The sequence below is a fragment of the Prionailurus bengalensis genome, chromosome B1 (genome assembly GCF_016509475.1).
Source record: "Prionailurus bengalensis isolate Pbe53 chromosome B1, Fcat_Pben_1.1_paternal_pri, whole genome shotgun sequence".
Classification (NCBI taxonomy): Eukaryota; Metazoa; Chordata; class Mammalia; order Carnivora; family Felidae; genus Prionailurus; species Prionailurus bengalensis.
Window position 1 is genome coordinate 124,034,125 of NC_057344.1, and position 144,179 is coordinate 124,178,303.

At 35.8% G+C, this 144,179-nt stretch overlaps 2 protein-coding genes, 1 long non-coding RNA gene, 1 other non-coding gene and 1 pseudogene across 4 annotated transcripts; 1 reads left to right on the forward strand and 4 right to left on the reverse strand.

The window, feature by feature from the left end:
- Window positions 1–6,792: 6,792 nt before the first annotated feature.
- LOC122478377 lies at window positions 6,793–38,813 on the reverse strand. Its single transcript, XR_006295974.1, has 3 exons — window positions 38,702–38,813; window positions 38,403–38,508; window positions 6,793–6,966 (listed from the first exon to the last, which is right to left on the reverse strand). It is a non-coding gene; the product is annotated as an uncharacterized LOC122478377 (long non-coding RNA).
- LOC122479236 lies at window positions 26,147–26,251 on the reverse strand. Its single transcript, XR_006296300.1, has one exon. It is a non-coding gene; the product is annotated as a U6 spliceosomal RNA (small nuclear RNA).
- A 6,704-nt stretch (window positions 38,814–45,517) lies between the features above and the next one.
- LOC122478382 (dnaJ homolog subfamily A member 1-like) lies at window positions 45,518–46,896 on the reverse strand. Its single transcript, XM_043572023.1, is given in 1 exon segment — window positions 45,518–46,896. A coding segment is annotated over 1 exon segment (930 nt). The 5' UTR covers window positions 46,603–46,896; the 3' UTR covers window positions 45,518–45,672.
- A 9,498-nt stretch (window positions 46,897–56,394) lies between these two features.
- STPG2 (sperm tail PG-rich repeat containing 2) lies at window positions 56,395–76,310 on the forward strand. Its single transcript, XM_043556265.1, has 5 exons — window positions 56,395–56,460; window positions 57,899–58,063; window positions 70,463–70,575; window positions 74,258–74,369; window positions 76,278–76,310. Exons 1-5 carry the CDS (start codon window positions 56,395–56,397, stop codon window positions 76,308–76,310), a joined length of 489 nt encoding a protein of 162 aa, XP_043412200.1.
- A 2,162-nt stretch (window positions 76,311–78,472) lies between these two features.
- Window positions 78,473–78,812, reverse strand: LOC122478390 (annotated as a pseudogene).
- Between the last annotated feature and the right edge of the window lie 65,367 nt (window positions 78,813–144,179).

A 144,179-nucleotide genomic window follows, 5' to 3' on the forward strand; every position in this document is an offset into this window, starting at 1 on the left:
AACTAAGCATCAGAAACACATAGAATTTGCAAAAGGGTCCAGTCCAAGACGGTGACACCTCATCTTGGGTTTGGCATCCAAACAGCCAGAGTCTAGGTGCTGACTGAGATCCTCCCCTTTGGGATACCAACAGATCTTGGTACATCTTCAGCTACTAGGAGTTGTTAAAAAAAAAAAAAAGAAGGTGGATTGTGCAATCATAGCAGTTTGAGAGACAAGTAAGAGCTCAGGGTGAGCTGAACGAATATGTTCATCATTTACATAAGAGTATTCCATGAAGACTGGGAGAGGTGGCTGTTTTATGTAATCCACAGATGTCAACACAGAGTCAATGAAGAAAAAGAGGAATGTGTTGCAAACAAAAGAACAAGATAAAACTCCAGAAATAGTTCTTAATGAAATGGACATGAGAATACTATGAACAATGGTATACCAACAAGTTGGATAGCATGGAAGAAATGGATAAATTCCTAGGAACATGGAACCTGCTAGAACTGAACCATGAAGAAATAGAAAATCTGAATGGGCCAATTACTAGTAGGAAGACTGAATCAGTAATCAAACACCTTCCAAAAAAGACCAGATGGCTTCACTGATGAGTTCTACCAAACACTGAAAGAAGAATTAATATCAGTCCTTATCAAACTCTTTCAAAAAACAGAGGAAGAGGAAACACTTCTGAGCTCATTTTATGAGGCTAGCATTATGGATAGCAGAAAAGGACAAGGACAAAAACCAGACAAAGACACCACAAGAAAGGAAAATTACAGGCCAATACCTCCTTGAGGGGTGGGGAAAGTGGATGAAGGTGATCAAAAGGTATAAGCTTCCAGTTATAAGATGAGTAAATCTTGGGGAAGTAATGTACAGCATGGTGATTATAGTTAACAATATTGTGTTGTATATTTGAAAGTTGAAAGTTGCTATGAGAGTAGTAGATCTTAAAAGTTCTCATCACAAGAAAAAAGACTAGTAACTGTGTAAGGTGATGGATGTTAACTAAACTATTGTTGTGATCATTTTGCAATACTGTTGAGCCTTGAACAATGTGGTGCCCCAACCCTTGCATAGTTGAAAATCTGCATATAACTTTTTACTCTCCCAAGCTTAGCTACACATAGCCTATTGTTGATTGGAAGCCTTACTGATAGCATAAACAGTTGATTAACACATATTTTGTATAAGTATTATATACTGTATTCTTGTAATAAAGAAAGCTAGAAAAAAAGAAAATTTCATTAAGAAAATCCTAAGAGAAAATACATTTACAGTACTGTACTGTCACTTGTCGAAAAAAATCTGTCCTATAGTTCAAATTTGTGTTGTTCAAGGGTCAACTGTATATACATACAGCAAATCATTATATTGTACACCTTTAATACAATAGTATAGGTCAATTACATCTCAATAAAACTGGAAAAATTTGCAAAATAAATTAAAACATAATTAAAAAAAAATTTTTTTTTCAACGTTTATTTATTTTTGGGACAGAGAGAGACAGAGCATGAACGGGGGAGGGGCAGAGAGAGAGGGAGACACAGAATCGGAAACAGGCTCCAGGCTCTGAGTCATCAGCCCGGAGCCCGACGCGGGGCTCGAACTCACGGACCGCGAGATCGTGACCTGGCTGAAGTCGGACGCTTAACCGCTGCGCCACCCAGGCACCCCGATACATAATTTTTAAAGTTTATTTATTTATTTATTGAGAGAGAGAGAGAGAGAGAGAGAGAGTAGGTGAGGGGCAGAGAGAGAGGGAGACAATCCCAAGCAGGCTCCACGCTGTCAGCACAGAGCCCGATGTGAGGCTCAAACTCACAAACTGTGAGTTCATGACCTGAGTTGAAACCAAGAGGCAGATGTTTAACCCACTGAGCCACCCAGGCACTCCAGTAAATTTGATACATAATTAATGATAATGCATAATTGTTATTGTCCTGAATGATAATTAGGAATCTGCTGTAAATAATTCTTTAATGAGTACAGTTATATTACTGTTAGGGTGTCAAACTGTTTCCCCTCTTTTTAAAAATTAATTTCCTTGATTTTTCTAAATAAAATGAGAACAATTTTTTCTCAATAAATATAATAATGATAAATATTAATATCTATTCTGATCCTATAGCAGTTTAAATTTATCACACTCATGCTGACTGATTTACATGTTTAAAGATCCAAAATCTTGGATATTCCTACTTCACAGACTTATGGGGATTAAATGGTTCAAGTTTATGTTGTTGAAGACAGATTGTATGCCTCAAACCCCTTCCCCTAATATCCAGTTAAGAGTCAGAGCAGATAAGACCACTCTTCTTACCTATATTCCCTGACCCTGATTACATGAAGGAAAGAAGTAAGGTGAACAAAGTGGGTAGTAGGAAAGGTCTAAGAAATAATGCATTCAGAATTTTCGTTCATTTTTTCATTCACAAATATTTGGGTCCCATTCTTCGGGCTAGTGTTCCAGCATTTGGACAACATGTCTGTTCTCTCTTTCCTTAAGGGCTTGCCTGAGAGTACAAGGCAGTACAGATGGGGCTCTGAAACAGTGGATATATGCCCAGAGTTGGGAAATAAATCTTACTCAACTTTTCACAAAATGCAAGAGGTAGCTACTGTTTATAGCTGCCAAGTACACCAGTCAGATCACTGACTTCTTCTAGTGATAAAGCTTCTATCTCTAGGTGTGTGGTTAAAACCAGGTCAGTCTGAATACTTCTCACTCTGTGAGGTAAGTCATATGATCCGAGTCACATTATCATGATCAGGATTGTTCTAGATAGAGATAGCAAGGAAGGAAGAAGGCCTTGCTTTTAAACAAGAGTTTAAAGTTAGAAGTCTTTGAAAGTCTGTGAAAGTCTGTGAAAACAGATGCCATTGGTCCTATTTCTTGTCTTAGGGAGAATGGCTGTTTGCCGTAAGAGATAATGAAACCACTGGACGGATAGCAGAGTTAGAGATGCAGAGAGAGAGGGGAGAGAGAGAGAGAGACAGAGAAGGAGACAGAGAGAGAGACAGAGAGAGAGACAAAGAGAGACCAGGAAACATTGAATGCTGTTTCCAGGCCTGAGATTCTAAAAGCTGACATTCCTCTGGGTGTTAGTTGATGAAAGATTCTGGGCAGAGGAGGCTGCCTCCTCAACTCTGTATCACATTTCACCATCTGGAGCTGAAAACTGCTGTTCCTGCCCAGGGCTCACAATGTGTCTTATATAAAGAGTTCCTTCAACCTCTGGCCCCCAGGTCCTTATCTTCTACCAATAATGTCCTCAACTCACATCTCCCAAGAAAAAGCAACCCTTTTCAGGTATAAAGGAATCTTAATCTCAGGGGAGACATTCACTCAAGGGAATCAAATCTGGAAATTCAACTCTTCTCTACCAAGTGAACAATCTTTTGCATAATTAAACAAAACCCTTCTTTTCTTTTTTTTTTTAAACTGTAGTCTTTGCTCTGTATTTACATAACAAAAAAAATTCAATAGGTTTAATCAGGACAAAGGGATTGTTTCTCCCAAATATGTCATCATGTTTTTCTGAAACAAAAAACCATTGGCAGCTTTGAAATGGCGATTTTCTTCAGCTCCTAGTCATCTAAACCAAGGTGTCAAGATTCTGTGGAGCTTAGTTGCCCTACACCTTTCTTCCTCCTGGTAATCCATCCAAGAAACTTTTCACAGCTTATATCCTACAAATTGGAATTTAACCCACTGGGATGGGTAGTAGTGCAGGTGACTTTATTTTCCATTTTGCTTCAGATATCACTATAATGTTCTTGTGCACATTGTACACAACTGAGTAGGGTTATTCTGTGAGTAGTTAGAAATGTAGGACTGAAATAAAGTGAAATGCCAAGGAAATAAATAGAAATTTAGGAGAAACTATAGCAAAGGTATTTAGCTGAATTAATCTGCCCTATGGTGAGTTCAGAGTGATGTGGCATATTCTTGGGGGCAGGGCCAGAAGCCTTCAAAAGAGACCAGGTTAGAGTATAATGCAGTCCTCATAGTTTTATTTGGGTGTAGTGCAAGCCCTCCTGACTTCTTGCCCTGCCTCTTTACCTTGTTGCCAAATAACAGCTACAATCTTGATCACTTCCTTTCAGCTTAAATTTTCACACTAGCCCTCTCTTCAGTCTCGATGTTTTTGTCACTTGGCTGGGTTCCTGACCTGGCCCCACTCCTCTTTCTGCTTTTGCTATTCATATTAATAGCATCAAAGGAATTTTGACCTATATATGACATGAGATATGACACAAGACAGATTTGGTATTATTTTCAATCTCATGAAGAAAAGGGATGGCCATTTTAAAAGAAAGCCCACAATAACCACAACTAGGATTGTGTTTGAAAATTGGAGCTACAACAAGGGTCAGATTTCAACTGGAGAGTGAGAATAATTGTATTAGCCTCATTCTTCCTTCAGCATCATTCTGATGTTCAATAAGAGGCTAGAAGTACACACTGGGGAAGATTCAGGTTTGGGTGAGATACCATACGTCTAGAGTATTAAACTTCCGCTAGAGATGGTTATATTAAATATTGTCATCTTAGAAACTTGCTGTGTCAGTATGGAGGTTTCTCAAACAATTAAAAATAGAATTACCCTAGAAACTTGGTGTGTCAGATATTATAGATTGATGGGCTCACATAACACCCATTCCACCAACCTCCCCCCCTTTTTCTTATTTGACTCTATTACAGCAGCTGTAAAACCTAAAAATTCCATTCCTCAGACTCTATTGACACTAAAGTGTCCATGTGACTTGGTTCTGGCCAATGAGGTATAAGATGTGATCTGGTGTCACTACCCCCCCCCCTTTTCTTTTCTTCTTCTTCTTCTTCTTCTTCTTCTTCTTCTTCTTCTTCTTCTTCTTTTATTTGTCCTGGTTTGTGGTTTTGAGGCCTGGAGGAACTGATGCCATGTGGTACTGTGAGGCAACAATTAAGAAGACAAATGAAAGTATGATAAGGATGGTAGACCAAGAAAGTAGAAAGAGCCTGGGTGTCCAATGGCATTGTGGAACCACGGCACCACTCTGGAACTGCCTCTCCCAACATTCATGTCAGGTGAGACAGTAAACCTCTATTCCTTTAAGCCAGTCCTTCCCATCCATTTCCATGTCTTGGCACACAAAGAAATGAACATATTCATATGCTGCTACATGAAGGTAGATGGGCAAAGCTGCTTAGGAGATAATCTTTCACATCTTTGCCCACTCCAAAGATTAAATGACCACACTCAGCTTACTTTTAAACATTTGCAACTCTGAAAGAATTCTGATTCCAGCCACTTTTAGTTGTACTTTCTCTTCCCTAAAGCTGAACATATCCCTGAACACATTGAGTTTGAAGAGAGTCTTGGGAAGCAAGGAGGTCCTTTTTAACTTGAGAAAGACAGAATGGTTAGGTAACTGAAAGTCATAATGAAGGTACAAAGTAAGTTAGCTTCTATAACATGCAAACGTAAATGTGACATTCAAAAAAGAAATTCTGTTACAAGAGAGGGATTTCTGATTTAAAGAATCTGAGGGTTCTCAGATTCTCAGATTTCTTGTGATGAGAAGATCAAAGTAAAGTTTCTGTAAATGCCTGGCTGATAGAATGGAGATGAGAGGTCTATAGAGTCAAGGAAAAAAAGAAATATGAACTAAAGGAACTGGAGCTGTTAAATTACCTTAGAATGTCAAGGATATTGGTGTAGAGGAAGGATGGATGGTTCTAGGCTGGAGACACTGATGAAGGAAGATGTCTCTGCTAGATGAGAGCTGTGATGCTATGAAGTAGGGGTAGGGGATTTGGTCTGAGGATACACATTTCAAATGATGAGATTGGAAGGAAATTGCTCACTCTGTTGTCTAGAAGTAGGATTGGGAATCTAGGAGAATACCACTTCTTTTCTCAGTTTTGATATTTCCCCTGTACCTCCCCTCTTGACATTTTCCTGCTCTTCTTCTGGGAACTTTAGGTCAGATTGCCGCGCAGCAATACAATATATAGATGGGATTTTTTCCAGACCCCTTTCCTGATGCCAAAGATTTTTTTCCTTGATCAAACTCTACTTGAGTTCACTTGAACTCTTTTTCAACTAGGCTTGACTTTTGGACTCCAGTGACCCTCTCAGCATTGTTCACTTTTATTAAGAGTCTTGATAAGTTGCTGTAACTAAAATCTCCCATCTTCCATATCTGATCACCCTCAATATCTAATTGGGCTCCTCATCTGCCACCATTCCCCCAGGTGATGTCTGAACATCGTGGCCTGCCTTCAGCGAGAACCCTATTGGGTCGGTTTAGCCAGAATCCCATCCCTCCCCCTCTTACCCCTAATGTTTCCTCTTAGTAATGACCCCCATCCCAGTTGCCCATGCTATATTGGGAGTTGAGTCCAATCTTTCTCCCCTACTGTGAGACGCACTGCATTATCCCTATAACACTGCAATGGTCCACTTGGAATTAGGTCTGCCTTACTATCTTAAACAAGTATCATGAATAATTTTTCTTTAACAATTTGAAAAATAGTTTTTTGCTAACATTGATTAGGAATTAACATCAATTAAATAATGATGATAGTAATAGATAATACAGGTAATACAGATAATACAGGTAATACAGATAATACATTGTTGAACACATACTAGATTTCTGACATCATTTAAAATGTTACACAAATACTAAATCATTTAATTCTCATAAAAACCCAGTGAAGTTTGTGTTAAGGTAGCACTGAGCATTATGATTTGGTGTGTAAAAGACAAATTTTACTGGACAGTTCAAGAGACGATTGCATATGCATGATTGCATTAGAGAGAAAATTTATTAATGACGAATATCTCAAAGAAAAAGGGGGAGTCTGGGGCTTTATAATGGTAGGTAAACAAATTAGTCATCTGCAATATGGGAGTTATGAGGAAGGATGAAGTCATCTTGGAATATGTGAGGCCAAGTTTGTGCTTTGAGGACAGTCATTTCCTGGAACACAAAAGGGTACAAGGATTTCTTAACCATCGCTGCTCAAAACACAGGGCTCAGGTGAAAGTTCCACACTGTCAGGTGAGGGAAGAATGAGAGAAGTATGTGAATGTAGCGAATAATTTAATGACAACTTTCAAATTCTATGCCCCTAATTCAAACTCTTTAACATGAATTAACGGCAATGCTTATTCTACACATGTTATCTAAAGTTATCTACTGTTAAATTTAAGAGGAATAGAAAAGTTAGGATCATCCTCACTGCTATATTTTAAGAAAAGCCAATATATGATAGATAATTGGGAAGTTATTATTTATTATATTAAATGATTATTTAAAGTTTTAATAAACTTCCCAATGATCTATTTTTGGGAATAGTGACAACAGTGAGAGGCTACCCAAGAACTTAACAATAAGAAAAAGTAAGATTGCTCCCTGGGAAAACTACTTTTATAGCATTTTTCAAAAAACAGAAATAGTGTCTGTCTAGGCCATAGGTTATTTCCAGAACATCAAAAAGTGCTTGGCATAGAATAGGTACTCAAACATTTGCTTAAATTAGTGACTTCGTAGTAAAAAACCTGGGGACTGTATAGAACTCTAGGACTAAAGGGTTTGGGAATACCTCCAACCCTAATCAAAATAATCTTGAGGAGCAAGTCTGGGAAGTGATTAAACTTTAATAAATAAAACCCTAAGCAGTGGTATTATACCTTTTTTAGAGAGATAATGTAAATGAAGGTTTTCAGAACATGCCATCCCAACATATGCTGACTTGGTATATTGACTATTTTGAGCTAAAGTTACTTGAAAAACAATAGGTGCAAGAAAGGCGCTATGACCTTTCCTTCTCTCCCTGAAAACAAGAGAGAAAACTCCCATGCAAAAGAAGCCCTTTCCTGCACCTGGAGGGAAAGAAAATTCTCATCTCCAGAGAGGGAGCTCAAGGCTGAGAAGAATCTGTACAAACAAATCTTGTTGAAATAACCCTCATCTTCCTTTAGTTTCCCCATATATTTTAGATAGTTTTCCATAATTACTATACAATAAAACCTTGGATTACAAGTAACTTGTTCTGTGAGTGTTCCACAAGACAAGCAAACATTTCTAATAAATTTTAACTTGAAAATAAGCAATGTCTTATAATACAAGTAGTATGTGATGCTGAGCATCACATGACCACAGCTGAGCCAATGGCTCTTGACATTGGCTTTGATCTATATGTGCTTTGGATTACAATCATGCTTCTGGAATGAATTATGCTCACAAACCAAGGTTTCACTGTACTTTGTTCAATCAACCTGGTATGTAAGCACCCAGGCTTAACAGCTTTTTGTGTTTTAATTTTCCAACGAAGACTAAGTACCATGTACATATGAAAATATGCATGAAATTTTGTATGCTTTTCTCTGTTAATCTGTCTTCTGTCAGTTTATGTCAGGCCCAGTTGGAGACCCTAAGAGGGTAGAGAAAAAGTTTTTCCTCCCCTACAAAAATAGAAAGGTAAGTTCTTTTTGGAGTACAAGATATGGAACCCCAAAATGAAAAGTTGCACATATCCCTATGAAGCACTGTCCAGGCAGAGAATCTCCTACTGATGAAAATGGCTAGAAAGGTCAAAGCTCCAAGCTTTTTAAACTTGTTTCCTTTAACCATTTGAATTGTACAACTCAGGTCCCTATTCTAATTCCAGGCTTACTATGCAAACATTATAATTCTAATTTGGCTTCCTGTGGGTATCAGAGGAACAAATCTTAGATTTAGTGAGTTTTTTATTGTCTGTACTAACCATGGCAAAATTGAACTGCAACCACACATTTAGCAATTTCTCTACAGATGCTGTACGTCATTAACTATTCCACCCTGGAAACTGAGAGGCTGAGAAACACATGCAATGATATGGTTAGAATTATATTTTAAATAGATTTATCAAGCTGCAGTGTGGAGCCTGGACTTAAGAAATCCAAGACTGGGATCAGGCAGACAATTTAGAAGGGAATTACTGAGATTGTTCCAGCAGGAGATAATGAGGACCTGAATTAGGAGGCCGTAGAGATGTGGAGCCAAAATAGGAAACATTTCTCTGTACTGTTACTGGTACTGAGCATTATTTTCTAAATCTGCTTACTTGATAGGTGAGCAAAATCATTTCATTGTTAATTGGATTTCAATGTCTTTCATTACTAATGAAGATGAAAATTTATCACTGGATTAATTCTTGTGTTTCACTCCTGTTTAATTTTTAAAATGTAATTTTTCTTTCATAAAATGTTTTATACATAAAATGTACAAGAGATTCAAGCTACCTAGAATTAAACAGTGGTAGTAGGGACATTTAAACACACAAAACCAAATGGCGTCAATTGAAATGCAAAGCAATCCTATTTTACTTTAATGTAATGCATTAATTTTGGTCTGACCTTCAGCTTTGATTTACACAAAGTTGCCTGGGAAACAGAATTTACTGATTCAGCATAGACCAAAAGATTTGCATTGTAAAAAGAGTCCAAAAAATTAATTCTAAGTAATGGAGTAAGTTTATTCAGAATTCAATTTGTTCTGAGGCTTAGGAAAATAATTTTTTTAATGAGGCTAGAAGAGCAATTCACAAGCAAATTCCATAGAAGTATTTTTCTCCCTGATGTTTATTTATTAAAAATAACCATGATAATAGCGACAAATTACTTTTATTTATTTACTTATTTATTTTTACACAGTGCTTGGGTTTTATTTGATATCATGTCTGTGACCCAGGACCAGCTTGGAATCCACAGTGGGGACAGAGTCACATGGCCCCCTGCTTACCAGGACTCCTCTTCCAGTCCACCCTGTGCTGACATAAGCCAAGGGGCCCCCATAAAAAAGGTGTAGGACTCAGTTCCCTAACAGGTTTTTAGAGCCCTTGTAAATGAACTCCCAAAATAGCTGCTTCTCCTGGAAACTTGGACACCGGTGGGTGGTTCAGGGTAGGCTTCTAAATGCTGGTTTTCTTTTGTTTGGTGTAAGATTGTTCCAAACCCTCTCCAGGGCCACTTTTCCCATGAAGAAGGTGATAGCAAAATTATACTTCTACCAGTCTCTTTTTCCTGTGAACTGGTATTAAGTTTGGAGGTCTCACTAGATTTCACTCCATTTTTTTGGTAAGAATACCTCACAGGTGCTGTACAACTCAGCACCTCCTCCTGCATCTGGCAGAAGCACACAGTGACGGCTGCTCCACTGTTATAATACATGTGCTTCTGAAAATTTTTACTTAAAAATTCCTTGTAAAAGTCAGCCATTTTTTCTGGTCAAATGTTGCATTTTGACCTGATCTGGCTCTCAGTTCCAGGCCTTTAACTTTCAGTCTTGAGCAAATAAATTCTTCTGTTTCCTTATGAAATGTCAAATTCTGGTTTTCCCAGAACTCTTGGTTCCATTCTTGTGTTTCTTGTCTTAATTCTCTTAGCTTTTGTTCTAATGGTGATTCATTTTTGAAGACGTAATAGTGAACAGGTTGAAGGTTTGCAATGTTTACCCCAGGGGTCCTGTCCAATCATGGAAGGATTTTCTTGAAGGTCAGAATCCTGAGACCCAGCTTGGTGCCCCATCCCTGCACTCCACCTTGGGCTCGGTGGGGGGGGGGGGGGGGGGGGGGGGAGGGGTGGGGAGCTGACAGCTGGGGCCAGGGAAGGCTCCCAGAGCTGAGGGAGAAGAGGCCTCCTTCCACCGCCACAAGGCCACCCTGACTTGCCTGATCGGCTGCCTGTGGCCCATGGCAGTGATTTTTATTTGTTAAAAGAAAGTGAAATCATACACAATCCCATTACTGTAGCACGTCTTATTTTAATTTTTGCATTCTTTAGTTTTTATATCTGTGTAGTTACTCTGAGTTTGATGAATTCCATCCCTGTTAAATGCCTTTACTGTAGAGAAGCTACTGGGTGTTCTACAGCAATAATAACTAGACATAACTATTAGTATTTAATAGCTATTAGTACTATTGCAGTGGTGTATGGAACAATTTCTTTTCATGAACTGAAAGTTCTTACAACCAAAACTCAAATTTAAAAGTTGTACAAAAAGCATTTTAAATTCACTTTATAAATTATTTTGACCTCAGTCATTTCCTTTTCTTGGTTGTTCTCAAACAAATACCTGCTAGTATAAGAGTAATACATAAGCACTGTAGCACTGTGAAAAGGATTCTAGATTCAGAACTGGGCTTTTATCTTCGCCCTGTAACTTATAAGTCACTCAATCTTTTTGAACTTTAGTTTTCTCTTTTGTAAATAAAACCATACATGATTCTTCTAAAGATATATAGTGCTAACTCATAAATTATGCACTCTATGATTGTTAATTCTCATTCTACAAATTGTTTTTAAATATAATACTCCTTTATACTGGATTATGAGTTGACTTTATGGGTTTAGTCAAAAAGATCAATGCAGAAAACTCTTGCTTATTTGAGCTCTCCCGAGCACATGTGAGGGTGTCCTTTGATTGATGGCTCTGAACGATATCTGAAATACTTTACTTTTTTTACTCCCTAGCACTGCCTCCAACTCTTAAGAGTGCTTGACTAATGACAAGGTCTGAAAAACCAAACCAAAACAAAACAAGACAACCTAAGCCTTTTAATAAGCAATGAAGAATTTATGAAGTTATGAAACTTCTTTAAAACTTTGAGTTAATTGCATCAAAAATTTTAACCAGAGAAATTAGGCAAGAAAAAGTAATACAAGGCACCCAAATTGAAAAGGAAGAAGTAAAATTATCTCTGTTTGCAGATGATATGATCATATATGTGGAAAACTCTAAATATTCTACAAAAAAACCCGTTAGAACTAATAAATTCTACAAAGTAGCAGGATACAATGTCAACACATAAAAATAAGATGCATTTCTATACATTAACAATGAACAATCTGAAAAGGAAATTATGCAAGCAATTTCATTTATAATAACACCAAAAAGAATAAAACACTTAGGAATCAACCAAGAACATGAAAGATTTGTACAATGACAACTATAAAACATTGCCGAAAGAAATTAAGGAGACATAAATAAATGGAAACACATCCCATGTTCATGGATTGGAGGATTTATTTTGTTAAGATGTAAATACCACCCAAAGAAATCTACAGATTCAATGCAATCCCTATCAATATCCTAGCAATGTTTTTTTCAGAAATAGAAAAACCCATCCTAAAATTCATATCAAATCTCAAGGGATCCCAAGTAGCCAAAACAATCTTGAAAAAGGAGAACAAAGCTAGAGGACTCACATTTCTTGACTTCAACACTTATTATAAAGCAACAGTAATCCAAGCAGCATGGTACTGGCATAAAGACAGACATAATTATCAATGAAATAGAATTGATAGCCCAGAAATAAACCTTCTTATATATGGTTCACTGATTCTTGACAAGGGTACCAAGACCATTCAACGGAAGGACAATCTTTCCAACAAATGGTGTTGGTAAAACTGGATATCCGTATGCAAAAGAATGAAGTTGGATGCTTACCCAACCATATACAAAATGTAATTGAAAATGGATCAAAGATCTAAATGTAAAACTGAAAACTAAAAAACTTTCAGAAGAAAACAGGGCAAAAGCTTCGCGATATTAGATTTGGCAATGATTTCTTGGATATGACACCAAGATCACAAAACACACAAAAAAAAAAGACAAATTGAACTTTGTAAAATTTTTAAAAATAATGCATCAAAAGACAATATTAACAGAGTAAAAAGGCAACACACAGAATGGGATAAAATATTTAGCAATCGTATCTGATAAACGATTAATATCCAGATGACACTGAGAACTCCTGAAACTCAGTAAATAGCAAACCAAACAATGCAATGCAAAAATGAGTGAAGAATTTGAATAGACATCTCTCCAAGAAAGATTACAAATGGACAATAAGCATATGAAAAGATGCTCAACATAATCAATCATTAGGTAAATGCAAATCAAAACTATAATGAAATCCTATCTCATATCCATTATGATGGCTGTTAAGATTTGAAGAAATTAGAACCCTGGTACATTATTGGTAGAAGTCTAAAATGGGACAACTTCTGTGGAAACAGTATGATGGTTTCTCAAAAAGTTAAAAATAGAATTACTATATGATCCAGCAATTCTACTTCTATGTATATATCCAAAAGAATTGGAAGCAGAATCTCAGAGATATTTGTATACCCATGTATGATGCAGCATTATTCGCAATAGCTAAAATGTGGAAGCAATCCATGTGCTCATCAACTGATGAATGGATAAGCAAAATGTTGTACACATATACAATGAAATATTATTCAGCCTTAAAAAGTAAGGAGATTTTGACACATGCTACAACATGGATTAACCTTGAGTACATTATACTATATAAAATAGGCCAGTCACAAAAAGACAGTACTATATGATTTCACTTACATAAAATACTTAGAGTAGTCAAAGCCATTGTACAGAAAGTAGAATGGTGATTTCCAGTGGCTAGGGGAAGGGGCGAATGAAGAGTTTTGTTTTTGTTTGTTTGTTTTTGTTTGTTTTTGTTTTTAATGAGTATAGAGTTTCAGGTTTACAAAATAAAAAGAGTTATAGAGATAGTGGTGATGGCTGCACAACAAACATTTTGAATGTATCTAATACCACTGAACTGTACATTTAATAATTATCAAGATGGTAAATTTTACATCATATGTATTTTACCACAATAAAAACAAATCGAAAAAAATTGAATAATATTTATCCCTAAAATTTCTCAAGGTCATCTCATTTGTGTCAATCCTTTATAGTTTTCCAGCATCATGCTTTGCCTAAAATACTGGGTATGACCTGAAGAAGCCTTGTAGGCATGTTCTTTGCTACCCATCTCATGGAGGGAAAGAGTAAAGAACATCGAACTCTATTTGCAAAACTAGGTTCTGGCAGCTTGAGATGGATTCTCTTCCCACTACTGCAGGAACCAGTAGAATTCCTAGTCCCTTATAAATATTGAGGAGTATCCAAATATGCCATCACAAAATACACCTTTTTGGCATATGGATTATTTTGAAGTAAAGACCATTGAAAACTAGCAGATGCAGGAAAAGCCCTAAAAACAGGACACAAGTTTTATTATTGTAAAGGAAATTACATTGATAAAGGACATTCTTTTCTTTTAAGTTTTTATTTTAATTCCAGTTGGTTAACATACCATGCTATATAAAGGAAATGTTTATTTCTAGAGATGTCCTCAATCTCTCCTACCAGTAAGAGGAGGACCTTTAACAACTGGCCATTTGAGAAGGCACCAATTTTAATCTGCATAACAAATCTCATCCAACAATCCCTGTGTACCATACTTTTCTTAGTCACTTTCACATAACTGGCCTCCCCTTCTCAAATGCCCCAAACTCCTTTTTCTTGGGTGGTATTTAAACTCAAGTTCCAACCAATCATTTGGGGTTTACCCATCACTGAGTACTCCCCTGTGTATATGCACAATGCACATGTTAATAACCTTGTTTTTCTCTTATTAATCTGTTTTTGATCAGTCTAATTTGTAGGATCATAGCTAGAAAAACTAAGATGGGTAGAAGAAAAGATTTTCCCTCACCTACAACATCCTCCTTTTCTTTCTGAGCACAAACCATGGATAAGCCCCTTCTCAATCTGAGTTAAATTCATGCTGATCCTATAACTGTGTCACTTTGTTTTTGATAAAGTTTAAGACAAAAAGCATCTTAAGTTAAATGTTTGGTCCTAATATTTCTTTCTGTTTTCTTTGATTTGCCTGAGAAATCCACAAGTCAGGGATATATGCGTAAGTTTTCCTTTCAAGTAGAGCTTAACTATTTAATGAATCATTCTAAACTAGTATGCGGGCCTCTTCTCATTAATGGCTGTGATAGGTATAATAGCAGCAGGTTCTTTTTTTTTTTTTTTTTAAATTTTTTTTTTTTAACGTTTATTTATTTTTGGGACAGAGAGAGACAGAGCATGAACGGGGGAGGGGCAGAGAGAGAGGGAGACACAGAATCGGAAACAGGCCCCAGGCTCTGAGCCATCAGCCCAGAGCCCGACGCGGGGCTCGAACTCCCGGACCGCGAGATCGTGACCTGGCTGAAGTCGGACGCTTAACCGACCGCACCACCCAGGCGCCCCAAATAGCAGCAGGTTCTAATACATTTGACATATCTGCTTCCTTTTAAGTCTCCAACTTAATTCTCATTTTTGGTCTAAAAGGTACCTGAAGTTTTTAGTTCAACTGTCTGTCAGGGGCAGATGATACTATGAGTTTAAGGAGTCTGCCCATTGCCTTTTTGACTATTCCTCTCCAATGGGTAGTAAACAATCTATTATTAGGTGACAACTGATTCAGGTATGAATCAACAATGGGTACTGAAACTATCCCATTGATAAAGAATAGGATATCTATATGGTCTCAAAGTTTCTAATGACAAATTACTAATTAATTACAGAAAGAAAACTAATATGTTTATAATGAAGAAACTTGGCAAATGTCACCTTAACTGAGCAATCAAAGTTAACATTACCAGGGTGTCTGGGTGGCTCAAGTCAGTTAAGTGTCTGACCGTGGCTCAGTCATGATCTCACAGTTTTTGGGTTCGAGCCCTGCATTGGGCTCTGTGTTGACAGCTCAGAGCCCAGAGCCTGCTTCAGATTCTATGTCTCCCTCTGTCTCTCTCTTCTCCTCTCTAGTTTGTGCTCTATCTCTCAAAAATAAATAAACATTTAAAAAGTTAACATCATAAATAGTGGGAAAAGTCAACATCATGTGCCTTGTGATGTGAAATACTGGTAAGAACACAGGATCACATTCATAGTATTCCTGCCAAAAATGCATATCCTGAATCTAATCATTAGATGAACTGAAAGTGAGGATGTATAACTGGTCTATATACTCTTAAAAAAATATCAATATCATGAAAAACTAATGACTTATTTAAAAAACTTTAATATTTATTTATTTTTGAGAGAGAGAGAGAGAGAGAGATAGAGAGAGAGAGAGAGAGAAAGAGAGTAGGAGAGGGGCAGAGAGAGATGGAGACATAGAATCTGTAGCCGGCTCCAGGCTCTGAGCTGTCAGCACAAAGCCTGATGTGGGGCTCAGACCCACAATCTGTGAGATCATGACCTGAGCTGAAGTTGGACACTTAACTGACTGAGCCACCCAGGCTCCCTGAGTAATGAATTATTTTAGGGTAAAGAAGAGACAAAAGAGACATAAACACTAAATGTAAAGTGTAATCCAGACTGGATTCTGTACCAGATTGTTTTTTTTATATATAAATGAAATAAGAACATAAGAACTGGTAAAATTTCGATTTAAATAATATTGTTCAAGGTTAAATGTCCTGATTTTGATCATTTTATTATGGTTATGTGAGTGAATTCCCTTGTTAGAAAATATATACTGAAGGATTTAGGGGTTAAGGGGAATGATGTCTGCAACTTATTTCAAATAGTTTAGAAAAATTGTAATATATATACATATATTTTTTTTTGAAGGCTATATGGCTTGTTTTTGCAACTATCTAGCTCTGTTGTAGCTGGAAAGCATTCATCAATAATATGAAAATGAATGTGTGACTGTTACAATAAAACTTTATTGTAAAAACAGGCAGTGAACGGAGTATGGAATATGGGCTGTAGTTCACTTATCTCTGCATTAGACTGTCATGTCCTTGACACTAAGGATAATGTGTTCTTATGTCTCTGTTTCTGTAGTGCCTAGATCAAGACCTAGCATTCAGCAGATCCGTAACAAATATTTGGTACATGAAGATTGTCCTGTCCTATCTTTGTGGTGGGTCTTTGATCTCACAGGTTGCATAACTTTGGCTTAATTACTTGCCACTTCTTTTCATGGCCTCAAGATATCAACTGTAAGTAGCTCTGTGTACTTTGTAAACCTGCTCTGGAAATCAGAAGTAAGCTTCTTCTCCTTCTCCTTCTCCTACTTTTTTTCCCAGTAAACTTTACATCCAATGTGGGGCTTGAACTCATAAACCTGAGATAAGAGTTACATACTCTACCCACTGAGCCAGCCAGCACCCCAGAAGTAAGAGCTTTGATACTATTCCATATGAGGTGCCAAGTTGACAGAAATTCCCATGAGGTCATTGGAAAGAGTATATTCTACATATTTGCTGGCAAACCTGTAGGAGTTTAGTTGTAATCCTACTCTAGAGCAAGTGGTGTTGAGATTTTGTTTTGTTTTGTTTTTTGTTTTTTGTTTTGCAATCTATGAGTCCCTGACCAGAACGAACTTGGTAACTTGGTTGAGAAAATAAAACACAGAAATGAAAAAATTATAGAACAATAGCAAATTCTTCCATATTCCTGACATTTCATTCTTCCCTGCTTCAGTCTTCATATATCACTGATCAATTAGAAGTCATCTCCTTTCCTTTTAATTACCATGGTACTCTATCTATAGGTTGAATTATAATAATTTTTGTGCATATATTTTCTCTATTGGTCTTCCCACCAGGAATAGCCTGGCCAGCAAGACAAAAATATTCATCTCTGTATTAGGGTGGCTTTGCCTGAGTGATTTGCTTTTTATTTCCTTCCATAGCCAATCAATACTTCCTTCCCTTTTTTATGGATACATTCTTTCATTAGTATGTTAACATATTCAATAAGTTACCTCAAATATTACAGGCTTGACTTGGCAAGGATTCTTTCAGGTGACTTTGCCTATAAATGAATTATATGTAAGTACATAGTTTTATTCTTTGAAGACAATCTTATTTAACTCATATCCAAATTCTTTAGAGAACACCCCCAGTAGCATTCTGTACTGACAACTGCAGAAAGTAAATTAATGTTTTACTTATAGCTACACTGAGGTTGGTATCATATTCTGGACATCGATAATTATTCTGATTGTGTAAGATGGTGTTTTAGGAAATCTTTTGAGCATTGTTCTCCTTGTAATTACTTCACTTGAGCTTAGGTACCCTGCTGTTGTATTATTTCCATGTGCCTTCATTTGCATATTTCCATTGTGATAAACATCTGCATTGATCCTTATTTCCTTCCCTCCAGTCTCAGGAGATGAAGTGTCCCTCCCACTGCTCAACTCACAGCAATCTGGCTTCTGCTTATCCCCCACCTTCTTCACCCCATGACTGAGATTATCTGTACTGAAATAAATAATGCATTAAAAATGCCAAATTCAGACAATCCACTTCAATCTTTATCTTACTAAATCTCTCTTCTACTTCTGATTGTTGGACAAACAGTTCTCAAAGCTCCATCCTCTATGCTTTTAGCTTTCCTGACATTATTTATTCTGATTCTAATCACATATGCCTAACCAATTTTATTATTTTCATTCACAGGATCCTCCTGTTTTGCCTACAGGTCTTTAATCTTAGTTGTGTCTGAGGGTGCTTCCTATCTTCAGGCACTGTTTGTCTCTTTTTGTCTTATGTTGGGTGACCATTAATCTCTCTTCCCTTTTTTTTTTAAAGTTTATTTTGAGGGAGAAAAAGCATGAGTGGGGAAGGGGCAGAGAGAGAGGTGAGAGAGAGAATCTCAAGCAGGCTCTGTGCTACCAGTGCAGAGGCCAACGTGTGGCTTGAACTCATAAACTGTGAGATCATGACCTGAGCCAAAGTCAGCCACTCAACTGACTGAGTCACCCAGGCACCTCTCATATGCTGACTTCCAAATCTCTATCCCAATCTCGATACCTCCTTTCATACTTAGATAACTAACTAGTTACAAATGTCTATGTATTGACAATGTTTTGGTATTTCACAACATGGAAATAAAGCATCACTTTTGTTGGCCAAACTTGAAATTTCTTAACAAGCTGTATTGATATTAGGTATAAATTTTTCATGTCATCACAGAAATCTCTTCCATATAATCTTTTCAATGTTTTCTATTTCATTAGATATATAAATTAAAAAGGGGAGAAAATTAAATACTTTCATAAATGTATGAGAAATTAAATAAATACATAACTACAGCTGGATATGTTATCTCAAGTCTCTCATTTCAGTGTTCTTTTACTTAACACTGGGTCTCCAGATGTAACTATACTAGTTTTATATCAATGTCTTATCAGTTAAAATATTTTGTCCCTAACAGAAATCTTCCCTCCAACTGGCTTAAACAACAAAAAGATTATCTCACATATCTGTTATTCCTGAAGTAGGGTCAGCTCCAAGGTTAGTCTCTTCAGTAGCATGAAGACATAGGTTTACTCTATTTTCTAATATGCTTATGTCCCATACGTTATTATCAAGTACATTTATTCTGTGATTTTAAGGGTGATTTAGTTTTAGGAATTTCAACAACATAATTCTATATATCCACAAGTTAGTTCTGCCCATTAGGTCTGGACATAGTAACATTCGAAAAAAGAAGAGACACCATTTTGTCCTGTGGCTCTCTTGTAGAAATACAATTTCCTCAGAATCACTAGTAGACTATATTTTACAATTCTTTGGCCACTGGATTAATTTGTTATTGCTGTCATAACAAATGGCCACAAACTTAGTAGCTTATAGCAACATTCATTTGTCATCTCATAGTTCTATAGGATAGAAATCTGGGTGGGCTCTACTGGGTTCTGTGTTTAGAAACTCACAAGGCTAATGTCCAGTTTGTAGAGGATGCTGGGCTTCTTTCTGGAAGAGTTGAGGAAAAACTCACTTCCAAGCTCATTCAGATTGTTCACAAAATCTAGTTCCCTGTGGTAATAAGACCAACATCCTCATTTCCTTGCTGGCTATTAGCTAAGGGGTGGATCTGAGTAATTTGGGGCTGTCTGTATTCCTCGTCAAGTGGTTCTCTTCTATCCTATTGTTTTGAATCTCTGACTTTCTTTTTAAAAAATTTTTAAATGTTTATTCATTTTTGAGAGAGAGCGAGCGAGCAGGGAAGGGGCAGAGAAAGAGGGAGACACAGAATCTAAAAGCAGGCTCCAGGCTCTGAGCTGTCAGCATAGAGCCCGATGTGGGGCTTGAACTTGAGATCATGACCTGAACCAAAGTCGGACGCTCAACCAACTGAGCCACCCAGGTGCCCCATCTCTGACTTTTTTTGCTATCATCTGAAGAAACCCCTCTGCTTTTTAGAGCTTGTGTGATTAGATTTTAAGCTTGCCCAGATAATTTCTCTTTCTTAAGACTGTGCCAAAGAAGAGAACACAAGTATGAAAGTGACATCTCACCATGTTCTTAGGCTTCAGGGATTAGGGTGAGAAATCTTTAAGGACTCATTTTAGAATTACGCCTACAATAGCCATAGTTGGGTCACAAACCCTTTCTGAATTAATCATTGTCAAAGGGAATGAATTACTATAGTTTACTCAGATAGTTTTCTGCAGTGGAATTGACATGTTGGGGAATAGACAATAATGTCCACTATGTACTCACAGTATAATGCTTCTCTTGAGAAGTGCTAAATGGGCTCATATATTCTCTCTAGTCTCCCTCTCTCTCTCTCCCCCTCTCTCTCTCCCTATATATATACATACATACACACATTTCTTACGAAGAACAGTATATCCTGTTATTACTCTATTTTCCTCCTTATTTATCACAGTGGGTAGTACACATTGGTTACAATATCAGTTAAACATTATTTTAAGGGAAGAGAAAAAAGACTTTTTGAAGTGAAGCCTAGCATTTAAGAACAAAAAAGAACAGAATCTATCTTTCCTATCCTATCATGGTAACCGATCTTAAAAAAAGACAGCTGATTAACTTGTTGGGCTGATGGTTGGCAACAGTGTTATGGTTTCGAATTTGGAATTTCTTTCATATCTTTATGTAAAACATGTAGTAGAATTTGGCAGATACTGCTGATATTTGTTCAGCGGTTATAGGGTAAGTCATCTTTGATGTCTGGGAGCAACTTTCTATAAGAAATCATTGTCCACTTAGCATTACCATTGATGAGCTATTCATGGAATCATTAACTTTCAAGGATCTCCAGTATTGCTTCAAGAGGTCCTCTCTAGTAATTATCCAACTTCTTGTTCTCTTACTCCCTCAGGCCATTCACCACACTGCTTTGCCTGGTTTGTTCAAATGTAAGGGCAATTTGGCTATATTTACTCTGTTAATATTTAGAGTAGCCCAGTGTAGCTAACAATGTAGATGTCATTTTCCCTACTCCTCTTTTCATATGTGATCCTCTAGAAGCTGTTTCTTTTGTCCAAGATGATGACTTTCCTCTAAACAGGAGAACTTTTTCATTAGGCAAAAGTAGAGACATTTCCCTATTAGTCTCTTAAATAAGGATTTACCACAGTTGATTGTACCATCTGGTAGAAGTATACACTAGGTAATTAGGCAAGACTCCTCCAAGAACCTGAGCCAGGGTTGGGAGATTGTCCAGGTGAGGTGTACATTGTTTATTTGGCTGATGTGCTGTCCTGTATGTCAAGATACAGTTCAAGAACTGATAAACTTTGTGAAATATAAATAATTCCAGAAAATGAAGTGATAGTGAAAACATTAGGTAGATCTGGGACTTTTGTTCTAAATATGGTACTTTTAGCAGATAAAAGGTCAACTGGCTACTAAATTGAATAGACCTTAGTCATTTTCTATTGTTACTGGATGAATTTATTCATTTTTAACCACGAGGAGACAAGGTTCCTAACTGGATATAATGAGCTTAAGGCAAGCAGTGAAGTAAGAAACATTAACTAGCATCTGGTTTTAAGTATTCAAAGTCAGTGGAATCATCAGTCCACTTTACTATATTATAGTGTTTTATTATATATTAGTAATACTATAAAAATATACATTTGATAGACATGAATGTTAAACATCCATAGGTTTTTGGTGTATTTCACTATAGAGATGGCTGTTCTCTGGGTTACTTAAATTATTCATCCAATGCTAGAATTCTGCTTGCTATGTTCATAAATAAGGCCATAAAACATGGTATATTGGAAATATTATATTGTCAAGAACTTTTCTCTTTATTGTTATACAGGTTTCCTATTAAATTATTTACATGTAACTATAAAATGAAATTATTTTATTTGTGAATACGAGGATGAATGACTTTATTAGCATAAATTGGTAAAATTGTGCCATCTAGTGCCCTTTTTGAAAAAACTTGTTTTAAAAAAATTTTTCAGTTTCCAGAATCTTAAATATTACAGATTAAAAAATGAGTCTAGAAATCATTTTCCAACCCCTACATATTACAGATAAAAATGAGTGCAAAAATGAAAATAAAGTTAGGACACATGTTACTGGAAGAGTGTACTCCGGGCACAGGAAAGAATTCTAGCAAATACCTAGGAATTGGTGTGGTCATTCCAAGGATTTCCTAAGATATGTTTACCACACCTATTATAACATTCTCTGTGAAGTGTATTAGTGGAGAGTAGGAATAAGAAGAATGACTAAAAGACCACTAGATAATGAGATTCTTGGTAGTTGGTGGCGAATGGGATGACCTTCAAGAATGGGGCCTGAAGATTCTTCTCTCCTTTACTTTTCCTATCTGATTATGTTGCCACCTCAGGCTCTATCCCAATAACTGGGGTAAGCAGAGTTGTGTGTGGGTTTGTGTGCTTGTGTTTTGATAAGAGGGGAAAAGAGGTGCCTGAGGTATATTAGAATAAACAGGGGGAAATGTGAGGGAGAAGGCAGAAAAATGAAAGATTATATTTTAATGTCCTAGTAGCTGAAATTAATTTGACAGAAAGTTTTGGAGTCACATTTATCCAGGTTTGGGTTTGTGTGAGTTTGGAATTACTGGATTACTTTTGGAGACTTAATTTTCATATGCTAAAAAAAAAAAGTAGAGGAGGAAGCAAAGAAAGATAAATTCAGATACCTTATCAAATAGTTGTATAAAATGTGACATAATGAATATTAGTTCCTTTTAACCACAAATATGTTAGGAAAAATGTCTTCAACTCTCTACTGTATATGTGGGACATATACATATCACTTGTGTTAGTTATTCAGCCAGTTCAATTAGGCTAAAGATTTCTTTTATCTAGTAACCTTCCCTTAACTACTGATCATGCACCATCTTGTGACTTCTATTATTTTCTTGACATTTTTGTATCTTGAATTGCCACTTATTAACGTTTTTAGGATTTGCACCAACTACTGTACCTATATCTATATCCATATCTATATCATCTATCTATGTATCTACAAAAATGTGTTGTATACCTCTCAATATCTTGTTTATAACAAGGAATTAATAAATACTTGTTACCTTATTTACTGGGCTTTAGTAGAATTTTCCTTCACCCAGGTAAAGACATGTTACCAACAAATCCTTTATATTACAACCATGAGAAGAAAGTATATTTCATCAAACACATTTGAAATTTCATAAACACTTGTGTATTTTAAGATCATAACCTTATTTTTTATTTTTAATCATGGTAAAAAAAACACATAAAAGTTACCATCTTAACTATTTTTTAGTGTTAAGTAGTTTAAGTAATGAACTATTGTTCAGTATTAAGTGTATTCATGTTGTCGTGCAAGGTATCTCCAGAGCTTTTTCATCTTTCCAAATGGATCTCTGTATCCATTAAACAACTCCCCATTTCCTCCTTTACCAGCTCCTGGCAGCCACCATTCTTCTTTCTGTTTCTATGAATTTGACTACTTTAGATACCTCATATAAGTGGTATCATATAGTATTTGTCTTTTTGTGACTGTCTTATTTCACTTAGCATAACGTCCTCAAGTTTCATCCATGTCATAAGCGTGTGATAGGGTTTCCTTCCTTTTTAAGGCTGATAATATTTAAGGTAATTATTTTTAGAGTATGAGATTTTAGTCAGAAGACTTAATGAATGAGAACTGCAAATCAATTTAATATGGTCTACATAACAGAAGAATATAGATACATATATTTAGTAAAACACTGTACAATGCTGAAACAGAATTCTAATAATGGAAAATCTTCTAAAACTATAATAAGCTCCTTTGGGACTATTATGCAAGACAGTAGGCTTTTTAAAATGCCATGTAAATATATTCTTAAATTTTTTATCAACAATTTATAAGTTGAGCCAGATGAGATTTGTACCTCACTACCATGTAGTTTCCATTTTTAATGTACTGAATTTAAATGATGAGAAGTGTCAAATTTACTGATTTCTAATCTTTAAAAAGCACACATCACAGTTGAAAAGACTTTTCATTTTGTCTTCATTTTACTTTCTTGAAAAAAAAGTTAAATACCTTGCCATGTTACTCACACTTTTTTAAACAAAAGTATTGCATTTGTTATTTGTGTGCCTTATTTTCTCATCATTAAAAGCATATGATCAGTAAATTGTTAACTGGAACTATCCATTATAGGAGGACCCAACCCAGAGTAACCCATGATAAGGACAGGGAAAGCAATCTAAGGATCAGGTTGCAGCATCTGTCTGGATCTCAAACCCAATTTCCAGAGTAACAACAGAAGAATGAGCAAGCAGTTGCCACTGCTTTTCAGGCAGGTGATTTATTATGCAGACTGATTTTGGACAAAGTTGGTAATAGAAACATGTTATCTGTCCCTTCCTGAGAAACTCCTCAGTATGCAAACTTACTTAACCCATTTTTACATAACTTAATTTCCTTCATGACCCAACATTTTTGTGGTAAAACCTCTCCAACTGCCTCTCCACATCTTTCCCCATGATGGACCTCACAAGACCACATATGGCTCTGCCTCTGATTACTCTTTACCTCATTTGGCATTGGATTTTTCTCATCAAGGTATCATTTGAATCAAGTGGGAAGATACATATTTCTCAAATGAGCCCAAATGGTATATGCATGTGTGTTGCAACCTTTACTGGAAATATGACCTGATTTACCTTTCACCATGTTCTTGCTTTACCTCATTCATGGCATTAAAACAATGTAAACATTTCACAGTTCTGCCTGTTCCCCTCACCCCCTGTTTTGTCTCTTTCAACCAAAGTTTCACATATTAAATTTTATTAAATAATCCTGAAGCATTTCTCTTATTTTATAAACAATGAATAAATGTGATATTTATTCCTTCCTTATTCTTCCCCTCCTTGGCCCACATTTTCTCCCCAACTTAGGTAATCTATTCATGTCCAAATATGCATCCTTCATATTTACTCCATGCTTAATCATATACATAAATATACAAGCACATATACGTTTAACATGTACAGTGGTTTTGGGGGGCGGGGTAATTCTTGGTTTTAGAAAAATGATGTCTCACATTTGTCTGAATCTTGTTCTTCTTTTTTTTTTTTTAAGTTTTTTTTTTTTTCAACATTTATTTTTGGGACAGAGAGAGACAGAGCATGAATGGGGGAGGGGCAGAGAGAGAGGGAGACACAGAATCGGAAACAGGCTCCAGGCTCTGAGCCATCAACCCAGAGCCTGACGCGGGGCTCGAACTCACGGACCGCGAGATCATGACCTGGCTGAAGTCGGACGCTTAACCGACTGCGCCACCCAGGCGCCCCGAATCTTGTTCTTCTTAACAATACCTGATGGAAATCATGCCAACTAACTGCAATGACTTTAATTCAATGTTTAAAATGTCTGCATAGTATTTTATGGTGACATGATTCAGTCATTCCCTTCATTAATAGGTATTTCATTTTTTATCGTTGTTTACTTTTTACACAGTACAAAGGTTGTTTAAATATATGGATAAATGTATGTATGTATATCATTTTATGATATAGTATTTAAGTTTTATGGGATATCTATGGCATATTCACAGATAGCTTTACAAAAAATAGTTCACATTTATCCATTATGAAATTATATTTTCTTGCATCTTCCCAGAAAATGTTTCATTGGTCTTTTAAATCTTTGTCATTATGATGACTAAAAAAGTAGTATTTCACTTCATTCTGATATGCATTTCCTTTTAAATTTTGATATTGTCATATAAGGACTATCTTTTCTCTAAGTTTTTGTCTCTAGGGGTTAAGCTCTCCCTTGCCCATACATATAATTTTCTAGATTTTTACACATGAATTTTAATGTTCCATGTTTTACATTTACATCTTAAAAAATCTGGAAATTATTTTTATTTTTTTCTTCTAAGATCTATTTAAATTCAAGTTAGTTAACATATAGCGTGTAGTGTAGCATTGGTTTCAGCAGTAGTATTTAGTGATTTGTCACTTATGTATAACACCCAGTGCTCATCACAATTAGTGCCCTCCTTAATGGCCCCAAATATGGAATGCTTCATGGATTTTTATGCCATCCTAGCACAGGGGCCATTCAAATCTTCTCTATATTGTTCCAACTGGAAACTATTTTTTAAATGTGAAATATAGGGGTAAATTCTACTGTCGTTTAAATTGGGTAGTCATTTGTGTCAGCAGAATTTATTAAGGAGTTGATTTGTTTCTCACTTAAAATACATTTGTCTTATATTAAATGGCTACATAAATTGGAAAACATTTCTGGAATTTTTCTTTAGTTCTTTTGATCTATTTGTCTATTTTTAGGCCAATAGCCTAACTGATATTTTTATGATATTGTCTTCCCATTTAACTTTGGTATCTTTCCATTGTTTACATCTTCTGTATTTAGGTTCTATGAGTTTCCTATTGCATAATTCTATGTGTATAATTTTTTCATTATTGCAAATGATTTTTTTTATAATTTCCTTTTTAGTTACTTATTAGTATAGATTAAAAAATTACTGGTTTTTATATATTTAACTTGAACCCGGTCACTTTACTTATTTCTCTTATTAATTCTAGGGTAATTTTAACACATTTTCCTGTGTCATTTTGTTATCTGATCACAACAAAGGCAAAAATATATTTTCCAATTTAATACATTATTTACTTTGTTTTATTGTATTCACTATTAATGATTTTGATAGAAACATCTGTTTTTTAATTTCAACTGGAATAGTTCTAGTGTTTTGCTATTTAATATTTTCTGTTTCTAATTTTTTTTAAGTATTCTTTATTATATTAAAATAATATCCTTCAATTTCCAATACATGAAGAATTTTTATTAGGAATTGTCCTTTGATTTTGTCAAATGCCTTTTTTGCATCTATTGATATGAGCATATACTAATTTCGCTGATAATTTTGCACTGTAAGTGCAGAGCCCGACTTGGGCTCAAATTTATGAACTGTGAGATCATGATGTGAGCTGATATCAAGAGTCAGACGCTTAACCAACTGATCCACCCAGGTGCCCCATTTGCTATTATTTCACTAAAATTTTTACATATATATTATAGAGATTACCTATATTATTTTTTTTTGGAAGAATCTTGATCACCTTTTGATATTAAAGTTATACTGGTTTCATGAAGTAAAATGAGAAGTTCTATCTTTATCTATAATATGGAACATTTTAAGTAATATTGGAATTATCATTTTTTAGGTTACATGAGACTTAGCTATCATTTTCATCTGGTATTTATGCCTGCTTTAAAAAAAATATATTTGCTTGTTTGTTTGTTTATTTATTTATTTATTTATTTTTGAGAGAGAGAGAGAGAGAGAGAACAGGGGAGAGCAGAGAGAGAGGGAGAGAAATAATCCCAAGCAGACTCTGCACTGTCTGCAGAGTCTGACGTGGGACTTGATCTCATGAACCATGATCGTGACCTGGCTGAAATCAAGAGTCTGATACTTAACCTACTGAGCCACTCAGGTCTCCCGAATAATACTTTTTAAAAAGCAACAGAAACTATCAGCAAATGTGGTTGTCTGTGAAAACTTTTAGGAGATGAATACTTATGATAAACGTGGTCCATTCTTTTTCTCAAGGAGTAGCCATTAATCTTTTGTTGTTTCATAACATTTAAAAATTTTGGTTCTCATATTTAAAATACTAAGCTAGTATCAAAGCAATATTTCTTTGCTGGTGTTTAATTTTATATTTTACTATCCTTTTTAAAAAGTTCAACAAATATTAAAAATGTACTCTTTAAAATGTGTTATGTAGCCATGGAGGGTAGGGAGTTGTTTTTGCGGAAAGAGGACAGAGAAAGGGAAAGGGTGTTGAAGAAGGGTACAGATCATCTAAGCAGAAAATCAATAAGGATATAATAATTGTAAATATTTATGCCCTCAACGTGGAAATGCCCAAATATATAAGTCAATTAATCACAAGAAAACCAGCCCTCAATAGGTACAAAAAGATCCAGATCATACTGTGCATATTTTCGGACAACAATGCTGTGAAACTCAAAATAAGCACAAGAAAACATTTAGAGAGACCATGAATACTTGGAGACTAAAGAACATCCTATTAAAGAATGAATGAGTTAGCCAAAATGTTAAAGGGGAAATTAAAAAGTACATGGCAGCCAATGAAAATAACACCATAGCCCCAAACCTCTGGGATGCAGCAAAAGTGGTCATAAGAGGGAAGTATATAGCAATCCAGGCCTTCCTAAAGAAGGAGAAAAGGTCTCAGATACACAACTTAACCTTCCACCTTAAAAAGGTGGAAAAAGAACAGCAAATAATATCCCAAACCAGCAGAAATCAATGCTATTGAAATTAAAAAAACAAAAAACAAAAAACAACCCCCCCCCAAAAAAAACCCCCAAAAAACAAACAGTAGAACAGATCAATGAAACCAAGAGCTGGCCCTTTGAAAGAATTAACAAAATTTGATCTACCCAGACAGTATGATCAAAAAGAAAAAGGAGGGGCGCCTGGGTGGCGCAGTCGGTTAAGCGTCCGACTTCAGCCAGGTCACGATCTCGCGGTCCGTGAGTTTGAGCCCCGCGTCGGGCTCTGGGCTGATGGCTCAGAGCCTGGAGCCTGTTTCCGATTCTGTGTCTCCCTCTTTCTCTGCCCCTCCCCTGTTCATGCTCTGTCTCTCTCTGTCCCCAAAATAAATAAATGTTGAAAAAAAAAATTAAAAAAAAAAAAAAAAAAAAGAAAAAGGAAAGGACCCAAATAAATAAAATCACTAATGAAAGAGGAGATATCACAACCAACAAACAATAAGAGAATGTTATGAGCAATTATATGCCCACAAATTGGGCAATCTGGAAGAAATGGACAAATTCCTAGAAATATATAGACTACCAAAACTGAAACAGGAAGAAATAGAAAATTTGAACACACCCATAACCAGTACAGAAACAGAATTAGTAATCAAAAATCTCGACAAACAAGAGTCCAGGGCCGATGGCTTTCCAGGGAGAATTCTACCAAATATTTAAAGAAGAGTTGACACCTATTTTTTGGAAGCTGTTCCAAAAGATAGAAATGGAAGTAAAACTTCCAAACCCATTCTATGAGGCCAGCATTTACCTTAATTACAAAACCAGACAAAGACCCCAATAAAAATTAAGAGAACAATAGACCAATTTCCCTGATAGAGATGGATGCAAATTCTCAACAAGATACTAGCAAACTGGATCTAACAATACATTAAAAGAATTATTCACCATGATCAAGTGGGATTTATTCCTGGGATGCAGGGCTGGCCCAATATCTGCATATCAATCAATGGGATACATCACAATAAGTATTTGACAAAATACAACATCCTTTCTGGATAAAAACCCTCAAGAAAGTAGGAATAGAAGGATCATACCTCAAGATCATAAAGATCATATATGAAAGACCAACTGCTAATATCATCCTCAATGGGGAAAACCTGAGAGCTTTCCCCCTAAGGTCAGGAACACAATAGGAATGTCCATTCTCACCATTGCTATTCAACATAGTGTTGGAAGTCCTAGCCTCAGCATTCAGACAACACAGAGAAATAAAAGGCATCCAAATCAGCAAGGAGGAAGTCAAACTTTCACTCTTCGCAGACGACATGATATTCCATATGGAAAACCCAAAAGACTCCACCAAAAAACTTTTAGAACTGAGACATGAATTCAGCAAAGTCGCAGGATATAAAATCAATGTACAGAAATTGGTTGCATTTCTATATACCAATAATGAAGTATGAGAAAAAAATTCAGATTTCAATTCCATTTACAATTGTACCAATAACCACAGAATACCTAGGAATAAAACTAAACAAAGAGGTGAAATATCTATATACTGAAAACTATAGAAAGCTTATGAAAGAAATTGAAGAAGCCACAAAGAAACGGAAAAACATTCCATGCTCATTGATTGGAAGAACAAATATTGTTAAAATGTCAATACTACCCAAAGCAATCTACATATTCACTGCAATCCCTATCAAAATAACACAAGCATTCTTCACAGAGCTAGAACAAACAATCCTAAAATTTGTATGGAACCAGAAATGACCTTGAATAGCCAAAGCAATCTTGAGAAAGAAAACCAAAGCTGGAAACGTCACAATTCCGTACTTCAAGGTGTATTACAAAGCTGTAATCATCAAGACATTAAGGTACTGGCACAAAAGTGACACATAGATCAGTGGAACAGAACAGAGAACCCAGAAATGGACCTACAAACATATGGCCAACTAATCTTTGACAAAGCAGGAAAGAATATCCAATGGAATAAAGACAGTCTCTTCAGTAAATGGTGTTGGGAAAACTGAACAGCAACATGCAGAAGAATGAACCTGGACCACTTTCTTATACCATATACAAAATAAACTCAAAATGGATGAAAGGCCTAAACGTAAGACAGGAAGCCGTCAAAATCCTAGAGGAGAAAACAGGTAACGACCTCTTTAACCTGGGCCACAGCAACTTCTTACTTGACATGTCTCCAGAGGGAAGGGAAACCAAAAGCAAAAATGAACTATTGGGACCTCATTAAGATAAAAAGCTTCTACACAGTGAAGGAAACTATCAGCAAAACTAAAAGACAACTGATGGAATGGGAGAAGATATTTGCAAATGACATATCTGATAAAGGGTTAGTATCTAGAATCTATAAAGAACTTATCAAACTCAACACCCAAAAAGCAAATAATCCAGTGAAGAAATGGGCAAAAGACATGAATAGACACTTTTCCAAAGAAGACATCCAGATGGCTAACAGACACGTGAAAAACTGCTCAACATCACTCATCATCAGGGAAATACAAATCAAACCCACAATGAGATACCACCTCACACCTGTCAGAATGGTTAACATTAACAACTCAGGCAACAACAGATGTTGGCGAGGATGAGGAGAAAGAGGATCTCTTTTGCACTGCTTGTGGGAATGCAAACTGGTGCAGCAACTCTAGAAAACAGTATGGAGGGTCTTCAAAAAATTAAAAATATGGGAATGCAAGCTGGTGCAGCCACTCTGGAAAACAGTGTGGAGGTTCCTCAAAAAACTAAAAATAGAACTACCCTACAACCCAGCAATTGCATTACTAGGTACTTATCCAAGGGATACAGGTGTGCTGTTTCGAAGGGACACATGCACCACAATGTTTATAGCGGTGCTATAGACAATAGCCAAAGTATGGAAAGAGCCCAAATTTCCATCGATGGATTAATGGATAAAGAAGATGTGGTATATACAGACAATGGAGTATTACTCAGCAATCAAAAAGAATGAAATCTTGCCATTTGCAACTACGTGGATGGAACTGGAGGGTATTATGCTAAGTGAACTTAGTCAGAGAAAGACAAATATCATATGACTTCACTCATATGAGGACTTTAAGACACAGAACAGATGAACATAAGGGAAAGGAAGCAAAAATAATATAAAAACAGGGAGGGGACAAAAACATAAGAGACTCATAAATATGGAGAACAAACTGAGGGTTACTGGAGGGGTTGTGGGAAGGGGGTGGGCTAAATAGGTAAGGGGCACTAAGGAATCTACTCCTGAAATCACTGTTGTACTATATGCTAATTTGGATATAAATTAAAAAAAAAAATTAAAAATAGAATTACCCTATGAACCAGCAATTACACTACTAGGTATTTATCTAAAGGATACAGGAGTGCTGATTCGAAGGAGCACATGCACCCCAATGTTTACAGCAGCACTATTGACAAAAGCCAAAGTATGGAAAGAGCCCAAATGTCCATCAACTGATGAATGGATAAAGAAGACGTGGTGTATATATATATATATATACATATACATATACATATACATATACATATATATGTATATATATACACACATATACAATGAAATATTACTCGGCAATCAAAAAGAATAAAATATTGCCATTTGCAACAATGTGGATGGAACTACAGTGTATTATGCTAAACAAAGTAAGTCAGTCAGAGAAAGACAAATCATATTATTTCACTCATATGTGGAATTTAAGATACAAAACAGATGAACATAAGGCAAGGGAAAAATCATATAAAAACAGAGAGGGAGACAAACCATAAGAGACTCTTAAATACAGAGAACAAACTGAGGGTTGCTGGGTAGGTGGAAGGGCTAAAGGGTGAGGGGCATTAAGGAGGACAGAAGTTGGGATGAGCACTGGGTGTTATATGTAAGTGATGAATCACTAAATTCTATTCCTGAAATTATTATTATAGTATATGTTAACTAACTTGGGTATAAATTTAACAAAAAAGAAAAAATGTGCTATCTAAATGTTGTAATTAAAAAGTGATGTTCTCTAGATTTTACCATTCATAGTAAGAAATGAAGGAAGGGCATTTCCAGGCAGGGATAAAGTCCTGAATAGAAGCACAGAGATGAAAAGGGCAAGGTTTGTTGAATATGTAATTTGTATGAATGGGGGATACTGGAAGATAGAGAAATTGAAAGTAGACTGGCTTGTCTGAAACACCCAATGCCAAGCTTACGTCATAGCAATAGGAGAGTTTTGAGCATGAGAGTGACATTCTCAAAATTCTACTTAGGAAGATTAATCTAACTATATGTGTGGGATCAATTGCAACAGAGAAATTAGAAAAGGATTCCAGTTGAAATGTTAGAATACAACAAATAAGTAAGAGAGCCTATCAACAAAATAACAGTGAGAATTCAGTGAGGGGTGGATTTCAGAAAGATCACAGAGATGAAAACAATACAACTGGCACTTGTTTGGATGTGGGAGCACAAAGAGAAGTAGTCTAAGAAGTAGTTTAAGGCTCATATATGGGAAGATACTGCTCTTCTGAGAAAAGAGATTAGGAGGATGATCTGGCATTCCAGAGAAAAAAATGAGTTAAGATTTGAGAAAATTTGAAGTGACGGTGGATCACTTATATTTAAATGTTAAGCAGGCACCTGAAACGCATGAATCTCAAAGAGGATACGTGGTTTGAGAATGGATCATTACCAAGGGAAAAAGAAAAGGGTGGGAGAGAAAGAAAGACGAGAGAAAAACAAAAATTAGAGGAGACAGTAGGTGCTCTTACAATAAAGTATAATGAGAACCTGGAAGGTAGGGTACCATGGACATCAAAGGAGGGGAAAGTTCCCCAAGAGGGTGATTGTGGAAAAAACTGAGGCGTTTCTTTTTACATTGACTCCTTTCTCCTGAGAAATACAACCTGGTACCCAGAAATAGGCTACATTTCCCTGTCTCTTTTATATCTACATGTGCCTGTTGACATAGTTTGGGCCAGTGAAATGTAAGCACATATTTTCTGCGTTTCTTCTAGGAGGCCTCCTTGAAAGGGAGGGATGTATACTTTTATTTTTTCTTCCTGCTGCTTATAATGGTTGGAACTCCAGCAAATAATTTTTAGACCATGAGCTCATGTCAGACTGGGAGGCATACATCAAGATATGGAACAGCATAATAGAGCATCCTGGTTCCCTGCCATGAAGGAGCCACTATATCACTCCTGATATATCACTATATCATTCTGGACTTTCCTTTTTCAGATTAATAAATAAACATACAGCCAATCTCAAATAAGAATTGAGAAAAAAATTATTGCGTGTGACAGTAGAGCACAGTTGGGGACATTTCCCTCATAATGGCTATGAAAACAGGTCTAGAGTCAAACTCGCTTTAAATCTAGCTCTGTTATCCATTAACTATGTGATATTGGGTGAAAAATGTAATGGTTGTCACCATATTAACAGAGATATTAATAGAACCTACCTCAAGAGTTATATGAGAAATTATTTAGATTGTTTATATCAGGTTCTTCACACAGTGCAAGCACATAGTAGGTGCTCAATAAATGTAAGTGAAAAAAATCATGTGATCACTGATAACGTGCTGTAATTTTTAAAACATATTTCATGAAATGTTGTAATTTCAGAATCATATTAAGTCTGCAGTTTAGGGGCACCTGGGTGGCTCAGCTGGTTGAGTGGCTGACTTTCGCTCAGGTCATGATCTCGATGTTCATGAATTCAGCCCCACATTGGACTCACTGCTGTCAGCCTGTCAAGGCAGAGCCCACTTCTGGATCCTCTGTCCCCCTCTTTCTCTGCCCCTCCCCTGCTTGTGCTCTCTCCCCACCGTGCCTCCTCCCAAAGTCTGTAGTTTAGAGAAACACATTTATATTAAAATACTGAACATAAAATATACTTTGTAAGCTTCAGCTTATTATATAAATAAAAATTTTTACCATTTTAACCTGAATGCATACCATTTTACAGCGTGACCTCTCATAACACTGACAAATACATTCAGTTGTATAATACATGCTAAGTGATTTATTATCATTTTATTTTTATTTTTACAAAAAGCAAAACAATGGAAACTAAGTCATAATGGGTTTAAGAAATCAGTTTCAGCTCAGCTTGATAATATTTATAAGGTATTTAAGACTATTTAAGGCAGAATTCCCACACCTCATGCAATACTCCAGATGTCACCTGTTATCTACTTAATCCTCAAAATGTTATAAGGAAAAATTGGTGACTATGAAGTTCTTTACTGCAGTTAAGATATTTGATAAAGAGTCAACTTTATTTAATAAAGCTTCATTTTAAAGTTTATTCTAGTGGTAGCCAATGTGGAGGAATGGAAAGTCTCCAGATTTTGTAGTCAAGTAAATCTTAGTTCAAATATAGGTTCCATTTCTCATGAACACCATAGAAATAGTTGTATAGGGTAGTAAATTAGCATTAAAAGTATTTTTGCAGGAATTGAGAAATGCTGAGCCAAATTCTTTATTTTGAATTTATATGCAATTATAATTCTGCGTTAATATATTTCTTTTTTGCTGTAGCATATTCATTCTAAACTATTCAGGAAATATTTACCACAATGAGAGATAATGAAAAATATTTACTGTTCTCAATTAAAGATGATTTTCCTTTTTTTAAAAGTTAAAAAAAATATTTACTTATTCTTGAGAGAGAGAGAGAGAGAGAGAGAGAGAGAGAGCGCTCATGAGCAGGGGATGGATGGGCAGAGACAGAGGGAGAGAACCCCAAGGAGGCTCTGCCTGTCAGCACAGAGCCTGATGCGGTGTTTGAACTCACAAACTGTGAGATCTTGACCTGAGCCAAAATCAAGAGTCGGACGTTTAACCTACTTAGCCACCCAGGCTCTAAAAAGATCTTCCAGTTCTGAAATATGGTGTATCATTTTTGTTATTGAACCATAAGAGGGAAATAATGGCTGGGAAAGGTTGAGAGAACAGCCACAGTGATCAAGGAAATACAGGAAGGATTTTCACACTAAAAAGTTTTTAAAGAAAGACTATGTTAAGAATGTAGATTCTGAGAAACTCCAAGTATTACAAAATTATAAAGAGTGTAGAGGTTGTACTTGCATTTAGATACAGAGGTGTGTTATTTTATAGGACCTGGCCACAAGACCCAGTAACATTAGAGTCATGCCATTGATCAGCTATCCTTCTATGAGGTCCTTGAGGAACTAACGTATAGTGAGGAGGCAGGAAAGATAGAAAAACACTGTATTCTTAGCAAAGGAAACAACCAACAAAACTAAAAGGCAACCAACGGAATGGGAAAAGATATTCGCAAATGACATATCGGACAAAGGGCTAGTATCCAAAATCTATAAAGAGCTCACCAAACTCCACACCCGAAAAACAAATAACCCAGTGAAGAAATGGGCAGAAAACATGAATAGACACTTCTCTAAAGAAGACATCCAGATGGCCAACAGGCACATGAAAAGATGTTCAGCGTCGCTCCTTATCAGGGAAATACAAATCAAAACCACACTCAGGTATCACCTCACGCCAGTCAGAGTGGCCAAAATGAACAAATCAGGAGACTCTAGATGCTGGAGAGGATGTGGAGAAACGGGAACCCTCTTGCACTGTTGGTGGGAATGCAAATTGGTGCAGCCGCTCTGGAAAGCAGTGTGGAGGTTCCTCAGAAAATTAAAAATAGACCTACCCTATGACCCAGCAATAGCACTGCTAGGAATTTATCCAAGGGATACAGGAGCACTGATGCATAGGGCCACTTGTACCCCAATGTTCATAGCAGCACTCTCAACAATAGCCAAATTATGGAAAGAGCCTAAATGTCCATCAACTGATGAATGGATAAAGAAATTGTGGTTTATATACACAATGGAATATTACATGGCAATGAGAAAAAATGAAATATGGCCTTTTGTAGCAACGTGGATGGAACTGGAGAGTGTGATGCTAAGTGAAATAAGCCATACAGAGAAAGACAGATACCATATGGTCTCACTCTTATGTGGATCCTGAGAAACTGAACAGGAACCCATGGGGGAGGGGAAGGAAAAAAAAAAAAAAAGAGGTTAGAATGGGAGAGAGCCAAAGCATAAGAGACTGTTAAAAACTGAGAACAAACTGAGGGTTGATGGGGGGTGGGAGGGAGGAGAGGGTGGGTGATGGGTATTGAGGAGGGCACCTTTTGGGATGAGCACTGGGTGTTGTATGGAAACCAATTTGTCAATAAATTTCAGAAAAAAAATAAAAATAAAAAAATAAAAATTAAAAAAAAAAAAAAAACCTGAAAAAAAAAAAAAAAAAAAAAAAAAAAAGAAAAACACTGTATTCTTAGCTGGTACAAAGGCCTTAAGGTCACAAACTCTCCTTTAGAGATCTGTGAATGAGCTAGGATAGATTCTATGAACTCCTTTTGTCTAAATTAGGTTAGACTCAAAAAAAAAAAAAATTAAAAAAAAAAAAAAAAAAAAAAAAAAAAAAGGGGCGCCTGGGTGGCGCAGGCGGTTAAGCGTCCGACTTCAGCCAGGTCACGATCTCGCGGTCCGTGAGTTCGAGCCCCACGTCAGGCTCTGGGCTGATGGCTCGGAGCCTGGAGCCTGTTTCCGATTCTGTGTCTCCCTCTCTCTCTGCCCATCCCCCGTTCATGCTCTGTCTCTCTCTGTCCCAAAAATAAATAAACGTTGAAAAAAAAAATTAAAAAAAAAAAATTAGGTTAGACTCAACTGGCAAAAATCAAATTAGATAGAAAGGAAATAAACCTTGCTTTATCACTTCCATTCCCAATCTCAAACCCAAATCAGTCCAAGGAAAGAGTAAGCTAGGTGATGGTAGACGTGAACAGCCAGAAAGAGGTTGCCAGTCTGCACCATGTCTATGCAAAGACGGCCTAAAATTGAATTTGCTTTCTGGGTTTATATTCTTGTTTGGGTCAAGGGAAAATGATGTCCTTAAGGAATGTCCACCAATAGAAGGCTAATGTAAAAGCACTACTGGATTATCCTCCAAAGCATATAGGTTTTTCTCTTTTTACCTCTGTGACTTTTTTCTTCATACTGTATCATAAAATCTAATAGTAAGTGTATTCTAGATCTCAGTGGGTATCTGGGGAACCTTGGGAAAATAAGGTTTAAATAACTTTTAAAAAACTATGAGGGGGTCTGTAAGCATGCAAGGAGAAAAATGAAGTCAGTGAGAAAGGATCACTGACCAGTATCTAGCTTCTTAGTACAGAGAGGTGGTTTCCAAAGACCTGCAATATTTTCTTTTTCTGATTTTATACATCTCATCACCTCATATTATGGCTAATACACATCCCTACTCCATTCCATACAGAATCCCAGAGGCTGAACTTTCCTGCATCTTTGTATCCCCAGAGTCCAGCAGAGTACTGAACCTATAGTACATGCCAGTATGTGTTTTTTTTAAAAGTAAATAAATAATTATTCAGCTAGCTGGGTAGGAAAAAAAAAAGAGGTATTACAGATACATCCTTGGGAAGCATCTATCCTTTTATGGAGAGCATTCTGATCTTTCTGGAACAACTGTCATACTAAATGACCCACTGAATTGAACATCAGATCGTGCTCTACAGAATCTAAATACTGTAAAAATTTGTGGTAGGTACAAATTAAAGTTCTGTGTCTCATTTGGGGGCAAGGCGTAGTCAAAGCAGGACTTATTTCAGCCTTTAAGGGTGATTAGAATCTGGAAAGGATTCTTGCTGGGAAAAACGAAAAACAAAAAGCAAAAAACAAAAAACAAACCCAAAACCCCCCAAACCCAGCCTGAGACACCTTATAAGGTGGATTCTGACATAGATTTCTTAAGACATCTGCAGAAGCCAGGTTCTTTCTGCCTAAGCTTAAGCGACTAATTGGTTCAGAGAGGATGGACTGTTTTCTCGAGCCTTTGCTTTACAAATAAGAGTAAGGAGTCAATGTTGCCCTTGCCTGGCACGTGACAACAAAAGCAGCTTTCAGTTACCTGAACTTTGCATTGCTTCAGTTGGTGAGCTTTTCGTTTCCTCCCTGGGTTCCAACCGTTTCTTTTCACCACCACTTCCTGAATATCTCTTCATTGTTTGGATTATCTGTGTGGTAAAGTCAGAGGTGTTTTCCCTCTGCGGGTGCGAATGTATTTGGAATGGGAGTGGGGGCTGAGCGTGCAGAACCCAGCCTCTGCTTCGAGAGAATGGTTTTTTCTTTCATAGTTTTTGGTAGTCTTTTCCCAGACGCCCTAACTGGTTTATAGCGGAAAGGGATCATGGTCAAGTGAGCTCTAACCTAGTCTAACGTGTTTTCCAGAGTTTTCCCGACAAGCCCAGGACCTGAAACACTTGGCGCCTCAAAAGGAGATCCAAGGTTCGCCCAGCCCTCCGGCTGAGTAGGCGGTGAGCTCCGACGTGAAGGATTGTGGGAGGAGGGGCTCGCGTCTCAGTACGCATGCTTGGAGAGTTCGGCCGCGGAGTTGGAGGAGCGCTTCAACCTCTCTCTCCCAAAGACTTCCGGGGCGGAGAGAAGGCCGGAAGCACACCGAGTGGCGCGTACTTAATCTCCTTTCTTGGCGGAGCGCTTCACCTCTCGCCTGGTGAACTGAAAGATGTTTGTGTAGGATAGCTTATCTCTGGTCGCACTCCACGGGGCTAGAATTTGGCCTAGGGGAAATCTCACCCCAATGAGCAGGTGGGAGATAGCTCCCCACGGCTGCTCGTCCATTTACTCAAGCTCTTCTGTTCCCTCTACAGACTGTCGTAACCTTCCTTTTACTGCACACCTTCTCTAGTCGCCTTGTTTTTATCCCTTTTCAGAGGCAGTTCCTCCCGCCCCGCCCCTCCCTCCTGCAATTATGTATGATCGGGCTCCCCGCTTGCTCAGATTGTCTGAAGGTGGCAGCACTGAGGAGCATGTGGGTCCTGGGTCCTACCAGATACCTTTCCTGAAGCGACAGGCAACAGGTAAGAGGTAGGGAAAGGCAAGCATTCTGTGACAGGCACCTCACTTTCGGCCTGCCCTGCTTCTGTGTGCCTGTTAAACATAATGGTATCACTTCATAAATATAACAAAACATGAACTAGGCAGAGAAAATACTCTCCTTATTTTATAGGCAGTAACTGGTAAAATCATTTATTTCACAAAGTCAGTAATCGTATGGCTAGGACATAAGATGGTACAATGGTTGTCTCCATCAAACTTTAAATTGTACACGTTAGATCTGGGATTTTGATTTCCTGACTCTTGATGACTATGTGAGTCTCTAAATTCTGTGTTTCTTAATGCCTACTGTTTCTTCTCCTTGTAATCCTGTCTGCCTGACACACATTTGCTACCATTAACCAGAGATACTTTATTTAGTAAGATTTAACTTTTATATTTCTATTTAGCAATATGATTTAAAGTCACCTTTACACCCATGGTGGGGCTGGAACTCAGGACCCTGAGATCAAGAGTTGCATGCTCTTCCAACGGAGCCAGGCAGGAGCCCCCATAACAAATATTCCTAATTTGTTTTCTGCTTTTTTCTAATCTGATGATTTTGCGGAGTTTACTACCATTCAAGCTGTAGTTTTTCCCTTGTTAATCTGCATTTTCTCTGTTGTTGCACTATACATTTTTAAACGAATCTATTACTCTATATGACCGATCAGATTGGGATATTAGGTTGATTTAGGTTTCTTTGGGTGGAGTGCAGGTTTCTCATTTGTCCTTGTTTTAATTTTGAATTTTACTACTTTTCAGCATCTGATACTGTATCAGTCTTCTTGGAGCCTATGTCTGTATTTAATACAGTGGAGTTGTTCTAAGCATTAACTCCCTAGCAATATATTAGCTACCAACCACCACCCAAAACACTTATACCTGTGATGCTTTTCAATCCTTATTTTGACTGTCTTTAAACAGTGCCTGATTCATGGTTAGGACCTAATAAACATTTGTTACACACTGAATCAGGGAATCATTCCCCCCCTCCCCCCCTTGGCAACTAATCCTCCATTGCCCTCTTTAAAGGTTTTTATTTTTCTCAATGCTTTTAAATGTTTATATGGTGTATTTTCCATCCTTTGCTGGTTGCTTTTCTCATGTATACTTTCTCATTCAGATCCATAGCTTGAACTGTCCATATTCTGATTCTGAAGACTTCCAGAAGAAAGTCTTTAGAGATATAGGTGATTTATATCTCTAAGATGAACATTCTTCTGATCTTAGGGCCTTCTTACTGCTATTAATTTTTTGGACATCTTTATCTGGGTGGTCTGTGATATCTGAAGCTCCACATATTCATCATTTTCTCCGTCGTTTCTAGCGTCTTTGAAAATTTACCTGTCAATAAGTCATAAACCTTAAACTTTGAAATTATTCTAGACTTCTTCTCTGACTGATCATACCCATTGCTCATTAAGGTCTATTGATTCTATCTTCTTATTGTCTCTCAAGTTAGTCTCCTTTCTTCATTTGACTGCCCTTGACTTTGTTCAGGCCTCATTATTTCTATTTTGAATTAAACCAATAAAATATTGCTGTTTTTTGCTTTATTTCAGTCTCCAACTTTTCTCTTATGGCTAAAATGATCTTTCTAAGATATAGTTATGTTATTTGATAAAAAAAAAAAAAGTTCTTTTAACACTAAGGTTAAAATCTGATGTACTTAACGTAGTGCATAAGATTCTTCATGGTCTCATCTCTGACCTGGCCTCCCACATTATCTCTCCAGGCACCCACACCCAACACTTGACCTGTATACATATCAGCAGTTCCAACTTTGCATTTTCAATAAATTCATGCTTACTCACCTGTGTGTTTTTGCAGCTGCTGATACCTTTGCCCACTATGCTGTTTCTTCCTTTTTCATTTGACTGAGTCCTACTTTTTCTTTCAGACTCAGGTGAAATGAAATTGTTCTCTGATTACGATTTCTCAGGTCATTCTTTGACTCCTTAATGTCTCCTTCATAGCACTTTGATACTGTATCTTAATTATCTGTTAATTTATGTGGCTGCCACACTAAAATGTGAGCTTCTTGGGGGGCAATAACCATGATCTTTACTGGTACCTCTCAGTTTTTAGTTCAATAGCATAACACATAAAGGCTTAATTAAAAAAAAAACAATAATTCTTGGAATAAAGTTAGAAAAAAGGTCTAATGAACTACACATAGGAGAGTTAAAAACTCATTGCATGACTTGTGTGAACTCTGCTTAGCAGTAAGTGCGGTGTTGCAACAAGGGTCTTCCTTTACTGTTTTGTAGAATTGTGCCTTTCTGACTTGTAAAATAAACTAAGAAATTCTGTGCTTGGCAACTCCGAGCAGCTGCATCCTATTGAGCCCTGTTTTAGCAATACTCAGTGACTACATGCTGATAATCAGTAGGAGGTACAGATATCATTTCTGTACTGGATAATTTCAAAGTAGCTATTATAGGGGTATCTGGGTGGCTCAGTTGGTTAAGCATCTGACTCTTGATTTTGGCTCAGGTCATGATCTCACAGATGGGATTGAGCCCTGAGTTGGGCTCTGCACTGACAGTGTGGAACCTGTTTGGGATTCTCAGTCTCTCTCTCTCTCTCTCTCTCTCTCTCTCTCTCTCTCTCTCTCTCTCTCTCTCCCCTCCCCCCTCCCTCCCCCTTTAAAATAAATAAATAAATGTAAAAAAAAAAAGGAGCTATTATCCCTTTCCAAGGTTTATTCTGCCTTACCCCTCTGGGGTAATGCACTGGACTATGCAGAAATATACACAGTTTTTTCAATTAAGGGTCATGTAGATTTTATAGAATATTATGTAGGAATATTAGATGTTGGGACTTTATATAACTTGTTACCTTGAATCATAGAAGAGCAGAGGATCTTAGAGTCTTAGATCTTCAAAAGAAAGATGCAAATGCTCTTTGTTCCTAACCTTTCTTTCTTCTCTTTAACCCTTCCTCTTACCATAGCCTGCTTGGTCAATGCTCTTGTGTATTATCTTCACGTTTTCCTCAGGAAATTCTTTTCACCCCAGTCTGCAAACTTCATTGCCCCAGCTTTTGGCCATTGAATCAGAAAGACTCTTTCAACCCAGGCTTTACAGCCTAAAAGGGACAGGACTGAGCTGCTCTGATTTCATGAATATGAGAGATAATGGATATTCCAATTCCAGATTAGAGCTATTCCTGATTTTCTCTCATTTCTCTAAGTAGGAAGCATATTTTGTCTCATCAAAGCAAATTTTCCTCAGAGACAACCACCCTAGTAAAATATGATAAAAACATAGTTCTTTTAGTAATGTGACTGCTCCTGGCATTATTGTGTTAAGGAGGATTTAACTGCTTTTTGAACCTGATTTATATAATAAGGGCACCATACGTTAGCTGTGTATTAATTATCTATATTGGTTCTATATCAGTTATCTAAGCTGGGTAACGCTGGCTCCCAGATTTCTTCTTTGATGGAGGAGTGGTTAGCTTTACCTGCCACAGAAGCATGAGCTGTGTATGGTTTTGTACTTATAACTATGTGCTTATGCCACCAATAATGAGTTATTAGCCAATCAGAATTTAGGGAGACCACCTCAGGAAATGCGATCTGTATTTAAGTTTAAATAAACAATAGGTATACGTTTACTGGATATGTTGATGTTCCTGAAGATGAGTATGTTTCAAAGATCTAGTTATTGCTTGCTTGCTTATTTATTTATTCATTTATTTATTATTTTAGAGAGAGAGAGAGAGCATAAGGAGAGGGATAGAGGGATGGATGGAGGGAGGGAGGGGGAGAGAGAGAGAGAGAGAGAGAGAGAGAGAGAGAGAGAAACAGAATTTTAAGCAGGCTGCATGCTCAGCATGGAGCCCAAAGCTGGGCTTGATCCCACGGCCCTGGGATTATGACCTGAGCTGAAATCGAGTCAGGAGTTACTGCTTTTGTGTGAAGAATGACCTTTTGGTTTTGTGGCTGTAGCTGTGGCTATAGAATTTGTCCTTTAATCACATGCTGCCCACCTTATTTCTCAGAACGTACTGACTTTTATTGCTTCATGCCAGTTTGATTTATAGTCTGCTGTTGGTGCCTCAAACTCTGTATTTCCCAAACTGAACTTATTTCTTTCTTCTCAAATCTTTCCTTCTTCTATATTCCTAATTTCTTCTTTGTACCTGACAGTTTGATTTATTATTCATAATTGGCACTTCATATGCCAATATATCCATGTCACAAATCAAACCTGTTATCTCACACTCCATCAGCCCTAATTCCCCAGAATCTTCTCCTATATTTTTATATCTTAATTATTGGCAACACTCTTTGTAGTGTAATTATTTATTTGTCTGGCTTTCCTACTTCTTGAGGCCAGGGATTTAATTTATTTGTTATTGTACCCTCACTGCCTCTCCCTGCACACAATAAAGTGTTCACTGTTGAATGAATAATGGTGTAGTTTAGAATATCACCTATTGAATTCTATATTTATTGATTAATATGCAGGGTGCTATGATAGGGAGACCAACCATCCTGATTTATATGGGAATATTCTGGTTTTAGCACTAAAAGTCCTATGTCTTGTAAACGTTAAACATTAGGTATATGTAAACATTAGGTATATAGTTATGAATAAAACAGGAAAGTCCTTTCTTTCATGGAGCTAATTAATATAAACATTTTAATTTTCTTGTGGTTTTACTTGAGCTCAATATTTCATACAAACTTTTAGCCTACTGATTAAAGATTCTATATAATGAATTTTGGAAAACTTCCATGAAGATTTTATGAGTTCTGGCTTTCTTCAATATGTGGGGCTATTGTGTGTTTTTTCCCATTTTTATATGAATTTCAATATTTTGCAATTAATTTCACACTTGTTTAGGTAGATTCAGTTAGAATCTCTGCCATGGTGTTAGGACAGCTGCCTCAGAACTAGTCTGAACTTAGCTTTTGTTTTCATACCTATCTCACATTACCGCATGTTTGCATGGAGCTAAATTAAAAAAAAAAAACAACTTGTGAGATTAAATACTTATGCTGAAAATTGCATAAAAAGTATGGCACAAAAAGTGAATACTCAAGAGATGTAACATTGCCAAATTTCCCTTTCAATTATATCTCTTTTCCTCTCCCCTACAGGTAAGCACTATTCTGATTTTTATGGCAATCACTTCCTTGCCTTTCTTACAGATTATTAAATCCTGTTGATGAAATGACCCCTTTGTCAGAAAGCAGCATCTCTCTGTAGTTTTCCTTGTTCTAAAATCTGCTCTGTCTGATGTTAATATAGTCCCTCCAGCTTCCTTTGATTCATGGATGCATGGTATATATTTTCCATTTTATTTTTAACTTCTTTACGTTTTTATATTTTATGTTTTATGACTTCTTTATGTTTTATGAGGGTTTTCCGTAGACAGCATGGAGTTAGGTCTTGCTTTTTTATCCAGCTGGCAATCTCTGCCTTTTAAATTGGGGTGTTTAGAACTTTTCTATTTAATTTAATTGTCAACATTGTTGTGTTTATATTCATTCTCTTGGTATTTGTTTTCTATTTATCTCATCTGCTCTTTGTTTCTCTTTTCTTTTTTCCCTACCTTCGTTGAATGAGTTTATTTTTTTAAAAATAATTTTGTTTTTATCTCCACTATTGCTTTACTAGCTACACTTCTTCTTCTTCTTCTCTTTAAACATTTATTTTTGAGAGAGAGAGAGAGAGAGAGAGAGAGAGAGAGAGCACAAGCAGAGGAGGGGCAGAGAGAGAGGGAGACACAGAATCCAAAGCAGGATCCAGGCATTGAGGTGTCAGCACAGAGCCTGACACGGGGCTCGAACCCATGAAACAGAGATTATGACCTAAGCCAAAGTCGGATACTTAACCGACTGAGTCACCCAGGTGCCCCTACTAGCTACACTTCTTTATTTTGTGGCGGTTGCTCTGAGGTTTAAATATGTATCTCTAACCTATCACAGTCTACCTTCAAATAATAATGTACCACTTCACATATAGTATATGAATCTTACAACAGTGTGCTTCCATTTCTCCCATCTCATCTTTTGTGCCATTGTGGCCATATATTTTACTTCTATATATATGCTATGTCACAGTAACTTAAATTATTTTTGCTTTATTTATTTTTTTTTAATTTTTTTCAGAGCTTTTATATTTTTTATTCTTCATTTAACGTTTAAAACACTACTATAGTTGAATATTAAAACAAAAACAATAGCAAGTAGTGAGCTATGATTATAGTCCTTCACTCGTTCACTACAGCATATAAAATGCCAGCAGTGTTATTCACTGGCCCCATTAAGAGGTCTGACACTGAACAGCTCCCCTAGGGTGATGTTCATCATCCTGATATGTTTCTCCATTGTAATGGCACCATCTTTCCTGGTTTGGATCAAAGTCCACCAGTTCTACCTGGTCCATTTCATCAGTCTCTTCTACTTCCTTCTTCTCAGGTAGGAGTTTTTCCATCAAAGAGAGTTTATCAGGAGAGAGAAAGCCATTCTCAGGAAAGTTTACCTTAAATTTGATGATTAAGCAACCTTTTTCATATGGTCTATGATAAATTGGCATGCCTTCATTCAGCACACACTTGATATCTCCATGCTTGACAATCTGACCTGGATGAGAGGTAATGACAATGGTTCTGTTGTCAAGTGTATATATTGGCTTTTGAAAGCCGCACAGTGCTTCAACCAGCTGTATGTGCATACACATGAAAAGATCCTCTCCTTGCCTAGTAAAAACAGCATGGTCCTTCTGATCTAAAACAATGATAATATCTCCTGGTTCCAGTCCAGGTTCTTGGTCTCCTTCATCATGGAATGTTATCTTCTGGCCATCTTTCATGCCTTTGTCAATATGAACTTCTAGAATCTTCTTTTCTCAAACTATCTTCCTTCCATTGCAGCTTTTACATCTGTCTTTAGGACTGATCTGTTCCCCATGGCCCTGGCACTCCATGCACACCGACTGAATTTGTTGAACCATTCCAGGTCCTATCTGATGAATTCTTATTTGCATTCCAGTACCCGGGCAATTGGGACAACATTCTACCGCTCCTTTCTTACCACCTTGGCTTTCACATTTGTTGCAAATCACATTCTTTTGCAGAGCTAGTTTTCTTGTTGCACCATTATATAAATCTTCTAAGGTTATATAAGAGAGCTGATGCACAACATTTTTACCTCTCCTTTCTCTCTGCATCCTTCCTCCTCCTCCAAAAAACATATCAAAGATGTCCGTGGGGGAGCCAAAACCACCACCTGCTCCACCTTCTTTAGTTGCCTGTTCTCCTCCTTTGTCATATAATTCCCTTCTCTTCGCATCAGAGCGCACTTCATAAGCTTGAGAAATCTGTTTAAGCTTCTCTCTTTTATTTGGCTTCTTGTCAGGGTTGTACTTCAAAGCCAATTTCCTGTAAGCCTTTTTTGATTCTTCCTGGGTGGCATTGAGTTTGACCCCCAAAACATCATAGTAAGTAGTTTCTTTTACCTTTTTCTACATCCGGTGAGGGGGCCGAGGCTGGTGTGGGGGAGCGGGAAGGAACGTGTTGCTGGGCGCAGCTGGGCAGCCGCCGCTTCTCCGCTTTTCAGTGAGCGTTCTGGAAAGTTCCAAATTATTTTTGCTTTAAATGGTTATTTTTAGGGGCACCTTGGTGGTGGCTCGATGTGTTGAGCATCTGACTTTGGCTTAGGTCATGATCTCACATCTTGGGTTTGAGCCCCCCCATCGGGGTCTGTGCTGACAGCTGGTATTCTGTGTCTCCCTTTTTCTCTGCCCCTCCTCTGCTCACGTTCTCTCTCCAAAAATAAAATAAAACATTAATTTTTTTATTTTTAAAGAGATTAAGAATTGAGAAGAAATGTTGAGAAGAAAATTTGTTGTTAATCCTATGAATGCACTTTTCATTTCAGAAGTTTGATTTGGGTCTTGTTATATCTTCTCTCTTCATCATGTTCATCTTTCTTCTACCTTGTTGAACATATGAAGAATATTTATAATAGATACTTTAATGTTCTTGTGTGTTAATTCCATCTTCTCACGGATAGATCTGTTTCTTTTCAGTGGTTTTCCTCCTGTTATTGGGACTTGTTTTTCTGCCTTTTGGAAGAAATTTTCTGGTATGTGCACTGTTCATGTTTTTATAATCTGTGGCTTGGTTTGTGCATGCTTATGTGTGTGTTTTGAAGGAAATTTGTATCTTGTTCTCTTTCATGGTTTGCTGCTTTTCTTTAGTGATATAACAAATAATTCTTGATTTCGGTTGCATTTTAATAAATGTGGGCTTTAAAGTAAACACATTATTTCTTGTTTTAAAAATATTTTTCCTTAATCAAGATTAACAAGATTTGAAACTACACTAATTAATACCATGTATTCTCACAGTATTGTACATCTTCCTTTAGTGTTTAAGATTCACACAAATATGAGGCCTCACTTTCATTCTTTTATTACCTGTTGAAGATAGTTGCTCTGTTCTCTTCCATCACTTCTTTAATGTGTGTTGCTTACACTATACTCATTTTCCATTTCTTAAAATTTTTTTATAAATCTTTCGCAGACTATGTGTGTCTACTAAATTTATTAATTTTGTCTAATTTTATGATTGCTTGTTCCAATGAAATTTGTATCTTAGATTTGTAAATCTTTATTTGGGGTCAGGTAATCAAGAAATATTTACCAAGTACCAACTATGTACCAAAGTAAAGAGACATTATTAATTACTTGCTGTAAACTCACTTTAAATTATTTCGATCTAAGCTGTCTCTGCAACTTTATATATGCTATTTTCTACAAATAGTAGGTGCTATTCCAGAATATGAAACACTGGTCTTCTGTGGATAAAAACATTTTATTAGCTAAGCATAACTGACATTTTCATCTCAACCAGATATACCTAAAAGAAAAAGGACTTTTGTTTTTTATTTCTTTAAGTATTTTTTTCTGTTGTTTAGGAATTCCAGTTCTGTAGGTTCTTTTATTTAATATATATTAATAAACATTCTGCTGTTACACCAGATTTTTTAAAAAATGCAACAACTTCATGGGGCACCTGGGTGGCGCAGTCGGTTAAGCGTCCGACTTCAGCCAGGTCACGATCTCGCGGTCCGTGAGTTCAAGCCCCGCGTCGGGCTCTGGGCTGATGGCTCAGAGCCTGGAGCCTGTTTCCGATTCTGTGTCTCCCTCTCTCTCTGCCCCTCCCCCGTTCATGCTCTGTCTCTCTCTGTCCCAAAAATAAATAAACGTTAAAAAAAAAAATTAAAAAAAAAATGCAACAACTTCTGAGGGTACCCATTGGTTCTGAAAATGTAGTCTCAACAACTGAAGTTACTAAATGATTTTATATATTTTGGATGTTTTTTCTGTGAAGTCACTGGGACCCTATCTTATCTGCCAGTGATATAATTTTACTTTTATAGGTGGCTATGCACCATTCCTTTCTTTGGCTGCCAGAGACAGTACTTTTAGTGTTGCTTCTAACACTGAGAAAGCTGTTCCAGGTCCAGGACACTATAATGTTTCAGAAGCACAGGTAAATTTGTAATAGTTATAATTGTCTGAGTTAATAAGAATCATACTTTCTTCCTCTAATAGACTAATATGTCATTTATCATATTTTATTTTTCCTTCATATCATCTTCTTTCTCTTTTTAATCTATATTTTGTTATTAGAATAAGAGAAAATAAATGTGTTTAATATTGATTGCCTGGTTGGGTGTTCTCCATTATTCTATATATTCTATAAGACATAAAACATTGTTACATGCTTCATGGTTCTTGAGACTCTTCAATGGGAGAATAAGACTATTGAATGAATTATGGTATGTGAAAGTGGTGTAAATGATCAAGATCTGTAGAAGGAGGGTGGCAGTAGAGTGAAAGAATTAGTTTTGGTGTCATACTCTTAAGCTATAGTATTGCCATTGTCTCATCTTGCACCTATACAGTCTCAAGAGTCTATGACCAGAATATTTTTGATGACCCATTCATGTTCAGAAGCCATGGATGTAACTCCAATATCTTCATAATCATGAATATCATCTTTTACCCTTTTCACATACATTTTGTGTTCATATATAATGACTCCTAGTTGAGCCCAGCAGATCTTTATCTCCTCTGTTGGAGGCCCAGGTGCAGTCATTGATGCCTTAATTGTTGAATTAGACTTCCTAAATTAATAATAGCAACTATTCTATCAGGATTTTTTTGTTGGAAGCAATAAAATAGATTTCTAAGACAGATACTGGATTTACAATAATATTTATAGGAAGAGTATTTGGGTGGCTTATGGACCTGAAGGATGAATTGAACAGTGAGGTCTGAAGGAGGGACAGGACTAAGACGATTCCAGGTATGTCAGAAGTAAGAACTGCAATAGGGAACTGCTATTAGATAACAATTCTAGAACTCCGTCTGTTTATGTGTGACTCCACTCAGTGTTAAAATTCCCAGTAGGGAGAACCTGATTGGTCCAATGGTTCCTCGGATAGAGGATCCTGTGTTTGGAACCTCCTTTAAAACCACAAAGTATAGGGAAGATTTCTATCTGCTGGACAGATAGAAAACAATAGATTTACATTACATTTTACCCCTTGACTGTCCAGTTCTCTTTGTTCTAATGTGCACTACACATACACACAATTCTTCTTTCCATATATATAATTTTAAAAATGAAATTATTTTATGTGTAATTTTCAAGTATAACTTCTCTGAAGGAGCCAAACTAGTGTCTAGCTATTGCATTCAGAGATGGTATTACAGTGTGACTATCGAATGGATCTCTATATTAGGGCCATTTTTGCTCTGTTTTTTCATATTCCTTTTCCATTATTCTGCAACTTATAGATTAAATGGTAAGTAAATAGAACATGAGATACTATAAAGAAGTGGTTAGTAGTGTGGACTCTGGAATTAGACTGCCTACATTTGTTTTTCATTTTGTTTTTTAAAAAAATTTTTAATGTTTATTCATTTTAGAGAGAAAGAAACAGAGAGAGCACGATAGGGGGAAGAGCAGATAGAGAGGGAGACACAGAATCTGAAGCAGGCTCCAGGCTCTCAGCTGTCAGCACAGAGCTGCCGCAGGGCTCGAACTGACAAACCACGAGATCATGACCTGAGCTGATGTCAGACGCTTAACCAATAAGCCGCCCAGGTGCCCCTAGACTACCTACGTTTGAAATCTGTCTCTGCCACTTACTAACTGTAAGACTTAATCTTCACTACTTAATCTCTGGGCTTTAGTGTCCTCATCTGTTTAATAGGGATACTAAATTTGTAGGATTTTTCTAAGAATTAAATGTTAGTAAGCATTTAAAAATGGTGCTTGATTATAGGTAGCATTCGATAAATTTTATCCATTATTAGTGCTGCCATTTTACAACAGAAGAGGGAAAGAGAGAGGGGGAAAAGGAAAACAAAGTGATGTGGGAAGCAAGGAAATGCAGATGGGATCTGTTAGTTTCTGTAACTGATCATGAAGCTGTAGGTGGCTTAAGGTTTTTCCGTTACTCATTCTGTGTTCCCTGTCTCTTTAACAGGGACTTTATCTGGTGGAGTTTTTAGCTTGATGTGGTGACTACAGTCTTTAGTTCTAAGAAGTCTGTGCTCTGTTCACAGGCGTCCTTCTCAAATCTTTAAATAAACTTGCTGTTAGCATTTTCACTGGGCATTATAGTTCGAGGAAGCTCTGCAAAGTGTGTCTCTGTGTTCTTCCCACCACAGTGCTGTGGCCCTCATTAGTCCTGTTTTTCAGTCCTGGCCAGTGTTAATCACTTCAGCCAATACACTGACTTCCTTGTTTTGTTTTCTGCTTTCTAGCATAAGGAAGCTGGAATGGCCAGGCATGGTCTCAACTTCCAATTCAGTGGGACATTTATGGCTCTTTCCTGTTTTCTTAAAACTTCTAGAATACTAATGCCTAGAGGACAAAAAGCAAAAAAATAGTAGTGGGTCATTACAGTTAATTGGAAATGTCACTCCTATTTCCACTCCATGGCCTATGGCCAGCGTGTTATGGGTCTATTGGTTTGCTAGTTCTACCAGTAGTACTTTATAAAGACCGTAACTCCACTCTTCGAAGAGGGGAATGGAATAAAATACACAATAGATAGATTTCAAACTTGTTAAATATGACAAATATGAGGGTGTTGGGATATTTTATTAATACTGATTTTAGTGAATTCCACATGTAAAATAATGCAAAATGCAATTTAGATCAGACTTTATTTTATTCCAATTTATTTCTTGGATTTCAAGAATAAGGAATTAGAAAATGTAATTTTTTTAATGTAATAGTTGACCTAAAAAAAAAAAGTTCTAGTATTCTCTATTTTTGTTCTTAAAACTATAAACAAATGCCAAGAGAAGATTGATTTCCTTCATTTAAAAGATGACTATGACTTATTTACTCAATTGTTGTTGAATTTTTTTTTTTTTGGTAGTTTTAGGCTAAATTCCTACAGAACTTTTAGAACTTCAAGAGATGTGAATTTATCACACTGTTTAAAACATAAAGTTCATTATTTTAAATGACTGAATTCGGAAATACGTTTGTGATGTGGCATAGTTAGCATACTAATTCTGTAAATAATTAATATACTGAATAATAATTAAAGGGATAATCTTATTAGAGATTAATGCAAATGATTAATTTATTTTAATGCTTTTATTTTGGAAGCATAGGTTGAAATGTTGCTTTCTATTAGCAATTACTTAGTAAATATTATTTGGAGACTTCAAATGAAATTTAAGTTATTTTATTTTATTAGCCTATTAAGTCATATACCTTATTCTGTTCAGATCCTGTTTCCTAGAATGAAAACCACTCCAAAGGGTCACTTCAGATGTTTTCCTGGTTCTAATTCTGTTCTAGTTTGTGAGCTGTCTCTGCATGGCAGATACCATCTTGTTTCTTGCTACGTAAGATTGGTTCTAGATGTGGAGATCTCTTCTGTGGATGTAAATAAATAGTTATATTTCATATTTCTCGCTACCTAGGCCTAGTAATAGATGTCCAAATTGTTTTACTTAAAAAAAATTTTTTAAATGTTTATTCATTTTTGAGAGACAGAGACAGAGTGTGAGGGGGGATGGGCAAAGAGAGAGAGAGAGACACGCAGAATCCGAAGCAGGCTGCAGGTTCTGAGCTGTCAGCACAGAGCCCGATGCGGGGCTTGAGCCCACGAATTGTGAGACCATGACCTGAGGTGAAGTCAGATGCTTAACCGACTGAGTCTCCCAGGCCCCCCTGTTTTACTTTTGATCTGAGAAATACATCTCACTAGAGTTGAATGATAGGATATTGTATGTGATACAGTGCATGGCCTCACCCTTCAGATGAGACTCTGCCTCCTTTATTGTTGGGAGGTTGGTGGCAATATAGTCATTCATCAAGTAACCATAGCATGTAGACAAAAGCACAGTACCCAAGAAGTAGTAAGGCTATTTTTCTCACAGATTTTCATATAAAATATATAGTTAGCTCATAATATAATTTTTGGGTTATTTATCTGACATGTAGTTCCTTTTATAAACTCTTGTAAAATCAGTAGAATTGGTAATTATGAAATATGAATAATTGGAAAAAAATTCTTGGTTAATTTCTTCCAGTTAAAAAATCAGATTAATTTTACTGTCTTCTGTTGAAGTTCAATATAAATTCAAACTGCAGTGTGAAATGTAAGATCATAGAGACTATAGTAATGGCTTTCAAATAATCAAGTTTTGAGGAGATGTTCTCCTTTCACATGATTTTACTTTTTATCTAACTTGTAATGTTAATGTTTTTGCAAAATCATTAAATTTTATTAGGGGTCCAAGCTCTTTTCAACATAGGGATTATGATCTCATTAAAACAGTTATTAAGTAGTGAATTGGTGACCTAAAAATATAATTTTGATTCATTTTTTTAACATAAGATGTCTTTTGTGTATTTCTTTTTTTTTATTTTTTAAGTGTTTATTTATTTTTGAGAGAGACAGACAGACAGACACACAGACACACACACACACACACACACACACACACACACACACACAGACACACAGGGTGAGCAAGGGAGGTGTAGAAGAGAGGGAGACACAGAATCTGAAGCAGGCTCCAGGCTCTGAGCTGTCAGCACAGAGCCTGACACGGGGGTGGAACTCACAAACTGGGAGCTCATGATCTGAGCCGAAGTTGGAGGCTTAACTGACTGAGCCACCCAGGTGCCCCTCTTTTGTGTATTTCTTAAAAGCTCAGGGGCGTTTGGGTAGCTCAGTTGGTTAAGCGTCTGACTTCAGCTCAAGTCATGATCTAGGGGTAGGTGAGTTTGAGCCCCGCATGGGGCTCTGTGCTGACAGCTCAGAACCTGGAGCCTGCTTCTGAGTATGTCTCCCACTCTATCTGCCTCTCCCCCACTCATCCCCTCTCTCATTCTTAAAAATGAAAAAAAAATGTTAAAAAAAAAAGCTGAAAGCAGCTGAATAAGATGCATACTAGAGATAGACTCAATTAATAGTGATTATGAACAACTGACATTTATATACCATGAGCATGTATTGGTAAGTGAATAACTTATAAAAATCTGATTAATCAAATGCCACTGTTACTATGAACCATTTTTAAATGATTACACTATGACTGTTAATTGAAACTAATATGATGGAATTTTATCTGAATTCACTGACTATTACCGAGTTGATAATTTTCTGATTCCAGAGAATCCAGACATGTGGCATGGAGAGCTGTGGGAGATTCCTCCCTGTACCTATTCTGCAAAAAACAATGTGTAAAACTAATTTGAGATAAAACCAAGCTGTTAAGAAACACAAAAAAACAATCAATCAAACAAAAACCCATGCTGTTGCCAGTAAGCCTACATAAACGTCCCTAGATGTAGCCAAAAAATAATTCATGAAAATAATTAATCCTAAACAAGCTTGGAAGGTTTGATTTTTCCCTGCAGTGTGAATACCAGTTTTAAAAAAAAAATTTTTTTAATGTTTATTTATTTTTGAGACAATGCAAGAGACAGAGTGCAAGCAGCAGAGGGGCAGACAGAGGTAGACACAGAATCTGAAGCGGGCTCCAGGCTCTGAGCTGTCAGCCCAGAGCCCAACACGGGGCTCGAACTGATGAACCATGAGATCATGACCTGAGCCGAAATCTGACGCTTAACTGACTGAGCCACTCAGGTGCCCCTGAATACCAGTTTTTTTAAGCTCATTTCAGAGGTGCATATTCTCCAGAGGGCTGTTAGTACATACTCTTTATTCCTGCTGTACAACTTTGAAGATTCCTTTGTCTTGATTCCTGTTATAAAACTGAGTTTTGTATTCTCTTAGAGTGTCCTAAGTAAATTTTAGTTTGCGGTCAGAATTAAAACTATAATTGTCATCCTCTCTTGTTATCCCCTTTTACTAGAACTGTGTCTTTAGTTAAGAGGCTTAACTTTCTCAGGTTGGGTTTTAAAACTGTTCATATTAATATGTAAAATTTACCAAATAGGTATTAATTATAAAATGTTTTTTTTTAAATTATGTCATATTTTTCTCTCTAATTTAGTATAATATAAAAGGAGGCCATAGTCTACAAAACCGGGAGGAGCGTTTTAAGAAGTTTGTTTCAGATAGTCCAGGACCAGCAAGCTATGATCAGTTTTATCATGAAGCATCAGATATCATGAATAGAAAAGCACTACAGGTTAAAGAGCATCTTCAATCAGTATGTTCTATTTTAAATTATGCTTCTGATATTTCTTTTAGTTAAAATAGAAAAGATTTAATGTTTTATATAGTAAGTGGAGTAAAAAATTTGTGTAGGAGACTAGCGGGTGATATGTTTGAAAAGGTACATTGGTGTTCTGTAATAATTTTTACACCAAAGTGTAAATAAAATAAATAAATAATTTAAAATAAATAATCTAGAAGATTTTGTCATGGTTTATTTACAGTGGTTGTCTTTCTTCTTTCTCTAACTCCTTCACATAGCTCATATTAATTAAATTTTAATCAGCTTTGTTTAGGGGAACATATTTTAGGGCTAACTATTCAGTTGAATAATGTCAATGCAATGACAATGATGTTAAGGTTTATATTTATTTATTTATTAAAAATTTTTAACATTTACTTATTTTTGAGAGACAGAGAGAGACAGAGCATGAGCAGAGGAGGGGCAGAGAGAGAGGGAGACACAGAATCCAAAGCAGGCTCCAGGTTCTGAGCTGTCAGCACAGCGCCTAACACGGGGCTTGAACTTACCAACTATGAGATCATGACCTGAGCAGAAGTCGGAATCTTAACTGACTGAGCCACCCAGGCGCCCCTTTAGGTATATTTAAATATCAGCTATTTTGTGTGTGGGGACAAAGTAAATGTTCATTTACTTATGTAAGGATTTATCATACATTTTTTTTGTTTTTTTTTTTTTTTTTTGTCTTTTTAAGAAGGAAGTACTTGTCTTATTAGACATTAATCTTTTGCATTTTCTTTGTGACGCTGTGTGATATTTTCTTTTGAAAAGTAGTAAGTCGTTTTTTTCAGACTTATGAATGCTTTTTAACTGACACATTAGGAATTTCTTTCTCTTCTTTTTTGAATCCTTCCAGTTTTGAAATAAATAAATCATGGAGATGAAAAGTACAGCATAGGGAATATAGTCAATAACATTGTATAACTTTGTATGGGGACATTTGGTAACTGTACTTATTGTGGTGAGCATTGTGTAATGTATAGAATTGTCAATCAGTGTATTGTGCATTTGAAACTAATATCAGACATTTTTTTCAGTGACTATGAATACTAGATATAATGCTAGGCACTGATAATACATAGAAGACAAATCACTGCTCTCTGGGATCTATATTTTAATAGGGAAATAATGAATGTAATTCAGTACAAAACAGTTGATGCATTGCTATTTTAATAAACATATAATAAAATGTCTACTAGTAGCCCAACGTGGAGAGTTTTTGGAGGGAGTAGTCATAGCACAATCTAACTGGATCTTGAAGAATGATTCACTAAATAGGTAAGAAGAATGGGAAAAAACACTCCAGGTAGAGAAAACCACCTGAATAAAGACATTGAGGTATTTAATGGCAAGGTATGTTTGGAAAAGAACAAAGTTCTTTGGAATATTTGTAGTACAGGATATAAGGGAGAATAGTAGGAATAGAGGATGGAGAAGGAGGTAGGGGATACATTTTGGAAAGTCTTGACGTTATGCAAATAATTTTTGAAAGTAGCAGAAGCCATTCAATACCTCCTGTTTTAATTTGATAATCAGTCTCATGAGTGTCACTGAAACTACTTAATAGTTGTCTCTAGCAATAAAAAAAAAAGTAAAATTCTGCCAGTGATGGTATGTTTATAGCATAATTGTCTGTTGGGCATGCATGTACTCAACTATAGCATTTATTTATTCAGAAACAACAAAGGATCAATATATTCTTTAAAAAGTTTTTTTATTATGTTTATTTAGTTTTAAGAGAGAGAGGCAGCAGGGGAGGGGCAGAGAGAGAGAGAGGGAGATGGAGAATCCTAAGCAGGGTCGTCACTGTCAGTACAGAGCCCAGTGTGGTGCTCAAATCCTCGAACCACGAGATCATGCATGACCTGAGCCAAAATCAAGAGTTGGGCACTTAACTGACTGAGCCTCCCAGGTGCCCTATCAATATATTCTTAATAAGTAATTTTCCAGATAACTAAATCATTTAAATGCCAGTATTTTATTTGCTATATTTTATACTAGTATTTCTACTATATGTTACTTCTTTTTGTTTTTATTTAAATTATAAATATACATTATAGGAATTATAAATTTACATTAAAGAAAATTTTGAAAAAAGGATAATCACCCTAAAACTTCTGGCTCTAACTTTGAGAATTCTGTTAATTTTTACATAGCTCCTTTCAGTTTATCCTTAAATGCCTTATGTATATTACTATATATACTTATGTATAATTCATATATCATATGTACCTATAGTCATCAAGTCTGCTTTCTATTTCCATTTAGTATTATGTCATAGACATTTTCCTTGCTATCTAGTCAGCATAATTAGGATATTTATACAAGGCATAGGTAATATGGAGATAAGTCTGGAACTGGGAAGGAATGAAGCCAGGAAATGTTACAGAAAACTATGAAGTTCATTTTTGCCTGGCAGCTGTTATGATAGCATGGCATAAGTAACCTCTTGGAACTGGTGATTGGGAATGTGACTGTAGGAGTGAATGCCTATTCTAAGCATCAGAAATACTTGTTTACTAAGCAAGATAAATAACTGAGCCGAGTTAGAGGGACTCCTTACCTCTTAACGTGGCTTTAATAGTAATATTATATATTATCTTAATTTGTATGATTAGGTGAAACTTGAATTTACTCCTTTAAATTACTTCCATAGAACAAACCTTTTTGGTTTATATTATGAAACTTATTAAGTCAATATTTAATAATTGCATTTTAGTAATTTTAATATTTGGTTCTTCATTCTTTCTCTTGCTTCCAAGCAAATAATAGAAAATGTTTTTTCTTACAGAAGTTTTCAAGGTCACCTACAGTTTCCAGAAGTGTTGATGTTCCTTCGATTCCTTCTTGTGGACAATCATATGGATATGATATTAATGAGGATGGCAGTATTATGAAACATTTTCCACCTACTAGTGACAGCACACTAGGTCCAGCATACTATAAACCTCAATTTGTAAGTATAATGCATTTCCTATTAAAAATTGGAAGATTGTTTATAATTATGCATCTGTTAATGTAACACTAACTGCAGTAATAAATAGACCCTCAAATGTCAATGGCTTAACTTAACAGAAATTCTTTTTTTCCTCACTCACATGAGTGTTCCTTGTGGACAAGAGACTTTCCTCTATGTAGAGATTCAGGGATGCATGCTTATTCCATTTGTTACTTTCATCATCAAAGGGCTTCGGTTCATCTGTATCCAGCTGGCAGAGGGGAAAATCCCACTGCTAGTGGGAGGATTTTGTGGACAAATCTGGGTATTAAAGTTCAGTTACATGGCCATACTTAACTTCCAAGGAGGCTGGGATATATAGTCTAACTATATCTAGGAAGAAGAGGAAACAGGTTTCACTTACTAGAAGTCTCTGCTACAATGTATAATCATATGTGATACATAGATATTCTTTTCCTGAATTTGAAAGGGAAATGAGAATTTTTATACTAAAGGAATTTGAATCTGATAGTGTAATCATTATTTATTCCACAAATGGTTGTTAAAAAAGATAAGGAACTTTTCTTTAATTACAAGACTTAAGTACATAGTGCTTTGGACCTGCTGTATTTTTATACTTTTATGAAATCTGTAAGAATAATCCTTATGAGGAAAATGACCAAAATTAAGCATAGACTTGAGGAGAGGCTGAAGAGAGAGACACCTTGGGTGAAGAACGGGTATTCTCAGATTTGGCTTGACTCTTACTCTCAATTCTCTATAGTTTTTTGTTTGTATATGTCTCCATCTTTGGGCTTAGGGCCAAATACATTTAGAAACCATTTGGTTTGTGGCTATACTGGGGCATTTTGGGTCTTAGATACTTTGAATTGTGAAAAGTTTTTTTAAAATATATTAATTATAATTTATATAATTACACACAGAATAGTACAAACATAATAACAGATACCCATGAATGCAAACTGGTGCAGCCACTGTGGAAAACAGTATAGAGGTTCCTCAAAAAGTTAAAAGTAGAATCACCCTATGATCCAGTAATTGCATTAGTAGGTATTTACCCCCAAAATACAAAAACACTAATTCAAAGGGATATATGCACCTCATGTTTATAGCAGCATTACTTACAATAGCCAAATTATGTAAGCAGCCCAAGTATCCATTGACAGATGAATAGATAAAGAAGATATATATATATATATATATATATATATACATATATATATATATATGCAATAGAATAGTATTCAGCTATAAAAAAGAATGTAATCTTGTCATTTGCTGTAACATGGTTGGAACTAGAGAGTATAATGCTACATTAAGTAAGCCAGAGAAAGGCAAATACCATATGATTTCACTTGTGGAATTTAAGAAACAAAAAATGAGTGAAGGGGAAAAAAAGAGAGTGATAAACTAAGAAACTGACTCTGCACTTGATCTTAGCCCAAAGACTGAGAAGCAGTGAGAAACAGACTCTGAACTGTAGAGAACAAACTGGTGGTTACCAGAGGGGAGGAGGTCAGTGGGATGATGGGTGAAATTGACAATGGGGATTAAGGAGTGTGCTTGTCACCCTCCTGGGTTGTTTAGTCAGTTAAGCGGCTGACTTCAGTTCAGGTCATGATCTCATGGTTCGTGGGTTCGAGCCCTGTATCAGGCTCTGTGCTGACAGCTCGGAGACTGGAGCCTGCTTCGGATTCTGTGTCTCCCTCTCTCTCTGTCCCTCCCCTTCTCATGCTCTGTCTCTCTCTGTGTCTCAAAAATAAATAAATGTTAAAAAAATTAAAAAAAAAAGGAGTGCACTTGCCATGATGAACAGTGGGTAATGTATGGAATTGTGGAATCACTGTACACCTGAAACTAATATAACACTGTATGTTAATTTTACTGAAACTAAAATGAAGTAAACAAATATAACAGATACTCATGGACCCACCATCACATATAACATAGTAACATTAAACATAATTACCCAGTTTCCCTCCTTCCATTCTTTTTCCTTTGCCAAAGTAAACACTGAATCTATATTACATACATGAATAACAATATATATTGTGTGATTTAAAAATTTTAAGTAAATGGTATCATCTGGTATGTAGGCTGCTTGTTTTTTGACTTAATGTTATTAACCGTGTGGATCTAATTCATTTATTGTTCTCAGTTAGTACTTTTTAAAATTTTTTATTTGGGGGTGGGTAGAGAAGGGCAGAGGGAGAGAGAGAGAGAGAGAATGTTAAGCAGTTCCCATGCTCAGTGTGGAGCCTGACATGGGGCTCAATCCCACGACTGTGGGATCATGACTGACCCCAAATCTAGTGTTGAATGCTCAATCAACTGAGCCACCCAGGTGCCCCATTACTTTTCTTTAAAAAAAAAATTAAATTTTGAAATATTTTCAGACTGATAGAAAAGTTACAAGAATAATCCAGAGAATTACCATATAACTTGCTCAGATTCTGCAGTTAACATTTTTTTTTTCAACGTTTATTTATTTTTGGGACAGAGAGAGACAGAGCATGAATGGGGGAGGGGCAGAGAGAGAGGGAGACACAGAATCGGAAACAGGCTCCAGGCTCCGAGCCATCAGCCCAGAGCCTGATGCGGGGCTCGAACTCACGGACCGCGAGATCGTGACCTGGCTGAAGTCGGACGCTTAACTGACTGCGCCACCCAGGCGCCCCATCTGCAGTTAACATTTTATCACATTTGCTTTATCAGTTTTTCTTCCTATATATTTATATTATTATTTTTATCAAAGAATTGGAGGGCACATTTAAGACATGATGTCCCTTTACTCTTAAATACGTCAATGTATATTTCCCAAGAAGAAGACATTCTCTTTTATTTTTATTTATTTATTTATTTATTTTTTTTTTAAATTTTTTTTCAACGTTTTTTATTTATTTTTGGGACAGAGAGAGACAGAGCATGAACGGGGGAGGGGCAGAGAGAGAGGGAGACACAGAATCGGAAACAGGCTCCAGGCTCCGAGCCATCAGCCCAGAGCCTGACGCGGGGCTCGAACTCACGGACAGCGAGATCGTGACCTGGCTGAAGTCGGACGCTTAACCGACTGTGCCACCCAGGCGCCCCAAAGACATTCTCTTTTATAACCACAATGTAATTATCAAAAGCAGGAAGTTTTCATTCACATAATACTAATATCTGATCTACAGATTTAAAATAAATGCTAATGATCTCAATGATATCTTTTTTTTTTTTAAATAATTTTATTCTGGAGTCAAATGTGGTATTACACATTGCAATTAGTTGTCGTGTCTCTTCAGATTCCTTTAATTTAGCACAGTTCTTTAGTCTTTCTTTGTCAGTTGTAACCTTGAGTTTTTGTAGAGTACAGCCTAGTTATTTTGTAGAATATTTCTTAATTTGGGATTTGTGCATATTCACATGATTAGAGTAAGTTTATATTTTAGCAGGAGTACTGCAAAAGTGATGTTTCCTTCTCAGGCACAGGATGTCTGCTTATCCCAAGATTGGTGATGTTAACTTGAGGTGATGTCTTTCAGTTTTATCTACTGTAAAGTTACCATTTTTTTTTTAAATTATAGATGTTTTGTGGGAGTTACTTTAAGGATAGATATTATTTTCTTCATCACACTCACTAGTTTAATATCCTTTGATGGTGCCTAAATTAATTTTACTTGTGTTTATCAAATGGTGTTTTTTTTTTTTTTTAGTGTTTATTTATTTTTGAGAGAGATGAGAGACAGAGTGTGAGTGGGGGAGGGACAAAGAGAGAGGGAGACACAGAATCTGAAGCAGGCTCCAGGCTCTGAGCTGTCAGCACACAGCTCCATGGGGGGCTGAAACTCACAAACTGGGAGATCATGACCTGAGCTGAATTTGGATGCTTAACTGATTGAGCCACCCAGGCGCTCTTCAAATCGTGGTTTTATAACTCCATCTTTCCTTTAACATTTATTTGTTGGCACTTTATTATGAAGAAGAGCTTTATCTTTCCCATTTATATTGGTATAGATTAATGAATTCCTGTTTTACTCAAAGAGTTACAATTTATTACTGTCATTATTTATTTTGAGGTTTAAATTACCTCAGATTTGATCCTTAGGAGTCCTTTTAAGCTATTCCTAGTGACTTTTTGACATGTCCTTATCATTCTTTTAGCATTTCTTTACCTTCTGGCACAATAAGACGTTTCAGGTACACTTATTTTTTTTCCCTGCCCCAGCTTTGGAATCAGACATTTCTTTAAGGAACCCTCGTACTTCCATTTAGTAGAGAATGGTATTTCAAAACAAGATCAGTATACTATGTACATGCATTGCTAATGAGGTGTCACTGCTCCAGGCCATCAGTCGATGAGTTAGAGCTTCATACTTACTTTTTATTGATCTTTATATTAAAAACTTTGAGTTTATGCTGATACCTGATTTTGATAACTATGTTGTGGTTATAAAAGAGAATGTCTTGTTCTTAGGAAATTCCAGTCTAGTACCACAGATTTGTTCTAGGCTTTCCTTTTCCATATTTGAGAAACTTATCATTCCATTATTCTCAATATATTTATTTGCTTAATCCTGTAAAACACTCAAAAGAATTTCATAGTTAACCCATCACTGCAAAAACAGAGTTGACAAAGTACAAAGCTCTTACCTGTAGGTGACCTTGAGGCTCTATACAGGCAGGAAGTGAAGACTAAGGCAGACTTGTAAACTGTCTACTTGAACATTGAAGGTGTGCCCCAACGCATGCAAAGAGTACCTCTGCAGAGGTTGGAGACTTATTGGTTCAAGGCATTTAAAGAAATGCCTTGTCCAACCTTGGTCCAACCATTACCTGACCACTCAGCTAACCAGGCTGGGACTTCAGTAGACACATTATGACAAAGAATACAGAATCTGTAGATAGTCTAGGAAAATCACTAGCCAAACAACAACAAACCTTTAGGTGGCAGGGAGAGATTCTGATTTTCAGTGTTGCAATGTTTTATTATCTAAAACATGCAATTTTCAACAAAAAATTCTGAGAGATACAAAGAACAAAAAAATATGGCCCATATGTAGGAAAAGAAGCAATGGATAGAAACTGTTCTTGAGGAAGCCAGTATGTTGGACTTAGTAGACGAAGTTGTTAAATCAGCTATTTTAAATATATTCAAAGAAGTTAAGGAAGGTATGTCTAAAGAACTAAGAACTAAAGGAAAATATAAGAACAGTGTTTCACCAAGTAGAATATATCAATAAAAAGTTAGAAATTATAGAAAGAAATCAAATAGAAATTCTAGAATTGAAAAAGACAGTTACGAAAATGAATATTTGCTAGAGGGATTCAGTAATGGATTTGAACTGACAGAAGAAGGAATTAGCAAACCTGAGGACAAGTCAATTGATACTGTGCAGTCTGACAAGAAAAGAATGAAGAAAGATTAACATACCCTTAGAGACTTTGGAACACCATCAAGCATAGCAACATATGCCTAATGGAAGTCTCAGGATGAAAGAAGAAAAAGGAGTGGAGAGAATATTTGAAGAAGTAATGACTAAAAACACCCCAAATTCGATGAAAAATATTTATCTACACATACAAGAAGCTCAATGAATTCCAAACAGGATAAATGTAAAGAGATATATTACAGTCTAACTGTTGAAAGCCAAAGACAAAGAGAAATAGTCAAAGGAACAAGAGAAGGGACAAGGAATTCCCCAATAAAATTAACAACTGACTTACTAGAGACTATGGAGGCCAGAAGGCAATGGGATGATAGCCTTAAAGTGCTGAAAAAAAAAATCAAGAATTCTATTCTTTGAAACTGAAGGTGAAATTAGGACATTCCCAGACCAACAGGAACTGATAGAATTTCTCTCTGGTATTTCTCCTAAAGAAAATACTAGAGGCAGTCCTTCAGGCTGAAATGAAAGGTTATTAGAGAGTAATTTAAGTCCACACAAAGAAATAACAATGATAATGGTAAATGCATAAGCCAGTATTATTTAATTTTTAGCTTGTGACTCCTCTGATTCCTACTGATTATGGAACATAGTAAAAATGATAACATTTTATATTCAAATATAGATGTTTTAAGACCTCATGGACGGCTTCATGCTTTGGAATGAGGCTACCTCTGGAAATATGGAGAATAAGGACATTGTGAGTTAAAGATGTGTCTCTTATTCTCACCTTGAGATTTCCCATTTATTTCTGACTATGGGTCTTTTGTCCCATGAGTATTTTGCTCTCTCAGTGCCATACCTGGTTTTTTAGGCCTTCACTATCCCATCATCCTGTTAATAATGTCAAAATAAGTAGTCTTCATCAACAGAGAGTACCAGTATCTTAGATATTTGAGGAAGATGCTTAGAAGAACAATGGAGATAAATTTTGTAAAAATTGCTGTGAAATTAATGGAAGTCCTGTGGTTTAATAGCAGTATATGCTGTCCAAGGTAAAAAGTTATGAGAGGTAGTGTAATGGAGTATACTGCCTGGGTTTGTTTCTTCACTTTACCACTTAAGAGTTATTTGTTCTTGGCCAGGTTACTTAAACTTTTTTTCACAATAATGATAGATCCTTGGCCTTAGCTTAAACAGTTCTCTGATTTCTGTTTACATCTTAAAATGGTTATTCTTTTTTAAAAATTATACTATATATATATGTATACTATATATATACTATGTATATATGTATATGATATGTATATATATGGTATGTATACATATATGGTATATATATACGGTATATAGATATATATGGTATGTGTATACACACACACACACACACACACACACACTATTTCTTTGTTTTGGAATAATATATCATCTATTTGAAGACCAAAATCATGCCTCCAAGCTTACCTAGATGTACAAAACCTTTTCCACATATGACTAAACATTACTTTTACATGTAAAATTTATTTCTCATTTTTCCTTCACAAAAAAAAACCCAACATGTTCCTATAGACTACTATGAAATTGATACTGTAGTAATGTTCATTTAGGTCTTACCCGATTTCTGTTAATTCTATATATCTCCTTAGCTACTTTTTGAGATAATATAATATATGGACTCAGTTTCTAGATGTATTAATAGAAAATTAAGAAAATAATCCAATAGATGTGTAATTATTGTGATTCTTCCCTGATGTGGTGAATAACATCTGCTGAAGATATTTTACATAGCATTTAAATAGAGAAGAAACTCTGAAATTAAGAGTTATATAAGATTCTAGCCAACAAATGATACATTTTAGCTGCATATATAATCAGTAAAGAAAAATTCTATGTATAAATTACTTTGTGTAATATTTGAATTATAAAATTTAGGTTCTCTCTCTCTGTCTCTCTCTAACATTTCAATTATAAAATATAGGTTCTCTATTTCTCTCTCCCTTTTTAAGAAAAGTCCAGGTAACCATTAGAAGTCTACTTTCCAGAAGTGGATTTCACAAGCTTGAAATTTCAAACGTTTGTGGTTGGAATTATGGCATTGACATTTGCTAATGATAACATGCTGGGAAATACCTATGTGCTGCCATGCTGGAGAGCAGTCCATTAGTGTTTGAATTGATGCACTTTGGGACTTTTAATTCTTCACAAATCCTATTTCCATACTTAATTATGGAAAAGATGTGGTGGAAAAGTTGCATAGCCCCTTCTTCATACATTTTATTGTCAATGGGAGTGGCAGTTAGTAATTCTTCTTCAAGTTATATTACAACATTCACTTAAAATAATGCAGCTCCATGCTGAGTTTGCTTCAATTAAGTCATATTTTATTTGCTAATGATTTTCCAAGTTGACAATGACCTTGAAATTGATATTGTCAACACTTCTTGATATAAAGAGAGTATGATTTAGAGTTAAGAGTGCATCAATTTATTTTTCATTTTCTGTGTTGCATTTTTAAGAGGCTTTTAAATTAAATTTCAGATTGAACATTTACCTGAGTAACCTCCACAGTCAGAGGTTAGTGAATTAAGTAGTTGTCAATTCACATGGTTTAGGTGAAATGAATGTTAGTATATATACAGGAGAAGGATTTTGCTAATGTGTTGAATGGTGAATATGCACATGTGTGCATAATCTTCCCTTCTACTGGACAAAATCAGAACAGTGGAAATTAACCTGAAGAAAGCTTCTTAGACATAATTCTGCTCAAGGTTTTGAAGTGCCATGTTAAAAGAATTAATATAAAACTCTAACATGTATTTTTTAGGTTTTAAAAATGTGATGTAAGATGATTTATCAAAATGCTGTCTTACAATATTGATATTTAAAAAATCTATAGGCTTGGGGCGCCTGGGTGACTCAGTCAGTTAAGCATCCGACTTCGGCTCACGTCATGATCTCGCGGTTTGTGAGTTCGAGCCCTGTGTTGGGCTCTGTGCTGACAGCTCTCTGTGCCTTTGATTCTGTGCCTCCCTCTCTCTCTTTCTGCCCCTCCCCTGCTCATACTCTGTCTCTCTCTGTCTCTCAAAAATGAATAAAAAAAATCTATAGGCTATAGTAAATAAAAATGGATATGCTCCTGCCTGAAATATATAAAACATCTAACATACCTAAAATGGATATATTATATTAGAACAGAGTTCTACATTTGTGTGCTTCACTTCTTATTATGCCAAAAATCTGCACAATTATGAAATTTGACTTAATTTCTAAGTAGAAATAAAGTACAGAACAAATGGAGAAATTACACTTTTTCTGTCTGCAAAACCATATATGTACTTTGAAATTTATGGCAATATTAGGTAATTGCATGTGAAAGATGGTCTAGAACACGTACTTTAGCAAAAGAAAGTGTTGTGTGGCTTGCCATTCTTCCTTTTCCTGAAGCTCTGTAGGGTGCAGCAGTCTTTGGAGTTGTCACTGGCCTGAAGGAACAGGCTGCTTTTCAGCTCCTCTAGGGGATGCCGCAGTTTCTTCCAGCATTCCTCTACTACCATCTGTGGCTCTGCTGGACGTGTTAGTCTGTGCCGTTTTTCTATGCTGTTCTGCTAGGTATTATAGCATTTGTGTCTGCAGCCAGATCCAAAGCCTTTGCATGGTCTGACTGCCTTATTCCCTTTTGTGTTACACTCAGGAGTGCCAAATCAGTGTATACTCTATGTGTTACAGAGATTGCTGGGATAGCTCTTCCCATTTTTATTCATATCTCTGTTCCTTCTAGTACTGACAAAGATCTGGGCTTGAGAATTATGGATCGGCTAGAAAGCATACTTATGACTGTAATAATAGTAATAATATCATCTTACTTTGATTTAGTGCTTTATAGTGTTATAGCTTCATAGCGTGTTAAAGCTGAACATCCATAGTGAAGATGGGAAATCTTTGGATGGTCTGACTGCCTTATTCCCTTTTGTGTTATACTCAGGAGTGCCAAAGCAATATATACTTTCTATATATGTATGTATGTATGTACTCTGTATGTACACTCTCTTCTATTTGTGTTGTAATTCATTAGAAGGGATCTATGCATTAATAATCTAAGTACATTGAGATCAGAATATTTCTTGTGGAAATAAGGATTAATCCTTTTTTATTTATACAACCAGTTTTTCCAGACTTCATTGGATTGTGAATACTAAAGAGAGTCACAGCTTTGCTAATAGCTCAAATATAAGTATGTTGTCTCCTCCTAATGATGGTAGAGGTCCTCTAGCCTTCTGCAAACTTCTCCTTTCCCGGTGTTTCTGGGAGTCCTCAGGAGGCTGTCTGGATCATGCTCCCTGACAAGTCTATTTCCACGGAGACGGCTGCTGTTCCACCAGGCTCTTCAGTCTCTTGCCAGATGGTGCTCTCTGCTGGGCGTTTCTACCATTGTACTTGATCACAGCTAAAGTGCGTGATGAGCTGGGGTGAGGTTGGGGGGATAATGGTTCTTCTGTCTTTGTGTTATACTGTGTTAGAGGGGTCTAAAAGTACCGCTCGGTTTTACCAGTGTTTAATGAAAGAGGTCTTTTAGATTTTTATCATAGCCTCTTTGTACCCCACAGGACACTTGCATAAATCCAGTGGGGACTGTTAGGTGGTGAATTCAGTCAACAGAAAATATTCAGTATTTAGCATTGCTACTCTTTTGACAGTATGAATTTCTTACTGGGTGAGAGTCATTATGATTAGTTACTTCCTATAGGATTTGTTTTCACATTTGCCTTCTGGTTGGTTTGCCCATTCAGTTCACCAGACATTTCAAGACATGTCTGAATCCTACTTAGAAATAATTATTAACTCTGTTTCTTTACCCTTGGCTCCAACATCCTCTACTACCCCCAAGCAAGGAACAGACAAGGGAAATCAAGCAAGGGAAACCTGTAGAGAAACTGTAGTTCAATTTCTCTTTGTGATTGCATCTATAAAAAGAATCAGCAAAGGTCCCATTTCACTTTATAGAAGCATCAAAATTCTGTCAGAGATTGTCTTGGCCCCTATTTTTTAATTCTTGAAGATCTGGTGGGTGTGGAAGGGACAGTTTAGTTTTATTGTGTTTGTATTATACAACATGTGAGGGTTAGTGATTAATGGTAAGTCCTAGGGAGTAAAAGGCATTTTGACATAGTAGGGAATTTTAGTGCTGTACTAGGTTCTTTTTGGATTTTGTTGTGGTGTCCTGAAGCTTTCTGGAGTGGTGCCTCTGTAAATAGAAAGTGTGTCCTCCTTGGAGGCAATGGCTGTGCTTCCAATTTATTTTCAACATGTATGCCAAGAATAGAGTGGGTGTTAACATTGTCTTTCATCACTTCATGTAATGGCCCTGGCACAAATCTCAAAGGGTGCAAGGAATTTTGAGACTTGCTCCCACCACCCGAGTCCATCCTTGTCTCTAGTTTCTGTCTCTTTGGGATCATCAAAAGCCTCAGAGGAGGTTCTTTTCATATACAATAAGTTCCTTTTCTAGTTATAGTCTCTGCTGTGCTATATTTCCCAGAAATTCATTGAAATTTTGGCATGTGAATAACACTTTCTCTTAGTTTCTAGCATTGATAATTTGTGTCTATTTTATGCACTCCTTTTGAAGTTTTAGTAGGAGTTGGGCAGATGTGGGGTTTGATTCACCATTTTGAACTGGAATTACACTTTCTATCGCTAATAGTGCTATTTATTTCATTAATGATTATTTATGATAATTGACAGAGGTTGGTCTCACTATTCTAGAAGAGTAATAGTCACGTAGAAGGGGTGACACAGTTTTATGCAGTTAACCTACAAGTTTATTATGGGGATTTTATTTTTTTATGTGTATATAAGTTAGAGTATTTATCCAAGCTTATTTTAAAGCTATGTTTTTACAAATATGAATTAAAAAATAGAGTTTACCTTTTACCATTGGTTAAAAAATGATTTAAAAAATTCTTAAGTGATTGCTCAATTTAGAATATATTAGGTCAACAAAAAAGAATTTCTGTAAGAGAGATTACTGTTCTTATGTTATATTTTATTATTTTATTAATTTCTAATGAAAGCAGGTCCTTTAACTTCTCTGAAGTGAACTTTTCAGGGTCATGCTTAATTTTGACATTTATTGGGGCACCTGGTAGCTCACTCGGTTAAGCGTCCGACTTCGGCTCAGGTCATGATCTCCCATTCTTGAGTTCAAGCCCTCTGTAGGGCTCTGTGCTGACAGCTCAGAGCCTGGAGCCTGCTTCAGATTCTGTGTCTCCCTCTCTCTGACCCTTCCCCGCTATGCTCTGTCTCTCTCTGTGTCTCAAAAATAAATAAAAACATTTAAAAAATAAAAAAAATAAAAGTGGCTGTTCATCAGCTTGATTTTAAAAAATTGACATTACAGGGGATGCAAAGGAAACATGATGGTTGATTTCTCATATCACAAATAATTTCTGTAGTGTTAAAGAACTGATTTGGACCTCAAGCATTGTGAAAATGAAACAGGGGTAGTGTTTAATTTGTTTGTCATGTATTTGTTACTTTATGAAAAGTTTACATGAATATATTATAGTTTTAAATACCAGGTAATTAGAAGTTCTCTAATATCTGTGATATTTGAATTTGAATTTACTTTCTTGAAATTAATTTCTATTTAATTAAGATCGTTTTTAACAGACTTTCTATTCCCTAAATCATACAGTTCTGCCCCATCCTCACTTTGTTAAACAATGAGAAGCTCATCTTTATTGCCCTTAAGGTTTTAGATTGCTTCCTGCACTGCCAAGACAAAGCTGTTCATATTGATTGAAGATATACTAAAGCTAGACATACTTTTCCCCTAGGGTCTTGGCTGAGTCAGGAGTGGGATGCGGCACAGCGGCAATAACTTAGGTTGAAGGAGACTTTAGCATTTGTTAGTGGAACCCCCTTGACTAAGGCTGTCCTTGTTTTAGATTTAGACCCAAATAAAATGAAACATTGTTTCACGACTCTTTTAAACTATGTCTCATGTTCACCTTTTAAATTTTTTTTTAAGGATTTTTCCAATGCAACTTTGAAATATAAGGGGATACATTTTGGCAACTCTTTGGGAAGACTCCAGTTTCCTATGAAGTCAGGGCCTGGTCCTGGGCAGTATGATATAGTCCAGTAAGTAAAAGAAATATGCTTTTAATGTAGTTCTTGACTGGAAAGTATTCTAATAATTTAGGACAGGCTGTTATGAAAGGACAAATCAGTATGAAAAACTTCAAGAAGTATTATATTTTGGAATAGGCTATATGAAAACTATTGCTTTTTTTGCGAGCCAGATCCTGTGTTACCTGCTTTACATGTATTACCTCATTTAATCATTGCAAGTCTCTGTGTAGTCACTATTGTTATACATATTTATCACTGAAAAATGCAAGGGTCAAAAAATAATTAACATTTAAGATCATGAGGCTGTTAAGTGACAGAGCTAGACTTTAACTGAGGTCTGTTTGTAATTGTACAGCCCATGTGTCTGAGTACTAAAATATGCACAGAAGATCAGAGAAAATATAAAAGAAGATGACTCAGTATTTATCTTGTCCCTGGCTCTGGTGTCCATTCTTCTGACTAAATGATAGATTTATAAACCATTCTCATTGGAGGTGGGGGGTGGCAGGGTCAGAGCCATAGCATCAGATTGAAAGTTATATTTATGAAGTTTAAGAAATGCATTTCCAGACAAATAACTCTTTCTATCTTTATTCTCTCCTCCTACAGTAAGGCCTTAGACATGTGTACATGAAAGGGAAAATTGAGAAACAATACTATGTTGTTCTCAGAACCTGTCACCTGCTTTCATCGTTAAAAACTTTAAACAGAATCGCTTATCTGCCTGATTCTTTCTCTAATAGAATGAGTTTTCTTCTAAGAAGTCCCACAGTGATTACCTATCTAATTAGTTTCCTACACAGATTTAGACTCATCTATATGCCAGTGGTGGATGTAGCTTAGGCTCTCTTGCTTGGACTCCCTTGCTAATGTTCATTCATTGAACAAACATTGTTTGAATTCTTGCTATGTGCTAGTACTAAACATAGTAACTGAGAATTAAAAGAATAAAACATGGTTCTTGTTTTGGGGAATTTATACCTGTTCTCTTTTCTTTTTCATTTTTTTCACTCCTAATATAGGAGGTACATCTTGTACTTTTATTCTTTTAGTAGTTACATGAGAACTTTAATATGTACATTTAGCTTAATGGGGTCTAAACTTAATATCTTTGTCATTCTTCCAAACAAAACAAAGTCTGTGAAATGGTTTTACTAACTGTGCTCATCCCCTTGACATATGCTTTTGTTATTCAGTATCCTAATCTTGTCTTTTTTCTTCCATTTTGGCTGATTTGCTTATCTGTCTGTCTGTTTAATCTGTCTGTCTGCCTGCTTGCCTTGCCTACCTTCTCATCAGTTTTATTGAGGTTTAATTAACATGAAGCAAAATTAACTTTTCAAAGGTATGTGTTCTCTGATGATTGCTTTCTTTCCATTTCACTACACTTCTGACTAAATACTTCAGGCATAACCAGGACTCCGTCTAACCGTGTTGCTCTGATTTTGCTTGGTAGTTTTTCCTAGGTGTCTTTTGTTTCTTGAATTATCGCCCACTCCCATTCTAATTACTGGCTTTGTAATGTTACTTTCTCTTTGAGCTTTTTTTATTTCCTGCATTTCTTCTTCCATTCACATTTTTCACTTTTGCTTGTAGGAATGTACTATAGATTGCATTCCAGACTGCTTCAGTTATGTCACCATTTCCATAATTTGTCTGCTCTTTGGTGTTGCTGCCGTCACTGTACCTTTTAGTTGGAATTGTCTTGGTTCCTTCTGATAACTGACATTTCTACCCTTTTTTAACTTTTTTTTTTTTTTTTTTTTTTTTTTTTTTTTTTTTTTACTTTTTTGCTTTATTGATCAAGTGAGAATTGTTCTGGGATATCTGATATAGTATAAAAGTGGAGATACTTGGTCATTGAATTGTAAATGGAAAGACAAACTTCTAGGTCTCTTTTTGGGAAAGACACCAACCTAAATGATATGTGATCTTTCTGATCTCCCAAATATAAATTTGATTATCCATACAACTATTTGAGGTTTTGAAAACAAGTTAATTTGTTGAATTTCATGTGAAAAGAATCAACAAAGTGAGCATTTGCCAGTGAACTGAGATGTTAAATGTATATTTAAGTCATAGCAATGTCAAAGAAAATAATTGCAATTATGTGAATTAAACATTTGTTTTTATGTTTTTCTATTAATCTGTTTTTGAAAATGCTTATGTTCAGTATAGTTCATTAGAAATGTTTAATATGAGGTTTTTTGGATGTTCTGTTTAAGAAATGGAGAAAACAGTATAGTCAGTATAGCCTATTAAATAATAATTCTTGTAATAATAATAGCTAATGGCTACTGTGTACTTATGGGCCATGTATGGTATTAAACACTTCACCTATATTATCCACTTTAATCATTACAATCTTGAGAATTGGTTGTTACTATTTCCAATTAGGTGAAGAATCTATTTTGAAGATTAGAAAAGTAAGATGATTTGTGTAAGGTCACACAGCTAATAGATAACAATGCTAGGATTCACATCAGGATGTCTGATTCTGAAGCTTGTGGGCTCCTAATCACTGTTTACTTAGTTTCTTATTCTTTCTTGAGCTTGTGGTTTCAGAGAAAAATCTTCAGAGAAAAATAAAGCTTTCTCTTTTGTTTTCAAAGGTCTTTATGCCTTTTTTTTTGTGTGTGTGTGTGCTATAAATAGCATAGAACTTTACCCTCTCATTTTAGTTGAGATATCAGGGGATTTGAAATTTGAAAGGTGTTTTCTGTTAAATAGAAATCACAGGAAAAAATTTTTGGTAACTTTTTATTTAAGCTCTGGATAAAAATGAGCAAACAAACCCTAAACCAAACAAACCTCTGGACATAAATCCTACATCCTATTTTTTTATTTGGAGTAATTATTAGTATAGGTTTATTATAATGCTCTGAATTGGAAAATGCAGAACTAACCAACATAACCAGATTATCTTTTTTTTTTTTTTTTTTTTTTTTTTGAGAGAGAGAGAGAGAGAGAAAATGAGCAGGGGAGGGCTAGAGAAAGGAGAGAGAGAATCTCTCCAGGGCTCCATCTCACAACCCTGAGATCATGACCTGAGCTGAAATCAGGAGTCGGACACCTAACTGACTGAGCCACCCAGGCACCCCAATACCCAGATAATCTTATTGCTGCATATGATTTTTAAAAAAATGTTTTTAATGCTTATTTATTTTTGAGAGAGAGAGAGAGAGACAGAGAGAGAGAGAGGCGTGAGTGGGAGACGGGCAGAGAGAGAGGGAGACACAGAATCCAAAGTAAGCTCCAGGCTCTGAGCTGTCAGCACAGAGCCTGACTCAGGGCTTGAACTCACAAACCATGAGATCACGACCTGAGCCAAAGTCAGTCGCTTAACTGACTGAGCCACCCAGGCTCCCCCTACGTTTTTAAAAAATGTTTATTTTATTTTTTGAGAGAGAGTGAGAGAGAAAGGGGGAGGGACACAGAGAGAGAGGGACAGGTGGTCTGAAGCGGGTTCTGTGCTGGCAGCAGAGAGCCTGATGCAGGACTTGAACTCATGAACTGCAAGGTCATAATCTGAGTTGAAATTGGGCACTTAACTGACTGAGCCACCCAGGCTCCTCATTATTGCATACGTTTTAAGCAGGAAACATTAGTGTAAAAGTATTCTCTTTGCTTAAGTAAATAATTATGTATTTGAAATTGAGAGTTCCTCAATTTCTTTTTGACTTTCCTAAAGGAAAAAGACGCCTCATTATGAAAATATTAATATCAAGAAAGACCAACAGCAAAATCATTGCTCATATCTCCCACGATTTTATGAAGTAATAATACAGCAGGAGGAAAAAAAGGTAAGTTGAAATGTAGCTAGTTCATCTACTTTCTATGTTTTAACATCATTGACTCTGATAATTACAAGGTTAGAGTAGTCTTTGGATTTATCATGCCTGGTAGTTAGTTGTTATTCAGTGAATATTGCTGAAGGAACTATACTTAAAATCTCCAAGTGATTACCATCTCTGCTTGATCACCTCTTGTGATAAAGAACTCACTAGCCCTAAGGTTTATTGTTTCACTAGTGGACAACTCTGTTTCTTACAATTTCCTTCTTAAACTGACCTAAACTTGCCTGCTTTCTGCCTACTTTTTCTCCCTCTTCCTATGCTTTCTTTTTAGTCTTTTTCTAGTAAGGATAAAAGTTCTAACTACTTTTGACTATTCTTACTATTTAACTTCATGATAGTTTATTTTCCTTTGAAGTTGTCTAGGGATCTTCTTAAAGTAGTTTGTAAGTCTCCTCTCTGTCTGTCTCTCTTTTTAATCTGATACTAGAACTAAGCATAATATTCTTGGTATGGTCTGATTTGTACATGGGATTTTCATCCTCCTTCTGGATAGTATATATTTATTAATATAAAACCCAAAATTCCATTAAATTTTTTTTGTAGCTATGCTTCAGTTTACTTATTTAGAAATTGTAGGCAAATAAAGCCCTGGAACTTTTTTTTTCCTCTTCAGTATATTTTTTATATTTAAACATAAAAACTTGAATGATGGACTATTACATAGACATAAAAAAGGATGAGATCTTGCTATTTGCAGCAACCTGGTTGGACATAGAGAATATTCTACTAAGTGAAATAAATCAGACTGAGAGAGAGAAATATTGTGTAATTTCACTCATATGTGAAGTTTAAAAGAACAGAACAAGTGGATAGACAAATAAGCAGAAAGCAGAATCAGACCTATAAATGTGTAGAACAAACTGATGGTTGCCAGAGGAAAGGAGTGGAGGGGGTTGACAGGGAGTGGGAGATACAGGTTTATAGTTATGGAATGAATAAGTCATGAGAATAAAGGGGACAGAAAGGGAGTATAGTTAGTGATATTGTAATAGTGTTATATGGTGACACATGGTAGCTACACTTGTAGCAAGCATAGCATAAGTATCGAGCAATTGAATCACTATGGTGTACATCTGAAACTAATGTAACATTATGTATTAACTATACTCAAGTAAAAAATTAAAAAAAAAAACTTTGAAGAGTATAGAATAAAAATTTTTAAATGAACCCATTTAGAATAAGGATAAATAAATGATTCACAGCTGAAAAATCAATAGCTATTTCAATAAGAATTTTCTCTGCATTTGATTTCCTTAGTCTTCCCCTGAATATCAATCAGCAATGAAAAGTATTGTTTCTAGAAATGAAAAGACACGATAATAGAATAATATAATTGTTTTTATAGGATTACAATTATAAGTCTCTAACAGGATAAAAAGTGTATAATTTGGAATCATGAGAGATAATGGTCTGTAGTTTTCTATATTTGTAATTTTTTTTTTGGTTTTGGTATTAGGGTTATGGTGGTTTCATAGAATGAGAGGAAGTATTCCCTCTGCTTCTATCCTCTGAAAGAGTTTGTAGAGAATTGATCTAAGTTGTTCCTTTAATGTTTGGTAAAATTCACCAGTGAATCCATCTGGGCTTGGTGCTTTCTTTTTTTAGGAAGGTTATTAATTATGGATTCAATTTTTAAAATAGATATACGCCTATTCAGATCATCTATTTTTTCTTGTGTGAGTTTGAAAGCTTGAGTCTTTTCAAGGAATTGGTCCATTTTATCAGGCTTATCAAATGTATGAGCATAGAGTTCATAATGTTCCTTTATTCTTTTAATGTTTGTGAGATCTGTAGTGATGTTCTTTCCTTCATTTCTGATATCAGTAATTTGTGCCCTCTCTCTTTTTTTCTTAGTTTGTCTGGCTAGAGACTTATAGATTTGATTGATATTTTTAAAGACCAACTTTTGTTTTCATTATTTTTCATTTATTTTTAATATTATTGATTTCTGCTCTAATTCTACTTATTTCTTTCCTTTTACCTACTTTCAATTTAATTTGTTTTTTTAAGTTTTCCTAAGATGGGAACTTAGATTTCCATATATGCTTTCATTGCTATTAATGATGTCAATTATATCTAGTTTATTGATATTGATGATATTATTGATTGCAACTTATTGATTTTATGCCTGCCTGAGAAAGGGGTGTTGAAGTCTTGAACTGTGATATTTCTATTTGCAGATCTATTGGTTTTTGCCCCATTTAGTTTGCTGCATTGTTGTTAGACAAATACACGTTAAAAATTGTCTTCTTGGAGAAGTGGCCTCTTTATAATTATGTAATGATCTTCTTTAGCCCTGATAACCTTCCTTGCTTTGAAATCTGTACTGTCTGAAATTACACCTAGTCATGCTTTCCTTTGATTAGTGTTAGCATGGTGTGTTTTTCTCCATTTGGTTTTAATTTATAGATATAGATATAGATATAGATATAGATATAGATATAGATATAGATATAGATATAGATATATAATATCTGTCTTTTAATTGGTAAATTTAGACCATTGACATTCAAGGATCTTTCATATAGTTGGATTAATATCTACCACATTTGTTACTGTTTTCTATTTGATGCCCTTGTTTTTTGCTCCTATTTTTCTCATTCATTCTTTTTCTGCCTTTTGTGGTTCTCATCTCTTCTTGCCTTCTGTTTTCTTTATTCATTAGAGCCCTTAGCCTAGTAATCCTACTTGTTTTAAGTTTCACGTCTGATGATGGCACTCTTCCTGCCATGTCTGGCTCTGATGCTTGCCCTGTTTCTTCTAATTTTTTTTTTTTATATTTGTTGTAATTTATTCTTAATAACTAGATGTCTTAGTCTGTTTGGGTTGCTATAATAGAATATCACAGATGGGGTAGCTTATAAATAAGAGAAATTTATTCCTTATAGCTCTGGGAGTCTGGGAAGTCCCAAGATGAAGGTGGCAACAGATTCAGTTCTGTTGAGAGCTCACTTATGGTTCATAGGTCATCTTTTTGCTGTGTCTTTACATGGTGGAAGGGGCAAGGGAGGTATCTTGGGTGACTTTGCTGTTGTTGTTGTTCAAATAAGGACACTAATCTCATTTATCAGAGCTCTGTGCTCATGAGTTAATCACTTCCCAAAGGTGCCACCTCCAAATAACATCACATAGGGGATTAGGTTTAACATGAATTTTGGGGGGATACAAAAATTCTATCTGTATAACTTGACATGATGTATTAGGCAAAGAAACTAAATATGACTTTAGTATGTGAATAGTATTTAGTATTGTAAATTGTAAATTTAGTATTGTAAATATGACTTTAGTAATGTGGTGGTAAGGTATGGGGGAGGGGAAGAGTTTTTAGTTCTGTGATTAGCTCTTAGTATTTTAGTGAGCCCATGCCTCTGCACTGGACTGAATTTCACAAGTCTTTCTCAGTTTTTTCCCCCTCTTAGATGGGTTAGAATGGCTAGTGTGGGTTGGAGTTAGGTATTTCCTTTATCTTGTGTGGAAGGCTAGAGGTGACTGGAGTTGTGCATTTGCATTCTGTAGGTCAATTATGTGCTGATAATGCGCCAGCAAGTTGGGCTCTGGTTAGTTTGATTTTCCAGAGAGCTTATCTTGTTAAGAAAAACAGAATGTTCTGGTATATTTCAAAATGCTGCTTTTCCCTCTTCCCCTGCCAGATGCACAAAAGGGTTTTTCTCCAGTATTTACTGTGAGAACCTAGTTGAGTTCCTGGAAGTAAACTAGATTGTGGGGTCCTCCCCTATGACTTGGCCCATGGTGTTTTTACCTCTCAGATTTGTCTTCACTGGGCCTCCAGCAATTCTTCAATTACAGTTTAGGTATTCCTATACAGAGCAAATCTCTGCTCTGGTAAGCTGTGACTCCCTGTATTTGCTTGTCTGTCTCTCCGATCTTGTGGGCAGTGGTTTGCCCTGTGTTTTTTGCTCTTTCATGGATCTAAGAAGAATTTGAGTTTACATTCTGTTCAGGTTTCTACTTGTTGTTAGGGAGGAATGATGATATCCAAGTTCTTATGTGCAGAAATGGAAACTGGAATACAGGAAATTAGTTTTCTTTTTTTTTAAACCAGAACATTTATTGTATGATTACTCACTGAAATCCTTAAGATGAACTGGATGGTGCAACAGTTGCCTTTTTGGGTTTAGGTGTTGTTTCTTCATGAAATCCATGCCTTAATCTGTGGTATACAATTTTTAGAGGCCTCATTAGATCAGTCCCAGTGGTATTTCACCTTTTAGCCTTGGCACTCCAGTTATTCTCTCTTCTGCTTGGCAGGATAGCTACATTTGCCATAGGTCAACTTCTGAAGATGTGGTAGGGCTGAGAGCCATAGTAGTGACATAATGTGTGGTTCTTATTATGATACTTTCCAAATGATGACGTCCCTTTTGTCATCTTGTTTTTGTGGTTGAGACCAAAGAGAGGAAATGAGTCTTTTAAACATAAAATATTTTCTGGAAGTCACATCAAGAAGATGGTGAACTAGGAGTCCCGACACTCATTCCGCTCCCCTCTGACCCCCAAAAGAAACAAACTATAAACAACTACATACTGATGAAAATAGCTATGGGAGAGCTTAGAGTACAATGAAGAAGCTACATAAACCCTTAGGAGCTCAAACTCAGGATGGTCACATAGAAAAGTATAAGAAGCATTTTATCTGCTTCACACCATCCCTCAGTCCATCATAGTTTGATGCCAAGAAGGATCTCAGTAGTGTAACTTGCTACCATGTGTGAACACAGCAGGAGGACCCTTGCAGCCCTTGTTACCACTATGGATATCTGAAACTTTTGCTACTGAGGATCCCTGCAGTCTTCACTGATGCTTAACCCAGCAAATGGAGCTGTCTGGAGTCCATCCCATTGTGCCTCCATTGGAGAAGGAGACACCAGGGCTGGAGCTGCCATTCATGTCTCATAACCATGTACAAACCCAAGACCCTGACTGGACCCAGCTCTAGGAGGATCCCTTTGGCCATGACTTCCTCCTGTGGGGAAAAGGAGAACAGGGGAATTGCAGTGGCTTTTGACACTGACGACCCAGTAGCCTTCGGTGCTGCCACAGAACCCTGTGGTTTTTGACCATGTTGACCTCAGGTGTCCTAGCTTCATAGAGTGTATACTGCTGCACCCTCCCTGAAGTCAAAACCTCCTTGGTGGTTCCCCTTTCCTTTGGAGTTAGAGCCATTGTGCCCTACTCAGCTGGTGGCCTGACAATAACTCATAGGTCTTTTCCCACTGAAGATAGTCCATAAAATCTAGAAGAGGTTACTGCTCCCTCAAATGTGCAGACATCAATGCAAGGCTATAAGAACCACATAAAAAAAATCAAGGGAACAGGGCACCACTAAAAGAACACTGTATTATAGTAACTGGCTCCGAAGAAAGGGAGATCTGTCAATAAATTCAAAATTATTGTTTTAAGAAAGCTCATTTAGCTACAGGAGAACAAAGACAACTCAGTGAAATCAAGATAATAATTGAAGAAAATATGAAGTTTAACAGAGAAAGAAATCACAAAAGATAACCAGACAAATTCTGGAGCTAAAGAATACAGTGAATAAAATGAAAAAATGCAGTAAAGAGCTTCAATAATAGACTCAATCATGCGAAGAGAGAATCTGTCAACTCAAAGAAAGTTCATTTGAAATTATCCAGTCAAAGGAAAGAAAAAGTAAAAGAATGAAAAAGAGTGAGGAAATCTTACAGGCTTTATAGGACATCATGTGAGAATCAATATATGCACTTTGGGAATCTCAGTAGGAGAAGAGAGAAAAAGGGGCAGAAAGAAATAATGGCTGAAAACTTCCCAAATCTTTGGAAGGACATGGTCATTAGTATTCATGCAGCTCAAAAGTCTTGAAATAGGATCAACCCAAAGGAGATTACACTGAGACACATTATACTTAAATTATGAAAAGTCAACAGCAAAGACGGAATTTTTAATGCAGTAAGAGAAAACTGATTCATCACATATTAGACTCCTCTCCCCCAAACTGTTCCCTAAGAATATACGTTTATTTTTCAGTAGAAACCTTGAGGCCAGTTGAGAGTGAGAGGGTATATTCAAAGTGCTAAGGGAAAAAAACACAGCCAAATAAGAATACTATACCCAGAAACATTCCTTAAAAATAGGGAGGGGCGCCTGGGTGGCGCAGTCGGTTGAGCGTCCGACTTCAGCCAGGTCACGATCTCACGGTTCGTGAGTTCGAGCCCCGTGTCAGGCTCTGGGCTGATGGCTCAGAGCCTGGAGCCTGTTTCCGATTCTGTGTCTCCCTCTCTCTCTGCCCCTCCCCCGTTCATGCTCTGTCTCTCTCTGTCCCAAAAATAAATAAACGTTGAAAAAAAATAGGGAGATAATGTATTTCCCAGACAAACAATAACTAAGAGAATTTGTCACCCTTAGACCTACTTCATAAGATATGCTTAAGGGATTTCTTAAAACTGAAAACATGCTAAACAGCAGCATGAAAATATAGGACAACATAAATTCCATAGATAAAGGTACATACATAAACACATACAGATTACTATAGTAGTAAAGATAGTACGTAAATTTCTTGAACTCTAAAAATATATATTTTTTTATCAAAAAATATATATTAAAAAAAAATTTTTTTTTTTGAGAGAGAGACAGAGACAGAGTTTGAGCCAGGGAGGGGCAGAGAGAGAGACAGAATCCGAAGTAGGTTCTAGGTTCTGAGTTATCAGCACTGAACCTGACACGGGGCTCGAATCCACAAACTGCAAGATCATGACCTGACCTGAAGTTGGGCACCCAACCGACTGAGCCAGCCAAGCGTCCTGATAAATATATTTTTTAATGGCACGCAATTTAAAAAGAAGCAAAATGTCTATAAGAGCACAAACTATATGCATGTGGAGGTAATAAAAGGTTAGTATTTTTGTATGTGATTAAAGTTAAATTAAAATGGAAGGTCATAATTATAAGATATTTTGTATAACTCTTGAGCTAACCATGAAAAAAACCTATAACAGGTACACAAAATATGAGAAAACAAACAAACAAACAAATCACTACAAAAAATTATCCAGTAAGAAAGGAGCACAAGAAGAGAAAGATAAAACCATTATAAGGCACAAAGAAAATAATTTTTTAAAATGGCAATAATAAATTTCTCACTTATCAATAATTACCTTAAATGTAAATACATCAAATTCACCAATTAAAAGGCCTGTAGTGCCTGAATATATTTAAAAAAAAAACAAGCAAGATCCAGTGATATGCTGTCTATGAGACACACTTTAGAATTAAAGATACACATAGGCCAAAAGTAAAGGGATGATAAAAGATGTTTCATGCAAATAATGATCAAAAGAAAGGGGGGTTCGTTATATGTATGTCAGAAAAAAATAGAATTCAAGTTTAAAACTATCTCTAGTGACAAAGAAGGTCGGTATATAATGATCAAAAGGTCATCTCAACAGGAAGGTATAACGATTATATATGTACTCAATATCAGTGTACCTAAACATATAAAACAAATATTGACATATTTTAAGACAAAAATTGACAGCTATACAAAATAGTAGGAATGAATACAGAAATATTTGACTTGAACAACATTATAGACCAAATAGATTCAACTGACCTATGTAGAAATGTCTACCCAAGAACAGAATATACATTCTACTTAAAGGCACACTGAACATTCTCCAGGATACATATCTTGAAAGGTCACAAAATAAGTCTTAACAAGTTTAAGAACATCAAAATAATTCCAACTATCTTTTCTGACCACAATGGAATAAAAATATAAATCAACAATAGCAAGAAAATGTATAAATACATTAAAACTAAACAACATTCTCTTAAAAATCATTGGGTCAAACAAGTCTCTGTTGATAGATGAATGGCTAAAAGATAATGTGTTGTGTATATACAATGGAATATTACTCACCCATAAAAAAGAATGAAATCTTGCCATTTGCAAGAGCATAGGTGGAGGTAGAAGGTATATTGCAAGTGAAATTAAGTCAGAGAAAGATAAATACCATATGATTTCAGTTATATGTGGAATTTAAGAAACAAAACAAAAAAAGACAAACAAAAACATACACTCACACTCATATACAGAGAACAAACTGGTGGTTGCCAGAGAGGAGGTGAGTGGGGGAATGGGTGACATGGATAAAGGTGATTAGTAGTACACTTATCTTTAAAATTTTTTAAATGTTTATTTATATTAGACAGAGAGAGAGAGAGAGAGAGAGAGAACAAGTGGAGAAGGGCAGAGAGAGAGACAGAGACAGTATCTGAAGCAGACTCCAGTCTCTGAGCCTTCAGCACAGAGCCTGATGTGGGGCTTGAACCCACGAGCTGTGAGATCATGACCTGAGCCGAAGTTGGATGCTTAACTGACCGAGCCACCTAGGCACCCCAGGAGTACACTTATCTTGATGAATGTTGAAAAATGTATAGAATTGTTGGATTACATTGTATACCTGAAAGTAATTATAACACTGTATGTTAATTATACTTGAATAAAAAAATAGTCATTTAAAAAAATGAGAAGGAAAAATAATAAAAGAAAAAATCATTGGGTCAAAGATGAAATCAAAAGGAAAATTTAAAAGGTATTTTGAAACAAATGAAAACCAAACACCAAAACTATGGGCTGCAGCAAAAGCAGTTCTCAAAGGGATGTTTTAGTGAATAATACTTATATGAGAACAGAAGAAAAATCTCAACCTAACTTTACACCACAGGGAACTAAAAAAATAAGAACAAACTAAGCCAAATTAGCTGAAGGGAGGAAATGATAAAGGTTAGAGCAGAAATGGGTCAAATGGAGAACAACAAACAACAAAAAAGAACAAAACTAAGAGTTGGTGTTTTAAAAGATAAAATTGACGAACTGTTAGAGTAAGAAAAAGACAGAAAAGACTCAAATAAAATCAGTTGAAAGAGTAGATACTACAATAGATGCCTGAGAAATAAAGTGAATTGTAAGGGACTGTTATGAACAACTGTATACCAACAAACTGTACAGCCTAAAAGAAATGAATAAATTCCTAGAAACATACAACCTAGCAAAACTGAATCAGGAGAAAGTAGAAAGTCTGAACAGACCTATAACAAGGAGACTTACTTGGTAATAAAAAAATTTCCCAACAAAGAAAAGCCCAGGACCCATTATCTTGGGTAAATTCTACTACACATTCAAAGAAGAATTAATACCAATCCTTAAAATTTTCCAGAAAATAGAAGTGGGAACATTTCCAAACTCATTTTATGAGGTTAGCATCACTCTGATACCCTAACCAGGCAGACACTCCCAAGAAAAGAAAACTACAAGCCAATATTCCTGATGAACATTGTTGTAAAAATCCTTAATAAAATATCAGCAGTTAAATAAAAAAATTGACAGCACATTTAAAGGATCATATACCATGGCTGAATGTGATTTATCCCAGGGATGCAAAGATGGTTCAACATACACAACATGATAGAACAACTTAAGAAAATGGAAGGAAAAAAACCCATGTGATCATTTCAATAGATATGGAAAAAGCATTTGATAAAGTTCAACACTCATTCATGGTTGAAACTGAACAAAAGCAGTATGGAAGGATCTAACATCAATAGAAAAAATGAAAATGGTAACTATCTTAGATGATGGATATATATTAATTAGCTTGAATATGGTGATTATTTCACTATATTTATATATCAAATGATCAAATGGTACACCTTAAATATATACCACTATCATTTTTGCTCTTATCTTGTATTTTTCATTTACATGTATTGTAAATTAAATGCCAAAATATTATGTCAGTATTATCCTGTGATACATCACTGTTATTTGCTATACATGGAAAAACTGTAAAAGATAAGGAATGGTTATAGCACAAGTCTTGGTGAGTTGGGGGAGTAGATGGTAGAAGATGTGAACACTATAAAGAGCTGAAGATTTGATTGCTGCTTAGGGTGTCCTTTTCTAGTGAAATCTAATGTATAGTTTAATTTGACCATATTTAAGGGGAAGCTAATTCTAATTATATATACTTGTAAGTACAAATTTTAAACAAAATATTGTGTTCACCTAGGGGCTTATCTGTTCTAACTATATGCAGTTAGCTTCTTTTTCCTTTCAAAATAAACTCTGAAAACAATGTTGATAAAGTAAGAATATTGAGGTATCAAGGGGTATTTATAATGAAAGCAGATAATATGAATGTATTGATATATTCTACATATGTAATATAAAACTAATAAATGTTCAAAATAAAGATTTTTTTTCTCACAACTTTTTCCATGATAGTATATTGACCTAGATAATAATAATAAAATAATAAAATCTTAAGAATAGCTTTTAATTTATTTGTCCTATAATGGTAAAAAGAATAAGGAATTAAGTTGAAGTAGTTGAAAATAGGATCATAATTGTACTTGACATTTCTCAATGCTTTTTTTTGTCATAGCAAGTATTTGTTTATGAGATTTGAAAAATATTGTTTCTAAAAAATTTTTAATTTAAGTTACGAGGTAACAAGAGAAGATGGAGTCTTTTCCACTTTTTGAACTCCAATTTTTTTGGCTTACGTAATGCTAAATGGTAATTTTTCAATGATTATTAGGCTGGATTGGGCTCATAGACCATAGTTTGCTGACTCCTGAAAGAAAGATATTGAGGTGCATAGCATATAGACTTACGATTTTATTTAGATGGCTTATATCATTTTGGTGACATATGTAAAACACTCTTTAAAAGTGAGGGAGGTGGGTCTTCAGCACTTGAGAAGAATGAATGCACACTATGGGGGACATGATAAGGAGTTAAACTGAGGTAAATAAAATAGTTCCAGGTCAACAGAAAAAGATCCCATTTGATACTGGTCAACAAAAGCTTGTTTCTATGGAGGCAAGGGTGGGGATTTGTATTATATGGCTATATGTTGTTGGAGACTATAAATATAGTGACGTGGGGAGAATTTGAGAGAATAAAGATTTTCAAGGCCAGAATGGTTAACCATGGAATCAAGCCTATGTGGAGGGAATAAAAGAAATCAGAAGGGGCTTGATGGACTGTAATAATAAGGCAAAGTTGAGAATTTGGAGATAAAAATGAGGGTAAACAGGAAGTAGGTAGGATAGAGGGAATAGAAGTGAAATGGTAGTTGCCACTGAGGATACAAGAATTCAGTTTTATGGGGAAGAAAACTGACAAAACCTTGAGTGTGTTGTGCTTTTGTGATCTTGTTAAATTACCATTTGTTAAGTAGAGACCTGGGGTGTTGGATGGTGAGCCTGGTTCAACAGAAGACCACAAGGGAACTAAAATCTAACTCTATTACTCACAGGTGGTGGAGGAGTTACAGGGCATGATCTTGTGGGGAGGTCAAGGCAGGGTGCAGGCAGAGAGTGCGGTAGAACTTCTGGGGCATATACCCTTATTAGGGTCCATGTGTGGAGTGCTTTGGGGTTCCTGGGCTACATATGGATTGGTCAATTCAAACCTTAAAAAGTGGAGTTTTAGTAAGCTTCAAGGGAATCTCATCTAAGGGGTAGGCAAAGGGAAGGTATGAGTGAGTGAGTGCTTTTCACAAAGGCTGTTGGGGGAATCATGCCTGGAATTTAAATTTACTTGTGACTCTACAGTCTTTTATCTAGGGCAAGCCCTCAAGGGATGGGCTGGTGTCAGTTCAAAGCCCCTGCAGACTGGCCACAAAAAAATGGATGCTGAATTAGCCATATGGAGTAGTTTAGCTAAACTGTCAATATGTGGATGAAGGTTGGATGAACCCTATGGTTTACCACTTTTTCTAGCTGCCCTCCAGGAAATGATGCATAGGTTTTCTTTGAGTCACAAACCCACCTGGGATTTCTCAGACCTTCCTGCCCTTCAGTTTAGCACTTAGGATGGGGAAGTATAGGGCTTAGGGCCCATTCTCAAGCACACGTATCCATGGTCTTTTGCTTTTCTTTCTATTCCCTTACTCATGAGATCTTTCTCTTAGGCAAGGAGAGAAAAAGCATGGAAAAACAGCCTCTCTGGTAGTATTTTCTTTTTTTGTCTTAATGCTTGATCTCTAACATTAGTTAATTACAGGGAAATGAGTTTTATTCTGTATATGCTTTATAGTCTTAGCTGCCCAAATGCAGATGAATAGAAATGAGAATATGGAGAAGGATTTCAGTAGTGGAGTGCTGCAGGATTTTCAATAGACTGGAGAAATATCTTCATTTTGGGGGCGCAGGGATGGGAAAAAGAACAAGGAGGAGTGACCAGCTTTAAAGATGCTAGGAAATAACAGTTTGGAATACTTCTCCCACATAATAAGAGCAGTTGCAGCAAGTGTAGTATGACTCGGGAAAGTTGGTAAACTTGGTGTGGAATAGGCCGACTAGCTTCATTCCATTTTTTCCTTCTTTAAATTCAGCTGATGCACTGACTCCTACAATAGATGGTACCTACAAATTAATTGTAGGTAGTGATTCCTCAAAACTCTCTCAGAATGCTCTTACATGGAGCCAATTGATCCTTCTCTTGTTCCCCTGGATCTCACTCAGATTTCAGGCTTGTATTTACACATTCATACTCTTCTTTTTGCTTATTAGACTTTGACTTCCCTCTAAGGTTTTTATGTTTTCACATCTTTACAAACTTCTTCCTCTGAACTCTCTGGGTCTGGCTAATCCAGGGCCTTCCCTTCCCTTTACTTCCATGTAAGGGGAAATTAACACACATTCTAGAAGAGGGGTGTAGTCTTATTATATTTGTTTCTCAACATGTTCATCTTTTTCCCCCCATGCTATGTAAAGTTTATTTCAAAACGCATTTCTTTTTAAATTTAGAAGTTTGTTTTGTAGAGACCACTCTTTTGAGATATAATTCATATATCACAATTCATCCATTTAAAGTACATAGTTGAATGGTTTAGTGTATACACAGAGTTGTGCAGCCATCATCACAATCAATTTTAGAGTATTTAACTCATCCCAATTAGCAGTCATTACCATTTTACCCCTGTCCTCCCAGTTGTGGGCAATCTATTTCTGTCTCTGTAGATTTGCCTATCTGGACATTTAATGTAAATAGAATCATACATTATTTGTCCTTTTGTGACTGGTTTCTTGGCATAGTATTTTCCATGTCATAGCATGTATCAATATTTCATTTTTTATAGCTGAATAATATCCCATTACATGGATATACCACATTTTGTTGATGTATTTATCAGCTAATAGACATTTCGGTTGTTTATACTTTTTGGTTAAGAATGGAAATAATAAGTATAATACTATGCTAAATAAAATCATAAGAATGAGCATAAGAAGGATTCTGCTATGAACATTTGTATATAAGTCTTTATGTGGGCATATGTTTTCATTTCTCTGGGATATACACCTGGAAGTGGAATTGTTGGATAATAGCATAATTCTTATGTTTTAGCTTTTTGTGGAACTGTTTTACAAGCAGCAGTACTATTTTACATTAGGGTAAAACTGAAGGTTCAATTTCAACATGTCTTTGCAACACTTGCTTTTGTTTGTCTTTCTGATTGTAGCCATCCTTGTTGGTGTGAAGTGATATACCATTGTGGTTTTGGTTTGCATTTCCCTAAAGACTATTGATGTTGAGTATCTTTTCATGTACTTATTGGCCATTCATATATCTTCTTCAGAGAAATGTCTCATTAGAGTCTGTGCCCATTTTAAAATGGATTGTCTGTTTTTATTACTGACTTGTAAGAGTTCTGTAAATTTGATTTGCTTTTTTCTGGATTTATGATTAATTTCTTTGTTTCTAATTAAAAAAATTTTTTTTTAACATTTATTTATTTTTGAGACAGAGAGAGACAGAGCATGAACGGGGGAGGGTCAGAGAGAGAGGGAGACACAGAATCTGAAACAGGTTCCAGGCTCTGAGCAGTCAGCACAGAGCCCGATGCGGGGCTCAAACTCACGGACCGTGAGATCGTGACCTGAGCCGGTCAGACGCTTAACCAACTGAGCCACCCAGGCGCCCCATGATTAATTTCAATAACATTATTTCTTATATGTTTAATTGTTAAAAAATGTTTATCTTATGTCCACAATTAAACCATTATTTCTGGAAGATGATAATCTTTCATTCTGCTTGTTTTTTGATATAACTATAGTTAGTGGAGTGAGGTTAATGTTTATTAACACATTTTGAATAAATTGATTACAGATTTGAAAAATGAACAGTTTTATTTAGTTTTAAAAATGTTTGTTTCGGGGCGCCTGGGTGGCTCAGTCGGTTGAGCGTCCAACTTTGGCTCAGGTCATGGTCTCACAGTTTGTGAGTTCGAGCCCCACATCAGGCTCTGTGCTGACCGCTTGCTCAGAGCCTGGAACCTGCTTCAGATTCTGTGTCTCCTTCTCTCTCTGCCCCTCCCCAGTTCAGGCTTTGTCTCACTCTGTTTCTCAAAAAAAATAAATCAATGTAAAAAAAAAAGTTTGTTTCTTTATTTTGAGAGAGTGAGCATGTGCACGTGCATGAGTGGGGAGGGGGGACATAGAGAGAGGGAGAGAGAGAGTCCCAAGCAGGCTTTGCACTGTCGGTGTGGGACTTGGTCCCACTAACCGGGAGATCATGACCTGAGCTAAAATCAAGAGTCAGACTCTCAACCGACTGAGCTACCTAGATGCCCCAAGCAGTTTTATTTAAAATTTGAATTTAGGGAAAGAATTCTTAGGTTTTATCTTTCCTTCCATTTATCCTAATGTTCTGGAAGAATAAATTTAAAGCAATAAAATAATTAAATACTCTAGTGTCTTTGGATTTAAGCATTTTCTTATGGTGCCACAAAATATAATATGAAATATAATATTTTAATGAATGATTGTGAGTTTTTAAAAATTTATCATATCCCTGAGATGTGTTTAATTCTGCTATGTATACAGTGTTGTTTCAGTACATCTTTTGAATATATTATGGTGTCCTACTCTACTGAGAACTTCTGTTAAAAAACACAATATTACCTTTTATTCAACCTGAACATTTTCCACAAGAATCTTTCTTGCTTTTGGCCATGCATCTTCATTAACATCCTTAATGAAGTCCTTGATATAGAAAGACATTAAATAATAGTTTCTATTGACGTTCTTTGATTTGGTAATGCAAAATTTATGAGGTTGCTATAATAACTTCTTATCTGTTAAAAAACTGAGCAAAATTTCACTAGGTGGCGCCAATATTTTGGATTTTATGGACATAAAACTACTTATTCATTTCCCATATTCATTAAAACAAATGTTTAAACAGTATGTGGCAAGATATGAAAATATGCTTTGTAGTTCTCCTGAGCAAACCTAAATTGGAAATTTTAGTTTTTTGTCTGTTCTGCCAAATGGAAATAACTTAGCAGTATGTATTTAAAAATGTTATTTAAATTCTGGTTGCAAAATAAGTTATAGAGCTATCATTCCATTTATCTATATAAAGTTATGAAAACAGAATTTTATTTGTTAAAAATTTTTTTTAATGTTTATTTATTTTTAAGACAGGGAGACAGAGCACGAGTGGGGGAGGGGCAGAGAGAGAGGGAGACACAGAATCTGAAACAGGCTCCGATGAAGGGCTCGAACCCACGAACCGTGAGATCATGACCTGAGCCGAAGTCAGATGCTTAACCGAGTGAGCCACCCAGGTGCCCCAAAACTGTTAGAATTTTAAAAGTTACATTTAAAAGGTATAATTTATAAACTAGGTTTTCCTCTGAATTAATAGATTATTTACGATAATTTATTAATTTTAAGTAAGATCTTAAGTAGATTTCAAGTAGAAAGGTGTAGTTTCAAGTAAGTAAAAATATGCTTATAAACATTAATGATGATGATATTTAAAAAAATTTTTTTTTTAACGTTTATTTACTTTTGAGACAGAGACAGATCATGAACAGGGGAGGGTCAGAGAGAGAGAGGGAGACACAGAATCTGAAACAGGCTCCAGGCTCTGATCTGTCAGCACAGAGCCCGATGCAGGGCTCGAACTCACGAGCCGTGAGATCATGACCCGAGCTGAAGTCGGATGCTTAACCAACTGAGCCACCCAGGCGCCCCAATGATAATTATTTTTTGAAGCCTGTCATTATTACTAATGGCTCTCTCTTATGGGTGGATTGTTCCATTATTTATGATGGAAAGGTTTTACCTTTTCACTTATCATTGCTAGTCTTTAATATTTATTAAATTACCTGATTACTTAGCATTATTAACAGGTATTTGGGATTTTATTGCAGTTAGTAATATGTAGTGGTGGCCTTGAAATAACTTAAATTTGAGGATAAACAAAGATTTAGGAGGACTAAAACACAATTAAATGTGTTTTTCTTTCCTAAACACAAATTAGTGGTTTGTGTAATGGCTGCTGTGTCTAAAAGTTGGAGTGCAAACTTTTTTTATTTTCTAAGTTTTCCAATTTTTAAATCAGGGTTTCAAAGAGGAAAGGAAAGGTGTCAAGATGGGAGAAAAAATTACGTGTGAGAAATGGAGTGAGGAAGAAGTTTGGAAACATTTATTAGTCAGACAGTGGTTATTTATCCTTTGGAAGAGCATCTGATATTTTGAAGCCTAATCATAAAATGATTGGTATTGTTACTCATGACTTTTATATACTGAAGTCATGCTCATTCATGGTAAAATTTTAAGAACTATATAAAATAAATAAAACATTATTGATTTAGTGGTGAAGAGTTCAGGCTTTAGACTCACACTCCAAATTCTTACTCTAGCATATACTAGTTGTATGATCTTGGGCAAGTTATTTTGCCATTTTAAGTCTAAACAGTTTTCCATCTAAATTTCTAAAGTATAAATAATAGTATCTGCAAAAAGGTTGTGAGAATCAATGAGATGTAATTATATATACACACACACGAATTGCTTAACACAGTGTCTGACATTTGTTAACATGATAAGTGATACATATTACTATTACTCATTTAATGAATATTTTTTGAATAACTACTCCATGTTGTGAATAGAAAGATGATGAATAATACAGAGGCTCTTAAATCAAGGAGTTCACACTTCGATAGAAGCTACAAATATGTACAAAAGTTTTCAATAATATTCAAATCAGTTACAATGGGACTTCAGAAGAGAAACTCATTGGTTCTTCTTGGAGGATGGCAGAAGTCAGGAAAGGATTTCAAAATATGTTTGGGTTGTGTTTTGAAGGATGGGTAGTTATTTGGATGAAATATAACATTGCAGGTAAAGAGAATGTGCAAAGCCATGAACATTTGAGAAAAGCAATCTTTTTTTTATCTAGAGGTGATGATGAACCAGTAAATATTTTAAAGCAGGAAATTCACAACAGCTTTGTGATTTTAGAAAAGTAGGACAGTTAACTGTGAGTCAAATGTATGGGATGTACATAGTGATTCACATAGTGAATTCCTTTATTAAGATGGTGAAATGAGGAGCACCTTGTGGCTCAGTCAGTTGAGCATCTGACTCTTGATTTTGGCTCAGGTTGTAATCCGGGGTCTTGGGATCAAGCCCCATGTTGGGCTCTGTGCTAAGCATGGAACCTGCTTAAGATTTCTCTCTCTTTCTTTCTCTCTCTCTCTCTCTCTCCCTCTGCCTCTCTCCCTGATTGCTGTCTCTAAAAAGAAAAAAAAATAAAGATAGTGAGGTAACCCTAGAAATGATGGGAAAGTGACATATATTTGTATGCTAATATTGGTTTTTATCTAGTGATTAATTTGATGTAGGAGGATGAGTGGGAAGTATTGAGGATGACTGCTAGATTTCTCACTTAGAGTACTATGTGGATACTAGAGAAAGTTGGAGAGAGAGCATACAGAAAGCATGTCATTGTGTGTGTGTGTGTGTGTGTGTGTGTGTGTGTGTGTGTGTGTGATGTGTAGTTCTGGGAAATCAGATTATTTTAAGCATCTGTTTGTTATATAGGTAGAAATGTCTTGAAGGTTGTCAGAAAATTGAGAAAAATCTGGATTGGAGATTTAGGAATTAGTCTTCGGGCTAAGTTATATAGTCCATAAGGAATGAGCATTGAACCTGGAGGTTGACAACCTTTAATGAGTAAGTGGAGGATCAGGGGAATCTAAGAAAGAAGCAAAGAAGGAGGATTAAAAATGGTATGAGTAGAATGAGGAACAAATGATCTCATAGGAGCCAGAGGAGGGATTGCGTGTCAAGAAAGTGGTTGCCGTCTGTGTTACATACTTTGGATAGATTAGTAAACATAACCCAAGCGGTGCCTGGGTGGATCAGTTGGTTAAGCATCCAACTCTTGATTTCGGCTCAGGTCACGATCTCACAGTTTGTGAGTTCGAGCCCTGCATTGGGCTCTGCGCTGGCAGTATGAAGCCTGCTTGGGATTCTCTCTCTCCCTCTCTCTCTGCTCCTCCCCTGCTTGCTCTCCTGCTCTCTCTCAAAATAAGTAAATAAAATTAAAAAAAAACCCAAAACATCGTTTAAAAAAATAAAGATAACTGAAAAGAATCCATTGAATGTTGCAGAATTTTAAAATAAATGGTAATTTTAGCAAAACACTCTGATGGACCAGGTTGCAGGCAGCAGATGACAATGGACTTAAGAGTGGATAGACTTGGATTGTGATGCCTCCCACTTTGGTCTTCTTCAGTATTACTTTGGCTATTCGGGGTCTTTTGTGGTTCCATACAAAGTTTAGCATTGCTTGTTCTAGCTTTGAGAAGAATGCTGGTACAATTTTGATTGGGATTGCATTGAATGTGTAGATTGCTTTGGGTAGTATTGACATTTTAACAATATTTATTCTTCCAATCCATGAGCATGGAATGTTTTTCCATTTCTTTGTATCTTCTACAATTTCCTTCATAAGCTTTCTGTAGTTTTCAGCATACATATATTTTACATCTTTGGTTAGGTTTATTCCTAGGTATTTTATGCTTCTTGGTGCAGTTGTGAATGGGATCAGTTTCTTTATTTGTCTTTCTGTGGCTTCATTATTAGTGTATAAGAATGCAACTGATTTCTGTACATTAATTTTATATCCTGTGACTTTGCTGAATTCATGTATCAGTTCTAGCAGACTTTTGGTGGAGTCTATCGGGTTGTCCATGTATAATATAATGTCATCTGCAAAAAAGTGAGACCTTGACTTCATCTTTGCCAGTTTTGATGCTTTTGATTTCCTTTTGTTGTCTGATTGCTGATTCTAGCACTTCCAACACTATGTTAAACAACAGTGGTGAGAGTGGATGTCCTTGTCCTGTTCCTGATCTCAGGGGGAAAGCTCTGTTTTTCCCCATTGAGAATGATATTAGCTGTGGGCTTTCATAAATGGCTTTTATGATGTTTAAGTATGTTCCTTCTATCCCAACTTTCTCAAGGGTTTTTATTAAGAAAGGATGCTGAATTTTGTCAAATGCTTTTTCTACAATGATTGACATGATCATATGGTTCTTATCTTTTCTTTTATTAATGTGATGTATCACATTGATCCCAGACTTTAGCCTCTACTACAAAACTGTAATCATCAAGACAGCATGGTATTGGCACAAAAATAGACACACAGACCAATGGAATAGAATAGAGACTCCAGAATTGGACCCAAAAATGTATGGCCAACTAATCTTTGACAAAGCAGGAAAGAATATCCAATGGAAAAAAGTCTCTTTAACAAATGGCTGGGAAAACTGGACAGAAACATGCCGAAGAATGAAACTAGACCACTTTCTTACACCATTCACAAAAATAAACTCAAAATGGATAAAGGACCTGAATGTGAGATAGGAAACCATCAAAACCCTAGAGGAGAAAGCAGGAAAAAAAACCTCTCTGACCTCAGCCACAGCAATTTCTTACTTGACACATCTCCAAAGGCAAAGGAATTAAAAGCAAAAATGAACTATTAGGACCTCATGAGGATAAAAAGCTTCTGCACAGCAAAGGAAACAATCAACAAAACTAAAAGGCAATAGATGGAATTGAAAGAGATATTTGCAAATGACATATTGGACAAAAGGCTAGTATCCAAAATCTATGAAGAACTCACCAAACTCCACACCTGAAAAACAAATGATCCAGTGAAGAAATGGGCAGAAAACATGAATAGACACTTCTCTAAAGAAAACATCCATATGGACAACAGGCACATGAAAAGATGCTCAACGTTCGCTCCTCATCAGGGAAATGCAATCAAAACCACACTGAGATATCACTTCATGCCAGTCAGAGTGGCTAAAATGAACAAATCAGGAGACTATAGATGCTGGCGAGGATGTGAGAAACGGGAACCCTCTTGCACTGTTGGTCGGAATGCAAACTGGTGCAGCCGCTCTGGAAAACAGTTTGGAGGTTCCTCAAAAAATTAAAAATAGATCTACCCTATGACCCAACAATAGCACTGCTAGGAATTTACCCAAGGGATACAGGAGTACTGATGCACAGGGGCACTTGTACCCCAATGTTTATAGCAGCATTTTCAACAGTAGCCAAATTATGGAAAGAGCCTAAATGTCCATCAACTGATGAATGGATAAAGAAACTGTGGTTTATATATACAATGGAATACTACTTGGCAATGAGAAAGAATGAAATATGGCCATTTGTAGCAACGTGGATGGAACTGGAGAGTGTTATGCTAAGTGAAATAAGTCTTACAGAGAAAGGCAGATACCGTATGTTTTCACTCTTATGTGGATCCTGAGAAACTTAACAGAAGACCATGGGGGATGGGAAGGGAAAAGAAAAAAACATTAGAGAGGGAGGAAGCCAAAGCATAAGAGACTCTTAAAAACTGAGAATAAACTGAAGGTTGATGGGGGTGGGAGGGAGGGGAAAGTGGGTGATGGGCATTGAGGAGGGCACGTGTTGGGATGAGCACTGGGTGTTGTATGGAAACCAATTTGACAATAAATTTCATATTAAAAAAATAAAGCATTAAAAAAAAGAACAGATAGACTTAAGAAAATCTTGTGAATATAGATTGGTTACTCTTTCAGGGAGTTTGCCTAGCATGGAAGGCCGAGAGATAAGCTCTTATTGAATAGCTAGAGGGTTTTTTTTTTTTTTCTTTTCTAGACTTTATAGTTCTTGCCACTATAAATCTCTGCATGTGTTATTTACCTTTTGCTAATTTAGGATTATTGCCAAAATAAAAGCTAGGTTAATGATTTTAAATAACCTGATAATTAAGTTATTAATATTTCAATTCAAAAAGCTTTTATTGAAGTGAGTAATGTTTGGTTAGCATTACACTAGTTGCCATAGGACTTCAGATATTAAAAAAAAAACTTCTTTTCCTTCTAATTGGAGACACAGATCACATATATGAAACAGAAAATACATGGTGTTGCCCCTGACATTTACTGAATGAATGAATGAATGAATGAACAAATGAATGACATAGATCTATGAGGATTAAAAATAGAGTATATGTGCAATATAGGGATATGCTGAATGAAATGGGCTTTAGTAGTTCTTATGACATACAAAGCTGTTATAATCTGACCTTTACTTCAAATGCACATTTCACATTTTTTCTCTATGTATCCTATATTTTAGTCATAGTGAACTCCTTTCAGTTTCTTGAGCTTACCATTCTTGTGCCTCATTCCACACCTCTCTTCCTCTGCATAAGCTAGTCTTCCCCTGGAAAGACTTTTTCTTCTTTTTCTTCATGTGGCTGACCTGCACTCATTCTTTGAGATTTAACACCTGATAGTCTACACATACCTCAGTCATGGCATTTATCATGCTTTATAATATCATTGTGTATTTCTGCCACCAGACCATGCCATTCTTGAGGTCAGAGATTATGTCTTATTGATTTTAAATCTTTTAAATCCCTAACACATGGTAGATGAAAGGAATTATTGAGTGAAGGAATAAAATCACATTGAGTTTGGCTCTTACAGGAAATGTTGGGCAGAAGATTGGTGGGCAATAGCAAATGAGGACATTTTGGGTAGAAGTAGAAAACATGGCCTGTGTGTAGCTGGCAGAGTAATCTAGTTAGCCAATGAGATTATTTTAGTACTGAGAGAACCCTAAAGATCGAAATAATGAAGGGCTTTTAATGCAAGCTGGAAATGTTCAGATTCCAATGTAAATTGGAATAGTCATTTTTAAGCAGGAGGACGTGGAAACATTTTTCAGGTTGTTTATTTTGATAGTTGTTTATTTTACAGAATTCCCTTGTTTAAATCTCATTCATTCCTGAAAGCATATTGGATAACAAATTTTTTGGGTAGCAGGAACCTGTATTCTGTTATTTTAAGGACAAAAAATAATACATCTCTTCTGTGTCTCCCTCTCTCTCTCCCCTGCTCATGTTCTGTCTTCTCTGTCTCCCTCAAAAATAAACATAAAAAAAACTAAAAAAGATAATACATCTGGTTCATGCAAAATGCTACATCGGTTTCCTAAATAAAACACACTTAAACACTTATATAACAATCACACAAGGATTTCTATAAGGCATTTAAAACACCAGTTACTTGGGGCGCCTGGGTGGCGCAGTAGGTTAAGCGTCCGACTTCAGCCAGGTCACGATCTCGCAGTCCGTGAGTTCGAGCCCCGCGTCAGGCTCTGGGCTGATGGCTCAGAGCCTGGAGCCTGTTTCCGATTCTGTGTCTCCCTCTCTCTCTGCCCCTCCCCCGTTCATGCTCTGTCTCTCTCTGTCCAAAAATAAATAAACGTTGAAAAAAAAATTTTTAAAAAATAAAACACCAGTTACTTAATTTAAAAAATGTATGTATTGAGCTCATTAGTAAGGTTTTATGTAGTCAATAATGATACTGCTGTATATCACATAACTGTTTATTTTGCAAAAAACATGTTCTGTAATGTCAATAAACAGTGAAATAGTATGTTATAGATACTAAAAGTATATAAATTTTCTGGGTTGATTATGTCCTCAGCCAAGTGACAGAAGCAAAATCTGAGATCAGTGAAGTACTAAGCCTGGGCAGCAAGGAAGGCATGGGAGGAAGTGGGAAGATAAGATCATTGCAGTAACGCACTGCACTTTAAACAAAATCAGGAGTGGTCTCATGAGGACAACAGCTGAGATAAAACTGTGGCCCACCCTAAATTCTCTGAACAGATTTGTGCAGGTCACATGTTTTGCTTGTATGCACCTGCAGATTCATTATAGTAAGTTTCTATTTAAGTATTGAATTTTGGGTAAGATGTTTGGCAGGTCATTATTTAAATATTTGGATTCAAGTAATGAGAGCTTGGACAGTGATGCAGATCCATATTTAATTATGTTCTTTTAAAAATGATTGAAATATATTACTTTTATGTGGACTTACAGGTTTTTTGATTTGTTAAATGTGTATATATATATGTATACACACATATACACATAATGTGTATATATATATACACATATATATGTGTATACACACACACACACACACACACACACACACACACACACACACATATATATGAGTTCTTCCTTGATATTGTGTATTTTTAAAACATGCTTTTTCTGCCCTTTTTTTGGTTTAAAGGAACAAGCACTGAAAAACAATAGCATGGACTTTATGGAAGTCAGACATGATTTGAGTTCTTCTCCAGCGTTTGCTAGTTGTAGACTGTTGAACAAATTGTTTGTTTCAAGGCTTTTATTTAAAATTAAGAGTATCTCAGGGCACGTGGGTAGCTTAGGCGGTTAAGTGTCTGACTTCAGCTCAGGTCATGATGTCATGATTTGTTGGTTTGAGCCCTGCTTCGGGCCCTGTGTTGACAACTGAGTCTGGAGCCTACTTTGGATTCTGTGTCTCCCTCTCTGCTTTTCCCCCACTCGCGCTCTGTCTCTGTCTCTGTCTCTCAAAAATAAACATTAAAAAAATACAATGAAGAGTATCTCATGGTTTGTTGTGAGAATTAATTTCAACAGTGCAGGAGATGTGTTTACTGTAGTGTTTATTATACTGATAAATACATGACACTCAATAATTTATTATTTTCTATGATACTAAAAATATAACAAGTTTAAAGTCACAGTATGTGTAGAATTTTTGTTTTGTTATAGCCTACGAATATACATTCATTTATCTCAAAGTGATATACTTCTGTTCCAACAGTTTTTAAGTTTATTTGTGTTACTTTAAGACATTGCTTACCCTTGCCCCCAAATTATTTTGTCTTTATTTTTTCAAATAATTTTGTCTTTATGCTAAAACAATATATATAAGAGGAACATGAGAACTGTGGTAACCATTGATGATTGGTCCATTTGTGTTGATTTGATAATTTTAATACCTTTATTGAACCCAGGTACAGAATCCTCTTGTTTTCCCCTTTCTTTAATGAAATAAAACATTATGAGTGTCTACAACAAAGCTACTAGAACTAGTGAATGTGCAAGATCATATGATAGAGTCAATATACAAAAATAAATTACATTTCAAATATTAACACATAAAAATTAAAAATTTAGCAGCTCCACATCTAGATATTTACATAATACAAATGAACATATACGCTCAAATACTTACACACATATTTTCATAGCAGATTTATTCATTATTATGAATATTCCCCAAAGTGGAAACAACTCAAATGTTCATCAATAGGTGAATGGAAAATAGGTGGATATTCATGCAATGTAATGCCATTTAGCCATAGAGAGAACAACCTGTAGAATGACTCATTCACAAAACCTCATGGGAAATCTCAGAAACATTCTTCTGAGTGGAAGAAACCCACTATTAATAAAATATTACTGTATGCTTCCATTTATATAAAACTCTAGAAAAGACAAATCCAGTCTGTAATAACTGAAAATAAACTAGCTGTTGCCTGTGGCTTGTGATAGAAAGATTGTTTGGAAAGTAGTGCAAGGAAATTTTGGGGAAACATTCTACATCTTGATTATGGCTTTATGGTTTAATTGTTATAGAATTTTTGGATCTGTAAAAACTCATTAGAATGTATATTTAAAGTGGGTATATTATATTGCTTGTAAATTACTTTGTAGTATATGTAAATTGTATGATATATAGTTTACTGGAAGGTAAGCTGTGAGAGGGCAAGGATTTTTGTTTTTATTGTTCATTGTCTTTTTTTTCAAATTATTTTGTCTATACTGAAACAATATATATAAGGAACATGAGAACTGTGATAACCAGTGATAATGATTGGAACATTTGTGTTGATTTGATTATTTTAATATCTCCACTTCTTGGAACTGTATATGTGATGAATGATTGAAAACTCTGATAGATATTTGAATTAAGCATACTACAAGACATTTGCTTTTCAGTATTATTTTTCCACAATCTTTTTCTACTTGTCAACGTTGGATTTTTTTTTATAATAAGTGTTATTTCATATTTTCTAAGAATTTATATGAATAAAAAGATTAAACTCCACTAAAGATCATCTTGGCCTGTTTACAGTAAAATGAAAGTTTTATCAGTGTAATATTTACATCAGTGATTTGGAAAAGAATGATTGTGATAGTCTTAAATATTCTGAAATAGTTAATTCTAAAGTATCCTTATACCAGGATTTAAATTCACAGTTTTACTATTTTCCAGTTTTCAGTGTTTAAGAATCACTATTGCATGTGTGAGTTTTCTGAGAAGGGAATGAGAGGAACTTGAAGAAGGCCAGTGGAGTTGGGGTTCAGTGAGAAAGGAGAATGGATGGTACAAGATGTTATTTGGGAGACCCAGAGAGGCCAGATTAGGCAAGTCTTTATAGGCCTTGGTAGGAAGTTTAGATTTTGTTCTTAGGGCAACAAAGTGTTTCATATAGGGGACTAACATGGTATTTCTTCTGGAAGGACCCTAGAAAGGAGAGGGCAAGAGTAGAAGATTATGGTAATAGTGGCTATAGAGATGGAATAGATTTATTCAGGGTACAGTTTAGACTGAGATAGGAGAAAGGCTTTGTAATACCAATCTATGAACTCTGCACTTTTCTATATAGCCAAAGGAAGTCAATGAAGAGCTTATCAGGGAGTTACCTGATTAGATTTGTTATTTAGGAAATGTTTGGCAGTGTTAAGGATGGACTTGAATAGGGGACAGATGGGCAGAAGGGAAACCAAGTATAAATTTCTTTAATATACCAGATTGGAAATGCTGGAGTTCTGGGTCTGTGGTAGCAGTTTTCTGATCTTTCCTCTAGGATAAATCATATCTGGAGGCAATCCATCTGCGCAGGAGTTACAAGATGCGGTAGGACTAAATTGAGACTAAATTTGACTTGAGTGCTTACGTTGGGGAGGTTGTTCCTTAACATAAAAAGTGGGTTCAAATTGGAGGGTAGGAAGTAGAAGCTGGAGAAATTTCTGGAGGCACTAGAGTACAATGTAGTTACAGGGATTTAACATTAGGCTCTGGTGGCCTCCTTGGTGGGTGGGAAGTATACTGATAAGGATAGCATAGTTGTCCCTATAATTTTCTCACAGTCTTGTCTCCTCCTATTTGACAGTTCCTTTCAGTTCTTAATGCTTGACTATCTCCCTAGGTAATGGCTTTTTGTACTTACTCTACCAAACTCTTACCATGGCCTCTACTGAACTAAGCTATTTGCTGTGACCCTGCTTGTCAAGTCTTGAACTGAATTAATAACTTCTTTTTACTTCCTACCCTAACCCAATAAAACCCAAGGTATATGCATATTATTAAATATGGGTAGAGTTGACACACAGTGTTACATTAGTTTCAGGTGTGCAACATAGTGATGTCACAAGTTTATACACTGTGCTGTGCTCACTACAAGTGCATCTACCATCTGTCTTCATACAATCCTAATAGAATATCATTGACTATATTCTCTGTGCTGTGCCTCTCCCTGCTCACCCTGTGACTTATTTATTCCATAGCTGGAAGCCTGTATTTGCCTCTCCCATTCACCCATTTTACCCATCACCCCGGACCTTTTTCTTCTCTGGCAACTATCAGTTTGTTCTCTATGTATAGTTCTGATTCTGTATAAAGCCCAAGTTTTGATCCCTACTCAGCCTCCCTTATTTTAATAAATGCTTGTAGCATTTTAGCCATCCTCAAGATTGAAATGTTTTCAAGAACTGAAAACACCAACTTCCAGATGGAGAATGTGGTTCTGTTGGAAATGGGAACACAAGACATGCCCCATGAACACAAGTCATATCCCTAAACAGAATTAAGTGTTTAGGCACATCTTTAGCTTTAGCTTTTAATAAAATGTGATGCCTTGTCAGAGTAATAGACTCCATGAAACTAAGTCAAGTCTATCCAGAAATTCTCATGGTTATTTCCAGTGCTTTGTTCTGAATTTTCATAAATGATGGCCTTCCTTCAGATTTTTGTTTTTGAAGAAAGATTGACCAAGTTTTCACAAGAGAACCCTATTACCTTATTGCTCTTATTTTCCCTTGCCTCATGCATATAGTTCTCAAGGAAAGGAAACTAAGTGGATGATAACTATCTCATACTACGAAAAAAGGCTATGTCTTCCGGCTTTGAAGAAGTTGTAGTCCTGAGATCACTATCAGAGAAAGGTTCAGCGTATACTGATATTTGAAACTCATCCCACAGGTAAAAGTATAACCAAGAGACTTATAATTTGATCAATATGGTAGTTCCTCCATTTTTTTTTTTAATTTAGTGCCTTTAGTTTTAAATTTGGAAACCCTAATTCCATGTCAACACTTTATCTCAGCAGCCGGAATACCTGAGCATCATTACAGGACACCATCACTTCCATGCATTCTCTGCTTTGAGGACTTTTTAACCACTTAGAACCGAGCTAGAGGGAGCATCTGAAATATAGATAAGGGGGACAGGGAAGGTTCAAAGCTAGCTGATTATCAGGTCTGAAGAGTGGGGTTAGATTATAAGTAGAAGAGAGAGGAAAGAGTCCAGAATCTAGGAAGATCAATATTAGATTAGTAAACATAATAAGAGGCAGCTGATGCAGGGTCAGAACAGAAATCGTGAATAGTGTGAACACATTGAGGCCCATTTTTATGCACTGCTGGCTGCATTTTTAAAAAGTTTATTATTTATTTTAAAAAAGTTTATTTTTGAGAGAGAGAGAGAGAGTGAGAGAGCACGAGTGGGGGAGGGGCAGAGAGAGAGAGAGAGAGGGAAACAGAGGATCCGAAGTAGATTCCATGCTGACAGCAGAGAGCCCCAAGCAGGGCTCGAACTGCTGAACTGCAAGATCATGACCTGAACTGAAGTTGGATGCTTAACAGACTGAGCCACCCAGGTACCCCAGTTTATTTATGTATTGAAATATATATATAGAGAGAGCGAGAGCAAGCAAGCTTGGGCAGGGGAGGGGCAGAGAGAGGGAGAGGGAGAATCCCAAACAGGTTCTACACTGTCAGCACAGAGCCCAATGTAGGACTCAATCTCATGAATCATGAGATCATGACCTGAGCCAAAATCAAGAGTCAGGTACTTAACCAACTGAGTCACCCAGGCCCCCCTGGCTTCATGTTTTAAAGATGTGCTGGACTATGTATAGTCTTTCAAGTTAGACTATATATCATTCCGCTGAACTTGTACTTCACCTCCTTTTTTGTACATTGTGTAAACACACTAATGTACTTTATAATGTTTTTAACTCCTGTTTATAATTTGGAATGGGCCTTTGTTTGTTGATAGCCTGGTATACATGCATACATTAGTATTTGTGTACACCTCTGTGCATAAAATCTCTCGGCCGTGATACATCCCTCCTCTTCAGTGAGTAACTGGAAGGTATTTAAGATCTCCTGGGTCCTTTGGGGTTGAAGACAGTCCTAAACTTAGATCCACTGACTTGTCTAGAAATAATGTAACTTATAATGACTTGGGCTTTCTATGGATCATTCTAAGGTTTTCCTAGGAAAACAAAAGGTTTCAATTTTGTTCTGACATTATAGAAGCAAAACGAAAATATCTGCAACTCTTCTGTGTCATTAATGGCTTTGTATTGGCAGTTCCAAGAGAGTATACTTTCCTGGTCTGCAAATCCATCAAATACTCTATTACCCTAAGTCAATTATAGCAGAAATTAATCAGAATATCTGATTGTAATTAAACTGGAATCCCACATCATCAGGATGGACCTTCATTCCTGGTGCACTCTTGATGTTGTATGCACATTCTATCACTAAACCTCATGGAGCTCATGCCCTAGGTAGAGAAGAGGGCAGAGGTTGGTGGTGGCAGAGGGCTGTGGTGTCTAGAGTTAGGAGGCACCTTGCAGTTATTGTAGAGCAAGAGCCAAGACAAGTGTAAGTGGGCCATTCAAAGCAGTTTTAGACCAGAAAGAGACGTTTGTCAGGACTAGATTGCTCTTAGATCTATTCCATTGTGCTGATCTTCAAATACTTTGACTGTTTCTGATACCATCCCCTCTCTACACTTTCTGCATCTACAACATTCTCAACCCTGTCAGTTAGATCACACACTAAACCTGCCAGTAAATTTGTGATTTTTACTAGAGACCCTGCAGGTTCTTGGTTTTCATTCTTTTGAAAGGATTATATATGGTTTAGGTTATTAAAACATTGTTAGGTTAGGAAATACAATATAGATCTCTACTTGCCTGTGAAAAAAACCCACAATCTTAAATTTTTGCCTGTGAGATATTTCTTATACTTACTCATGGATATATTTTGATTTTCTCTGGTGTTAGACTTTGTTTCATGTATCTGTTATAGTTGAATACAAACCCCTTAGGTAAATGATGTGTTGCTGTAAAACAAGATATGGTTACACTGTAAATCAAGTAGACCTCGTTTTCAACTTTAAAGTGTGGGGAAAAAAGACGGGATTATGAATTAGAGCATATGAATGTGAAATTTTGCTCCATCTCTCAAGTAACTTAAATTTTCTGAGCCCTTTATTTATAAAATGGGAGTTATGATAATTCCTACTTCACAGGTTATATAAGAAATGAGATAATGCATGTGAAAGCACTTACTGCATTTAAGGTGTTAGATATATTAATTGTTGCTTTTTGAAAAAAAATTCATATTTACTTTTCTAATATAACACTCTTAAGGTTACTTGAGTGAATGAAGCAGCTGTGTGTAATTCATTGTATACTGTTTTGAGGATAGAAATTGTGATAGCTGTCTTTCTCTGTTGTATGGAAACCAATTTGACAATAAACTTCATATTTAAAAAAGAAAAGATTTTCTAATCCTGAGAAACTTAACAGGAGACGATGAGGGAGGGGAAGGAAAAAAAAAAGTTAGAGAGGGAGGAAGCCAAACCATAAGAGACTCTTAAAAACTGAGAACAAACTGAGGGTTAATGGGGGTGGGAGGGCGGGGGGTGGGGTGGGTGATGGGTACTGAGGAGGGCACCTGTTGGGATGAGCACTGGGTGTTGTATGGAAACCAATTTGACAATAAATTTCATATTAAAAAAAAGAAATTGTGATAGCTATATCACTGCCTTTATATGAATAAAGCTGCTGTATTTCATAATGTGATTATGCTGTTGTATTTAGAATTGTACTTTGACATTGCCTAATTTTACATGTTTGAGTAGTCCTATTATTTTTATTAAAAAACTTCCATTGGATGTTTTACTGAATAATTTAGATTTGTCAGCCTAAAAGGAACACCTCTTCACTCCCAAAGTAGTTATCTGGGTGGTATGTTTGTGTGTATGTATATGTTGTGTGTAGGTGTTCACATTTGAATTGTAATTGAAGAATTGCTAGGTAATCTCAATGAAGCTCAATCATGGTTCTGATACTAGTAAACTGATTTGCTGTAAGAGTAAGTCATCCACTTGTGACTTAAGCAACAACAGATTGTTTTAAACCTCTCTATATAAAGTGAAACAACAATATAGCTTATAAACTATAGGAACTCCTTCAAAATTAAATTTAAACAATTACTTTACACTAAATACTTCTCATAGTTTTATTTATACATAAAATGTACATTTTTAAAAATGGTATGTTTTCACTTTTCGATTGTATATGTTTACTTTTTATATGTAAGAATTTTTCTAACAACCAAGTTATGGATATATTAGATTTTTTAAAAATTAATTCTTTATTTTAGAATAGAATTAGATTTAGAAAAGAGTTGCAAGGATAGTACAGTTTCCCCTCACCCAGTTTCTCCTGTTAACATTTCACATTCCTATGGTGTTTTCAGAACATACACTTTTGATCTTTTCTCTGTTTTCAGAATTTGTAGCAGAGCATCATCATTAACAGTCATTTTTGTTTATTCTTTTTTAAATTAAATGTTTTAATTTCATTCCAGTATAGTTAATATACAGTTATATTAGTTTCAGATGTACAATATAGTGATTCATCTAGTCTATACATTACTCAGAGCTCATCATGATAAGCATACTCTTAATCCATTTTACCTATTTCACCCATCCTGCAACCACCTCTCCTCTGGTAACCATCAGTTTGTTCTCTACAGTTAAGAGTTTATTTCTTTGTTTCTCTCTTTTTTCCTTTACTCATTTGTTTTATTTCTTAAATTCCATATGAGTGAAATCATATGGTATTTGCCTTTCTTTGGCTGACATATCACTTAGCATTATATTGTCTAGCTCCATCCATGTTTTTGCAGATGGCAAGATTTTATTCTTTTTTATGACTTAATAATAATCCAGAGTATATATTTGCCACATCTTATTTATCCATTCATCTATTGATGGATACTGGGATTGCTTTCATAATTTGGCTGTTGTAAATAATGCTACAATAAACACAGAAGTACATGTATCCCTTTGATTAGTGTTTTTTTTGTATTTTGGGGGTAAATACGCAGTAGTGCAATTACTGCATTGAAGGGTGATTCTGTTTTTAACTTTTTGAGGAACCTCCATACTGTTTTGCAGAGTGGCTGCAGCAGTTTGAAATCCCACCAACTGTGCATGAGTGTTCCTTTTTCTCCATATCCTCACCAACACCTGTTGGTTCTTGTGTTGTTGATTTTAGCCATTCTGGCAGCTGTAAGGTGATAATCTCATTGTAGGTTTGATTTGCATTTCCCTGCTGATGAGTGATGTTGAGCATCTTTTCATGTGTCTGTTGGCCATCTGTTTATGTTCTTTGGAGAAATGTCTGTTCATGTCTTCTGCTCATTTTTAAATTGGGTTATTTGTTTTTTGGGTGTTGAGTGTCAGTTTCTTATATATTTTGTAAATGTCTTCTCCCATTCTATAGGTTGCTTTTGAGTTTTGTTGATTATTTCCTGTGCTGTGCAGAAGCTTTTTATTTTGATGAAGTCCCAATAGTTTTTTTTTTTTTTTTTTTTTGCTTTTGTTTCCCTTGCCTCAAGAGACATATCTAGAAAAATGTTGCTACAACTGATGTCAGAGAAATCACTGCCTATGTTCTTGTCTAGGATTTTTATGGTTTAGGTCTCACATTTAGGTCTTTAATCCATTTTCAGTTTTTTTTTTGTGTGTGGTGTAAAACAGTGGTCCAGTTTCTTTTCTTTCTTTTTTTCTTCTTCCTTTCTTCTTTCCCTCTTTCCTTTCTTCCTTTTATCTTTGACCCTGGATTTATCTTTATTTTTTTTTTCTATTTTGATTTCAAGCATTTAAGTTCTAGTTAGTTAAAATATATGGTAAAATTGGTTTCAGATATAGAATTTATTGGTTCATCGCTTACATGTAACAACCAGTGCTCATCACCACAAGTGCCCTCCTTAATACCCATCTCCTATTTAGTCTATCCCCCGCCCACCTCCTTCCATCAACCCTCAGGTTGTTCTCTATAGTTAAGTGTCTTTTACGGTTTACTTCCTTCTCTGTCTTTTTTTTTTTACCCTTTCCTTATGTTTATCTGTTTTGTTTCTTAAATTCCACTTATGAGCAAAATCATATGGTATTTGTCTTTGACTGACTTATTTCACTCAGCTTAATACACTCTAGCTCCTTTTTCATTCTTTTTTTTGTGGCTGAATAATATTCCATTGCATATATGTATATATATATATATTCCATTGCACATGCATATATATATACATATATATATCTATATATCTATATATCTATATCTATATATATATATATATATATCACATCTTCTTTATCCACTTATCAGTCGATGGACTTTTGGGCTCTTTCCATTATTTGGCTATTGTAGACAATGCTGCTATAAACATCAGGGTGCATGTATCCCTTCAAATTAGTATTTTTGTATCCTTTGGGTAAATACCTAGTAGTGCAATTGCTGGATCGTAGGGTAGTTCTATTTTTAACTTTTTGAGGAAGCTCCATACTGTTTTCCAGAGTGGCTGCACCAGTTTGCATTCCCACCAACAGTGTAAGTGGGTTCCCAAAAGAGGTCCAGTTTCATTTTTTACATATAGCTGTCCAGTTTTTCCAACACTATTTGTTGAAGAGACTTTTTACCATTGTATATTCTATTCCGCTTTGTCAAAGATTAATTGACTGTATAATTTTTGGTTTATTTCTGGGCTCTCTATTCTGTTCCATTGATGTGTGTGTGTGTGTGTGTGTGTGTGTGTGTGTGTGTGTGTGTGTTTGCCAGTACCGTACTGTTTTGATTACTACAGATTTGTAATACATCTTAAAGTCTGGGATTGTGATACCTCCAGTTTTCTTTTTTTCCCCAAGATTACTTTTGCTATTTGGGTCTTTTGTAGTCTTTTCCATACAAAATTTAGGGTTGTTTGTTTTAGTTCTGTGAAAAATGCTGTTTGTATTTTGGTTGGGATTGCATTAAATCTGTAGGTTGCTTTAGGTAGTATAGACATTTTAAAAATATTTGTTCTTCCAACCCATGAGCATGGAACGTCTTTCCATTTCTTTGTGTCATCTTCAGTTTCTTTCACCAGTATTTTGTAGTTTTCAGATTATAGGTCTTTACTTCTGTGGTTAAGGTTATTCTTAGGTATCTTATAATTTTGGGCGCTATTGTAAATGGGATTATTTATTAATTTCTCTGTTTGCTGCTTCTTTATTAGTATATAGAACTGTAACAAATTTCTGTACATTGATTTTATAGTCGGTGAATTTTCTGAATTCATTTATCAGTTCTAATAGTTTTTTGGTATGGAATCTTTAGAATTTTCTATATAGAGTATCATGTCATCTGCAAACAGTGAAAGTTTTACTTTTTTACTTATTTGGATGCATTTTATTTCATTTTGTTTTCTGATTGCTGTGGCTAGGACTTCCACTACTATGTTGGATAAAAATTCTGAGAGTGGATATCCTTGTCTTGTTCTTGACCATAGAGGAAAAGCTCTCAATTTTTCCCCATTGAGTATGATGTTAGTTGTGGGTTGTTCATATAAGGCCTTTATTATGTCTAGATCTGTTTCCTCTAGCCCTACTTTGTTGAAGGTTTTTATAATGAATGGATGTTGTACTTTGTCAAATGGTTTTTATGGATCTATTGAATTGATCATTTGGTTTTTATTCTTCTCTTAATGATATAGGTATCACGTTGACTGACACCTAAATATTGAACCACAATTGCATCCTGGGGATAAATCCTACTTGATCGTGGTGAATGATTTTTGTAATGTATTCTTGGATTCAGTGTGCTTGTATTTTTTGAGGAATTTTCCATCTATGTTCATTGGAGTTATTAGCCTGTAGTTCTCTTTTTGTGATGTCCTTATCTGGTCTTGGAATCAGGGTAATACTGGCCTTATAGAATGGCTGTATTGAATTTTATTTAAGAGTTTAGGTATAATGTAATTCAAATTTTCTTATGAAAAACAATTCCATAAATTATGATTTTTAAATTTCATCCACAGCATCTTTCAGAAAGTGAAATGCCATGTCTACACATTTTTAATGGGTATATAAATCAGGAATTTGTCTCTATAAGTGAACATTCTTCTTGGGATCTGGAATGAAATAATAATTTTATTTCCAAACATATAATGACAGCAGTATTTCTTAAAGTAACATTTTAGAGAAATTGACATTGATGATAAAGTTATATGTAAATTTACCTAAACAGTTTTATGACATAGGAAAATAGTAACTTTTTTGTTTCATATTTTTAGGGTTGTTGTATCACAATATGGAATTAATATTTTGTGAGTTTGTCAGTAGAGAAATTGAGGAGGAATTAACTTTTTAAAAGTGCTAGCAAGGTTATTTTAAAATGTGGGGCCTAATAAATAATAGTAATATTTTGTAAGAATTGATAAAAGAAAATTAGTGAAGAGTGAGTATGTAAGAGAAAGTGAAGGCAGTGTCCTGATCAGACTAATGAGTATGTGAAATATTACTCTTTGCTTTTCAAACTAAACCTTCTGGGTCATCAATCAGTGAAGAGTGGCAGGTAGTGACCATTAGGTGGATTCATTAACACCCTGCAGCCTGCTTGTACAGGGTGACCCACATCTGTCTTCATTAGAAGTTTTCTAGTTGCCAGTAGTGAACAGATGGGTCATTATTGCCAACATTGCCCTCTGGGCCTACCTGGAGGACATGCAAAGTCATCCCGTACAGGATACATATCCACGTTTACGTAATAGGGTGTGAGCAAAATATTTTGAATAATGGTGATGTAGTAAGATATTTTTAACCAAAAAGCTGCCTGTATTGATTCATATCTGTAAACAGTTTATGCAAAAATGTTATTTTGGAGGAGAGAGAAATTATTTAAATGTGTAATTAAAATATAACTCTTGTGAACATCTGTAAAAGCTAGGATACAATTGAATTGTAAATTAAGCATAAATTGATAAATTTTCATTCATATTATTTGAATCTAATAGTATATTGAAAGACATTAAGAGAAACATAATACATAATAGATACAGTTATTATTGATTGATGCTTTTACATCATGAAGATTTCCTTCCATTTATCTAATAGAATTCAAATAAGATTATACTTGATTACATATAATACTAAATTCCAAATTTAAGATATTAAAATCTTAGAGATCTATATGTTTATCACCGGTTTAAATAACAGGAAAATAATGTTCATAGCCTTAAAATATGAAGTTTTAGCATTTAACATGTCTTTAAAGAGACGGTTTCCTTCAGTGGCTGCAACACTTTTGTAATGGCAGATTAATTACATTCATTGTAACGTCCTGCGTGTAAATGATGGGAAGATATTGACTGTGCACATTTGTCTTTGCACTCTTGCTTCTCTTTTTTATCTACTGAGATGCCTTTGTTCATTAACATTCAGGGTCACTGCAAATGCAGGCAATCTGTATATACTTAGAACAGTGAATTAGGAAAACTATTTTGTGAAGTGGTTACTCTTCATATAATACTGTGAAGTGGTATTTTAAATCTGGTAGTATTTATTTAGAAATCTGGAAGCTAGGGATTTGGAATACTTACCCATTCTAGGAATTAACTTTTTCCCTAAATCTGAATGGCTAGCTCATGATGACTTGGGTTTCTTTTATGTAAATCTCTAAGAGAAATATATTATGAGGGCTTCTAAGTAATAGTAGTAGTAGTAATAAATTCTAGGCTAGCTTTCCCTTTAGAAGGAAATTCTTAGAAGATATTCTCTGTCTAGGGAGTCAAATGAGGATATACTTAGAAACACAGTGCCCCGCTTTTTGTTAAAAATTAGGCTTTCTTCATGAGGTTTTTTTTTTTTCTTCACAGTAATTAACTTGCTTTACAATTGGAGAGAGAAACAAAGATTTTTAAGGGTCATATTTGAGATGACCTTTAAGCTCTGCATACGAGATAAAATTTATTTTAGGAAAACCATCATATTAAGTTTTAAATTTTGAAGGGATCAGACAATAAAAGAATTAGGAACACATTGTGGGGTACTTGGACACTGTCTTTATTCTGCCCTTGTGATTCTCACTGAAATAGCTAAAAGTTACAGAAGGTCACTAGATAATATGAAAAGTTTTAGTCCTGTGTGTTAGTTTGCTAGAGCTGCCATGACAAAATAGTAGAGTGGTTGGCTTAAACAACAGAAATTTATTTCCTCACAGTTTTGGAGACTAGAAGTTGAAAATCAAGGTTTGCTGTCTTCTGAGAGCTCTATCCTTAGCTTATGGATGTTCACGTTCTTGCTGTTGTCCTCACAGAATCTTTTCTTTGTGCATGTTCATCCCTGGTATCTCTTCTTCTTCTTCTAAGGACACCAGTCCTATTGGATCAGGGCCCCACTCTTATGACCTTAATTACCTCTTTAAAGTCCCTGTCTCCAAATACAGTCACACTGAGTGTAGGGTTTCAACAAATGAAGTTTGGGGAGGGATATAGTTCATTCTATAACATCCTGTGAGAGTAGGAATATTTAGTTTTGGTGAATTTTGCTGTTTGACTTAAGTTTTATTGTATTTCATTAGTACTCTTCAACGTTGAGGATTTATCAGTACAGCATATAAAATTATTTTTGTACTATTTTTATCTTGTGTGATATTTAAAAAAAGATTCTATAGATATAGCAACACTTTTTTTTCTGATTATTTTCTTTTTTAATTTATCATTTAGGTTGTGGGGCACTGGTTCTCAAACTTTTTGACCTTAGGATCTCTTTATACTCTTAAAATGATTGAGAACTCCGAAGAACTTTATATGAATACATACAATATTATATTAGTTTCAGGTATACAACATAGTAGTTTGACAATAATATACATTATGCAGTGCTCACCATAGTAAGTGTTGTTACCATACAAAGTTACGACAAAATTGTTGACTATATTCCTTATGCTGTACTTTTCATTCTCATGACTTACTCATTTTAAAATTGGAAGTTTGTACCTTTTAATCCCCTTTACCTATTTCATCCAGCCCTCTACCTTCCTCCCTTCTGGCAGCCACCAGTTTGTTCTCTGTATTTATGTGATTGTGTGTGTGTGTGTGTGTGTGTGTGTGTGTGTGTGTATGTGTGTTTGCTTGTTTGTTTTGGTTTTTAGATTCCACATATAAGTGAAATCATACAGTGTTTGTCTTTCTCTGTATGAATTATTTCCCTTAGCATAATACCCTCTACGTCTATCCATGTTGTTGCAAATGGCAAAATTTCATTCTTTTTTATGGTTGAGTAATATGCCATTGTGTGTGTGTTATTTATATATACATGCAAATACACTACATCTTCTTTATCCATTCATCTATTGATGAATACTTAGGTTGCTTCCATGTCTTGGCTATTGTAAATAATGATGCAGTAAGCATAGAAGTACATATTATCTTTTGAGTTTTTTTTTCTTTTCTTTTTGGTAAATACCCAGCAGTGGAATTACTAGATTGTATGATATTTCTGTTTTTAATTTTTCAAGGAACCTCTATATACTGTTTTCCACAGTGGCTGCACCAATTTATATGCTTACCAACAGTTGTTTCTTGCGTTTTTGATACTAGCCATTATGACTGGTGTGAGGTGATATCTCATTGTGGTTTTGATTTGCTTTTCCCTGATGATTAGTGTTGAGCATCTTTTCATGTGTCTGTTGGCCATCTGTATGTCTTCTTTGGAGAAATATCTGTTCATATCCTTGGTCCATTTTTTAATTAGGTTATTTGGGGGTGTTTTTGGTGTTGAGTTGTATGAGTTATTTATATGTTTTGGATATTATCCTTATTGGATATATCATTTTCAAATATTTTCTTTCATTCACTAGGTTGCCTTTTTGTTTTGTTGATGGTCTCCTTCACTGTGCAAAAGTACTCCCAATACTTTATTTTTGCTTGTGTTTCCCTTGCCTGCAGAGATACATTCAGAAAAAGTTGCTAAGGCTGATGTCCAAGAAATTACTGCCTATCTTTTCTTTTGCAGGCCTTCTGGCTTCAGGTCTTACATATAAGTCTTTAATCTATTTTGAGTTTGTTTTTGTGTATCGTACAGGAAATGGTCCAATTTCATTTTTGCATGTAGGTGTCCAGTTTTCCCAGCACCATTTGTTGAAGAGACTGTATTTTCTCTGTTGATATTTTTGCCTTTTTTTGCAGTAGATTAATTGACTCTCTAAGTGTGGTTTTATTACTGGGCTTTCTATGCCATTCATCTACATGTCTATTTTTGTGTTAGTACCATACTGTTTTGATTACTATAGCTTTGTAGTATATCTTGAAATCAGGAATTGTGATACTTCCAGCTTTTTTCTTTCTGAAGATTGCTTTGGCTATTCAGGGTCTTTTATGGTTCCATACAGATTTTAGGATTATTTGCTAAAGAACTTTTATTTAGGTGGGTTATATTTTTGATACTCATTGTATTTGAAGTTGAACCTGAGAATTATTTAAAACACATATACAAGTGTTCATGAGAGAACAAGAGTCAAATAGGCAAATATAATTTTAATATTTCTAGTATGAATGTGTCTCCCCAATATTCATGTTGATAGATGAAGGTATTTGGAAGGTACCCAACATGAAGGTATTTGGAAGTAGGTCCTGTGGAAGGTGATGAGGATATGAGGGTAGAGTCCTCATGAATGGGATTTGTGACCTTATAAAAGAGACCACGGATAGCTCCTTTGTCCCTTTCACTAAGTGTAGACACAGGGAGAAGATGGTTGTCTATGAACCAGGAAGTCGGCCTTTGCCATACACCAGATCTTGGACTTTTCAGCCTGCAGAACTGTGAGAAATACATTTCTGTTGTTTAAGCTTTCTCCAGTTTATGGTAATTTGTTGCAGTAGCCCAAACAGACTAAGACAGAATTACTATGAAAACATTTTTGATCTTGAGGATTCCCTGAAAAGATGTGGACTCTCAGGGGTCACAGGAACAAACGAGAACCATATGCTCATGAGAACCATAACTGTAGGGTCTTTGCTGTTATTAATAGCATTATTTTGTTAGTTGATTAACAGCCTAGGTCAGAGACTCTTTAACATGTTAGGAAATGGTTAGTAGCAAAAATTCTATGACTATGTATATTACAAAGTTGTATATTTTAATGTATATGCAGATTTTACTATAAATATTTCTAGCTAATAAAGTACAATTGTATTCTTTCTTTAAACACATAGTGACGTTGTAATTGGGGATGAGAGTAGATTTTCTAACTATACCTGTTAAAATTATAGTGACCTTTTGAGATAATACTGGCATTTGCAACTCTTAAATCAAATGTCTTTCAACATTATACTGCCTATCAGTGAACATGAGGATTGACTAGTTTGAAATGGCAGACTTGGGCAAAGACATAAACTTTAAAATACCCATAACTCCTTTTAATGTCAAAAATCACACATAGTCAATCTCAACATTTGTTATAGTGGATCTGAAATCTCTACAAATTTTTAAAATTACATTTAAGATTCATCTTCTTACTTGAATTTGCATCAAATATTCATATGAAACAACCCCCCCCCAACATTTTCAATTGTGATTAAAGGTATGAACTAGAAAACAGTAGCTATTTATGAGATTAAGGTTATATAATTTTAATAAAAATTTTAAAGACCTCTATTTTAGAGATTAAATTCTCTTTTGAGTTTTTCATTCTTACTTTCAATTTTTCATGTTGGATTCTTTGGATGCTTTACTATTCATTTGTTTCTTTAATACCTTTTAAAATTGTGTGGTTTTTCTTGTTTGAAGATTTTACAGGTGCCCTCAAGGGTTCCAAACTTTAAACTCTCAAGAAAAATATAAAACTTTATGTGATGTTCTGAAGGATAGAGGGACTTCTTTTCATAATCTACAGAATACATTCCTATTATTGAGGTTGGGTTTTATTATTACATGACTCATTTTTCCTTCTCATTTGATTTTATTCAATCACATACTTCAGTATCTTAAAAAGCATAGTTAAAACTTCTGTTTCTGGCTATACTGCAGTATCTTGTTATCAGACCGAATATCCTGCTGAGAACAATTACAAACTAGATAAATTATATGATTGCCAAATAGCTGAAGGCAGCAGAAAACAACCAAAGGAGGTGGAACTTAAAGGATAAAGATTTCAGAGAGAAAGAGAAATGCATTGAGGTTAACCTGACATTTTCTGGAACTTTTTCCATCAAGGCATCTTTTGATTTGTAAGTGGCATAGGAAGAAAGGCTGAGACATTAAGCAGAAATGGCTGATAAAAATCTTTTATCAGTCTCAAAGGTTGGGGGAATGAAAAATTGAAATTTAGGAATACTAAGGTAGTCAAGACTTGAGAAGCCCAGAATATTGAGCAAAGGGAACTGCAGATAAGCAGTCCTGGCATTCTGTTCTGCTTTTCTCTCTGAGGCATTTGTTGATTTCTAACATGTACAGGCAGGAAACCAAGAATCCATGTAGGAAGTGGCACCTAAAAGGGTAGCCTAGATTTGACATTCTCATGTGCTAGGGAGACAGAAAATAGCAATAAGGCATGTATACTCAGAAGGATTAGTAAGAGGGCTCTGGTAAACACTACAGATTTTCAGAAATAGGGCAAATAGGAGGAAATAGATCAGCTTCCACAAAGATTTAAACACAGCATCAAAATCTCTCAGTCCCTGATTGGCCAAGATGATCTGCCTATTTAACTGCAAGACCCAAGAATAGTAAATCCTCTCTAGCAGAAGATAACATCGTTCAGTTTATACATTTTCCCATAAATAATGACTAGCATTCAATTACAGTCCAACAGGACGTTAGATCCTTTGGTTAATCAAGATATTTGAGTTTTCAGCCTTTGAAATAATTGTGATTAATATGATAAAGAATAAGGAATGAGGTGGAGAATTTAACAGAGAACCAGGTTTGTTAAAAAAATGGTGATTTTTGTGCTAAATGTACAATACATGAAATTAAGAACTCAATCGATAGGTTTAACAGAAGATTAGAACTGATACCTGTCATTTTATTAATTCTAGAGCAGAAGAGAGGATTAGGAAACTTGGGGGCTAGTTCAGTAGAAAATGTTAAGACTGAAATCAGAATAAAAGGATAGAAGGTACAGAAAAGAGTACAAGAGAAATATGAAACATATGTGTACTTGGAGTTCCAGCAGAGAAAAAGAGAATGGGCAGACCCATTATGTAAAGAGGTATTGCATGAGTATTTTCCAAAAGTGACAAAAGACACCTACAGATTAAAGAATCTCTCCAAACTACAGGGAGGATAAACACAAAGTAAATCACATCAAGGCCAAGTATGTTAAAATTGCTGAAAACTAAACACAAAAGAGGAATTCTTCAAAGTGGTCAGAGAAAAAGACACAGTGCTTTCAAAGGAGCAAAAATAATCTGCAGATGATTATTACAGAAATGATGGCAAGTTAGAAGAAAATGGAATGGTATATTTAAAGTTTGAAAGAAAATAGCTGCCAAGTTAGCAGTTTATACCCACAGAAAATATCCTTCAAAGAATGAAGTTGAAATAAAGATATTTTCATCATCAATTACATTTTATTTTATTTACTTTTAAAAATCGATTACATTTTAATAAAATCTAAAAAGTTATAACAGGCAAAGCTACATCTATGAGTAGGTTACCTTTTGAGTCAGTGATGTTTAGTGGGAGGTGGGAGAAATGAATATTCAGAATACACATACACAGAGTCCTCACACCTGGAAAATAAAAATAAAAATTGTGTAGGTAAGCATATATCTGAGGAGAGGGGATTTACATGGTTTGAAGGAGCTTTGCCATTGATTCTCATATTCCTCTCCTTTGCTTCTACTCTAGGAGTTGATATTCTCTTTTTAGGAAGTGATTTATGTGGTCTCCTTTCAAATTTTATTTGAAATATATTTGCAATGTGCCTATAACAAAGTAACAATGCTTTAGGCTATGCATCTTTGAGTTTTTGTTTTCTATTTTATTCTTAATTTCATTGTTATTTTTATATCATCCAAATTATTGAATTATCAGTGTTAGGAATGTTGCTAGGGTATTTTCAATGAGTACTAAGTATACATTGATACTGTAAAATAAGAAAATTCTGGTATAGTGGCTGTCGTGTATGCATGCTCAATACATATGAGTTGAATTCGAATTTGGTATTATATTTTTAATGTATAAGAAAAGACAAATAGAAAAAATTCTACTGCTCCTTGTATCCAATTGTATTAACTGTGGAACATAAAAAGAAATCTGGAAATAAGTATAAAAAGTTTTTTACACAGTACAAATAAGTGAATGAATGAATGAGTAAGTAATGTATATAAAAGTATCAATAGTAACCATCTTTTTTATTTTTTCATTTTTTCTGGCATGGTGACTACCTTCTTTTCATACAGCATTCACTTCACAACAGTCTTTTGAGGTAATCGTTATTATATACACTTTACAAATGAGATCACTTGAGATAGAGAGACATGAATTAGCTTGTCACCATCACGATACTAACAGGGGAACTACTGTCAAGTGATCAAGCAGTTTCTAGGCAGTAGTGTGGTGGCAGCTGCTAGGTTGGCTTGCTACTCCTCCATAGATTAGGCTTCCACAGTGATGAGTAAATGGGTTTACTTTCAATACTTATAGCAATGGTGACATTCTGGCTCTGGTCCCTGATCTCCTGTCCACACAGAGTAAAGCTAATATGGCCAAGTGCTGCCTGCACACACAGTGGGGGTTCATTACCCTCTAAAAGTCAGGACAGAAACCCTGACACTGGTAGGCTCTGATCTTATATGAGAGGTGCTGGTAAACCTGCCCCATCCTTACTTCCAGAGGAGACATTGTAGCAGTTCTACCCCAGAAAGGGGAGGTAGGCATTTTGTCTTTATTACCTTGACTATCTCTAGTCAAGTCGGGGGTGTGTGGGGGGGGGCAAGGATGTCTCTATATTTAGTATCTGGAAATGTAAATAAGTTTTCTCCAGAAGTTACTGTCTTCATCTTTCCAGGGCTATCTGTGTATGGACGTATGAGAGATTCATGGAGATTCTACCAACAGCTAGAACTCAAACTCTGCTAAACACCAAAATTTTCAGCCACTAAATTCATTGTTGTTGTTTTGGCAAAGAGAGACCCTTAGAACTTACTGCTCTTGCTTTAGGCATCTGCTCACAAACCTTCTGTTACTTTATCCTAGCCCATAGCAAATTGAAAGAACTGATTAGAGGCAAACTGACTAAAAAGCAAGTCATGAGGACAGATAAGAAGGCAAAACTTAATAAATAACATACACAAGAATTATAATAGTTTTGTAGAGCTGTTTATTGTGGCAGGAGCACTGACCTATCAGTTGTTTCTGAATTACTATTCAATAGTTAAAAATACTTAAATTTAAAAAGTTAACTTATTTAAAGAATAATTTTGAATTTTCTGGAAAATTTATATATGTAGGACACTAAATTCTCCTATTATATATTACAATTATTTCAAAAAATGGTGATTGATATACTTACATAAATGACCAGTTACAGTAGAAAGAGCAAATGTTCATATCTTTATACATACGTTCTTTAAAAGTTTAAAAATTTAAAAAAATTAAAAAAAAACTACAAGTTTAAATATGTTTGCTGCCTGCTCATATTCTGAAATGTAGCACGCTGAGGTTGTTACTATGCTTAAACACTCTCACACATAATGTTTGGAACTTCTTGTTTGAGTCTGGATCCACAAAACACATACATATTTTAAAGGGAAAAAATGGGTACTTTTCCTTTCTTGACTTTGGCTGGCTTTCATATTACCATGAAACTTAGGAGCCTTTCAGATTAATGGCCATTTCTACATACTTGTGATTCATTTAATAATTTATTCAACATATATTGATTAAGCTTCTACCATATGCTATGTACTTTGCTAACCTCTGAAGATAACAGTCATAAACAAAAGTATGTGTAGTCTGTCTCCTCAAGGATTTTATAGTCAGTCTAGCAAAAAAAGCATCACAGAAACAATGTTAGGGACGAGCAGTACTCAGGATTTTCAGCGTTTAAATGAAGAAATTTGACCTAGTCATTGAAGAAATCAGGAAAGAAGAGCTTTCCTTTAGACACAAGGTTTGAGGTGAGATCTGAAGGAAAACATAAATTAGAGGAGGACGTAAGGGAAGTACATTCTTGCAAAAGGAACTCAAAGGCTCTGTGGTGGTTATGGGCAGAAGTTAGTCAAAGGAGCCCAGCCTAGGTATTTCTTGACATATATACATGCAAGGAAATGTACAAAAGATTATGAGTTACTTTGTAAATTCAGCACATTATTGTGGAATTAAGATTAAATTTAGACAACCTGGGTCTTTTAGAGCATGCCATCAAGAAAATTTTATCAGAGAAGTAAAATTTTAAAAACACCTTTGTTTTCTTCTAACTTCAATAATAGATGGCAGATGGGATTTTGGATGTTGATATAAATATAACATCCAAAATCTCATCTGCCATTTATTATTGAAGTATTGAAGTATTTATTTCTTAGTATGTATACATACATACATACATGAATGCATACATAATGGGGTTAGGAACAGAAGGATTCTTTTCTGTAATACCCAATAAAGCATTATTAGCAAGGCTTCAACCTGGAAAACTAAATTGAAAGGTACAGGTTTATCAAGAAACCACTTTTGTTTCAGTGCTCACTGTTGAAAATCTTTCAAAAATGTATTAGCCTTATCTCTCATTTCTTACAGCTTTATGCCTAAATAATGTAGTACAAATAATACATTATCTGGATATGAGTGCTTTCAATATATAAAATAAGTTGTTGAATGCACTTGTTTTATATATTAATAATGCCTCCTTTCTTGCTCCCAAATCTTCATGAAGCAGCTGAATCTTTTCAGTATTACTTAGTGAAAGACAATTTAAGACATTAACTTACTGGGGTGCCCAGGTGCCTCAGTTGGTTAAGCTCTTGACTTCGGCTCAGGTCACTATCTCACAGTTCTTGGGTTGAGCTCTGAGTCAGGCTCTGTGCTGACAGCTCAGAGCCTGGAGCCTGCTTCACTTCTGTGTCTCCCTGTCTCTCTGTCCCTCCCCTGCTCACGCTCTGTCTCTCTCTCTCTCCTCTCTCTCAAAAATAAATAAACATTAAAAAAAAAAGACATTAACCTCCATTAATAACCAAAGTATAGGCTCTCTGGTTTTAAATGTGTGATAATAAACAACACTATTCAAAGTTTAATAGCTAAATTATTGTGTTTAATCCAATGAATAATTGGATTAAAAATTTCTTTAAAATTGAATATTATAGGAGCAATACCAATAATTCTGCTAAGCTTATTTCAGGTCAAAGCAATTTCTTTAAGTGTTTTCATTGTGGAATTCAGACTTTATGACACATTTGTCTGAGATAGAGTTCCAGACTGCCTTCTGAAAAACCAAACCAAAACAAAACAAAAAACCTAACCCCTCCCTATATGATAATCAAACGAATAATTTTAATGTATTTTATGGGGATTTTTATATGAGGAGAATGTTTGACTCCACGAAATAGACTGATTGTTTAGGTTCCTAAAATAGAAAGAGGTGAAAAGGAAGCATTTCCTCAATGTGTTGCCATAATTGATGAGGCCATGTTTGAAACTTGAGCCTTCTGACATCCATAAATACTAAATGGTAAAAAAAAGAATGTAATTTCTTCATGTTTCTGAATATATATTATACATTTAATAAAAAGAACCATAACTGATATTGGTTGTCAGAAATAATAAACTTCTGAATAAATAAAGCACTCACTTGTACAGTTAAAGGTAGAGAGAATGAGTTAGGCAATTTGAGTACATGTTATTCACTTAATAGTGAAGGTGATTTATGGATATTACCTCTTCCTGACTCATGAATGGTAACATTAATAGTTGGTTTAGTAGAAAGGGGATATATCTGCTGCCATTTCTGTTGTATTTTATCAGTGTTCCTACAGATTAAGATATATTTTCGTATTAGATATGGATAAAGGAATGTGGCATAGCTCTTTTTCAAACAGGGTAAATATTCAAGTGTGGCTTTCTCTTTAAATTTTGACAAATAACTTCTGTATTAAGACATACTATGTATCCATACCCAATTTGCCTTTTGTGAGAGTCAGGTTGGATTACATTTCCCACCAAATTGTGTAAAATTGTTAGCCACTAAAGTCATTTAAATATTTACATAGGTGATGTTTGATTATATTATAAATAATATATTTTTGGTACACAAAACAAACTTTCCTCAGTTTTGATAAATGCATTCAAATCCTCAGACAAATCCATTCAAATGCATATTGTTTTACTTCTAAGTAGTTCAAGACTCTGAGGCATCAAATTTTTAAATTATGTTTTAGTTATAGCATAATCCAGTACAAACATTAAATAAAATGGAAGATATATCCATTTCTCTTTATTCAAAAAACATACTATAGTACAGTACTTTTCTAAACTGCAGATAAATATCCAGATTAAAACATTGTTACATGTATTTGTAAATTCACTCATACTGATAATGTTGTAGCTATAAAAAATATACAACTTAAACATATTATCTTGCAGTATAAGTCAATGTCATAACTAATAGTGGTCTTTTTAGTGCATCTGTATTTAAACTCTATTGCCTCATTTTGATTCAGTAGCAGAAATAGCCTAGATAATGGGGGGGGGCAGTTGTTTAGGTAAAGTAGCTCAGTGTTGTCAAAATGAAAGATTGATGATGAGTGAGTCTCTTTCTTGTCTATATTGTTAAATGGAATTATTCAAATATATATTTGTTTACTTTCCATAGTCCTTACACATATATGTTTTTATTTTTTTATGTAATTTATTTATTTTTTTAAATTTTATTTATTTGTTTTAGAGGGAGAGAGAGTGCAAGCAGGGGAGAGGGGCAGAGGGAGAGAGAGAATCTTAAGCAGCCTCCATGCTCAGCATGAAACTCATGTGGAGCTCATGTGGAGCTCAATCCCACTCCTGGAATCATGACCTTAGCTGAAATCAAGAGTCTGATGTTCAAGTGACTGAGCCTCCCAGGCACCCCAGGTATATACTTTCCCTGAGGTGTATTAGGTGCCAGTGAACTGAGCTCAGTCTGTATTAATTTAAATATAAAGGGAATTTCTTGGTACATTTTGGAGTAGGTGTGTACTGTTTTAGGCTCCAGTGATGTCACCAGCACCTGGTTTCTCTGTTTTACTTCTGGGAGCCTCTTCTGTACTTGTTTTGTTCACAGATAAGATTTTTACTAATAGTGGAAAGATGGCTGTTGCACTAAATAGCCTCACAGTCTCTTGTTCAAGTATAGTGAGAAAAGAGTATCTCTGCTCTTGGATAATTCAAACAAAAGTCCATTTTGAATAATGTACTGGTTTGTGATGTTTATTTATCATTTATTAAATTTTTATATATATTTACAATCAGTTTCTGGGCTATTTATTTTTTAAAGTTTATTTTGAGAGAGAGACAGAGGGAGTGTGCAAATGTGCATGTGCAAGGAGCGGGGAGGGTTAGAGAGAGAGAGAGAGAAAGAATCCCAAGCAGGCTCCATGCTGTCAGCAAGGAGCCTGATACAGGGCTGGAACTCCCCAACCATGAGATCATGGCCTGAGCCAAAACCAAGAGCTGGAATCTTAACTGACTAAGCCGCCCAGGTGCCCCAAATTTCTGGGCTATTTAGATTGTTCATACAGCTAATATAGGGCAGGGATATTGTGGAATAAATATTTTTTCTATTATTATTAGAAATTCTAACTCTGAGAAGAATGTTATTACAGAGATTGAATGTGATAGCTCTTTTGTAATGTCATTAGAGAATCTTTTATAAACACATGTAGTACTGATGTTTATAAGATTTGTATCTTCTTGGTTTAAATAAAACAGAGCTTCTTTTTTGTTTTTTGTTTTTTGTTTTTTTAAGAACTGACTATAACTAGTATAGACAAAAGATTTTATTAAAATAGTTATTCAGTAACTGGACTCCTTACAAAACTTTTTTTCCCATAGTTATAAGAGATTTTTATTTATTTATTTTTATTAATTTTTTTTTTAATGTTTATTGCTTTTCGAGAGATAGAAAGAGACAAAGCTTGAGCGGGGAGGGGAAGAGAGCGAGGGAGACACAGAATCCGAAGCAGGCTCCAGGCTCTGAGCCACCAGCACAGAGCTCGACACCTGGCTCGAACCCACCAGCCATGAGATCATGACCTGAGCTGAAGTCAGATGCTTAACCAACAGCCACTCAGGCACACCTATTTATGTATTTATTTTTTAAAGTTTTATTTACTTATTTTTTTGAGAGAGAGGGAGAGAGAGAGAGAGCACGCAAGTGGCGAAGGGGCAGAAAGGGAGAGAGAGAGAGAGAGAGAGAGAGAGAGAGAGAGAGAGAGAGAATTACAAGCAAGCTCTGCACTCAGTGTGGAGCCCAAAGTGGGGCTCCAACCCACAAACGGAACTGTGCGATCATGACCTGAGCTGATATCGAGAGTTGGATGCAACATCCAACTGAGCCATCCAGGCACCCTAGTTCTAAAAGGTTTTTAAATAATTCTGTTAGCTTTTACACACTTACACACACACACACACACACACACACACACACACACACACACACTCTTGTCATCAGAATGGTAATTTGGCTTCCACCTTTCTCATCCTTATTTTTGGCTTGCTAGTTTGCTGCTTTGGACAGAAATTATAAGGCAATATTAAATGATAAGGATGGTATGTGGTATCCTATTCTGTTTTTAATGGTAATGCCTTTAGTTTTTTCCTTTTGCATGGCATCAGCTTCTAGTTTAAAATGAATACTCTTTACCATTTAAAAAATATCTTTTATTTTTGGTTTTGTAATATTTTTCCATCTGGAAAGTGTGTTTAGTGCTGTTTTTGTGATCTAATGAGGTCATTGTGTGGTGAATCTCACTAAATCTACTGACTTGATAGATCTTTTGAGAGATTTTCTTATATTAAACCACTCTTCAGTTTTGAGTAGACGATTTCCTTAATATAGAGTTGAATCAATTTTGCAAGTATTCGACTATCCCACAGAACATCTCCCTGGTTAATGTTTCCCCAGTAGAGACTGTCCCTTGTTTATGTATATAGTAATGACATAGGACGCACACCCTTTAAACCCAATACAAAATTTTTAACAAAAGGATGTTCAGGAAAAGTCTCTGGGGACATTTTAAACACAATTTTGAAAGAACATAAAATCCATCTGTAGATGTTTTGTAAAGTGCGTTGAGTTATCAGTGAAGGCATAATTCATCTCCAATGTTGCTGGGTTAAGAGAGGCATCATTGTATTTATTCACATGTGTAAAGCAACATTTTGTTAATAGCTAGGTGGATTTTTTGATTATTAGGAAGTTATATTTTAATATTTTACATCTTAAACATTGTTACATATGTAAATATTTTATAGGGTTTTAGTTACTACATAAAACATTGTTAGAGATTTTAGGTTGATGTATAATGCATTGTAATTATTATTTTAGCACAGAAAATTTTATTTTTAAGAAGAAATGATGTTATGCAGTTGATGACTGTGTTTTATCGGGTTTTATTTGGGTTTATTTGGTGAGGTCAGTTGTGATAACAAATATGTCAGATTGTGATATTAGAATTATTTCTCTCATAACATAAATTACATGATTTAATCTTGACATTTTAAAGATCTTGGTAGCAGAATTTTCTAGTCTGGATCATTTTTGAATTAGTAATTAGCTTTTATAATTAAACTTTTATAATTTTTTAAATTAGATTTTTCTACTTAATTTTCAATCAATCGGCTTGAGTCTTTACTATGGTTAGTAGTTCCTACATGCAGATAGGATTTGAAACTCCTGCGGGTACTAAAGGAGGGAGCACCCAGCCATTCTTATCAGTTTGCCAGATGTAGGCAGAGGGAAGAGGGCGGGGTGAGGTTTTCAAAGCTATCAGCAGTCAAATATCAGACTCTATTTCAGTCGATGTCACAAGAAAGGGTATAATATTAAGTGATCAAATATTAGTTTGTGAAACGTTTACAGTTGAGGAGTGAAGCAGGTGATTTTGGATGGTGTCCTTACAGAAGAAGCCAAAGTCATCTGGCTCTTTATGATATTGCGTCTGATTTGGAACTTAGCTGGAACAAGATTTGATAGCAACTACATTTCTACATGCTGGGTTGATTATGATTCTTTTTTCCAGGCAGGATGATTCTAAATGTAGGAAATTTAATTTTTATAATTTTTGTGCGGAATGAAAATTTTCAGCCTACCATTGGACTCTTCAGCCACATTCAAAGTGAGAAAAAGGACATTTTTTGCTATGGTACAGACTTGAATTGAGTATAGATGGGACATGGATAACAGAATCCATTTATTCTGTTATGTAAATACATTTATATAGTTTAAACCCTCCTATGAAAGGCAACAACTTTGGATTATAATAAAAAACAAAATTTTATTTATAAGGGACACACATACACAAAAATATATGAATGACTAAAAGTGAAAGGACAGAGAAGGATATTTCAGACAAATGGAAGTAGAAAATGTGACTTACCAAATTCATTTTGTACAGAGTAAAATTCAAGACAAAACATTCAGTGTGGTTATTGAAGCAGATACTTTTCTCTCTGTGGCTGAATCAACAGTAGGGAGTGACAATTGTTATAGTGATTTGAGATTGTATTTGCAGGAAAAGATAGAACTACCTCTCTATGAATGCCAGGAATTTTTTTTTTCCATACTGATATCTCCTTTTGCTGTTTGGCTTATAATCAGTTAACTTGGTGGAAAGTTTAAAGGATTTACTTAGGTATATTCTATATGTGAAGAGAAAGAATTTCTTCAGTCAAATACATACATTTGTTATTTTTAATTCTATTCATAATTGCTTTCAGGTTTAAAAAATTTGGAGTCATTTCTCTGATTATCCAATTTTAAGTGTGAAATGGCATTTTTTATTCTATACAGGAATGAAGAAAATTTAATAACAGTTTTATTAATGTATAAAATATAATGTATGGAATATATGTCAAATGGCAATTTCTGGCATCTATATTTGACAGGGCCTTTAAAACATCTTTACTTGAAGGACCTTTACATCTCAGGATATACCATTCTCTATCCCTGTAATGTACCCTTTTTGATATTTATTCTCAATGCACGGGGAAAGAGATGTGTAAATGAGCAGGAGAGATGAGGTGGAGTATTTCTCTAGGTTCCTTAAAAAGTAGCACATACTCAGTAGGATTGTTACCTACATTGGCTTATGATTTTTTTTGCAAGGGAGGCATAATTTTGAAGTCATCCTTTTGTTTCTTTCAGGTTTGTTCTGTCTGTGCCTGCAACATGTGGAAATTCCTTATAGATTCTGATTATATATTTTCTCTGAATCCCTACTTTTTTTAAAGATTTTATTTAAATTCCAATTACTTAACATACAATGTAATACTAGTTTCAGATGCACAATTTAGTGATTCGGTACTTACATATAACATCCACTACTCATCACAACAACTCCACTCCTTAATCCCCATCACCTATTTAACCCATCCCCGACCCCCCTCATAACCATCAGTTTGTTCTCTATAGTTAAGAGTCTGTTTCTTGGTTTGTCTCTCTCTCTTTTTCCCCCTGTGATCTTTTGTTTTATATCCTAAATTCCACATATGAGTGAAATCTTATGGTATTTGTCTTTCTCTGACTGACTTATTTTGCTTAGCATAATCTCTAGCTCCATCCATATCATTGAAATGGCAAGGTTTCATTCTTTTGAAGGTGTGTGTGTGTGTGTGTGTGTGTGTGTGTGTGTATGAAGGTGTGTATGTATGTGTGTGTGTGTGTGTGTATACATACACACACAACTTTATCTATTCATCAGTTGATGGACATTTTGACTGTTTCCGTAAATTGACTATGGTAGGTAATGCTGCTATAAACATCAGAGTGCATGTATCCCTTTAAATTAGTATTTTTGTATTCTTTGGGTAAATACCTAGTAGTTCAATTGCTGGATCATAGGGTAGTTCTATTTTTAACTTTCTGAGGAAACTCCATACTGTTTTCCAGAGTGACTGCTTCAGTCTGCATTCCTGCCAACAGTGTAAGAGGGTTCCCCTTACCCCACATCCTTGCCAACACCTGTTGTTTCTTGTGTTGTTAAGTGTAGCCATTCAGACAGGTGTGAGGTGATAATCTCATTGTAGTTTTGATTTATAGTCCCTGATGATGAGTGATGTTGAGCATTTTGTCATGTGTCTGTTAGCTATCTGTATGTCTTCTTTGGAGAAATGTCTGTTCATGTCTACTGCCCATTTTTAATTGGGTTATTTGTGTTTTGGGTGCTGAATTTTAGAAATTCTTTGTATATTTTGGATGCTAACCCTTTATCAGATATATCATTTGCAAATATCTTCTCCCATTCTATAGGTTGCCTTTAATTTTGTTGATTGTTTCCTTTGCTGTGCAGAAACTTTTTATTTATTTGTTTATTTATTTATTTATTTATTTAACTTTTAAAATTTATTTTTACTTTTATGTCCCTTGCCTCAGGAGACGTGTCTAATAAGAAGTTTCTATGATGATGTCAAAGAGGTTACTGCCTGTGTTCTCTAGGATTTTAATAGTTTCCTGTCTCACATGAATCCTACTTCTTGATGATGATTTATTTTCCCCCTTTTTTTTTGTTTTAATTTGCTTTAGGAAGTATATTATTGTGATGTTATTAGTAACTTTGTTAGGACTAGTAGACAGAGGTAACTTTTTACCCTATGAAGTCTCTGTTTAAATTATCAAAATTAAGTGGTTGTGGATACTATTATAATGACTTAATCAGGTTTTAATGGAAGCAGCAAGGTTGTACCTTAATTCTGGTTACTCAAGATGTGAAAAAAGACCCTCTCACCTCTGCCCATTAGTTTTATTTCATTCATTCAAAAGAGAAACAGATATATTTAACCTTTCTTTTTATTAGGGAAGAATTTTTCACAGAAGATTTGTGAATGATAATTTTCCTGTATATAAAATTTTCATATGAACTGTTCCCCACTAAATGGAACATTCCATATAAGATTTAGGCTATTTGTTATAAAAGTATTGCTTGAAATATGGAGGCAACTCTGAAGAATATACCTTGGCAAAATTGTGATAGAAAGTAAACCTGTATTATATAAAATGGTTTGGTTTTTCCATCATTTGAAGATTGTATACATTTCAGTCATTCACATCTGGTGGGTCAAGGATTTTTATCATATGTCCTCCCAAGCCATTTCCGTTTGGGATTTCTTCTTTATGGAGAATTTTGTGGTCCCACAGTGTACCATATTTCTTTAGCAAGCAAAGGGGTGAAGGTAAGAGACTGGTAGTGGTGGCATATACTGTTTAACATAGCTATTTATCCTTAGTGAGAGAAATCAGACCCAGTGTCTATTCACCTATACCTTGGCACTGCCATAGTAGATCATTTGATCTCTTTGAAATACTTACTGTGATAAGCTGAGGCATTTGGTAACTCTGTACCCATGCCACATCTTTAAATATACAGAAATATATGGGATATGTTAGCAATAAAGCAGACATAGAGTTTATAACATCAGAATTTTCTTGGGTTTCTTTTCCATCAGAGTTGTGATTTTAATCTTGTTCTCTAGTGTATGACCTAATAAAGATTATTTATTTACTTCTCTATCTCATCCAGCTCTAGCTTTAGCTATTACTGCCCTGTTATTTTTTTTCATAGCCTCTCCAAACATATATCGGATCAAAGGCCTTATGTTGTATCCTAGTTTTGGAGCATTCTCTTTTAGATTCTTCTGATAGAAATCTGTTGTTTGTATACCTCTTGAAGATTGATGGCCCATTAGAGTGGTATCTTGGGCTTTGACTCAACTGCCTTGGTTCAGCTAAACATTTGGACTCCTAAAATTGTCATAGACCATATTTGGAACAGTCTTTTTTGGGTGACATAGGATAGGAACCACAGTTTCCCCACCAAAAGTATCAGGAATTCTTCTACAGGAGTCCTTTTAGTAGTTACACAGATTTATAGCTCACGTGCAAGATTTGATACATGTCAAAAGAGTGTGATATTTTCCCAGGATTGAAAGTCTCATGCCCCATAGCATCCAATATCTCTGGTAACTACTTCATAGGACATAGCTTCCAGGATCCTTCCAGGGACATGCCAGCTACAAATGATAAACAACCAAAGGTATGGTGTCCTATCATGTATTTATAGGTCTCCAGGTACAGTTATATCTTACCAATCAGGAAAATACAACCAAACCAAAGTTTGGTTAACTTTGTTGTCCTTTGTTTAACAACATTCATGTAGAAAAAAGACAATCAGCATGTTTTGTGAACACCAGTATTTGCATTATTCAATGAGTGGGGCATTGATGTTTGCTTTCTAGTTGATTGGAATAGAATTTTGGCCAATTAGTTTTATATGGCCCACCATATCTTTTAATGCTGTAAATCACAGGTAAATTTACAACAGAAAAACATGACAGTGTTTAGTAAACCAAGAAGTATAGTGATTTTTTAAGTATCCTTTTAATCAAATATGTCTCTTTCATTTTTGATGGTATATTTAAAAAAATACCACCGGTAAATCTGGAGATCTACACAGTCTGAAATCATAATCAAGATTTTACTTTATTCCCTGGGCTTGGGCTTTTAAAATGCCCAGTTATCATATAAGGGAGTTTATTTTTATTGGTACTTATAACAAGGCAGCAGGAAATGTTGGTCAAGTGTTGCCACCCTTTGATCCTGCCTGGTTTTGCTGGCTAACACAGGCATTTCTTGAGTGTGACACTCTTTCATCAGAGTGGTCACAAAAATGGGTTCATTAGGCTTGTGTGCCCACCTTAGCTCCCTAGCCAGGCATCAGAGTTTAATTTGGTCAGTAGGCATCATTACTTCATGCCCACCTGGGTTTCTGAGTAGTCTGGGAGTGAGCAGTTTTTCCTCTTAGCACAAACCTGAATTTACTCTGACCTGTATTCACTCCCACAAGCACAGAAAATCTTCTATTATGTTTCTTAGAACTTTGCTATGAGTAAGGGTAAATAAGATCCCCTATCCAGACATCAGTATCTCATTAGCATCTCCCTCCTCCTCCTCCTCCTTCTCCTCCTTCTCCTTCTTCTCCTCTTTCTTCTTCTTTCTCCTTTTTCCTTGTTTCTCCTTCTTCTTCCTGCTTCTTTTTTTTTTAAAGATCTCTTCTACCTTCCAATCCTGTTCCTCTCATAGTACCTTGGACACTGGGTCAAAGTTCAGAAAAGTCTAGCCCATACTGTCATGCTTTAAATCAGTCTACTTAGACCTAATTATGTCAAGCCATCACTGGTGAACTGAGAAAGATATGAAGTAGCTCAAGCCTTATGTTAGGTATTGTTGTTAAGATGTTAGAATCAAAATCATTTAAATGTGTTATAGAAATGTTATTCTGAAAATTCTTGGTCATGGCAGTCCATCATTGTCAAGTTAACTAAAAGTGTGCTCCTCAAATCCCAATTTGATTTATGTAAAAATGCAAACATCTTGAAGTTTCACTTTCTGGTAAATACTTGTAATAATATATAATAAAACAAGCAGGTCATTTTACAAAAATCAGTCTACTTGGAAGAATATAGGACAGAAACCTTAGCTTAGCAGTAGGGCAGCACCAAACATTTGCCTTCTGAGGGAGTTGTGGCAGTCTCCTAACAGTGTAGCTCAGGTGCAGGAGAAGACACATATAGGGTAGGTGGAGGATACTTTCTGGTTTAAAAGCCTCATTTCGCATTGGAGCTAATATCTCTTGTAACAACTTCATAGCCATGGCTTCCAGAGTCTTCCTGAGAAATACGAAGTTATAGTAGTCATTTAGGGAAGCTCAAAGCAATGGCACGCCCATTAGGTATTTATAGTTCTCTCATTCCAAATACAATGTACCATAAAGTGTAATGTGGCCTACAACAAAGTTGAACTACCCTTACCATGTTACCAGAGCAGTAGAGCCTGGCTTCTGCCATATTTGTACTCACCAACAACTCTGTGGTATAGTTCACTTATTCTTACATCCCAGAACCTGTTACACTACCAGTCATAAAGTAAGTACTTTTTTGGGGGGGGGTATTAAATAGACTTAAAATAAATTTTATTTATTTAAAACAATTTTTTATTGAAGTATAGTTGACATAAAATATTAATTAGTCTCAGGTGCACAACATAGTAATTCAACATTTATATACATTACAAAATGATCACCATGGTAAGTCCAGTTACCTCCTGTCACCGTTAAAATCATCATAATATTATTGGCTTTATTTCCTGTGTTGTAGTTTACATCCTTGTGACTTTAAATTTAAAGAGGATATCCTGGCTCATTCTGAATTACTGTAATGATTGTGCAATACATCACCATTTATTTCTGCTCCTTTATCTATTCATACCCACTCTTCCCTTTCTGTGCTCAGCTTGCTTAGTTTGTGCCTTTCCTCTATACCTCTTTCTTAGAAAAGATCTCATTTGGTTTCCTGGTTTTGGATACCATTTATGTGCTGATTACTTGCAAATTTATATGTCAGGTCTCTCACCCATACTGGAGATGTTTTTATTTAACTGCATATTCAACATCTCTACTTGAATAGTTGATAGGCATCTCAAATCACCCATGTGCAAAACAAGACTTTTGATTTCCTCCACTTGCCCTTCCCCTTCATTCGACCTAGCCAGTCATTAAATAGTATCATTTTTTCCAAAAAGACTTACGAGTTTTAATCTCTCTTCATAATCTATCTATAGTCTATTCTACACATATCATTCAGAGATGACTCTCTAAAATAAAATCAGGTCAAGTACTTCCCTTTCTCAAAACCCTCCATTGGTTTCCACCACCTTAAGAATAAAATTCATGCATTTAATAATACTGTATAAAGTCTTTAATGATAGAGACTCAGCCTACTGCTTCATTTTTATTTTCTGCCACATTTCCTTCTACTTATATATTCTACTATCCTTTTTCAGTTTCTTTGAACATGCCAAACTGGTTCCTATTTTCAACTATTTTGCATTTATTATTCTTTTTGCCTGGAATGTCTTTTCCCTCATTTCATTCAAATTTCTTGTTCAATATTACTTCTTCAATATGGTTGTAAAGGCATTCATGTAAATTTAGGTCCCAGAGGAAAAATGATTGGATTATATTGGAATATTCTAAAGGTAGAGCCACAGCAGATGACCCTTTGCTACATAACTGGTATCACATAAAAGCAGGCCTTCAGCTTTCACTTGTCCTTCTTAGCACTTTCTTGTCCTTCATGGACTTAGTCCCATACAATTTACCTGCCCTAACTTGTTGCATGTAATGAACTCTGAGCTGGTCACTGCTTTCAGACTATAATCTTGGCTCCAGGATTCTGCCACCGACTCTTTCAGGTTTCCATGATCTAGTTTTCTCCTGGATCCTTTGTGACGCAGAACAGTCTCAGCTTCTTCTATCCTGACAGAACTCCCGGGAGCAACACTCCCATTAGCCTTGCCCTAGCCCTAGACTCCAGGATTTTTTTTACTGTAGAAAATTTTATGCAGTTATTATAGAATGTATTTATTAAACACTTGCCATGTGTCGGTTACTATCATTGTTAATTCCTTATGTTATGACTAAATTTTAACTTTATTGAAACATTGTGAAAACAACATCACCAAGGGAAAATTGCAACAGAGTCACTTAATGGTATGTACGAAAGTGTCATTATTTTAATTATTTTCAGAGTTAATGGTTTGGTAATATTTTCAATAATTAGTAGCTTCTGGATAAGCTCCAAAATGGATCTTAGTTTTAAGAATTTCATTTTATAGTAAATGTAAGAGTTATTTTATTTATTTATTTATTTTTTTAATGAAATTTATTGACAAATTGGTTTCCATACAACACCCAGTGCTCATCCCAAAAGGTGCCCTCCTCAATACCCATCACCCACCCTCTCCTCCCTCCCACCCCCCATCAACCCCCAGTTTGTTCTCAGTTTTTAAGAGTCTCTTATGCTTTGGCTCTCTCCCATTCTAACCTCTTTTTTTTTTCCCTTCCCCTAGCCCATGGGTTCCTGTTAAGTTTCTCAGGATCCACATAAGAGTGAAACCATATGGTATCTGTCTTTCTCTGTATGGCTTATTTCACTTAGCATCACACTCTCCAGTTCCATCCACGTTGCTACAAAAGGCCATATTTCATTTTTTCTCATTGCCATGTAATATTCCATTGTGTATATAAACCACAATTTCTTTATCCATTCATCAGTTGATGGACATTTAGGCTCTTTCCATAATTTGGCTATTGTTGAGAGTGCTGCTATGAACACTGGGGTACAAGTGGCCCTATGCATCAGTACTCCTGTATCCCTTGGATAAATTCCTAGCAGTGCTATTGCTGGGTCATAGGGTAGGTCTATTTTTAATTTTCTGAGGAACCTCCACACTGCTTTCCAGAGCGGCTGCACCAATTTGCATTCCCACCAACAGTGCAAGAGGGTTCCCGTTTCTCCACATCCTCTCCAGCATCTATAGTCTCCTGATTTGTTCATTTTGGCCACTCTGACTGGCGTGAGGTGATACCTGAGTGTGGTTTTGATTTGTATTTCCCTGATAAGGAGCGACGCTGAACATCTTTTCATGTGCCTGTTGGCCATCCGGATGTCTTCTTTAGAGAAGTGTCTATTCATGTTTTCTGCCCATTTCTTCACTGGGTTATTTGTTTTTCGGGTGTGGAGTTTGGTGAGCTCTTTATAGATTTTGGATACTAGCCCTTTGTCCGATATGTCATTTCCAAATATCTTTTCCCATTCCATCGGTTGCCTTTTAGTTTTGTTGGTTGTTTCCTTTGCTGTGCAGAAGCTTTTTATCTTCATGAGGTCCCAGTAATTCACTTTTGCTTTTAATTCCCTTGCCTTTGGGGATGTGTCGAGTAAGAGATTGCTACGGCTGAGGTCAGAGAGGTCTTTTCCTGCTTTCTCCTCTAAGGTTTTGATGGTTTCCTGTCTCACATTTAGGTCCTTTATCCATTTTGAGTTTATTTTTGTGAATGGTGTGAGAAAGTGGTCTAGTTTCAACCTTCTGCATGTTGCTGTGCAGTTCTCCCAGCACCATTTGTTAAAGAGGCTGTCTTTTTTCCATTGGATGTTCTTTCCTGCTTTGTCAAAGATGAGTGGCCATACATTTGTGGGTCTAGTTCTGGGGTTTCTATTCTATTCCATTGGTCTCTGTGTCTGTTTTTGTGCCAATACCATGCTGTCTTGATGATGACAGCTTTGTAGTAGAGGCTAAAGTCTGGGATTGTGATGCCTCCTGCTTTGGTCGTCTTCTTCAAAATTCCTTTGGCTATTCGGGGCCTTTTGTGGTTCCATATGAATTTTTGGATTGCTTGTTCTAGTTTCGAGAAGAATGCTGGTGCAATTTTGATTGGGATTGCATTGAATGTGTAGATAGCTTTGGGTAGTATTGACATTTTGACAATATTTATTTTTCCAATCCATGAGCAGGGAATATCTTTACATTTCTTTAAATCTTCTTCAATTTCCTTCATAAGCTTTCTATAGTTTTCAGCATACAGATCCTTTACATCTTTGGTTAGATTTATTCCTAGGTATTTTATGCTTCTTGGTGCAATTGTGAATGGGATCAGTTTCTTTATTTGTCTTTCTGTTGCTTCATTGTTAGTGCATAAGAATGCAACTGATTTCTGTACATTGATTTTGTATCCTGCAACTTTGCTGAATTCCTGTATCAGTTCTAGCAGACTTTTGGTGGAGTCTATCGGATTTTCCATGTATAATATCATGTCATCTGCAAAAAGCGAAAGCTTGACTTCATCTTTGCCAATTTTGATGCCTTTAATTTCCTTTTGTTGTCTGATTGCTGATGCTAGAACTTCCAGCACTATGTTAAACAGCAGCGGTGAGAGTGGGCATCCCTGTCGTGTTCCTGATCTCAGGGAAAAAGCTCTCAGTTTTTCCCCATTGAGGATGATGTTAGCTGTGGGCTTTTCATAAATGGCTTTTATGATCTTTAAGTATGTTCCTTCTATCCCGACTTTCTCAAGGGTTTTTATTAAGAAAGGGTGCTGGATTTTGTCAAAGGCCTTTTCTGCATCGATTGACAGGATCATATGGTTCTTCTCTTTTTTTTTGTTAATGTGATGTATCACGTTGATTGATTTGCGAATGTTGAACCAGCCCTGCATCCCAGGAATGAATCCCACTTGATCATGGTGAATAATTCTTTTTATATGCCGTTGAATTCGATTTGCTAGTATCTTACTGAGAATTTTTGCATCCATATTCATCAGGGATATTGGCCTGTAGTTCTCTTTTTTTACTGGGTCTCTGTCTGGTTTAGGAATCAAAGTAATACTGGCTTCATAGAATGAGTCTGGAAGTTTTCCTTCCCTTTCTATTTCTTGGAATAGCTTGAGAAGGATAGGTATTATCTCTGCTTTAAACGTCTGGTAGAACTCCCCTGGGAAGCCATCTGGTCCTGGACTCTTATTTGTTGGGAGATTTTTGATAACCGATTCAATTTCTTCGCTGGTTATGGGTCTGTTCAAGCTTTCTATTTCCTCCTGATTGAGTTTTGGAAGAGTGTGGATGTTCAGGAATTTGTCCATTTCTTCCAGGTTGTCCAATTTGTTGGCATATAATTTTTCATAGTATTCCCTGATAATTGTTTGTATCTCTGAGGGATTGGTTGTAATAATTCCATTTTCATTCATGATTTTATCTATTTGGGTCATCTCCCTTTTCTTTTTGAGAAGCCTGGCTAGAGGTTTGTCAATTTTGTTTATTTTTTCAAAAAACCAACTCTTGGTTTCGTTGATCTGCTCTACAGTTTTTTTAGATTCTATATTGTTTATTTCTGCTCTGATCTTTATTATTTCTCTTCTTCTGCTGGGTTTAGGCTGCCTTTGCTGTTCTGCTTCTAGTTCCTTTAGGTGTGCTGTTAGATTTTGTATTTGGGATTTTTCTTGTTTCTTGAGATAGGCCTGGATTGCAATGTATTTTCCTCTCAGGACTGCCTTCGCTGCGTCCCAAAGCGTTTGGATTGTTGTATTTTCATTTTCGTTTGTTTCCATATATTTTTTAATTTCTTCTCTAATTGCCTGGTTGACCCACTCATTCATTAGTAGGGTGTTCTTTAACCTCCATGCTTTTGGAGGTTTTCCAGACTTTTTTCTGTGGTTGATTTCAAGCTTCATAGCATTGTGGTCTGAAAGTAAGCATGGTATAATTTCAATTCTTGTAAACTTATGAAGGGCTGTTTTGTGACCCAGTATATGATCTATCTTGGAGAATGTTCCATGTGCACTCAAGAAGAAAGTATATTCTGTTGCTTTGGGATGCAGAGTTCTAAATATATCTGTCAAGTCCATCTGATCCAATGTCTCATTCAGGGCCCTTGTTTCTTTATTGACCGTGTGTCTAGATGATCTATCCATTTCTGTAAGTGGGGTGTTAAAGTCCCCTGCAATTACCACATTCTTATCAATAAGGTTTCTTATGTTTATGAGTAATTGTTTTATATATTTGGGGGCTCCGGTATTTGGCGCATAGACATTTATAATTGTTAGCTCTTCCTGATGGATAGACCCTGTAACTATTATATAATGTCCTTCTTCATCTCTTGTTACAGCCTTTAATTTAAAGTCTAGTTTGTCTGATATAAGTATGGCTACTCCAGCTTTCTTTTGGCTTCCAGTCGCATGGTAAATAGTTCTCCATCCCCTCACTCTCAATCTAAAGGTGTCCTCAGGTCTAAAATGAGTCTCTTGTAGACAGCAAATAGATGGGTCTTGTTTTTTTATCCATTCTGATACTCTATGTCTTTTGGTTGGCGCATTTAATCCATTTACATTCAGTGTTATTATAGAAAGATACGGGTTTAGAGTCATTGTGATGTTTGTATGTTTTATGCTTGTAGTGATGTCTCTGGGACTTTGTCTCACAGGGTCCCCCTTAGGATCTCTTGTAGGGCTGGTTTAGTGGTGACAAATTCCTTCAGTTTTTGTTTGTTTGGGAAGACCTTTATCTCTCCTTCTATTCTAAATGACAGACTTGCTGGATAAAGGATTCTCGGCTGCATATTTTTTCTGTCTAGCACCCTGAAAATCTCGTGCCAATTCTTTCTGGCCTGCCAAGTTTCAAAAGAGAGATCAGTCACGAGTCTTATAGGTCTCCCTTTATATGTGAGGGCACGTTTACCCCTTGCTGCTTTCAGAATTTTCTCTTTATCCTTGTATTTTGCCAGTGTCACTATGATATGTCGTGCAGAAGATCGATTCAAGTTACGTCTGAAGGGAGTTCTCTGTGTCTCTTGGATTTCAATGCCTTTTTCCTTCCCCAGTTCAGGGAAGTTCTCAGCTATGATTTCTTCAAGTACCCCTTCAGCACCTTTCCCTCTCTCTTCCTCCTCTGGGATACCAATTATGCGTATATTATTTCTTTTTAGTGTATCACTTAGTTCTCTAATTTTCCCCTCATACTCCTGGATTTTTTTATCTCTCTTTTTCTCAGCTTCCTCTTTTTCCATAACTTTATCTTCTAGTTCACCTATTCTCTCCTCTGCCTCTTCAAGCCGAGCTGTGGTGGTTTCCATTTTGTTATGCATTTCGTTTAAAGCGTTTTTCAGCTCCTCGTGACTGTTCCTTAGTCCCTTGATCTCTGTAGCAGGAGATTCTCTGCTGTCCTGTATACTGTTTTCAAGCCCAGCGATTAATTTTATGACTCTTATTCTAAATTCACTTTCTGTTATATTATTTAAATCCTTTTTGATCAGCTCATTAGCTGTTGTTATTTCCTGGAGATTCTTCTGAGGGGAATTCTTCTGCTTGGTCATTTTGGATAGTCCCTGGCAAGGTGAGGACCTGCAGGGCACTTCCCCTGTGCTGTGGTGTATACCTGGAGTTGGTGGGCGGGGCCGCAGTCAGACCTGATGTCTGCCCCCAGCCCACCACTGGGGCCACAGTCAGACTGGTGTGTGCCTTCTCTTCCCCTCTCCTAGGGGCGGGATTCACTGTGGGGTGGTGTGGCTCGTCTGGGCTAGTTGCACCCTGCCAGGCTTGTGATGCTGGGGATCTGGCGTATTAGCTGGGGTGGGTAGGCAAGGTGCTCGGGGGCAGGAGGGGCAGGCTTAGATCGCTTCTCCTTAGGTGATCCACTTCAGGAGGGGCCCTGTGGCAGCGGGAGGGAGTCAGATCCGCTGCAGGAGGTTTGGCTCCGCAGAAGCGCAGAGTTGGGTGTTTGTGCGGAGCGAGCAAGTTCCCTGGCAGGAACCAATTCCCTTTGGGATTTCGGCTGGGGGATGGGCGGGGAAGATGGCGCTGGCGACCGCCTTTGTTCCCCACCAAACTGAGCTCTGTTGTCAGGGGGCTCAGCAGCTCTCCCTCCCTTTGTCCTCCAGCCTTCCCGCTTTCCGAGCAGAGCTGTTAACTTATGACCTCCCAGACGCTAAGTCGCGCTTGTTGTGGGAACACAGTCCATCAGGCCCCTCCGCTTTTGCAAGCCAGACTCGGGGGCTCTGCTTGGCCGGCGAGCCGCCCCTCCGCCCCGGCTCCCTCCCGCCAGTCCGTGGAGCGCGCACCGCCTAGCCGCCCTTCCTACCCTCTTCCGTGGGCCTCTCGTCTGCGTTTGGCTCCGGCGACTCCGTTCTGCTAATCCTCTGGCGTTTTTCTGGGTTATTTAGGCAGGTGTAGATGGAATCTAAGTGATCAGCAGGACGTGCGGTGAGCCCAGCGTCCTCCTAAGCCGCCATCTTGCCTGTCAATGTAAGAGTTATTAAGATTAGTGAAAAGTTTTAATAAAAATATTGAGTTAAAACTTTTGTTTTAGCAGGTAAAATAAAGATGATTTACTATAAAGAATTTTGAACTCTAAGCATCTAGAGAGATCACATTTAATAATCTTTAATAAAATAAACCCTATGCTGATTAATTTTGCTTGCAATTGTAATCCAAATTGTAGTAATGCAAAGGTTATTTGTTTTCATGTTCATAGTTTTTTAGGGTGTTCCTTTTGAAGAACAATTTTTCTCATTTGTATTTTGGTTCTTTAAATTGTATAAAAATAGGAAGTGCAAAATTAAATATTTTGTAAGTAATACCTGTGCTTTTTATACTCTGTTAAATGAGGTTACGCATTTTGATTTGATTTCCTGCTAAATATCAGCTGTTTTACATGAAACATATGAAAACATAGTGATCATGAAGGAATGGTGAAAAGTGAAAACAGGAACATAACCTAAGCTATTGTCATCTTAAAATTTTATGTCTGGAACTGTGATATATTTTTTTATAGGGAATAAATTTAGTTTATAAGGAATATATCTTAAGATCAGAGAAAGTATTTAGCTACAGGTTAAGAGGCTTCAAGATAAACTAAACAAACGGAGAATACATTTTACCCAAAATGAACTTCCTAAATAATTAGCAAAATTGTAAATCATAAGAATGAATGTATACAATCATGATCAAAGCTCAAAATAGAACTACAAAATTTAGAACTGATTATAAAGTCTTCAGTAGTTCATGTATTGAAGGCATAGGAATTTTCAGAGTAAAGAATCTGAAAAATCAGGTATATAGCTATCCTTGCTTACTTTGTAAAATAAGATATATCTAAGATTCGAGTATCTTTACTTTTTGGGGAATGAATAGTGTATTTATCACAAAATGTTGCCAAAAGAAACCAATCAATGCTTCCATGATTGTGTCTCAAGAGAATCCATAAAGTTCATGTAAAGGGTAAAGATAAAATTGTTGGTTGTCTAAATTGATATGTAGAAAAAAGTGGGAGGAGAGAGTACATTATGACACAGGTACCCAAGAAAAGCCTAAAGTCATTAAGCGCTTATATTAAATTTACTCCAATTTAGATTTTGTTGTGTTTGCTTTTGTAAATGTCTTAGGGATTGATTCTTAGAGGTTTTATATAACTCTAGTTAATGGCTCATGTAGAGTCAAGTCCCTGCTAGAGGTATCTATGGAAACCAGGATATTAAAGGATTTGGGATGCTGTGTACCTATACTCTAAGCAGAGGATACTCGAAGTGTGATTACACAATGGGTTCTTATGAAGGCTTAAAAGCTGATCTCCAATTGCATGTTCTCATTTGCTTCTCATTAAAATTAGTGACATTTTTGGCACCTATTCCAGTGATATTTAGGTGAACAGAGAATAAGTCCTTTTAATTCTATTAACATACCTGAGTTTTCATACTACTTTAATTACTTTTTCCCAATTCTTTGTTATCATTTTGTTTTAAGAAATTAGGAATTTTTGGTATAAATAGGCCTTAGGTCTTTTTTCAGGGAAACTTATCAACCAACTAGCCTTTGAGAACTGATATTTCATTAGTCCTTTTGTATTTCTGAAATCTTGGAAGGTTAAGTATATGTTGGAGAAATCTTTTTCTGATAATAAGACTATGTTGCCCTCCCTCAGTGAAGTTAGGGAGGGAAAAGATTGAATTTAGTCACTAAATATACTACCTGTCTCCTAATAGGTGTGCCTAGTTATGAGTGTATCAACATAAGATAAAGATTCTTCTCCATAATGTGTTCAACAGTTCAGTGTCTGCTAAGTAATAGTCACTGTGTTAGGTATTTCAAATATGTGATATTATTTAGTTTTTTCTAGTTACCAAATACTTTATTAATTCTCCTAATAACTATATAAGTATAAATTGTTGGCATTTCTTATTTAACTATGTATAAAGATTTATATTTATTAAAATGGAATGCTTGATGTCAAGAACATGTTATTGATTTCTAAAATGCATTAATGAAACAGTGAAGCCCATTTAACTTAAAATTGTATTATACATATATATGCTTGGATAGAGGTCTTAAAGGATGTATACCAAAATGTTAACAGTAGTTACTTATCATTGTGGCTAGGAAGAAGGAGGTGTGAGGATTCATGAATACATACTATTTTTCAAAATTAAGAAAAAAAAAAAGGAAGCACAAAAGACTAAGGCCACTGGACCCATCTTTGACTTGACAAGTTCAAGTATGTTTAAATTCCCTTCCACCAATAGATAAAGAAATAGGAACAGTAAGAAGGTTCTTTTCAAAAAATATACTAAGCAATAAATCACATACCTGTCCAAACAAAGAGCTGCTGGGGCGTGGAGCATCTCAGTCTTTATCAGATACTTGTCTCCTACCTAAGGAGTTTCTGGGAAAGAATAATTTTATAGACCATCCTGCTGGTCACATGTGAATTTGTTTTTCATGTGTACATAATAGCCTGGGTTTCTGTAGCTTTGTGATACTATCAAGCCTCTTGTCCTTTCTTTCTTCTTTTCCTTGACAATCTGCATAACTTCCAAAACCTTTTACCTGGAGATGATTTTCTTCTGTGCTAGAAAATTTTTTTCCCCAAAGAATAATAAGGTAGCATCAACATAGATCAGTTCGATACTCCAGTTTTTGATAGAATCAAATTTAACTTTGGCAGTTTAAAGGGAACTTCCTCCACATGTCTAGCCAGGTGTTTTTGGTGGGATATTTTGTTGATTAGGCAGAGACCTGAGAAGGATTCATTAGTTTCTTCAATCTTCTAAGTAACTGCATACGTTTATTTGTTTTTCTCTGTGAATTGACAAACACCTACAGTGAGCTTTGCAAAAAGGAGGACATGGGGCCAACACTTTACACAGACCAAGAGATACTTGGTCAGTAATGATTCTTTACATGATGCAGTACAGCTTATCATACACGTGGCACTCACAGGGAAGTTTCGTTCACCTAATGGCAAGGGATGGCTAACCTAATTACATCCTTGATGCACTTCCTCCCAATCATTTCCTTTGTGGTCCATTTGCAGTTATAGGTTGTTTAAACTGTGGGCTTTAAACTTACATACTTTATAAGATAATCCTTATGGACTGGTGAATTATGGACATGAACCAAACCATGGCCTATGGGACTGTTACTCTTTGTATGGGCCCTTGAGCTTACAATGGGTTTTACATTTTTTATAGGATTGTAAAATAAAACAAAGAGAATAGCAAGAAAGACCGTATATGGTCTGTAAAGCCTAAAATAATCCCTGCCTGGCCCTTTACAGAAAAATTTTGCCAACTACTGATCTATGTGATGTGACCCTGGATTAAACCTCTTAACACAAATTACAATTACATTGGTCTAGCATGTGATCAGGGATACCATCACTGGGAAATGGTACATGTCGTGCTGTGTAGGCTCAAATTATTCCCCATTTTGAATGTTTTTCGATCTTTCAGGCTAGTCCCTGCTTTCTTTTCTTCTGCTATCAGTACATAAGATGAGCTTTCCACATGATGTTGGATTCAACCATATTAGCATCTGTCAGAGCCACCTCATCAAAAACAATTGCCTTTGCATTTTTTTTTCATAGTATAATAGTAGTCTCCAAGGCTTAAAGTACATCCCACCTCATTTTTAAAATGTTGCTATGGATTTTTCTGTTTCGTTAGCTTCACTTTTTCGATGATTATCTTTTAGCAGATTTGGCCCAAGATGGAAAGCTTACAGATGAGCTTCTGCAGGGACCCAGGCTCTGCTTTCGGCTCACTGCCTTTTGACTCCTCAGAGGTTGCTGGGAGCTGCAGTGAACTCAGTTGAGGGGTGGTTCCCTGCCAGTAGGCAATTTGGCTAGTGTGAGCAAGGCTTGCCAAGGAAGGGGGGACATAATTCTATTTTTTATTCTAAGAAACTTAATATGAACAATTTCTTTTTCTTTTTTTTTAAGTTTATTTTCAGAGGGGGGGAGACTGAGAGAGACAGCAAGAGAGAGACAGCAAGACTTGTGTGCAAGTGGGGGAAGGGCAGAGAGAGAGAGAGAGAGAGAGAGAGAAGGAGAGAGAGAATCTCAAGCAGGCTCCATGCTAGCCTGATGCAGGACTTGAACTCATGAACCTGTGAGATCATGACTTGAGCCAAAATCCAAAGTCAGATGCTGGGACGCCTGGGTGGCTCAGTTGGTTAAGCATCTGACTTTGGCTCAGGTCCTGATTTCATGGCCCTTGGGTTCAAGCCGCACGTCAGGCTTTGTGCTGACAGCTCAGAGCCTGGACCCTGCCTCGGACTCTGTGTCTCCCTCTCTCTCTGCATCTTCCCTGCTCGCACTCTATCTCTCTCTCTCAAAAATAAACATTAAAAAAAATGTCAGATGCTTAATTGATTGAGCCACCCGTGGCTTAATTGATTGAGCCACATACTCAAAAGTGGAGAGACTATTATCAGTTCCCATGTACTCATCATCCAGCTTCAGTAATTTTCAGCTCACAATCATGTTTCTCTTTATTCTCTTTCTTGAACTATTTTGTTGCACATCCTAGATATTACATATTTTAATCTGTAAACATTTCAATATGTTTATCTAAAACATAAGCATTATACCTACAAAATGAAAATAGTTTAATATCCTCAAGTTGCTATTTGCTGTTCAAATTTTCCCAGTTGCCTCATGTTTCTAAAAAATTGTGTTTCAATAAGAATCCAAGTAAGATTCATACATTTGTAATTGGTCGATGTGGCTCTTAGCTTTCTTTTAATACATAGACTTTCTCTCCATCTCTTTATATATTTATTGAAATAAAAACGTTATTGTTCTCTTAAATTTCCCGTGCCTGGCCTTGCTGAGTATTTCCCAGTGGTGTCCTTTAGTATGTTCCTTTGTCTCTTTTACTTCCTGCAAATCACTGTATAGATCTAGAGGCTTAATCAGATTAATGTTCCATCTTTTCAGCAAGACCACTTCATACGTGGGATTGTATACTTCCATCAGGAAGTACATGATGTCTGTTTGCTATCTTTTTGTGATATTGGTGGCCATTGATGGTCAGAGTCCACACCCAGTTATTTATTAGGAGTTGAAAAATGATGAACTCCTATAATTTTCCACCTCATTTTTAAGTTGAAATACATACAACTATTTGGTTACACTGTGGTATAGTTCATGTAGAAAAATCAAGATAAATGCTTGATTCATTCCTTTTACTTTCCACTTTTCAAAATAATACATTGTTGTTTAGCATTCTCCAGTGGTGACCGATGATCTTTTAAAAATATTGTTATGAATTAAT

Coding starts and splice junctions, on each gene's coding strand:
- STPG2 (XM_043556265.1), top strand. CDS start 56,395: ATGGGAAAAAACACTCCAGGTAGAGAAAACCACCTGAATAAAGACATT. Junction 58,064..70,462: donor CATACTATAAACCTCAATTT/GTAAGTATAATG, acceptor TTTTTTTTTAAG/GATTTTTCCAATGCAACTTT. Junction 70,576..74,257: donor GGGCAGTATGATATAGTCCA/GTAAGTAAAAGA, acceptor ACTTTCCTAAAG/GAAAAAGACGCCTCATTATG.